Raw genomic sequence first — 144179 nt, forward strand, 5'->3', positions numbered from 1 at the left:
ATTGGGACATTTTGAAACTTTGTTTCTGTACAGATCTCTTATAGTATAAGTTCTCCCTTCTGGCTTCTTTCTAATTCTTATATATTAAGTACAAGAATTACCCATGTCTCAATTTAAGCATTGTATTAATAGTAACAACTATTATTAAGCCCTTAATATGTGCAGGGCAGTGTCTCAAAACTTAAAATATACTGTCTCAGGCCAGCCTGTGGCTCACTCGGGAGAGTGTGGTGCTGATAACACCAAGGCCACGGGTTTGGATCCCATACAGGAATGGTCAGTTGGCTCACTGGGTGAGTATGGTGCTGATAACACCAAATCAAGGGTTAAGATCCCCTTACTGGTCAAAAAAAAAAAAAGAAAATATATATAAATATATATATATTGTCTCACTTATTCCTAACAGTGGATAAAAATAATGATACAAATAGAACTATTATTTTTCTAACTTTACAGATAAGAAACTAATTCACAAAGATTCGTAATTCACACAAGGTCACACAAACTAGAAAATGTGAAACTTACATTCAGCTTTACGGCCTCTTTGTCAGGAGTAAAATGCAAAATATATACTTGTTTGGTGATGTTACTTGTCAAAAAGATTCAGTGTGTGATCTACATGAAGCTCAATTTCATGGAGTACTACTATGCCATAAAAAAGAATGAAATTCTGCCAATATAGCAACGTGGATGAACTTAGAGAAAATTATGTTAAGTGAAATAAGCGAGGCACAAATAGAGAAATTCCACATGTCCTCACTCATAAGTGAGAGCTAAAAAAAAAATAGACAAATTTTATAAAGATAGATACAACAATCACAATAATACATTGAGCTTTCAAAAAGAGAGAACAGAACTGAGGTACCAGAGGTGGGGAAGAGGTAAGGCGGGCAGTTCGTGAGGAATTGGTAAAGGGCCACAAAAAATGATTGCATTGTATAATCTTGAATATACTAATTATCCTGATTTGAGCATCACATATTGCACACAGGTATTGATATTCAGCTGTGTACCCCACAGATATGTAAAATCAATTATGTTTCAATTTTGAAAAAAGAAAGAAAGAAAACAGTCTTTCTAATTGTTCATAGGTCGAAAATCACGGAATTGAGGCAGCTTGGGCTGGTGGCAGAAATGGTCGAGAAGTCATGGACAGATTCTTTCCACTGGTTTCAGATCTCCTTTCACCAAGAGGATTATTCTATTTAGTTACCATTAAAGACAACAATCCAGGTAATACAGATCAGTTTATCATTTAACTATTTACTGTGCAAAAATCAGAAGTGAGTAATATAAAAGACTATATAAAGTAGCTTGGAATGTTAATGAACTTAATCACTGACAACAGCTAATACAAATTCATGCTGAAAAAGGAAAGATTTTTAAGAGGTAAATTTTTCTGGTTTTAAAAAGTGTTGTCTTTTTGGGGGAAGTTTTCCCCCCATTCATAAACTAATATTTAAATACAAAATCCCTGATTTCTTCTAACACCTCACTCAATATTGTGAATTTTCTATCTACCCCTAGTCTTCATGCCCTTGACAATTCTATTTACTCTTTCGTTCATCTGAAGTTTTATCACGAAAGCTGTCTTATTGGATGGATTTTTATAGTTTGGTTTTCAGAGTACTTCGTAACTAAATTGACCATAATCTTTCTTCTCTTTTTGTATACACCTCCAGTTTGATTTTTATCTTATACCTTATGTCCTCAGCCCATTAGATTACATCATGATTACTAGTTATCTTTCTTTGGTAACTCCATTTTCTTAGTTCAGTCTTTAGTTTTATTTATTTGTAAAAAGAAGATTTTGCTTTTTTCAGTACAGCTGAAAGAAATAAGTTAAGTTCGTTTACTCTCACTGTGCAACTTCATTATTCAGTTTGTCCATACCTTCATTGACCTTTTTCATCCAAAGGAATGCTAAAGGGCAGAAAACCTGATGACTTGCTGCAATAAGAAGTACAATTAGTGTTTCTGTTGAGTCCAGAGTAGGCTGCCACTGCAGAGCAGGCCATTCAGTCTAATTAGAATCCTCAGTAACACTTTGAAAATACAGTGTGCTCCCATTTTTCTGAAGATTAAGTAAACTTTAATAGACATTTACTTGGTATACCTTGTTTTGTTAGGTGAATATAATTTGTAAAGTCTGTGTTTACCATCTTATTAAGCTGTTTAGTGACCATGCACATCACCAAATAATTTAATTGGATTTTACCTTTCAATTTTTATTTTAGAAGAGATTTTGAAAACAATGAAGACAAGAGGTCTTCAGGGGACTATTGCACTTTCCAGGCAAGCAGGCCGAGAAATCCTTTCAGTCCTCAAGTTTACCAAGTCCTAACATAAAGTGTGAGCTGACAGCTACTGGAAGCTGAATGCATTGAGCAAATTTTGAAACTGAAGTCATTCCTTGGTTAACAAGGAATTTTATCAGAAATTTGTCATAAAGAAAAAGGTAAAAGGTGAGGCATTTCCTTTCACCTGGGAATCAGGCCCAGAGAAATTTGCACAAGTGCAAGTTAATATGTATATTAAATTTATAATTTGCATTTTATATGTTATATTTAAGTTATAGGAAAGGATGTTTATTTCAGCATTACTTATAATAGCAAAATAATGCAATCCACCTAAATAGCCATCCTGAGGAGAGTAGATAAATAAATTACAGTATATACATTTCACTGAGCATGCAGCCATTAAACATGAGTCAAGTCTGCGTATACCTAGCCAGAGGGGTCCACGGTGTGCTATTGAGTGAAAAGATCAAGTTGCAAAACAGTGTTATCCTATATGTATATTTTTGGAAAACCAACAGAGAGGGTATGTTTGTATGTGTACATAAAAATGTCCCAGAAGATAAACAACAGGTGAATAAGGAACTTTTACTCCTCTGTGTTGGCATTTGCATTTACACAATAATAATGTTAGGACATTATTAAAAAATTGTTGTAAGCTTAACCAAGTGATGACTACAACTGCAGCTGCTGCACCTGATGTGGTTTCATTGCTTGAAAAAATTGACACATCCCCCGGTGCCTGCTACACAGCTGTTGATCTGGCAAATACCTTTTTCTCCATACCTGTCCATAAAGGCCCAGCAGAATCAGTTTGCTTTCAGCTGGCAAGGCCAGTAATGCACCTTCACTGTTGTATCCCAGGGATGTATCAACTCTCCAGCCCTATGTTACAATGTAGTTCACAGGGATCTCGATCGCCTTTCCCTTCCACAAGATATCACACTGATCCATTAGACTGGTGACATTATGCTGATTGGACCTAGTGAGGGAGTAGTAGTAACTAGTCTGGATTTATTGATAAGACATTTTCATGTCACAGGGTACGAAATAAATCTAACCAAACTTCTGGGGCCTTCTAACTCAGTGAAATTTGTAGAGGTCCGGTAGAATGGGGCATGTTGAGATATCCCTTCTAAGGTCAAGGATAAGTTGTTGCATATGGTAACAACTACTGTGATTAAATTAGGGATCTTGAGATGGGAAGATTATCCTGGACTATTTGTGTGGACCCTAAATGCAATCACTTGTATCCACAAAGAAGGAGGCAGAGGAAGATGCTGCCACATAAGAGGAGATGTGATTGATCATGGACGCAGAGATTGGAGTGATGTGGTCAGGAAATGCCAGCAGAAGTGGGAAGAGTCAAGGAACAGATTCTCCCTCAGAGCCTCAGGAGGAAGGAAGTCCCCTCCTGACACCTTGATTTTGGCCCAGTGAAACTGATTTTGGACTTCTGGCCTCCAGAACTATGGGATAATATATTTCTGTTATTTGAAGCCACCACATTTGTGGTAATTTGTTATAGCAGCCACAGGAGACTAAAACATCAGGTGATGCTGCTGCTGCTGGTGTTAGAAATAAAGCATATCAAAACTAATAAGAAATAACAAACCTGAATAATCACATGCTTATTATAAAATCCCCCTCAAAAAACAAATAATTTCAGGCACACATGATTTTCTAGGTGAGTTTTACAAAATTTTCAAACGGATTTCATTTTTATACAAATTCTTCAAGAGAATCAAAAAAGAGAGCCTACTCCCTGTGTTAGTGACAATTAACTTGCTGAAACAACCCTAAAATCTCCATGGCTTAACAAAATAAAAGGTTGTTGCTTGCTCAGGTTATGATTCAGAGTGGGTGGGGAAAGGGGGGGAGTTACACGGAGCTCTCAGAGTTCCATGCAGTTATGAAGAAATCCAGCATCTTTCCATCTTGTGATGCCACCATCTCCAACATTGATTTCAAGGATGGAGATTGATACATTGGTAATTTTTATGGGCTGGGTTCCATAAATGGCTTCCATCACTTCCACCTATGTTACATTGTCCAGATGCTGACATGGCCCCAACATAATTGCAAAGGTCTGCAAAACTAATTCAGCCATCCCAGGAAGAAGAGGAAATAAGAGATGTTACAGAGAACTAGCAACTTTTCCTTTTTGGGAGGAGTCCTTTCATTTAATATTCTCTGTGATTCAACTGTGCCTGTCTCGATGGTCTGCCTTGTCTCTTCTTGCCCTTGGCCACATTTGAGATGTTATCTGATGCCACCATCACATTCCACCTGTAACCTTTAAATTGCCATGGAGAGGGAAAAGAGAATGGAGGATCATGCATGGGAGGTTTTTATGAGCCAAACCGGAACATAGCATACATCACTTCTGTCCACATTCCAGTGGCTAGAACTTCTTAGGGACTGAGATATTCTTGCAGTCGTTTTCCTGCCCAAGGGTGGTATTAAGTTATATTCAAGAGTCATAAGATTTTTTTGAGGGTGCTATGGGGTTTTTTGACAGCAGATTTCCTCAGAAACTTAGTAGACTTCTTTTTGTTGTTTTGGTTGCTGGCTGGTACAGGGACCCAAACCCTTGACCTTGGTGTTATCAGCACCATGCAGTAACCAAATGAGCTAACCAGACAGCCCTTCAGTAGTCTTCTGATACATTTGCTGCCCCACATGCTAGTCACTACGTCCAGTTAATTTTGTCTTAGACATAGTTCTCAAACCTGCTTTATATCTTTGCTTCCTTATACCCATGCCTTTTCTCTTAGTTAAATGGTAGATTTGGAAGGGATCATAGTGCTCTTAATCTGATCTTAATAAGTATGTTATTCGTTCTGTTTGGGGTCTAGAAGCTGTCAGATTTCTCAATCATTCAATACCCCATATTTGTAGATTCTCTAAGGCTTTTCATCATTTATAAACTGGTCAGTTTTTTCCTATAATACCTTACCAAATGCAGTTAATAACAATCAATCAACATCCACAACAAACTCCAACCTCTTTCCCTAAGCCTCAGCTGGTACTTAAATACTGCAGGTCACAGTTTAACCAGTTGTTTTGCTAATGTGTAATACAGATGGTCACTATCTTTCCAGTTTCTGATATCAGTTTCCTTATCTCTCCCACCTACCATGACTAAACCAATACTAAATATCTTTAGAGTTTTATCATAACAGTATTTCACTTCAATGTACTAAGTTCGTTATTAGTGACACAATAAAAATTTATTCCTTACTTATAGTCTAATGTGATTTATCCAGGGGGTGGAGAGTGTCCTGTTCCATTCAGTCACTCAGAGACTCAGGATCCTTCTGTTTTATGCCACCATCACATTCAACCTGTAACCTCTTAAGTCAGCACGGACTGGGGAAAATGAGGAAGATCATGTGTGGAAAATTTTTATGAGCCAGTCCTGGAAGTAGCATAAATCACTTCATATCCCAGTGCCTGGAACTCAGTCAGATGATACCAGTATAGTTGAACTGTTTGCCCAAGAATAAAAAGTAATTATTTCCTCAGATAATTGTATCAGGCAAGTATAATCTTAATAACAAAACCAGATAAGGGCTGTATTAAAAAAGAAAAGTACAGGCCAATCACATTAACATGGAGGAAAAACTAATAAAACTTCAAAAACTAAATCGGGCAGGATATAGAAAATAGATGATACACCATGAAGAAGTTGAGTTTATCCCCTAAACTCATGGTTACAGGAAAAAAATTTTTATAGAAAAATCTATAAATTCCATTTGTTATTCTGATAGATTAAAGGAAAGAAGAAACACATTATCACCTAACAGATGTGGGAAAACATTTGTTAAAATTCAGTATACTTAACGAACTGGGAAGAGAAGGAACTTTCTTAACCTGATATGGTCTATATACCAAAAACTATGGTATATATTGTTAAAGTAGAAGCACTGGAGGCTGTCCCTTTAGAAACCAGAAACAAGACAAAGATGCCACCTATTACCACTCCTATTCAACATTTCCACTGGAAGCCCTAGCCAGCAAAAATAAGAAAAAAAAAACAAATAGGAAAGGATGAACAAAACTGACATATTAACAGATGATATGATTATTTACCAAGACAACCTAAAAGAATTTATAGACAAAATATTAACAGTTAATAAGTTACCAAGAAAACCTAAAAGAATCTATAGACAAAATATTAGCAGTAATAAAAGAGCTTAGGAAAGTCGTTGTCTGTAAGATAAATACTCAAAAATCATTTGCATTTCTATGCACTAGTCCCCAAAAAGAAGAAAAACATACTTTAATAATACCACTTACAAAGACGACACAAACAATAAGGCACTGTGGAATAAATCTAACATGCACAAGACTAACATGCATAAATCTTTAAAATTCGATTAAAAGATACTTTAAAGTCCTAAATAGAGAGTTACTCTATTTTCATGAATAGGAAGACTCAGTGTCATAAAGATACCAATTCTCCCTATAAATACAGTACAATTCCAGTCAACATTTCAAAAGGGTATATCACAAAACCCGAATAAATGGTCAAGAACAGCAAAGACACTCCCAGATAGATAATAAGAGGATCATGGAGGAGCTTGAACTATCCAGATGTCAATTTTATTTTTATTAAACAACAGAAGTTAAGACAATTTTGTATTAGTCCAAAGACAGACAAATTGAAACAGAATAGAAAGCCTATAAAGAAACACACACATGGTGCTGATAACACCAAAGTCAAGGGTTCAATCCCCAGCTGCCAAAAAGAAAAAAAAAAAAAAAAAAAATAGAAACATATTTGAGGGAGATGGCACTGCAGATCAAATGGTATATTCTATTCTATAACTAGTATTGGTATGAGTGACAAGAAATACAGGGAAAAAAATGAAAATGGATTCCTACCTCCCACCACATATGATTAACGAGTAAATAAGAAGGGCTTAATTTTAACTTTGGAAAAAATATAAAAGAATATGACAATGGGGTAGAAAAATATTTCTGTAATACAACAAAAAAGCAGCACAGACCCTAAAGGAAAAAAATTGATAAATACAGCTACATTAAAATAAAAAGAGTTCTGTTCATCAAAAGGCACCATAAAGAAAATTGGGACAATTTACATAGTAGAAAATATTTGCTACATGTATTTATACACAAATTAGTAGCCAGAATAAAGAATTCTTAAAAATCTACATGCAAGGGCCGGCCCGTGACTCAGTGTGGTGCTGATAACACCAAGGCCCTGGGTTCGGATCCCATATAGGGATGGCCAGTTAGCTCACTGGCTGAGCGTGGTGCTGACAACACCAAGCCAAGGGTTAAGATCCCCTTACCGGTCATCTTTAAAAAAAAAAAAAAAAAAAAATCTACATGCAAGAAAAACAATGGGAATCCAACATAAAAATGCTTAAATGCAAATCAATATCATTTTAGACCCACTAGAATGGCAAAAACTAAGAATCCTGATAATCCCAAATATCAGTGAAGATATAGAGCAATAGGAACTCTTTTACACTGCTGGGTGAGTATCAACTGGCACAACCTTTCTAGAAAACAATCTGGTATACCAAGTAAAATGAAAGATAATTATACTGTATGATCTGGAAATTCAACTTGTAGATATTGGTACTAAGAGTACCAACAGAAATTGTAGAAAAATGCTTACAGCAACATTGTTCATAATAGAGAAAACTGGAAACAAACTAAAATTCATTGACCAAAGTATGGATAATTTAATAGTGGAATATATATTGGTAAAAATGAGTGAATTACTCATCAACATGGATATGTTACACAAAGATATTAAATAAAAAAGATGGAACATTTATAAAAATTTTAATAGTACAAAATTTATTAATATATTGTTTAGATATATATATATATACACACACATATAGTAGGCAGAATACTGCTCCCTCACCCCCTCCCCAAAATGCCCATGTCCTAATCGCTGGAACCTATCAATAAGTTATATTACATGGCAAATGAGACTTTACAGATGTAATTAAGGTTATGGATCTTAAAATAGTGAGATTATCCTGGATTGCTTGGGTGAACCCAATGTAGTCACATGAGCTCTCAAAAGCAGAAAACTTTCAACTGGAGTCAGAGAGATGCAGATTGAATTAGATGGGCACACATGAGTTTAAGGCTTCAAACATATTAATATTCTTCTCTTTTTTAAAGGTGACTGCTGACTATACTAGAGTCTATGTTTTCATTATAGTCAGCTATTCCTGCATAACAAACTATCCCCAAAATTAGAATCATAAAACAACAAACATTTCTTTCTGAGGGTCAGAAATCTGGGAGCAGTTACTAGGTGGTTCTGGCTCGGGGTTTCTGAGGTGCAGTTAAGCTGTCAGCTAAGGCTGCAGTCATCTCAAGACTTAAATGGGAATTAATGATCCACTTCCAGGCTCACTCACATGGCTGTTGGCAGGAGAATTTAGTTCCTTAGCATGTGGGCCTCTTCATAAGGCTGCTCACAACATTGCTTCTACCAGAACAAGTAGTCTGAAAGAGAAACCAAGATGGGAGCTGTAGTCTTTTATAACTTTATCTCAAAAGTGATATACCATCACTTCTGATGTTTTCTATTGGCCATACAAGGCCCCCACCCCAAAGTCTCATCTTACTATGACATCAGCTCAAAGTTGCAGTATAGGACAGAAACTCTGGACTTAGAGAGACTTAACCTTTCATAATGGGCTTTATGGGCATGCCTTCCCTTTTCTGTGGGGGGACATTATGTTTATTAGTCAGGAGAGTAAACATACCCGCTCTTTGATTTAGCGACATCTTCTCTTTGCTTTGAAGAGATATTATCCCTGTCTTCCAAGGATGTCCATTATACATACATTCTTAAACATATAGTCCAGAATAAAGGGTAGTTAGTGCCTCACTTACAAGACATGAAGAAATGCAGAGGACCCATAGAGGACTGTCTTCCAACATGCAGCTTCATCCACATTGGGGAAAGAGACCCAGGACTGGGAGCAGTGACTGCATGTGAACAGGGCCTTTGGGTGAATATCACAGCTGCAAGGCAAGTGTCCCAGAGACTGAGTCTTTTGGCCCAGAGGTTACTTTCCCCTCCATGAACCTGCAAAAATAGGGTGATGGCAGAGATTCTGGTAGAAGGGTGGGTCCTACTGGTCCGTTCCTATTCTTGAAGACAAATGACACCACACCTAGGTCTATGCCAAGTAGCTAGTTTCAAATGGGTGAAGATTGAGAAAACTGAACCATTTACCATTGACAGAATTCAGGACACAATAGTGAGACTCCTGCCACTTGGTGGCCCTGCCCAAGCCTTCTATTGTAGCTTCAAAGTGTTATCCATGTTGTGTTATCTAGTTCAGGGCTTAGCAAACTACAGCCCACAGGCCAAGTGTGGACATTAACCTGTTTTTGTAAATAAAATTTTATTGGACCACAGCCACACTCTTGAGTAGTTGCCCTTAAAGCCCAAAATGCTTACTATCTGGCCCTTTACAGAAAAAGTTTGCTATTCCCTGTTCTAGTTAGTGAGGAAGAAAATAGAGCAATCATTCTCAACCCTGGCTGCATGTTATAATTGCCTGGATACATTTCAAAATATGCTGATGCCAGGGTCTCTGCCATATAACATTGAATTAGACTCTCGAAGGATGAGGGCTGGAGTGTAGTGATAACTGCAAAAATCTGAGCAAATCCCTTGTCTTAGAGCAAGGGAAAAGAGGAGGCTGACAATGGAAAGGGTGGATTGGGCTAGCCCTGAACTGGCCCCAGGCATACAAAGATTGGACCTGAGAAAGAAGAGCACCGGAACCAGTGGCCGTTAGGTCCCTTGCTTTGGTGCTAGCTGAGCATCAAAGAGTAGTAGTTCGTACAAGAGTCAGAGAATTGACAGGTGGTGCCAGTTTCTCCTCTCAGGAGGGAGGCATAGCCTGTATTGATGGGCTGAGTCAGTCCTTGAGCATCTAGTGGACCTATTCTATTTAAGGTGAAGTAATTATTAGTGAAGTATGCTCAATGGAGGACTCCAGATGTAGTGACTGGCATAGGTAACATGGCACCAGTGCAGAGTGGATCTAACCATGACCCAGCTAGGAGTGCTAGTAACAGAGAAACCAAAGTGATGATATAGACTTTGAGAATAGATCATACAAGGCATTACAGCTTCAGTCTTAACTATCTTGGAACACTCACTCTAGGGGAAAACAGATGCCATATTTGGGAGGACACTCAAGCAGCTCTATGAGGTCCATGAGGTGAGGGACCATGGTCTCCTGCCCACGGCCATTTGAGTGAGCCAATTTGGAAGTGGGTCCTCCAATCCCAGTCAGGCATTCAGATGATGTAGATGCAGACAACCCCTTAACCTCTACTTCATGACAGATCTCGATACAGATCCACCCAGAGCAGCCATCCTCAAATTCCTGACCCACAGAAACTATGTCATTGTTGTTTTAAACTGCTAAGTTTTGGGGTGATTGTCACACAGTAATAGACAACTAATAAAACCATAAAAACAAATAGATTTCTGTTAAGGACTGAACTTTTTAACTTATTTGTAACACAGGGCATGATATTGTCAGATGTTTCACCTTCAAAAGAAAATTTCCAAAATATTTATTTGGTTGGTTCCAAGAATTGGATAAAAAAAAGTTTTGAACCATTTTAGCATTGACTTGACTGATTTCTTTGGACATATCTGTCCTCATTGACATAAAACTGGTATTATGTAACTATAAAATTCTGCTAATGAAATGCATCAATATATCTTTGTTTTTATGTGAAATAAGAAAAACTGTTAGAAAATAAAATTGTTTTAGAATAATCACTTGATTCCAATGATAAGTCATGTTTCACATAGTAATATGTAAATATACCTTTTACAGTAGCATGTAGTATATCACTATCTTTGAGCATAGTCATCTTATAATTATGAATTTCTGAAGTAGATAGGGGTGCTTACTTAGAAGATATGCTAAGTACTGGTATCTCTCCAGTTCCCGTGGTGTATGGTAAATGTCTTTCTCTTTCATTAAAGACTTCCAACTGAGATTAAGCAAAATGCAACCAAAATTTAGAGAACTTGTTTGGAAAGGGTTGATGCTGTCACAGGACAATTACAGTGAATTACAACACAGGCTCAAAAAGGCCCAAGCATATGCAAAATCCACTTTATGATGGAGCAAAGAGGGCCGGCCCGTGGCTCACTCGGGAGAGTGCGGTGCTGATGATGGAGCAAAGAGATAAAGATTATTGCTTTGCTGAAGTTTATTTTCTGTTTTAATATAAGCTTGTTTTAAGTGTTTCAGAGTTCAGTTAACAAGAAGTGTGTGGGCAAACTGATGACTACATGGCTATTTTGACTGACAGAATATCAGTTTGGATAAAATTATAAATTATATATGCACCATAACCAATTTCACATTCATTCCTCCTTCATACTTTTCTTAAATTAGAAAGAGCATTGTGTTTTCCAACAGAATATGTATGTTCATTATTTCCATTGTGGGGATTTTAAAGCATGTCCACAAATTCTTTGATTGTCCTCCATTCAAAAGGCGAAGACTACTTCTCAGCCCTTGAGTGTGGGCCAAAGTTAGTGATTCATTTCCAAGGAATAGAGTATGAAAAGGGGGAAATGGTAACCACAATGAAGTACACATAGAAATTTATTTCAAAAAATGAACACAAATTATAGCCAAAACCTCCATGTATTTTTGAAACAAACAACAACAACTACAACAAAACTGCATCAAATTAACTATCATATTGAAAATTATGAAATGAAAAAGTGCCACATATCAACTTGTGGAAGATGGTTCAAGAAGTATAGAGAAACACATCCCTCAAAACGCCTCTAACAAAAAAACAGAAAATTAATGAGTAAATATTCAACTCAAGAACTTACAAAAAGAATACAAAAAAGGGCCGGCCCGTGGCTCACTTGGGAGAATGTGGTGCTGATAACACCAAGGCCATGGGTTCAGATCCCTATATAGAGATGGCCGGTTGGCTCACTTGGGAGAGTGTGGTGCTAACAACACCAAGTCAAGGGTTAAGATCCCCTTACTGGTCATCTTTAAAAAAAAAAAAAAAAAAAAAGAATACAAATAAACAATCAGAAAGTAGAAAGAAGGAAACAGAAGAACTGAAGAAACATGAGGCAAAGGAATCAGAGAGACTGAACAAAACAAAAACTGGTTCTCTGAAAAGATTAATTAGATAACCCTCTAATAAGATTGATCAAGAAAAAAGAAGGCACAAACAAGGATGGAAAGGTCATACTTACAAATATAGTATAAATATTAAAAATTATAAGAAAATACCATGAATGACTTTATACCAATAAATTTGAAAACAAATGAAATGGATAATTTCCTGAGACAATAAAACTTGCTAACTCATGAAAAAATAGAATACCTAAATGAATCTATGACCATTAAAGAAACTGAATTAGTTGAGTTGTCAGCCCATTGTACCTCCCACCCCCAAATAAAACACTTGGCCCAGGTGATTTTAAAGGTGAGTTTTACCAAATATTCAGGAACCCGTATCATTGACACCAACACCAGACAGAAACAATAAAATTATAAATTAAAATAACATAATTAGCTGTAAGTTCATCTCACTTATGGCTATACAGTACAAGAAAAATTATCATAGGTTAATTTTATTTGTGTATTAAAATGTATTTTTTTTAATTCAGAAGTATTTTATTAGTAATAATAGTATTGATCATGACCAAGAAGGGTTTATCCCAAGAATGAAAGGATGGTTTAACATTAGAAAATCTACTTATGAAATTCACCACAAGCATAGAGAGAGGGAGAAGAAAAAAGACTTGTCATCTCACTAGATATAAAAAAAGCATTTGATAAAACTCATCATCCATTCTGGGCTTAAAAACAGAAGCAAATAGAAACTTCTTAACTTAATTCAGGGGATGTACCCCAAACCTGGGGTACATCACATTTAATGACTTAAAATATTCTAGTTTAAAGTCAATCAGAAGGCAAGGGTAACTGCTCAGATGTATTGCCAGCACAGTAAGCCAAGAAAACAAATAAGATGTGAAATTCGTAGGCATTGTTCTCAAAACTACTGTCAAGAAGACTAATGACAAAGCTCATTGCTATGGTTTGAATGCGTCCCCTAAATTTCATGCGCTGGAAACTTAATCCTCAATGCAGCCGTGTTAGGAGGTAGGTTTACTGGGAGGTGGTTAAGTCATGAGGGTGGGGCCCTCCCAAATAGATTAATGCTGATTATAAGGGTTTAAGGCTAAGAGTTCAATCTCTTGTTCTCTCGCTCTCACCCTCTCTTGCCCTTCCACCATAGGATGATGCAGCAAGAAAGCCCTTACCAGATGCCAGCGCCATGCTCTTTGACTTCCCAACCTTAGACACTTGTGTTATGCAGGCATAAGTGTGTATGTCAGGGTAAGGGGTTGTTAAATCAAGGGAAGTGCTTTCCAAAAAATGCAACTACTTAATTATAATCTTGTAAAAATTAACTACAAAACCACTTCCAATGAGACACATCAAAATTGTATATTCTTCTTTCATAGATAGAAATTGTAACCTTTTCACTTTGTAAAAGCTGCCAGTTCTCTTACTAGGGAAGAATTAGGCTTTGATTACAGCAAGTTTCTGTCTTATTTCCCCCTTTTTTCTTTTCTTTTCTTTTTTTTTTTAAAAAGATGACCGGTAAGGGGATCTCAACCCTTGGCTTGGTGTTGTAAGCACCACGCTCATCCAGTGAGCCAACCGGCCATCCCTATATAGGATGCGAACCGTGGCCTTGGTGTTATCAGCACCGCACTCTCCCGAGTGAGCCACAGGCCAGCCCAATTTCCCCCTTTTTTCTAGCAATAACTAGAAGCCTGTCAACAGAAACTCTGGAAGATCTGACCCAAGCAGTGAGGAAATTTCTTCAACATTTCTAGTACCATGCCCTGATTAGTTCACCTGGAAGATAGTGTGACATCCTATTCATGATGGATTCCCTAACAGCAAATCTAAAGTTGGTAGATATTTTTAAATATCTATAAATCTATCAATAAAGATCTGTGTGCCTGTTTAACTCTGGTCTGGGAAACTGCAACCCGACCTTTAACTTACCACATCTGCCAGAACAGTATCTTCAAAATTTATTGCCTGTAAAGTTCTAAACAAAATTTAGGAAAGTACCCTTTCAAATATTTTTAAGTTGATAACATTTGTCATCATAAATTTTAAAAAGTTCAAATAAGATAATTTCCAGTGGTATACTGAAAATACTTATATTTTAAACAATAAAAACTGTTAGGTCATTCTTTTAAATCTAATAGAATCTAAATACCACAGCAATTTGATTCCCACCATCATCAATATAATACATGAACAAGCTTTTAACACTCAGACATTTAGCGTGATTCACTAGGTCTGTATTTATTTCACTGTCTCACAGAAACCCCTATAATACTTCTCTGCAACAAATATGAATATAAATTAAAATTTTTAAAAAAATTAATATCCTGTGACCAAAAGGCTATAGGTATTAAAAATAACTTTTTTCTAAATTATTACAATAACTATTAGAACACAACTGATAAGAACACAAATATTAAAATTGTTATATGTAATTATTAAATATACAATATTTAAAACCTTACTGGAAATTCTTCTGAGAGAGACTAGTTTATAGTTTTTCTTAGTTCATGTTTACATGAATATATATTACTTAAAACTAGAATGAGATAGCAGTTGACATAAATTCTATTTCTATTTTCCTATTTATAAATGAAATCATTGAGAAAACTTTTCATATAAACAAGAAAGTAAAGATGGAGTTTTGTAATAAATCAATTCTTTGTCACTCAATGCCACTGCATTCATAGAATATTTCTCTGAGTAATATCCAAAAATGAAATAAATTTTAATGATTGGTTAACAGCCTGATTAGGCTTTTTAAAAATTTTATTAAAAGCAAAGAACTGAAAACCAATGAGCTGCAAAAAAGATTTGATAGTCATTACTGGATTCTTTTTCTCAAAATATTTCAAATTATCTCTCTAGACTCCAAGGTTTTTTTGTTTTGTTTTTCCCACCTTGACCACTGTGAAGTTGGAGATAGATGGGTGAGAGTTATGTCTTTCTTTTGAAAGAGGACATATTTAAAATAGCAGGTAGGAAAAGAGAACCAGTCTGAGAACAAGGTATGTAAATGGGAAGATAAAACTTTGGAGAGAGTACATGGGAACTGAAGGAAATGAAAATGGAGTTCTCCAGGCACAAGTACCTTGAAAAGTCTTAGTGTGCACCACTGTGCTAAATTCTGTTCTAGATAAGGGTAAATACTGTGTCTAGGATTTATGAGTAAACATAGTTACAATTAGTGTCTCTGCTTATGAATTAAGGTGCAGCCACTTGTGCATATTGGCCAAAGTTAAACTTATGAATTCATCTGAGGGAGTGTGGAGGGGGTGGAGAAGAAAAGGCACCCATCAGTTAGTCAGAAAGCACTTTGAATGGGGGTCCTAGTCCTAACATAAAACTCACCAGTAAACAGCTTTAGCCCAAGGATTTACCTGTGCATTTGTTTTCTTTCCTGACAGCAAACTGAAAACTATAAAGTCTCTTAAGGGAGTCTATTCCCCCCGCCCACTTGCCAGTAGGGGTATCTGAACCTGTGACCTTGGGGTTATAAGGCTTGTGCTCTAACCAACTGAGCTAATGAGCCAGCTCTGAAGGTGAGTCTCTTTTATGAACTAAAACTGTCATAAAGTCTACAAAGTATCCAAGGTAAAAAAAGACATGGATGGATTGAGACACAGAGAGAAAAGGTTTCCAATAAGTTCTCAGGAAAGGATACCAAAATATTATATGTGCATATATTATTGCTATAAAGGCTGTAAATTCTCAGGGGAAAAAAAAAGGTTGTGGGGGGAGAGAAACAACGAAATTGATATTCTAAGAATAATCTAGGTAACTACTTCACTCTAGTGGGAACTTTTGTCATGGAATAGATTATGGGGAATTTTGATTTAGGCTAAAATAGACTTTTATCAGACCAACTACTCTAACTAAAAATTAGATATAGTTATAAATAGAGAAACAGAGATGGGAATATCTCCTTGAACAAATCAGAGAGCCTCCAAAGCAATAAGAAATTAAAGAATCAAGACCATGTCCAAAAGGGAAGTACAAAGGTGAGACTGACATTTAGCACTCGTTTATCCCTTAAGGCAAGTGCCAGTTCATAAGCAGTAGCCTAGGCCTGCGAAGCTCAAAGGAATGAGCAGAAAAAGGTGTCCAAGAGATTGAAAACTTGAGCACAATTGTAGATGGTCTTACAGGTCTGGGGATACAAAAACTGCAGTTCAGAATCAGCTCAGGTAAAAGAACACTGAACCAAAAGTAAATATACCAACCCTCAAAAGGACTGCAGCTCAGCTTTTTAAAAGCTAATTCCCACACTGATCTTCTCTTATCACTGATCTGCTCTTATCCAAACTGCCTGCTAGAAGCAAAAAGTAAATTTTCTCTGAGGCTTAATGGAAAAAAAATAAAATAAAAAATAAATTCTCTCAGAAAGGTAACGTTGTCAAGAGTTAACGTCAACTCAATAATGTTTCATATACAATATGCGGCATTCAGGCAAAAATTATTTGCCATACTAGCAAACAAGACCAAATGACTGAAAATTAAGAGAAAAAGGGAAAATGTATTAAGAATGATCAAACATGGGCTTCCAAATTACTTCCAAATAATGGTAATTAATATGTTCAAGAAAATATACAAGATCAAAAGTTTTAGAAGAGCAATCAAATCAATAAAAAAGAACTAAATGCAACTCACAGAAATGAAAAATAATATAAATGAAATGAAGAACTCAGTAAATGAGTTAAATGACAGATTAGAAACAGCTGATGAGAAGTTTGGTGAATTAGAAGATAAGTCAATAGAAAAAATCCAGACTGAACATAAAGAGAAAAAAGAATAAAACAACAACAAACCAGAAAAGAATCTAAGACACATATGATTAATGATGAAAAGCCCTAATTTAGGGGGAGAAGAGAATGGGACAAAAATGATATTGGAAGAGATCATGCCTAGAATTTTCCAAAAATGACAAAAGACATCAAATCACAGATTCAAGTACAGGCATACCTCATTTTATTGCACTTTCCTTTATTGTGCTTTATAAATATTGCGTTCTTACAAATTGAAGGTTTGTGGCAACCCTGCACTGAGCAAATCTATTGGCATCATTTTTCCAACAGCATGTGCTCACTTTGTGTCTGTCACATTTTAGTAATTTTTGTAATATCTCAAACTTTTTCATTATTATTAAATCTGTTATGGTGATCTGTGATCAGTGATCTTTGACATTAGTATTGTAATGGTTTCCAAACCATGTCCATATAAGACAGCAAACTTAATTCATAAATGCCGTGTGTGTTCTGACTGATCCACTGACTGACCATTCCATCATCTCTCTCTCTCTCCTCGGGCATCCGTATTCCCTGAGACACAATATTAAAATGAGACCAATTAATAACACTACAATGGCCTCTAAGTGATCCAGTAAAAACAAGAGGTGCACATCTCTCACTTTAAATCAAAAGCTAGAAATGATTAAGTTTATGAGGAACATAAACATGTCAAAAGCCGAGATAGGCCGAAAGCTAGACCTCTTAAGCCAAACAAGAAGCCAAGTTGTGAATGCAAAGGAAAAGTTCTTGAAGGAAATTAGAAGTGCTTCTCCAGTGAACACACAAATAATGAGAGCAAAAACAGACTTACTGCTGATATGGAGAAAGTTTTAGTGGTCTGGATAGAATATCAAAATAGCCACAACATTCCCTTAAGCCAATGCCTAATCCAGGGCAAGGTCCTAACTCTCTTCAATTCAATGAAGTCTGAGAGAGGAGAGGAAGCTGTAGAAGAAAAGTTTGAAGCTAGCAGAGACTGGTTCATGAGGTTTAAGGAAATAAGCCATCTCCATAACATTAAAGTTCAAGGTGAAGCAGCAAGTGCTAATGTAGAAGCTATAGTAAGTTATCCAAAAGATCTAGCTAAGATAATTGACAAGGGTGGCTACACCAAACAACAGATTTTCAGTGCAGACAAGACTGCCTTATATTAGAAAAAGACACCATCTAGGACTTTGATAGCTACAGAGAAGTCAATGTCTGACTTCAAAGCTTCAAAGACAGGCTGACTCTCCTATTACGGGTTAATGTAGCTGGTGACTTTAAGTTGAAGCCAATGTTCATTGACCATTCTGAAAATCCTACAGCCCTTAAGAATTATGCTAAATCTTCTCTGCCTGTGCTCTATAAATGCAACAACAAAGCCTGGATGACAGCACATCTGTTTGTAGTATAGGTTACTGAACATTTTAAGCCCACTGTTGAAAACTACTGCTCAGGAAAAAAAAAAAAAATTGCTTGAAAAATATTACTGCTCATTTACAATACGCCTAGTCACCCAGGAACTCTGATGAAGATGCACAAAAAAATTAATGTTTTCAATGCTTGCTAATACAACATCCATTCTATAGCTCATAAATCAAGGAGGAATTTTGACTTTCAATTTGTATTATTTTTTCAGAAATATATTTCATAACACTATAGTTGCCATAGATACCAATTCCTCTGATGGATCTGGGCAAAGTCAATTGAAAACCTTCTGGAAGGAATTCACCATTCTAGATGCTGTTAAGAACATTTGTGATTCATGGGAGGTCAAAATATCAACATTAACAGGAGTTTGGAAGAAGTTGATTCCAACCCTTACGGATGACTTTGAGAAGTTCAAGACTTCAGTAGAAGTAACTGCAGATGTGGTAGAAATAGCAAGATAACTGGAATTAGATATGGAGCCTGAAGATGTGACAGAATTACTGCAATCTCATGACAAAACTTTAATGGATGAGGAGTTACTTTTTATGGATAAGCAAAGAATGTGGTTTCTTAAGACAGAATCTATTCCTGGTGAGGATACTGTGAACATTGCTGAAATAATAACAAAGAAATTAGAATATTACATAAACTTAGTTGATGAAGCAGCAGCAGGGTTTGGGAGAACTGACTCTAATTTTAAAAGTTCTACTCTAGGTAAAATACCGCCAAACAGCATCGCATGCTACAAAGAAATCTTTTGTGAAAGGAAGAGTCAACTGGTGTGGCAAGTTACATTGCAGTCTTATTTTAAGAAATTGTCACAGCCAACTCAACTTTCAGTAACCACTACCTTGATCAGTCAGCAACCAACAACATCAAAGACAGACCTTCCACCAGTCAGAAAGATTATGACTTGTTGAAAGCTCAGATAATCATTAGTATTTTTTTTTAGCAATAAGGTATTTTTAATTAAAGTTGGTTTTTTTAGACAATGTTATTATACACTTGATAAACTACAGTACAGTGGAAACATAATTTTTTTTAAAATATGGAATGCTTCATGAATTTGCATGTCATCCTTGCACAGAGGCCATGCTAATCTTCTCTGTATTGTTCCAATTTTAGTATATGTGTTGCTGAAGTAAAACATGACCTTTATATGCACTTGGAAACCAAAACATTTATGTGACTTGCTTTATTGCAATAGTCACTTTATTGCAGAAGTCTGGAAACAAACCAGCAATGTCTCCAAGGTATGCCTGTAGTGTTCGATTGGTATGCTGAGGCCTCAAAATGAAACAGTGACTCTAAGAAAGCCACTCTCAAAGAGGTAGTTCATTCCCACTCAAACCTTCTGAAACCCACCCTCCTCATACCTCTCTCTACTCAGCTTCCTTTAACCATCCACTTAAACTTCTATCTGTCTACACCTTCTTTTATCTCCTAAACAAGTAATCCTTTCCTCAAAGTTTTAAGACAGAAGAACAATTACATTGTATGATATCCCTTCAAAACTACGAGGCCAGAATGCATATTCACAGAAACTTATTTTGAATCTTGGTCTAGAGTCAAGTTGAGGGCTATAATCAAGGATTTTCCTAAACTTAGGAAGACAAATTTGCTGCAGAATTTAGAATTTTGAAATGATCTTGAAAGGATAAGCAAATAAAAAATGGTCTACATAAGGCCATTTCAGAAGCTTTTCTCTTAGGGATAGATTGAACAAAATTATATACAAGCAAATAAAAAAGATAAATAAGTAACAGACTCCAAAAAATAGACCCAGGAAAAATTTCAAACAATATTCTGGGGCAAGCAGACTTGTCCTGTTCTGGAAAATGGACTCAAAAATGCCAATTTAGATCTCCAATATGTTGATGAACATTCCAAAAAGCTAGTAAATAAAATAAACTTCTGGCCCTCAAGATAAAATAACTGTCAACCAAAATAAAAAGAAAACCAAGAGATTCTCTGTTCTATAAGAACAGGAAGCTATGGTTAATGACACCTGTAAGCAGAAAGGCCATGGGAAGAATTAATGTCCTATCTTGGCTTTAAAAAAAAGAACGATCCAAAATCTCTCCAGAAATGCCACTCCAGGAGACTTCAGAATTTAACAATTCCCTGCCTGACATTTTTCTAAATTCCTAGGGAGAATGGTCTACAAACATAAATAGACAACAAAGTACAGGTATGTGTCACTTTACTAATTTCACTACTGCAGATCAGATCCCTCAGAGTACTAGAACCACCAAGATGAAATTTTGAAAATTTTGAAAATTTCTAACAATCTATAACTATTATTTTGGAAACATTATCAAGATATAATACCTTCTTCTCCATGTCATAACCATTGTAAATTTAATAATTAGGGATCTAACTTAATAAATCAAATTTCCATACAAAATTTACTGTAAAAAGACTATTTTTTAAAGTCCTGGAAAACTACATATTATCAAAGTATAGCTAATCTGTATATATGCCTACACTATGTGTACTGCAAAAACTAACCAAAAAACAAGCTATGATCCCAGAATTCTTATGGGCAAAAGACTCTCCAGACATAGGTAAAGTATTAGTAGCTGAATTCAAGAGTCCAGATAGACTCTTCCTAGATTATCATGTGTCTTTCTTTTTGTATATAAGGTAAGGCCTGTACTATCCAATACAGTCAGTAACCATTAGCCACGTGTGCCTATTGAACATTTGAAATTTGGCAAGTCTGACTGAGGAACTAAAATTTATAGTTGAAAAGGTAAGTTCACATACCCAAATTGTTCCAAATATACTTAAAATTTTTCCAATAACTGGATCAAGTCTCTATTTTGAAATTTAAATTAATTTAAACTAAATTTCTGAATTCAGAAACTCTATTACCCTTAGTTGATGAAGGAGAAACCCATGATTATGGTTCTGCAGTTTGAGAGGTGTCTGTGACCAGAACAGACATTTTGAACATTTCCCTACCAAATTCTCACAAATACTGGTGGTTAATAGGTCTTAAACATTGAAAAGGAACATTGCCAGCAGGTTATGCAATAATGACACCAGACTCATTTCAGTACCTTACTAGCACCCAAACAGGTTCCACTGGCCAAACTTGTTGTATTCTACTGGGCACATCAAATTGTGAATAACTGATAGCCAGTATGCTTTTGAAACAGCATATGAATTTGGAATGCCATGAAAGCTAAGTGTTTTTTTTAACCTCCTCAGATACCCCCTACAAAATCCAAACACCAAATACACAAATTATTTGATGTCTTGGTACTACCCAAAGAAATTCTTGTCCTTAAAAAAAATAAATCCATAATAAGAAAAGACATTATCAAAGCTACTGGAAATAGAAAACTCCCATGATAAACACCTGCTCTAACCAAAGTCCCTTTGCAAGGGACTTACATAAAATGGAAAGACAAATCCATGAAGAGGTTCAAGGGTTCCATCTTAGATATACAAAATTTTTGCCTCCAATTTTGAAAAAAAAAAAAAAATATTGAGAATAATTGGGTTGTAAGACCTGGATAAGATCTGGCAAAGTAAGAAGAGCTAGCAGGTTGTACCAGATAAAAACTAAGAACATTTGTCAGATTCTTCCATAAGACTACCCATTAGAAGAACAAATTGGCCATGATACTAAATAAATAAGGGAAGAGGAGGCTCTTGGATAGAAGATGGCTACCCAAGGGTGCCAAGAAGTCAGGAAGAAGAAAAGTATAGAAGACTACTCACCTACCCTTCAAGATTAATTATAAAGCTATATTTTAAAGAAAAATAAATAAATTTATAGAATTAGAACAGATAGACAAATAGAACAGTGAAACAGTATAGAGCCCAGAAATCAATCCACACATACAAGAGGATTTGGTAATAACCAGGGTCTTCAAAAAGCTCATGGAAAGATTGTGTTATCTTTCGATTAAATGTTTCCAAGATATTTTTGAAGTACCCTCATATAAGAGAGGAGGCACTACAAAGCCAACAGAATGAGTGTACTATTTAATAAATGTTGCTATGAGAAATAGCTATCAATACAGAGTAAGAATTCTACTTCACAACAGTCACAAAATTAATTCCAGGTGAACTGGGCACATCTTAAAATTTTAAACTTTTAGAACAAAACAGAATTTTTTTAAGTCTCAGAGAAGTAAGACATTTTAAAAACCTAACACAAAGAAGGCTCAATCATAAAGAAAAAGAATGATCAATTTGATTAAATTTATCTGAAAAAAATTCTGTGACATTAAAGACAGTCACAGACTATGTTAAAGACAAGACACATACTAGAAGTCCCATAACAGATAAAGCATTATGATCGATAAGAATATAAGTAATTCAGTAAAAAACAGACATAGATTATGGACAATAAACTCACAAAATAATGACCAACAAATATATGAAATGAAACTAGGATTCTTGGTAGTCAGGGAAATATAAATTAAAACAAAAAGCTACTATCTCATAGTTCTAAGACTAGAAAATTTAAATTCTGTTAATACTAAGTGTTGGCGACAAGGTACGAAAACCAGAATTCTTTTAATGCTGCTGTTGGGAGTACAAACTTGAACACCACTTTGGAGAGCAATTTGACAACATCTAAAATCATAGAGTATACATATCCTACTACCTGAAAGTCCATGTTTAGGCATGTCCAGAACATCTAGTACATCTGCATAAGGAGACATGATGAAGAAGGTACACTTGCGGCGTTGTTCAAAAACGTCAAAAAATAACAATTGAAATAACCATTGATGGGGGAATTGGTTAGTAAAATAATATAATGATATAAATGACAATTAAGTGCAAAAACAAGTTACAAAAGATTACATACAATAGGATATCATGAATATAAATTGTTTTTTAAACTATTATATATTGTTTATGGATAGAAATGTGGTAAAGTATAAAATTTTAAACAGAAAGGAGTCGCACCACCTTCAGAATAGCAGGTTAACTCTAGGGAGGGAAGGAGAATGGCACCAGGGAGGATTACAAAAAGAGTAACATTTTATTTCTTTAAAAATCAGAAGCAAATATGGCAAAATAGTATGTGAAGAGTACAAGTGCACTTATATTATTATTATTTTCTGTATATCTGAAATATTTTGCTGTTAAAAAATTTTTTAATGGGAACATATGGTATAACAATAAAATAATAACATTATCCACACCACAAAAACGTATCAGGTAATAACATAGTAATTATTTAAGCCAGAGAAACTTATGTACATACATTAGAGCATATAATAAATAACAGGGTCAAAAATAAATTTTAAAATTGGCAATTTACTTTGGTTTTTTTTTTTTTGTTTTTTTTTTTTTAAGAGACAGGGTCTCGCTATGTTGCCCAGGCTGGAGTGCAGTGGCTATTCACAGGCGCGATCCCACTACTAATCAGCATGGGAGTTTTGACCTGCTCCGTTTCCACCCTGGGCCGGTTCACTCCTCCTTAGGCAACCTGGTGGTCCCCCGCTCCTGGGAGGTCACCATATTGATGCCGAACTTAGTGCGGACACCTGATCGGCATAGCGCACTACAGCCCAGAATTCCTGGGCTCAAGCGATCCTCCAGCCTCACCCTCCCGAGTAGGTGGGACTACAGGCACGCTACTTTGGGGTTTTAAATCAATAATTTTGCTAATGGGGTTTGAATCTCATGCAATTTTAAAATGTCCCTATGCTAAAATTTTAAGGCTGCTATCCTTTTTGTTAGAGTTGTCAAAGCTATATAAATAAAACCTTAACATGGTATTCTGAATATCAGTCTTATTTTGGAAAGCTTTTTCTTTAGCATATAAACAGTAACAAGCTTTACAATTATACTTACAATCTTAAATAAATGTATTAAGAGTCCTAAGTACGAAAAGTAGTTATTTAACTGTAATTACTTAATTATAGTGTTTCACTAAGAACCTGACACCCTAATGTGGAAAACACCATTCCATTATTCCCTTTTCTTTTCTACTTGAGGTTTGGGTTAGAACCAAGAAGTACCAATACTGGGAAGGTTATAAATAAAGTCTTACTATAAAGCCATTTTTAAAAGAAATGTGTAACTTTCATAGGGGAATAACACAACCTTTTGAGATTAGTATGTCAGAGAGAGACACAGATAGAGAGTATTTTAAGAAAGGGGTTAAGAAGAGGTAGTAGAACTTTGCTATCTGTACTTCACTTACTGACTCATTGAGCCTCAAGGCTAGAAGATAAATACTATACAGAAAAATTTAGGAGACAAACAAAAGTGGGACAGCACTACATCTACAAATACAACTCAAGAGATCTATAACTCACACATAATACTTCAATGTCAAATATAATCCTCTGACCAGTCATACTGTTTCAATAACAGTCATTTTACCCAGTTGATAGTAAGCAGTAATTTTATTTCACATGAGTTGCTTTTTGCCAATCAAACATTTGCAACACAAATGATTAGCTGATCTTTCAATGTAGCTATTTAGATATGCTATTTCCCATGTAATGGAAGACTGCAATAAAATTACTCCAAGTTCCAAACTTTCATATTTTGGGCACAATTTTTAAGGGTAATGGTGTTGTGGCAAAAGGCAAGTTTTTACCTACTCCATATCAGCCTGTTATACTAAATTTTACTTAGTACTAAAATTCTTAACTTTCATTTCTTCTGAAGGCTGGAAAAAAATTAGCTCCATCAAATTTTATTTGTAGAACTTTGGCTGGTAAGAATATCAAAATTTGCTTACAAAATTGAAAACCTTCTACAACATTTTTAAAATATTTTGTTTTTCCATCAATCTTTAAGTTTCAGTAATACTCATTTACTTCTTCCCTCTCAATAGACGGATAACTACCGCTCTGCTTCATGAATGAAATAATCAAATTACCATTTCTCTCAAATTCTCACCCTCTGGAGACTCGCTCAAACTGAGTAATAAATTCAGTGACATGTTTACAATTCAAATTTCACTAATACATGAAAATAATTCTTCCACAAGCTAGAGGTCAGTGTCATAAATTTAATTTTCTGAATTTCATAACCCTTGATAAATGGAGGCACCTTATAGTTCAGTTTACACTCTTTTATATACAGGATTTCAGGACATGCCTCAAGTAGCTTAAGATAAGCCATATTAATAGTTTGGTATCATTTCTATCATTAAAATAATCTACAAATATCAGAATACTACTAATTTTTTGTCATTACTAATAAATAAGTCTTAAAATATCTGTAGATATAAATCAGCTTTCTCAATTCATTTTGCCTCACTTGGACTGTTCTAGAACACAGATCAACAAACTGAATAGGTTTATCAGTATAATATAGTTGTACAATTTTTCACAAATTCCAATCCTTTAATTTAGGGTTTTTTTCATATTTATTTTTAAATATACAAAGAGATTAAACCATTAATATAAATATTTTCTCTCAAATATGTAATACTCTTTTGTAAAAGAAAAGGTTTCCAAACATTTACAAAGTAATCTAAAGATAAGTAAACCTTATTTTAGGATCATTTCATTAACCAAAATAATTTTCCAGAGAAGGTTCTATTTAAAAGCAATTCTCACTGGCTTCTTCACATCGACATTTTAAGATGGATCCAAATCCAATGTCTTTGATTGATTTACTTCAGGGATTACTGCCAATAAAAAAAATCTCAGAAAAAAGTCTCACGACAGAGTGGACAAGTGGATTTGTTGCTAGATGTAAACCATTTGTACTGAAAAATAAAAAGTTTTACATGTTAAAATAACTTTTTTAAGCTGTCATCTTACATATATACATCTAAAGTAGTTTTCAAATGATAAAGTGAATAAGGGAGAATACACAAGTTTTTGTTCTCTCCTCTTACCTCCAAAATCAACACAACTGAGTATTACTTCTAAAAGTTACACCGTGATTCTTTCTACCTAGGTTTATACACACAACCACTAAGATATAAGATCTCCTGTGAAGCAAGTGAACATAGGGCAACTTCCTTTTCGATAACAAGTTTAAAAAGAATAAAGGGCTCTGGTGCCAGATGCCCCCAGGCCCAATTCTGGTAGTCTCCTTCATGGTCTAGATCTCCCAACACCATCTACTTCATAAGTGCTGAGTGCTTTATTACAAACATCCATGGGCTGGCTGGTTACCTCAGATGGTTTGAGCACAATGTTATAATGCCAAAGTCAGGGGTTCGGATCCCCATACTGGCCAGCCATGAAAGAAAGAAACATCCACTTATTTAAGTGTTTTGATGCTATCAGTCTCAGTAAATTACTAATTATCTTTTGCAGATTTTGAAAAATAACTTTTTAGTATGTCTCCCATTAACTACATTAGGAGTTTAACATACATTATTTTTAATATGTCTCCCATTAACTACAATTAAGAGTTTAACATATATTGATTTATTTTCCAAAGTAAGATATTAAATACATAAAATATAAGTAAGCTAATTTCTCTTTAGACTTACCAAGCAGGCTGAATGGAACTTTTTCTTACATGTTCTACAGGCTTTTTTGGGAAGAGAATAGTTGAAACCATGAATGACTGAGAAACAGATCATACAATCTTCAACACCTTCAAAACGTTTGTCTACATTATTTTTCCATAATGCTAAACCTTCCATTATACTTCCATTCTGTTAAAAAAAAAAAGAAAAAGAAAAGAGTCACTATATGCTATAGACCATCAATGTTATTTTTATTCAATTGCACAAATTTTAAAGTTGAATTAAAAATCTGCTTGTTTACCTTCACATCTCCTAAGTTTTATGAATGCTAGTTTTTTAAATAACCTCCCAAGTTTAAGAACCAGATGTAATTTTTCTCCATTAAAGACAGTCTTTAAAGGCTTCTAAACCAATAGTTCAAGTCAGATAGTCTCAGCTTGTTGTTTGATGAAACTCTTTTAATAATTAAATCATTTAGATCAGTTCTAATTTTGAACTGCAAATGACAAAATTATCTCACCTTCTCAACTGATTTATCCCAGCTCTGAGATATTGGTTAACATATTTGTTTTAAAATAATTTTTCTTTACTGTACAATGCCTAAGATACATCACAATGTGCAAACAGAACTGGAAAAGACTTATAATTTGTTTAAAGGTCAAAGGTCTTTGAGAGTATCGGGATTCCTCTAACCAAAGGAGAGTTGAAATGTAAGATTAAAAGTCACTCAGAAAGTATTCCATCTGGTAAGTATCTTTCAAAAGATTTTCCCTAAAGCAATTTCCTTAATACCATATACTGCTCTACATCTTCTACAATGTCAATGAAATAAAGTCAGTCTCTCTCAAACAACAGAAAATTATAGAGCCCTAAAAAGTAAAACAGATGTGGCAGGTTCAAGCCGTTTAGGCATATTATCTTCTGCTTATCCAAGGAAATTTAATATCTTTCTATACTAAGCAGAAGAGATATATTTTGTATTTAACTGCCCTTTCAGACAGAACATCTCTCTCTAGTTTGGAAAGCCAAATGTTTAAGCAGAAACTTACTTGATGGGTGAGGTAGGTGCTTAACTGCAGCATCCAGTTCCGCCACTGCTGAACAGCCACTCCAACTCTCTTCCCACTTTCCACTGTTATTGAACCCAGTGGATAATTTGAAGGCAGTTGTATTATAAGCTCAATGACTATGTCCTCAATAGTATAAGTAGCCATTACTTCTCGAGTAGCAGCTCGAGCTTTAACCTGCAACACATGAAAGGTAATATTTTTTTTTTGCCAAATTCCTCTTTCATTCAAAAAACATTTTGATAGGTTGACTATTAGCAACTAAAGTCTTCAATCAAGGAAAAAGCAGGTAAACACATTCATTGATCTGACACAAGATAGTTAATAAATAGGTTTAAATACCTAGCATGTTTCATGGTGATTTTATGACATTCAAAGTTTATTTTAAAATAAACATACTATTCATTAAGAAAGTATGACTTACTATATTAGGCTTGTCACATAATTGGTAAATAGTTTTTGAATAGAAAAATGACAGAACAAGTTATTAATTATTCTTTCTCTTCTACACCCAAAGTATCAAATATCACTTCTACGTCTACCAAGTCTTTCTCTACCAGGTAACTCTCCTGAGCTTTAGAGCCAATTATCAACTGGTTTTTTTGGTTTTCATACTAGCATTACAAACTCAACACAAAACACACATTATCATCCTTTACAAAGTTAATCTTCTGATTTTCTTATTTCCAGGCTAAAAACTAGAGCATCGTTTTAAATGTCTCCTTCTGCCTCAACCTAGATATTAACTAGTTTCAAGCCTGGCTAAATCACCACCATAAATTCTCTCACATCTCTCCTCATTTTGCACTTCCACTGATAATGCCTCACTCAGGCCCTACTCATTTGCTCATAATGTCTACCCCCAAAATCTCCCCTAACTATTCATTTCTATCCAAGCTCTATGTCAAGAGCCCGTGCTATATATTTCAGTCAGAGCAATTTCACAGAATGTAACTCTGACTATCCTACTGCCTGAATAGAAGATCTTCAGTAGCTGAACAGAACGAAATGCTTTAGACTGTTATTCGAGGGCTTTCCCAACATGGCTCTAATTCATCATTGAGGCAGTCTGCTCTGACTATTCACCTTCCAGAATCCTATTCTACATGAATACTGGGTTATTCATCATTACTTGGGAATCATAAATTATGTTCTCATCTTGATCCTTTTGCTTTCGCCATACTATTTTCTCTACATTAAATACCTTTCATATTTAATGAAAAATAACAAAATCCTACCCACCTCAAAGTTATCATCCTCCATAAAGCCTCACCTAAACCCCTCAGCCAGGTGAACCTTTCCCACTTAGATCACAGAGCACTCTTTCTCTTAAGGTGTCAATTCCCAATTTCTAACGCAAAAAACATTATCAGTATCACTCTTTTCCCACAATTAGATTATCTGTTATTATAGGACAGGAATCTGACACTACTAAACTGTTCATTTCCCAGGTGATTAGTACACAGTGCTTGGCATTTGTTATGTAGAGATGTGAGAGAGTTTATGGTGTTGACTTAGCTAAACTTGAAACTAGTTAATATCTAGGTTGAGATAGAAGGAGAAATTTTAAATGATGCTATGGTTTTTAGCCTGGAAATACGGAAGTCAGAAGATTAACTCTGTAAAGGATGATAATGTGTAAGCATTCCAACATATATTTTGAATGAACTAAGGAATGCTCAAAAACTATTTAGTGGGGGGAGGGGCTGGTCTGTTAGCTCAGTTGGTTACGGCATGGTGTTATCACACCAAGGTCAAGGGTTTAGATCCTCATACTGGCCAGCCACCAAACTAAACCAAAAAACCAAAAAAACAAAAAACCCACAAAACCTGTTTAGTAGGCAAATGAAACTGAAATCCCCATTTCAATCTACACATTAAGTAATTTTGAGATTTGACACAAGATTCAGAAAATTAGACAATATCTGTAAATTCTGAATCAAGGGCTATAATTTTGTAATGATATTCACAACGACAGACATAACCAATATTCAAACAACTTTTCTAGAGAAAGTCAAGACAATACTAACCGTCATGCCATTAAATAGTTGTGTACTTGTTTGCACAGAAGATATTTCTTGAAAAGAAAGAACACTGCTGACATACTTGCTTGTAAATCTATCTACAATATTGAAAACACGCTTTTCACTGCTATTCCACCACAGCCTAACCATGGCAGGCAAGTCTTTTAACGTCATATGATAGACTGAACAAGCCAAATGTGGAATATGGTATGGAAGAACTGCTGTTTCTGAGGAAAAAACAAATTCTTAGTTAGTAAACATGTATTTCTTACATAGAAAACAGACTAATATTAGTATTTTCCATAGAAAGTCATCGTTAACTCCTCAACAATACTGCTATAGCTCATCAGACAAACGTACCAGAGAAACCAGAACTCTGGAGTATTGGCATCCTCCCACACATTCCAAATGAGCCATACAAATGGAAAAAAAAGTAAAAAGAATAAAAATCCCAACTGACACTGAAAAATCTACCTAGAAATAGCATTCTATGTTTCACATGAAAGACCACAAGTAGAATGGAATGATTCTCTTTGCTCTAAATTATGAAAAGGAGTGTGGCCTCCTTCACTTTCCTCAGAGCTCACCAACCTGCTATGCAAAAGTCCTAAAATACCCACCTCAATATTCACATGATGCAGTCCATCCTCAGATCCCCAGGGCATTTTAAAAATTCCTAGTCTTAGTAAGTGGTTTATAACACTAGTACAGCTAGAAGCATGCATGCCTATCCTCTCAGCTAAAACTTGAGCTCCCAGAGTGAAGAAAATATATTTTACTCATCTTTGTTTCCCGAACTAAAGACTATTTACATGCCTACAAAATGTTATCATTTAACAAATACTTCTTTACAGACTAAAAGATAACAGTCTCAAAACACTATGCTTCAAACATTTATTAAATTCTTCACAACCTTACCCATAAGATCTAATTATTTGTCCTATTTAGAGAAATATAGAAGATTTTACATTTTAAACATTCTCACAGCCAGCACCCATGTTTGGGGTTATTCTCCACACCCCCAGGGGAAAGTTTAATACAACCTAGTCTGAACCTAGTTTCCAAGAAAGAACACAAAAACATATCTTATTGACCTCTAATAGTCAGCTGGAGCTCCTCAGTAAAGAATGTTTTAGGGTCCTTATTTGAGACCTCAGTAGCTGTCTCTGCATAGGTTGGGTTTTCTGGCATAAGCCTGAACAGGTGATAGAGCAATTTATTTAACCTCTTCGTTTTCCGAAGGTACATAGAATACAGAGCCCGAAGCTGGTGGAGAGCAAAGAATGTGTTAGTAAACCCAATTAACCCAAGAAAAGAACAAATCAAAGTATAACAGGTTGTACAAGAACAAAATAAAAATAGCATTAATTTGAACACTGAGAATTATACGGAAGAGTCCTACAAAATATATGCCACATTCTTACTTTCCAAATGTGCCATATGATGTAGCACTGCTTCCTTTCCTTATAAACTAGCAAATGTCCTCACTGTCCCTGCGTTATAAGTCACTTGGTTCTAACATCTTTCTCAAATTGTCTCCCCATTAATAAGACTTATCTTGACCTGGAATCTCTGAGCCAAGAAAATCTTGTCACCATTCCCCACAGTTGACTTGCACACTCTCCTCCCAAGTCTTCTGCACATTCCTTCCACACCATTGTCCTTAATCTTTCGAATTCCTGCTTAAAACTAATCTCATTTTACATGGCTGACCTCACCCCTTATCAAACACTCCAGCATGCCTTTCGGACAGACAGCACAAACTATTGGCCAAAATGTCTTCAGGTGTTCTCACAGTTGTTTCATCAGTAAGGAAATTTCACATAAAAATATGGATTTCTGGTTTATCTTTCAAAAATTGAAAAATCTGGCACCACTGGGAGGAGTATAGGCATCTGTGTGAGATCCATGCTTTACAACTCCTCCTTGTCCCTCAATAATGTAGTGTGCATTTTTCACATTTACTTTGCAGTTCTTTGGTGTATGTTTTAACATGATTTCTTTCACGATTCCATATATCTCCTAGTACAAAGACATCACTTTCTAAACACTATGAATACTCAAATACCAGGATCAAGACATAAAATTGGAAATAAATTCTTAAAATAGATTGATCAAAGTACCTTTACAATGGAAAAACCTAGGGGGCACTACCTTTATTGAGTAATCAACTTAACATTATCAATAAAGGGACACATTGACACTATGTACTTCCTGAGGTAATACGCTAAGGATATATACAAATAGTGCAGTAGTACCCTTGCTGAAAACTCGCCAGAATCTAGTCATAAGAAAACAATCATACAAATCCAAATTATACAACAGAAAACTGGCCAAAATGATGACAAGGGAAAAAAAGAAAAGGGAATTATAGGTTAAAGAAACTAATTTGGCAAACAAATGTAAACATAATCCTTGATTGAATCTTAATAGAGAAGAAAATAAAACTATAACAGATATTACTGGGACAACTGGAGAAATTTAAAGACAAATTATAAATTATTGCATCAAAATTAAATTTCTTTTTTTTTTGGCAGCTGGCTGGTATGGAGATCTGAACCCATGACTTTGGTTATAAGGCTGCACTCTGGCCCAAAATGTCTTAAGTATAATAATTGTATTACGCTTATGTAGAAACCTGTCCTTGTTCTTAGGAAATATAATGCTTAAATACTTTTGGTAAAGCACCATGATGTCTGTAACTTACTTTCAAGCAGATCAGCAGGAAAAATGTTAATATAGAGAAAATAGGTACAAATGCAGCAATATGTTAAAAATCTGTGAACCTAGGAGAAGGTTATATGAATTTTCACTGAATTATTCTTCCAACTTCTCTGTAAATTTGAATTTTTTTCAAAATAAAAAGTTGGAGAAAAAAGAACAATTTAAAAAAAAATTAATCAGCCATATCAATGGGCTTTAACATAAATCAGTGTTTGCCAGGAGCTGGGGGTTTGAGAGGAAATGGAAAGTGACTACTAACAGGTATGAGTTTCTTTTGGGGATGTTGAAAATGTTTTAAAATTGGATCATGGCAATAGTTGCACAATTCTGTGAATATACTAAAAACAGACTGTGCACTTTAAATGGATAAATTTTATGGTATGTGAAATACAGCTTAGTGAAGCTATAAAACACACATACAGCATTGTTTCCAGTTCAATATGATTTTTTGAGAAGAAAGTTAAAGAACAACCCATAATTTAGGACCAACTAAAGTTTTTTTTTTTTTTAATTCTGTTTATTTTAGGATTAACCAAATTAGTATTATTTATTGGGTTATTCTGGTTTATCTGTCCACAGCTCAGTTCAGGTTTTAGGCTCAATAATAAATGCTGCTGTGTAATTCTTTGCACCCCCGCCCCCATCCCAACTTAATGAAGATGATGATGTATAGCCATTTTCCTAATTCCTTAATATAAGATGACAAGGACAGAATTCTTATACAGAGAAGCCTCAATCTGTGGGTTTTTTAAAGATCAACAGTATTTTAAGAAATATAACAGCCCGGGGCCGACCCTGTGGCTCACTCAGAAGAGTGCGGCGCTGGGAGCGCCAAGGCCGCAGGTTCGGATCCTATATAGGGATGGCCGGTGCGCTCACTGGCTGAGCGCGGTGTGGACGACACCAAGCCAAGGGTTACGAATCCCTTACCGGTCACAGAAAAAAAAGAAAGAAAGAAAGAAAAATAACAGCCCAACAAGGAGCTCTTGAAATACATCACCAGCAAAAAAAAAACTAGCTTAAATCACAAACATAAGTGACAGTCCTGAAGAGAGAAGTAAAACTAATCTATTTGACAACTACATCAATGTTGCCTCTATGATTTGAATTTCCCCTTAGATTTACAAATGCAAAGATGCATAGATTCATATATTTGTACCAGGATATGGGTTATGAGCAACAATATGATTTATAATTTAAGAATTCTGAAAAATCACATTAAAAATGAATGCTATGAAGTTATTCACAATTTATATATGAAGTGATAAACTAAGTCTTTTTGAATTGACCTGTCAAAGAAGGCACATATTTTACTAGGCTGATTCAATCAAAATTTGAGACTTCTTTTTTAAGTGGGGATCTTTCTAAAAGAAATAAAAACTGAAGTAGATCTTTCCAGTTTCTTCGGTCTTTCTTACTAAACATGAGACAACAGAGACATCTAGTGGCTGCTAGACTAATTTGGGAAAAATAGTTATGATAGGATATTTTCACCACTTAGAGATAATAGTTTGAATTTCATAGGTAATACCTCATAGATCTTTCTCTGAACAATTACTTTCAAATAAGGTAATTTTCCAATGATGCATCAACTGAAATCTCCATGAGAGTCAGAAATTGACAAAAAAAAAAAAAAATTACAAGATCCAATTGTTCAGAAATTACAACTATGGTAGCACAAAATTAAATGTTATATAAATGTAATAAAAGGACTTGTGATTATACTCAGTTTAAAAATTTTGATCCAGGCACATTTCAGGGATTAATTAATTTTGCAAAAACTGCTTGGAGGGGTGAAGAAGTAGGGACAGAAGTAAACTTAGTAGCAGAACGTCTGAAGTTAACCAGGTAAGATTTGATTAAAATGTAAAGCATTTCTCCTTTTTATTCAAAAGGAGGGAAAGGAAGTGTTTAGAATTGTAACAGAGAAACACATCTGGACAGAACTGTCAAAAGTTGTCATATATTTATTTACCTGGGATGAAGCAGCTTTGAAGAAAGTAAGTATTAATTTCCAAGTGAGGAGATATCCCAGAACATAACAGAAGTCTTCACTCAGTGGCTTAATAGTAACTATCTGTCCAACAGGAATACACCCCAAAACATTTTCTAGTAAGTCCTCTTGAATGCTAAGAAGAGACATCAGCACTGCCGGTGGCGACCTAAGAATCAATGATTAACCATCACAGTTTTGTTTATAATTCATCCCTTAACAAATTGACAGCATTTATAAACTTTGAGCATTTTATAAAAATCTTTCTCTACTCTTAAAAAACTTCAAAAAAAATTCCCCTTTATAGTTTTAAGTGCTAATTTCATATAATGACAACAGCAGAATCTGAAAGATGTGCTATAAAAATATGGACTGTACATTTTAGCCCTTGAAAGACAGTTTTATTTATTTATTTATTTATTTATTTTTAAAAAGATGACCGGTAAGGGGATCTTAACCTTTGACTTGGTGTTGTCAGCACCACGCTCTCCCAAGTGAGTTAACCGGCTATCCCTATACAGGGATCCGAACCTGTGGCCTTGGTCTTATCAGCACCATTCTCTCCCAGGTGAGCCACGGGCTAGCTCTAGGAAAGACACTTTTAGAAATCATGTATTTCAACTTTGTTTTATAGATGAAAAAAATCACACACCCAGAGAAGCCAAATGATTAATACAAAGTCTCCCAGCTAGTCAGGGGAACTACTAGGGCTTTTAAGTCCTACCAGGCCATTTATCATCCTATACAGGGCAAAGAAAGGACTAGACTTTGAACTTTGTCATGTCACCCTAGTTTCTATCTTACTGCATAATGTCTCCTTACTATCTAGCAGTATTAAATAAAAAGATGTCACAATAATCACTATTAATCAGAATGATAAACACAGGAAACACATGCTTTTTTAAATCCTAAAACCGTATCTCTTTTCAGGAAAGTAAATTTAACATTCACATTAATATATGACAATGTAATTTAGTTTTCTTCTTTATTGAACTACTATACTTATTAACACTTTCAGGTGGACTTATGAGATTCTCAAAAAGTGAAATACTTATTTATGTCATTTCAAACTCTCCTCTATGATACTCTAGCTTGGTTCTCCCTTTTACCTCTGTGATCTTTCTTCCCTTGTGGCTTCCTTCTCCCAGTCCATAAACACAGGCCTTCTCCAAGCTTCAGTCTTCTAAAGATATTGTGAGATGGGTTATGAGAATTTAATAAAACAAATTAAAAAGAACTTACAAGGCTGGTTCTTCTTCTTCATCTCCATATGACTTTAGATTATCCTGGTCATATTGTGGTAATTCAGGCATCAATCTGGAAATTAAGACATTAAAGTATTTTATATTAAACTGTACATTGTTAAATCATGTTCAAGAGCAGAAAGGCCAATACTTGTTTTGTAATGAGTATATTTTTAAATGAGTTTTCTCTGAAATAACTACATATGATCAGGACTAGCTAAACATAAACTGTGTATGGAGAACAATGGCCTAAAAGATCAAACAACTTGGAGTCCCTGTTAAATACATAGGTCTCCTTTTTTTTTGACATTTTTTAATAAAGTAAAAACTAAATATATATTATACTTTTTTAGACCACTGTAACTTGATTCAATTGGAAGAATTCTTACTTGTATAGCATATGATAAACAGCAATTTGCACAGGCCTAGCTCTGAAGAGAAGTAACGGGGCCAATGTATTTAATAAGGTCTGGAGATATTCTGGCAAGTTTGTTTTTTGGCCAGCAACCAATCTTGCAGGAAGTTTGTGACTCAATAGTTGATCCTTTGAGATATATGTTAATGTTTCGCACATGGGCTTCAGCATGGCATTCTGAAAGGATGTTTCAGATATATCTTTGTTTTCTCCTGATGACAAAAAGGAAAGAAACATGCACACCCCAAAAGAAAATTAGTGATATAACTTGACTGATTCACAATCAAATGTCCTTTAAGAAAATAAAAACTAGACATAAACATTAGAGCAGTCCTAACTAGAAACATGAGCTGAACATATTTCAGTATATCTCAACTGTCTTAATGACTTTTATCTCATCCTTTAAAAAGAAAGCACATGTTCAATAGAGATTCTATTCATGCAATCTATTCATGTTATCTGAATTACTATTATTTTAATTTACAGTGGTCACTGGATGCCCTGCCAGTTTTTCAATTCTTGTCTGTAAAGCAAAAGCACATATCATGCTTCTGAGAAGCCAAGCTTTCCCTTCTGGCTCTTTTCTTTTACTGTTAATACCGTTTCATTTAAACATCCTAGGTTTTTGTTTTGAATTTTTCAACAAGTCATTTTCAATGAATCTTATTATTATTCCCTTTTTCACTTGCCTGTAATAGTCACCAAAATAGGTAAAAGCAAACTGTGGATGCCTTGGGAAAAAAATCCTTTCCATTCACTGATTAGATTTACAGGAAGATTGCCAATGATGTCCGGAGTTGGGGAATCAAAAAAAGCACTGAGATCACAGGCCAAATCACAGCTGACACAGGCAAACAGCTGTACAAGTGGAACAGAATACAATGCCTGATTCTCACTTGTTGTCTAAAGAAACAATAAAAATGAAATAGGTAAGCAGACTTCTACAAGAACAATACAAATAAAGAGAATAAAGAGAAACTTCTCATTCATTTCTTTGAATTTTAAAATAAAAAGCAGTTGAAGTGTATAGTCTCAGGAAAACTTTATATATTTTATATCGAAGTAATTTTTTTTTCCAAATTAAATACTAGAAATTAAAATCATTAGTGAACAATTTATTCTGAAGTGCCACTTCTAATTTCTCAACTATGGAAGAAAACAATCTCTCTTACCATTTACCAAGTCAGACACATTAAATACACATCTCTAACCTTCTCAGTAGCATACTGCAAGCTGCACATTACTAAGTTATTTCAAAATAAGGAAACTTAGGCTCAAACAGTTCGAGCTGTTGTTTTAGCTAAGTCACATAGCTAAAAGCAGGCAAAGCAGAGACTCAGACCAACTAAGCCTGACTGACTTGATGCCTCGGACCCCACATGTATTATACCTCTGGCTCTTTTGGGTCAAAAAAAGTACACTAATTCCCTCAGAATTTGCTTGTTTTTAATGTATTACTCTGGCAATAATGACATAGTACATTTTAGAAATAATTTAATTACAACCAAAAAATACCAAAAAATTTGTCATGAAAAGATAAAACCTGAAAAGGCTGTGCTGCAAACATTATATTAAAATAAGCTAAGAGAAAGAACATTTTAATAGCAGGAGACTTGGTCACTGAATGATGCTGGTAGTCATTAAACCATCATTTTACTATTTTGTTAAACAGTAGCCGGTGAGAACATTTAGAAAGTGTTTTCAATGTTTGCCAAGGAGTTAATTACAATCATTACTTAAAGATTAGTAAATAGTTCTGATATACACGTATGCACAAAGATCCAACAGAGGTGATGACATATCCAGTTAATTTACCTCCAACCAAGCCAACATGGAACACATGATGAAGTCCCATTCACTCTCTGCCAAAGGAGATGAACAATATTTCAGAAATAGGGAAAGGAAACGAATTATTTCTATATTTACACCCAGTTCCTCTGGCCTTGCTTCTGATAGATTACTGTAATAAAGACAAAACAAAAATGAAAAACTGAAAAGCATTGAAGAATTATATTAACATTAAATTGGAAAATATCCTATTTTAAATCTCATATACCATACTTATAAATGACTGACTTAAATGTCTACCATCCTATTACTCTAAAAAATTGTGACTTTAAGATAAATAATGTGGGTCTGCATTGTATATAAGGGGAAAACATAGCATAAAGTATCACCTACCAACTGAAAAGAAAAATGTCTTCATGCTCTTTCTTCCAGGATATTATAATTTTTAATATACCATGCAATAGCTCTTCATCATCTACACTTCTTGTTTGCAGACAAGAATTGAAAATGGCAAGATGTCCAAACCCCCCTGAAGTAAAATTAAAAATTAAAATTAAAAAAATTATAAAATTGTATTGCTATTATAAGAAAGTCTTTGAGGCTTCTCTCTTGAGAAGTGCCCAAGTTAAGAACTCTAAAACTGGCTTATATTAAAGAATCAACAAATGAGCTTGTAAGCTCCAGTGTGCAGAGACCCTGTCTTCATACACAGCACCTAGCACAGAATAGGGAATTAGTAAGTGAAAAACAATTGTGCTTTAAACTAATCTATGCTGTTTTTTATTTTGGTTTCTTAAGTACAGGACATATTCAGCATATTCACCTCTCAAATAAAAATAAAAGAAACCACAGCTATAGAATGCAAGTTAACAAGGATGGAAAATAGAACACACTACTCCATAATTAATATATTCATCACTCAATAAGCAATTACTACATCTAGTAAGCTCTTACGGAGTCCCCACTCTTTAGAATCCCTATCATTTCTCAAAATCCATTTTCTGGTGCATCTTAACACCCTCTGTCCCTAAACTTCTACCTTAAATGCCAGCCAAACTGAACTATCTGCATCCTTGTATAGTTTTGTGTGCCAGGAATGCCCTCCCTCAACTATGGCCATATGGAAAACTATTTATCCTAAAACACCCAGCTGAAATATTTCTCTTTGTAAAATCACCATTGATACCCTCAAAGCTGAATGGAAATTCCTTCCTTCCTACCACTTACATACATAGCATATCTTTTTTTCTACATCACTTACCAAGTGATATAACTTTATTTACATCTGTCTTCTGTACAATAGGAACTGCCATATAGCAGGTGCTCATAGTGTTTATTTATTAAATTAATAAGCGGATGAATAAAGTGCAATGTTCAAAAGTCTCTACAACAAAAGCTATTCTCTCTTCTGCCTTTATATGTTCAATCATTGGCTGACTAGGGAGAAATGAGGTATAACTTTAAAAGCTATAAATGAAAAAGAAATGATGAGAAGGTATTTGTGAGTATAAATCTTCCTTTAAGGCTATAACATTTCTGTACTGCAAAATGATAATAGCCACTCTCCAACTCATCCATATAAACTAGGAACAAATCAGCCATAATTAAATCTGCTAGGCTTAGTTTTATATACTAAAAACTACACTGCTTTCATCTCAAGCGATAATTAAATTAACGAAATATTTATTATCGAGCAACTAACCATCAGTACTGCAAAGATCTTTCTTAGTCCAGCCCAAAAGAGCAGGTATACATTGAGCGCTAAATTCTTTCTTTTCTTCTTTTGACAAAAACGGACACAAACTTTGAATAGTATGCAAATTACCTTCTGTTAGTGGAAAAAAACTGTTTAAAGAAAAGAAAAAAATATGAATTATATTTATTCTAAATATGCAGTTATTTCATAATATTCCTCTTATTCACACTATTCAAAAAGACTAATAAACTATGATAAGAGATTGAGATGTGCTGATTCTGGATGATGAGATTGTGGATCTTTTTTTGTTGTGGTTGCTACTTTTTCTTTTCCGCATATTCCTAATTTTTGAAATGAGTATATGTAAGTTTTCCCCCATGTATGATTTGTTAAAAATTACACTAGCCACTAGCAATATGAGACTATGATCTCTTTAAGAGTCAGTTAAGGGTCGACTGGTTAGCTCAACTGGTAGATCATGGTGCTGATAACACCAAGGTCAAGGGTTTGGATCCCCATACCAGCCAGTCGTCAAAAAAAAAAAAAAGTCAATTTATTCAACTTAAATATTACCAGTTACATGTCCTTTCTTTGAACTGATATTCACGTATGTTCATACATATACAGTTGGGTTTTATTTACATAAAAGGAATCACTGTAATATACTTTTCTATTATTTGCCACTTACGTACTTTATAGATGTTTCTCTCAAAATATAGATATGTTATTCTATTTTAAAAGCTACATAACAAAAACAAGATCTACATAACACTTTCTATGAGTGTATCATAATTCAACTACTATTTCCTTATCAGTGGACATTTGGGGTTTTTCTCCCCCAAATTTTTGCTCTTACAAATAATGCTGCAACAAATGTCCTTGAGCACATATTATTCTACACGTGTGTAAATACCTCTTTAGGCTAGATTCCTAGAAGTAGAATTGCAATATCAAAGCACTTGAATATATTCTATTTTGGTAATTTCAAATTGCTTTTGGAAAAAGTGTCAATTTACACTTTCACCAAAAATGTACAAGTGACTTGCTGCACACTTAAGTATTTATTTCCTGGCAATATGGTGGATAGAAAGTGCTGCTTTTAATTTTAATTAATTTTAATTTGTACCTTAATTTGTACTTCTGCCATTATTATGAAGGCAAATCTTTTCATATTTCACATTTCATAATCAACTTACCTTTGACCATTTCATCTATAAATTGCCTGTGCAAGTCCTTGACACATTTTTCAATTTAGATGGTTTTATTCATTTATAAGAACTATTTATATATTATGGAAATTCTTGGTAATTTGCAAATGTCTTCTCCCATTTTGTCATCTGTCCCTGCAACCTTTGTTTATTATATCTTTATTATATGTCATACAGAAGTTTCCAGTTTTTAAAATTTTTGTGACAAAATTATACCTAAAAAAAATCTATATATTAACCATTTTTAAGTGTACAGAGCTCACCAGTGTTAAGTACATTCACGCTGTTGTGCAACTAATCTCCAGAACTCATTTCATTTTACAAAACTGAAACTCTAACCACTAAACAAGAATTATCCATCCCCTTCTTCCCCCAGCCCCAGGCAACCAACATTCTATTTTCTGACTATGAATTTGACTACTCTAGGTAGTTCATATAAAAGAAATCACAAAGAATTTGTCTTTTTGTGACTGGCTTATTTCACTCAGCACAATGTCCTCAAGGTTTATCCATATTGTACCATGTGTTAGAATTACTGTTGTTTTTTTTCAAGGAATACATATTATTCCATTGTATGCATATTCAACATTTTTGTTTATCCATTCATCCACTGATGGGCAGTTAGGTTGCAAAAAGTTTTCCTTTTTACAAAATAAAATAGATTTTCCTTTAGGAATTCTGGCTTTCATGCTTTGATTTAAAAAGATCTTCCTCATGACGACTGCACAGAATCTCTTATTTTCTCCTAATACTTTTATAGATCTATTCTTTTAAATATTTAGCTTTTATCCACACTTTATTTCTCTATATAATGTAAAAGAGGGGTCTCATTTTTTTCAAACACATGTCCAATTTTTCTGCTATCATTTATTATTGACTCACCTCAGTGATTTGAAATGCAATGTATATCAAAAACTAAATTCACATTTACGTGTGGATTGATTTCTGAATTCTATATTTAGATCCATTGATTTGTCTATTCTCCAATTTTATATTGCTTAATTACTATAGCTAAATAGTATATTTTATAATTGGTAGGGTAAGTCCTTCTCACTTTTTTCTTTCAAAAACTTCCTAGCCATTCTTGAGCACTTTTTCCTTCAAATATAAACTATGTTTACAACAGTTTATCAAGTTTTTCAAAATTGTTCATGAAATTTTGATTGAAATTGCATTAAAATTATAGATCAATACAACCATTTTTACAATTTACCCATCTGATTTTGTGATCTTCATTTTTTTTTTTTTTAATTTAATTCTGGGTATTTACAGTTTTATTGTCATTGTGAATGAGATGTCTTTTCCCCATACTATTTTTTAATTTATTCTTACAGGTGAATAAAAAAGTTATTAATTTTTGTATGTCAAATATATATTCATCTCATTAATAATTAGTTCTAATAGTTCTTCAGTTAATTCCATATTACTTTTATAAACAGAAAAATTTTTAAAAACTATGCTGAATAAAAAAGCCAATATCTGCCTTATAACACGAAGGTCACAGGTTTGGATCTCTGTACCTGCCAGCCACCAAAATAAATAAATAAATAAACAAACAGACAAATAAATAAATAAATAAGTTAAGTAAGTAAGTAAATAAGCCAATATCAAAACGTTACATACTGTATTATCCTATTTACATAACATTCTTAATAAATGGCATAATTATAGAGATTTAAATGACATAATTATAACAGATTAGTGGCTGCCAGGGATTAGGAGACTGAAGGGAAGTGCCTAGGGCAATAAAAGGTAACACAAGGGATCCTTATGATGTAACTGTTCTATACCTGACTGTGGTGGTGGTCACATGTGAGCTACATAGAACACACACACGCACATGTAAGCCTGCTCAATGGATTATATCAATGCCATTTTCTTGGTTATGATTTTGTACTAGGGTACCACTGGAAGAAACTGGATGAAGGGTATATGTGTTATTATTTTTTATTCTTTGTATTATTTCTTACAATTGCATGTGAGTCTACAGTTACCTCAAAATAAAAAGGTTTTAAAATGTTTTAAATAAGATTAAAAAAAATCAATATTTATTGCAGAATTCTGCTGTGCCACAGCATATATATATCATTTCAGAATTATTCTCAGTAAATCGGTAAATTCAAAATGCTTCTTGGTAAATTTCAGCAAAGTATTAATTTGAAGCTGAGTTTCACTAGCATGTCCAACCCCATAATCTACTTCTTTCCCTTAAGAATACACTTATTGCATTTCTAGAACATACTTCAATAGGATAATCCTTATTAAGAGCAGTAAGTAACTTTCTCTATCACCCTCACATTGCAAATAAAGTGATGGAAGAAGAATGTTAAGGAGGGAAAAAAGAAAGATTTCTACCAGGAAGATTTCTGCGGAAAACAAGCTTATGAAATGCTATTTGTTTAAAGTATAAAATTCCACAACAAAAGGTTATAAAGTTATTGTGTCCCTAACCTAAAACAATTTGTTTTAAAGTCTTCAATTCTTGTTTCCTTTAATTTCTTCATTTCCTAAACCTCATTTTCTTGATTCATTAGAGACTGTTCATTAGCTAGGGATTGTCAAGGTGACCAATTACAAAAAATTACAAGATAAAAATTCGAAATAAGAATACCCTTCTTTTCTCTTATAATGTGGTTTTACTTCATCAGACGAAATGCTTCGGGAAAGGATCAACTTAGCAATAATAAGAGACCAAAGTGTGCCATTTTCCCTGGATCTAAAAAAGGAAAAAAAAAAACAAAAAACCCAAAAACAAAAAACAATTATATTCCAGTTTGAGTGTAATTAATAAAATTTTTAAACAATGGCTACATGCATGCCTTTTACAAAATTAAATAAATCATCTTGTGAGGCCATCACAGGACTTTGTACCCAAGCAACTGCCATTAATTACTTAAAGGATTGGGAGTTTAGGCTTTCCATACTCCTTCACAACTAGTACTGAGCTCTCATCCCAAGGCAACCCCAAAGTCCCTGAAGTCCCAATAGGGGAGATGATGTTTAAGATTAGGCTTGAAGACCAAAAGCTGCCGCTGGGACAAGGAAATCTCCCAGATGACACCTAAGCTGGTTTAAATTGAAAAACCAAGGAGATACTAATATCCAGTGAGGAATGTTGTGAGGTAGGACTGATGAGGAAGCCTAGGTCCTCTAATACTGCAAAACATGCTCCAAATATTACAGGCAAATTATAAACTCTTAATGAGAAAGCTGTTCAAAGTAATAATTTCAATAAGCTAACTGCTATAACCTTCACAAGGACTGTTTTCATACTTCCTCATCTAGGGTATTGTGGTTATAATATTACGACACACCTATAACAACATGTAAGGTAAAGGCTGAATTTGAGAGCAGTAGGAGGCATGGGCCACAGAGACAAATAAAGCAATTTCTATTGGCTTCTACTTCTTTCATCATCATCTATACTCTGAACATATTATGGATTTAATAAGACAGGCAAAATATAAATATATTCTCCCAGAAGATTAAATCAAATATATAGTATCCAAAAGTGTTTATCATTAAGAATAGGGGTTATTTAGATAAGCCCTCTGGTTGAAACATTAGCATGAAGTGGACTGACATCTTACAGAAGGCAAAGCCATAAAAAGTAAAATAATCATTTAAAAAATGTAAAGTGAAAAGGATTCTTACCTGTTAAATAACAGCTGCAAAAAGCCAGAAGTATTACCAAGAACACGTAAGTTATCATACGTAATATTCATTTTTTGAAGCATTTCACAAAATCCAGTTAGAAAAATAGGTGGATTGTCTAATTCTTCACACCACTGCAGTGAATACAGCAGTTCTGCAACTAACAGAACAGACAATAGCAAATTATCAGATGTACTTTGTGAACAAACCCTTCGGTCATTTTCACTTCTCTGCCCTATTTTCTAACACTATTGTGCCCACTCATCTCAAAACATCTATGAACTGATTTTCAAATCTGCTTTGAGATTTCAAAGATACTGAAAACTTATAACATCTGTCTGAGACAAAATACCACCCCTCTCACAAATCTTACTTGGTTCTTTTTCTGATTAGTTAAGAATGTGAAAAGAATCTAAGTTACTAGAGATAATGAAAGAGTGTTCCTACTATTGAGACATAATTGGTAAAAAGTTGCACTCAGGAAAAAAACTAATGGACCCAAGACCTGAGATAAGAAGTTCATGCCAATGTGGTAAGAAATGGGAGACAGAATGACACAGTAAAAAGGGCATAGGCCTCAGTGACAAACTGGTCTAAACTCAAATATATGTCTATCTTGAGCTGTATGCATGGTAATCAATTAGGATATTACAACCTACTTCACAAGACTATTGTGAGAATTAAATGACCAAGTGTCTATCACAAAACCTGTCATATTGTAGGTTTCTAATACATAAATAGTTGCAACATCCTTTTATAAGCCATGCATGAACTTTGGAGTCAGAAGCCTTGAGACCTACTTCAAAATCTAATCCTATGAGCAAAGTAATTCTAATCATGTCAAGATAATGAAAACAACAATAATAATATCTGACTAATAGGGTTGATAGGAAGATTACATAAATAACATTGCCCATTTGTAATTAGTAACACAATGAACAAAAATAAATTAATATAAAAATTATTGCTCCCATATCCAATATAGTGTTAGGAAGGTTTCACCCTGTGAGCAATGTAAACTGTACGCTTATTTCCTTACCCTTAATTGAATGTGGAGCTGGCTGACCAAAAGAGGTGTTTCAGTGTTTTATCTTTCTTCTGCAGAGCATATATTCTCCCCTACCAGTAACTGTGTTACAGCTGATGGCTTACAAACAAGATTGACATGGGATTTATTCAAATTCTATGCCTTTAATACCATGTTGTACAAGTCACATCACTACTTACAATTCTAAGCCAGTTTCTGAAATGAGGAAACTTGCTGAGGTCCTAAGTCCTCTTGGGATTCAACATTTAAACCTCCACTTGCCAGGAAAAAAAATCAGAGCCCAATGAATATGAAGGTATAGAGGTTCAAAATTCAGCAGAAAATCCAGAATCCTTGATACAACACCAAAGCTTCACTTACCCATTTTCTTTAGGGTATATGCCATAGGATCTGCTTATACTGATGTCATGCCAGCTTGAGTAACTGATCTTATACCAAATTATGCTCTACAGCTGATGAGATTATAGCAAGATTTCAGTATGTTTCCATCCTATTTGCAATTTAACATTCATCACTTAAGTAACCTCAAGTTTCCCATCACTAAAATAATTAGTAGGAAGCTAAAGATTCTTGATGAACTAAAGATTTAAATTGTAGTGTAATCAAAATCACTTTAAAATTCTATTTACTGATACATTATATCCAAATGCTCATATATACTTACTTATTTCCTGAAGCTCATTATTTTCGAAGACTATTTCCTTTTTCAGTGCAACTAAAACCATTTTGCTCAATAATGCTGAAGTACACAAATGGCTGGGAAGTGTCTTTGTATCTTGCTCCTTAAAATCTGTTTTGAAACATTCATAATTCAAACTCAATCTTCCCTCTAAAAGAGGTCTATGTAACCACTGTGAAAAGAATACATTAAATTATATACAAAATCATTAGATATTTTAAATTATTTACTACCTATACAATTCAGACAGGAAACAAAAATGAAGTTATCAGAATATCTATTTTATTAGTAAAACCACAAAAACCTAGAGGTTTGGTTTCTACAACAGGAAATTATTAGCATGTATATTTCTTTAGGACTCCTTAAGGACAAAACTAGGTCTTATTCACCTTTGCCACTGTCAAATGGTGTCTTGCAAACAGCAAACATCTAATACATGAATGTTCAGAGACATAAAGGCAAAGCAAGATACTCATTTATTTTTCTCCCCCAGAATAAAATAAAATAATTCAAGTTTGCATGAAATCCAAACTTCAGAAAGAGTCATATACTCTCCAATCTCAAAAATACCTGCATAGGGAGAGACTGTCTCATCTTTTCCCATTCACAGTTGTTTGGCATTACACTTCCAATATAAACTCCCAGAAGATAAGTATCTTCACTCTCCAGAAACTTATTTAGCAAATCTTCAACAGCAGACAAGAGGACCTGAAGACTGAAAATAATGCAAAGAATTTAAGTGTTGTAGTTATGCTATGACTAGTCTGAAAACCCAAGTACATATTAAGTACCCTGCAATAGGTTATCTGATCAAAAAGGATATGAAAATAAAAACAGTAAATGACCACCCAACCCCACAATGGACATAACACAAATCAGGGATCTAATCAGGGATCTAAGCCAACATTTATGATTTGAAATCAATTGGTGCTTCTATCACAGAATGAAATTTATCTGACCTAATCCAGATCAGATATTTTTGAAATAAAGCTACTTACTCCATAAAAAGAGCATGATTATTTGATCCAACCCCAAGAGCCTCTAGATGCATGGTTTTCATTTTTCTTATAGAATTTAGGTATGAGATGTAAAATGTATTTGTAACTCAGTACCTAAAAACAGTGGTTACCTATCCCCCCAAAATAAAACAAGAACAATCAGTATGTGTGGTGGCCATGAGAGGTTATGGTCACAACCTACAGCAGCCTACGACACAAGATATTACCCACAATCACATCACTGGCTACAAATGAAGGGTCCAGCAGATATAACAAACCATTCTTCAATTGACACCTTTATGTATAAATATTAAAACAAAATGCTATTGGAAAAATTTGTTTGGATCTTCTCTTAGAGCCCTGTAGATTTCTTATATAACAAGTCATTTTTCATAGGCACTCACACTAATCATAGAATCTTATTTAAGGATAATGATCAAGTATAAAAGAGACACTGCAACTGAGCACAAGAAAAATTTACCTTTTGATATCCAAAGATGAAGACTGAACTTGGTTCTTCAGCCACAGAGCAGACAGACGTAGGAAGGTACTCTGTTTGTATGTACTGCCAGTTCGATGAACCAATACATTTACACCAGACAGCAAAGTATTTTTCAGCTTACAGATAAGAAAATCTAAAATCAAAGATGTGAAGAGGAATTTGTAATCTTACTGAATTAACTCTAATCAGTAGAAAAATGTCTGAAAAATCTGAGATTTTTTAGATGCCATTTAAAAAAGAAAACACAAAATTAAAATTCAATTGCCATAACAAAGTAACTGTGTCATAAACATGCAATAATACAAGCTAGCTCATGCCATATAAATGTAAAAATTAAGATTTTTTTTTTTTTTTTTTTTTTTTTCGTGACCGGCACTCAGCCAATGAGTGCACCGGTCAGTCCTATATAGGATCCGAACCCGCGGCGGGAGCGTCGCCGCACTGCCAGCGCAGCACTCTACCAAGTGCGCCACGGGCTTGGCCCAAAAATTAAGATTTTAATAGCTAGCTTTTTTTCTCTCTGAAATTATTTGCAAGAGTTGTTCTTTTGGAGATGTGAAAAAAAATTATTACACCCTTTCCAAATGAGAAGGTAGTACTTAAAAAAGCATTGGGAGAGGGGAGCTCTCTATTAATAGTATGATTTTATGTTCCTTTCATAAATAAGTCTGAATTAACACATAGGCAAGAAAAAAGTCCTTAAAAAGATAATCTCGATTTCATGTTGATATACAAGACTGGATATTTTACTATAGTAATGAGATGAGATATCATCATCCCCATTTATGAATAAAGAAAATGAGGCATCAAGAAATTAAACAACTTGGCAGAGCTACTAAGATTCTAACTCATTTATTATGGGCCCTTCCAAATTTCCTTGGTATCAAGTAAGAACTTTACACAAAACATCTACATACATATTTAATTTGGTTTCTAAAACTGAAAGCATATAAGACTGCAGCCCTTCACTCAAAATGCTTTAAACTTTCCAATACATTATGATTCAATTAATAAAGCCTGGGCACTTACACTCACTATGACAGTCAGAGCCGGAGATTCCCAACAAAACATTTAAGCAGTAGGCTATTACCTGGCAAATGTGTTTTTTCTTTACTCTCAGCACATAACTGAAAGAGAGTTAATAATAAATCTTCAGATGATGGCATTAACAAGCATCCTTTCGCTGAGCTGAAATAGTTATAGGCCACATCACATATATCAGACACTGATGAATCACTATTTTCAGCTTCTGACAATTTCTTTGTTTTAGATAAACTTTCATGAAGTTTAATAATGATTCTTTCAACATATACTTCTCCAATCAAGTAATCTAGAGGAAAAGAGTTTGAACAGACAAAAATAAAAAATATTAACAGTATATTTTTAAATAGCTAACTTTGGGTTGATAACCACATGGTCTTTCCATGTGTTTTAAAAAAAGGTGTTTATGTATTAGACAAAATTATATCAACAAATCAATCTGTTCTCTTACACAGGTAAAAAAGCAGTTTTAAATTAAGTAAAAAATAGCTATGGTCTACAAAATTAGAGCAAGCAGCTTTGCTACATTCAAAACCCTTTAGAATATGAAACTAAAAATATTAAATATCTTCCAAGTCATGCTATAAATAACAAGTATTTAGAGTGCTTACAAAATTAAGATATTTGAATGAGTTAAGTCTTGTCCTTCTCAACCAATAACATGCAAACTAATCCCCCCCAAAGACGAAAAGGATTATCCCCTACTAGAAAACAAAAGCCATATTTTTCCTACCGTTTTTAACATGTTGGGATAATACCAAGCTTAGAAGAGTCCATCTTTCTGAGAAGTAAGATTCTGAAGTTACTGTGGATTTGAAGTCCTTATTACAAAGACAATCTGCCAAGTTTACCAGTTTGTCTCCAAGGATATCACCTCTTAGCCAAGGAATTACTAAAGCAAGTTTATCTGAACTGATACATGCCTAAAACCATAAAATTAAAGCAAAGATTAGAAGATCAAAAAGTTTATCTGTCCAAAATATGACTTGCACCATATTACCTCCCTTCATCATCGTGGCCCCAACCTTACCCCCCACTCCTCTTCCTCAAGTTCTAGGAAGACTTGTATCTTCCTATTCCCCACTAAGCCTAGCTTAACATTCAGTTACGTGCTTTGCTCATTATCTTCCCAACTATAAATATTCTCCCTCTTGTTTACTTAACAAAATCCCATCCATTCTTTGAAAATCAATACAGATCCCTCCTGCTGTATGAGGTCTCCCCCATCCACTCCAACCCACAATGATCACTGCTTTTCTCTGAATTTCTAAAGCACTTACTGGATTGTATTATTATTTAAATGTTTCGTCTGTGTATGTCTTGTCTTTCCAATGAGATTATAAGTTCCTTGAGAGCAGAGACTGTCTTAAACTTCTTTGATACCTGCTATCAACACTGCAGATACGTTCAATGAATAATGAATGAACTGTAAAGATGGATTTATAAAGGCTCTATATTCAATTTTGTTCATTAATTTTGCTAAAATCAAATAACTACTTTATAATAATGGTAAATTACTTCAATATGAGCAATGGGATTTATTTCCCCAAATTCTTTGGAATAGAGTTACTGGGGCCAGGTATCTGACAGACACTTGTTTATTTTCAAGTGGTGGGGAAGCAAGGAAAAAAAAACTTGTAAATCCACCCTTAAAGCATGCTGATCCGTGTTCCCAGAGCTTCTTTTGCTTTAAGGGCTGAGAAGAAAGGAATTTTGCAACTTGGTTCATTTCAAAGCAATCTGGAAAAAAGAAATCCAAGTGTGGATTGGGTAATGGCTAAAAAAAAGTTTGTCCTTTTATTTAAAAAATTGTAGGTAACCAGAACTTATATTTTAGTCCAAGCTTTACCAATAAACTAGCCTCATGACTTTGGATAAATCTCTTAAGCAACCTGAACCGATTTCTTAATCTGAAAACTGAAAACATTAACCTAGAGAATCTCTAAGGTCCTTTTCTGGTTTCAAAATTCAGGTTTGTTTTTCATTTGATTGTTTTTAAAGAAACTGACTTTAGGACTCTGCTTATAAAGTATCAGGTTCTACAAAACAAACAAAAAACTACTTTAGAGTTTAGATGGCTATAATACTGACTTTCCTATGTAGTTTATCAAAACTAAAACCCATCTATTCTATATAATCCTGGTAGAAAAAATAAATTTCTGAATAAAATGTCCCTCAAGTTAGCAAGACCTGAAGTTCAACTTCTCAGTGTATTAAAAGAATCTGTCCAGCTGTAAGGAGATGGGGAGGCTAGTGACTCATGGAAGCACAGGAAGCAAATACTGGCTAGAAACTTCCAAAACACTGCCCAGGAAGAAAATCAGATACTCTTTCCAACAGATGCAAGGACCTAAACTACCTGGCAGCTACATTCCTAAGTTGGAAATGAATATATCAGCCTAGTCTTATCAAGTTATTATCTCCCCCTACTCTAATTCTAGGCTTATCAAGCAGCTTTCTGATAATCTGGCTTTTCGTGTAGTTTGTCTACAGGGAGAGAAGGCACTGGATGCACTAATGCAAATGGTGTGCCTGATAAGTTATTTTTCTAATTGAAAAATAGTAAACTAATATTCTGTATTTACTTTATAAAAATAAACTATTGGGGAAAATGGGAAGTTATTGTTTAATGGATACAGTTTCAGTTTTGCAGGATGAAAAAGTCCTGGACACAGTTGCATAACAATATGAATACACTTAACCCTACTGAACTGCATATTTAGAAATAGTTTAGATGGTAAATTTCATGTTGTGTGTTTTTACTACAATTTAAAAAATAGAAAAAAACTTGTAAATTCAAAAGAGAAGTACATAAAATAGAAAAATAATCAAAAATGCTTTGAAAAAAGAGGAAGAATTTTAGGCCGCTAGTCATAACATTTCTATAGTTGGAAAAGTGTTATATTATTTACATCTTATAAAATTTATATCTTCATTAGGAAAGAATAGTTAAGCTATTTTAAAAATAAACGGTTTATATTCTTTGATTTCCTTTCATTATTCTTATAACTAATTTTCTAATTAAGTCAAATAGCAATCATACAAAGACTAGAAGATTTTAATTTGTCTAATTTAACTACTCCAGAGTAGAGAAAACTTAATTTCCTGATGTGCCCCAGCCAAAGCTAGAACCACACAATCCATTCTTATGAAAGAAAAAGTAACCAGGATAAGAGCAGAAACTGGTAGCCTTAACTAAAAGATAATAAAACTCTTTTTTACCTGCTAGGGAAGAAACACTAGATTTTTCCAGAGCCTATTTATTCTTCCCTGATATTCCTAACTGAAAGTTAATACTATCGAGAAACAAAGATCAAATGTCCCAAAATATGGGACGTTACAATAATAAGGAAGTTCTCTAACAAAGACACCTGACTACCTTTCCATATTCAATGTGTGAATGTTTATGATTTTAATTTTTCTGTACCCATAAATACAAAAGAAGAAAAGGAAATAAAAATTTCTGGGAAACCTTTTCAATAATCTGAAGAAGAGAATTCCACGTCAGGTCCACCTAAAAGAAGAAAAAAAGTTAGAAACAATGGGCTAGAACGAACAGCAAAATTTTTAAAAATTAAATGAAGTCCTCCTCTATGTAACCAATAACAAATTAAAACTTTTTTTTTTTTTTTTTGTCGTCCTTTTTTGTGACCGCGCTCAGCCAGTGAGCGAACCGGCCATCCCTATACAGGATCCGAACCTGTGGCGGGAGCGCTGCTGCGCTCCCAGCGCCGCAGTCTCCCGAGTGAGCCACGGGGTCGGCCCACAAATTAAAACTTTCTTAGCTAGTCCAACTTTAAAAAGCACAGAGTGAAATAATTCACCCTTTTGGTTTTTTTCCTTTTTTTCTTTGACTGGTAAGGGGATCGCAACCCTTGGCACGGTGTGGTCTGCACCACGCTCAGCCAGTGAGCGCACCGGCCATCCCTATATAGGACCCGAACCCCTGGCCTCGGCACTACCAGTGCTGCACTCTCCCAAGTGAGCCACGGGGCCGGCCCAATTCACCCTTTTATTACCATGCTTTTGTCGTCATGGTACTGCTGAACATCTACCCAGCAGCATCAGATACTTCCCAAATCACAATCAAGAGTATACTGCTTATCTTTAAGTTGACATCAATTAACAGTCAAGAAATAATCTAAAATTATCTCCCATGAAGGCTAATTCTACTCATCTATTATTAAATTAGTTTAAGAAGATATACAACAATAATACCTCAGTCAGATCATCCAAGACATCTTTTCTTTCCATATCACTGTCACAGCAACGGAGGGCACTGTACAAAATGTCCACCAGGTCACTAGCATCCTTCCTTTGATCTTCATTTAGCCAACCTATTAGTTTCTGGTATAAAAACCGCACCGCAGAATTTTTTTGTACAAGTTTGGCTATTTCGAGAGGTTTGGCTTTGACAATACTCTGTTTTTCATCACCAAGGAGCATTTTAAATACCTGACTTGAAGAGAAGGAGTTGAGCAGTGTAGAAAGAAACCTAAGATGTTGCTCTGACTTTTGTTCATTGACATAATTAATACTCATCTCAGCAAGTTTACAGACTAAGTCTTCTAAAGGTTTTTTCCTTAGAGGAGACAAAAGGTCTGAAGAATTATGAGTAAGAAAAAGTTCAGTCGATTCAGAACCTTCACTGTTCTCTCCTTCTGAAGATACATATTTTTCATTCTCCTTGTTACTTTCAGGTATCTCATCAGCAAATCTAACCTTACCAATTCTTTTTTTGTTTGACTTCAATGAGCTCTTTGGCTTCTGAAGGATCTGTAAAAGGTGAGACACACCCAAAATGGACTGAACATCAGCTTCTGGCTCATTGATTTTCTTGACACAGATATCTGACAGTCTTTCCCAGAAATTTAGCAGTACGTTCTCCAAGTTATAAGCCATTTTATCATCTTTTTCCGTGTCTGCTTTGGTTTCCCAGGAACTTAAAGTTTCTGCTAAATGGTTAAATAACTGCTCATGTTCTAATACAGGGTCTTTGAGAACTGCATCAATAAAAGGAATCAACTGAAAGAGAAGGTAAAAAAATACAAAAGTTCAGTTTTTGGAAGAAATAAAATTTAAACAAGGTAAATATAAACCACTATGAAATTTCATTTTTGCTAATTGAAATACATGAATTATCCCCCAGAGCTCAGAAAAAAATTAACTTGAAGATCATTTTCATATCATACAAAGAGCTTAATAATTTCATCATGCTCCACACAAATTACTTCTTTTTTATTACATAAGTGAGCAAGATTCCTGGTAATTAACAAATAATTCTGTGGTTTTTTTTCATCCTCTGGACTTATTCAAGTGTTTTGCTTTTCTGCCTTATTTATAGGCAAATCTAATTTATTATGAGACTACAAGCCAACATGAAAGACAACTAGAACCCACAGAATTCAGAACCCTTTTTCTTAAATTACAAAGGGAAGATGAAGAAGTTAACTATCTGAGACATCAACTAGGATCTGGGTTTCTATAATCTCATTAACTTCCTACCATAAGGAACCATATTCCAAGAACCTGCTCTTATCACTGCTCTTATCATAAAAGCCAAGCCCAATTATGCACAAAAAGATAAATGCATTCCAGTATTTCAGAAGTAACAAGATGATTATTGCATAATTTAAACTTAATACAAGAGATCATACATAGCATCTTCAAATTCTGTTTTGCATTGCATCTCTCTAAAACACTAGAGACTGACTTGTCCTCAAGCATTATGACATTACAGTAGCAACTGACAGTATGGAATTTTTACTTATCTGGTCATGAATACACATAACTCAATTTCTAAATTACAAAAATGCAGTCTTTATAAGGAAGACTACTGAAAAAGGCAACAAGATACAATGAGCTTTATTCTTTATAGTCAGTATGCAAAGACACTGATGATATTTACATTATAAATACTAAATACCTGATCATTGACGAGCATCTGTTCAATCTCTTTTTCACCTAAATTTTGCTGCATTATAAAACGTAAGCATTCAAAAAAGGCAGATATTACTGCTGAACACTCTGAAAAGCTGGTTTTCATTCTTTCTGATGACAGCCTAAAAAATAATAAATAACTGTGGATTACTCTTTCATGAAAAAAGAAAATAAAAGCCCGGAATCACCAAAATAAAAGGGCTTTGTACCAGGCACAGAAAGGTAAAATACTACATGCCCTCACTCATGTGGGAACTAAAAAGAAAAAAGTTGAGCTTTTACAAGTAGAGCGTAGAATTGTAGTTACTAGAGGCTGGAAAGGGGATGGAATAGGCTGGAATAAGAAAAGACTGGTTAATGGATACACAATTACAGACAGACAGGAAAAATAAGTTTTGTTGGTGTACTGTAGTGGTAGGTATCTATAATTAACAATAATTTATTGTATGTTCTCAAATGGCTAGAAGAGAGGAGTTCAATTGTTCTCATCACATGATAAATTTTTGTGATAATGAAAATGCTAATTACCCTAAATTTGATCATTACACATTGTATACATGTATTGAAATATAACTCTGTACCCTGTAAATATGTACAATCAATACTTGTCAATTAAAAATAAATAAATCTAAAAAAAAAAAAGAAGAAAAAGAAAAGAAAACGTATCATACATGAAGAAGAGGATTTTTTTTTTTTTTTTTTGCAGCTGGCCGGTACAGGTATCTGACCCCTTAAGCTTTGTGTTATAACACTGTGCCAACTGAGCTAACCGGCCAGCCTGAGAATTTTAAAATAAAATTCTTAAACTAAAAACTGGGAACAAACAACCAAAATACATACAGCCCAATCAGATATGAACTTGAAGAACTGTGGGGGAAAAATCATATTTTCAAAAATGTATCAGCAAAAGATAAGAGATACTTATTTTCTATGCATGGACCAATCTACCTGCAAATTTGAAATAGAGGACTTAATCAAATAACGGTAATGTTGTAATGAAAAAAATTTTTAATTGTAATAAAACTATCTTTCAACTTCAACAAACACACTGAAATAATACTTTAAGTATGAATTTAAACAGTTATAATATTTAACTACGAAAATTTTAAAAACTTCACTGGCTCATTTTCTGCATTTGTATATTTATGTTTATCAACATTAAAAATGGCTCATTTAAAATGGCCTATTTCCACCTAGGAGCCTTACCCTATTTACCTAACCTTCTGCTTTGAACCACCACCGAAGCTTTGAAAGAACTCCAGAAAAGAACTGCAATTATAATTCTCTGAAAACTTTAAAAGTGTTTAATGAACAGAAAAACAATTTGGAAAAATTTAAAGAAAATAATGAATACGAAAACAAGAAAATTTATTTTGCTTTAAAAGTCAAGAATTTAAATTCCTTACCCTGCAGCTAGAGAGGTGAGGAAATTTTTGAAGAAATCCATCTTTGGATCTGTAATGGACTGAGGGAGTTTGCTGATAAATGGCAGAAGATAAGGATAAATGACAGTAGCTAGACCCCGACCACCTTCACGAACCATGGCTGACAGCTTGGGAAACACACTTTTTTTTGCATTTACATGAAGCCAACAGTCCTAACCAAAGAAAAGATTACAATAGCAATTAGAGATCATAAACATACTTTTCCTAATTAAGAGAGAAAACATAGGCTCTCAAAAATAAAAATCAAGTATTTTATCTAAAGAGGCTAAAATCTCTCACTACCATTAAAAACTAAAACTCTGAAATTATAAATGTATGAGGGTACTTCAAAAAGTACATGGGAAGATTTGTATTATCTTTAATTCTATTATTCCATAACTTTTTAAAGTACTTCCATATTACATATACCAATCATGTATTCCACATGCTTACAGGATAATATTCATTAGAAATAATTATTTAACTTAAAGAATTTCTATAAAAGAAAGCTCTTTCTGGGCCAACCCTGTGGTGCACTCGGGAGAGTGCAGCGCTGGGAGCGCAGCGACGCTCCCACCGCAGGTGCTCCCACCGCGGTTCGGATCCTATATAGGAATGGCCGGTGCGCTCACTGGCTGAGCGCAGTGTGGGGCGATCCCCTTACCGGTCACGAAAAAGACAAAAAAAAAGAAAGCTCTTTTTAAAAGGGACAGTTTAGTAACACCTAAGTCGTGGGTTTGGATCTCTGTACTGGCCAGCTGCCAAAAAAATAAATAAAACAAAAAATAAGAAAATAAAAGGGATAGCTATATTTCATCTTAAATGTAAGATTCAGATATGCGGACTGCATTGAAACACATGAGGTTTAAAGAATAATTAATACTGGCTACAAAGAAAGTAAAATTAAAAACTCTATAACATTTTACAGTCAGTTTAAAATTTATACAAAATTTGAATTAAGTATTTTATTTCCAAGAAAGCATTTTCCCAGTAAGTTTTAGATATTATCTGACAGATTCTCTCTTATATGGTATCTAAAGATTCTAAAATACAATTAGAAAGAAAAGTATCCCCCAATGTACTAAACATGCCTCCCGTACGTACCTCAATAGTTGTAACCGTATAGAGTACAGCTTCCCAGAGAGCTGGGCAGACAACGGGGTCACTGTCACCAATGCTAAGAAGAACCGATGGGCTCACTTTGGATGCTTCCTCCTTCATCAACTGTGGAATGCGCTGGCATAAAGCAGAAACCAACTCAAAATAAGCTGAGCGGATCTAAAGAAGAAATGGAAAGCTGAATTAAATTAAAACCTAGTAGAACTTGATAAGATTTTTTTTATTTACGGTAATGACAGATAGATTATTCACACTAACCCTTCCAACTTATAAAATTAAAAGACTTTCAAAAAATACTTTAAAAAATCTTCTTAAAAGTATAAAATGGCTGAAAAGACATTAGAAATTACAAAGGCAAAAGTGAAGGCAGAAAGAATTAATTCAACTTTCTCTCTCTTTGGCTGAAGCAAACATAAATCCTCTTTAGTGGCAGAAGCCTTCATATGAGGCCTCCATTAGAGCCACACAAACAAAACATAAGACAAACCAAGAGCCATGATCAGCAAAAAAAAAAAAAAGAAAGAAAAAGAAAAAAAAAGAGCACAGAAATCTGAGACTTTAAATCTTAGAATTATTAGTCAAAAACTCCATAACAATGCTTATATATTTAAAGAAACAAAAGTAAACAAATTTACAGAAACAGGGATCCTAGAAAAAAGTCGATTTGAAAAAGAAACAAGCACAATTCCTAAACTAAAAATAAATTAACTAAAATTTAAAGCTCAATTCACAGTTCAAGAGCAGTGCTATGATCTGAATGTGCCCCCCCCAATTTATATATTGAAACTTAATTGCCAATGTGAGAGTATTAAGAGGTGGGGCTTTTGGGAAGTGATAGGGTCATGAGGGCACCACCCTCATCAATGGTATTAGTGCCCTTATAAAAGGCCTTGAGGGAACAAGTTTGCCCCTTAGACTCCCTCTGCCATGTGAGAAAGCAGCAAGCACCTTTGAAGCAGAGAGAGCAGCCCTCACCAGACACTGAAATCTGCTGGCACCTTGATCTTGGACTTCCCAGCCTCTAGAGCTGTGAGAAATAAATAAATTACCCAGTGTAAGATATTCTGTTATAGCAACCTGAATGGACAAAACAAACAGATTAGATACAAATAAAGAGAGAAACAGTGAACTGGAAGATAGAACAAAAAAAAAAAAATCCACAAAGCAGTTTGGAGAGACAAAAGATGAAAAAAATATCTAAGACAGCATAAGAGATAGAGAGTATAGAATGAGGTTTAGCATATATTTAATCAGAATCCTAAAGAGAGAGAAAAGAGAAAATGTGGCAAAGAAAACATGTGAACAGACAATAGCTGGGAATTTTGCAAAGCCAATGTAATACACCAATCCACAGATTCAAGAAGCCCAAAAATCCCAAGCAGGCTACATAAAAGAAAAACCACACCAAGACAGATTGCAGTGCAACTGCAAAAACACAAACAGAAAATCTTAAAAGTAGCCAGAGACAAACAACCTTCAAAAGGACAGTAAGACTAATAGCTGACTTAGCAACAATTTAAATCAGAAGACAGTGAAATAATATCTTGAACACAAAATAACTGCCAACATGCAATCTTGTACTAAGCAAAAATATCTTTAAAGAATGAGGGTGAAATAAAAAACATCTTCAGATACAAAGTAACAAATATGCAGGCAATCTAAATGAAGACTGAGAGTATAAAATAATAATAATATACTGTGAAATTAAAAAACACACATACATATATTTGACCCCACAAAATATTCTACTGACATGTATGAGAAGTATATATATTTTATAAAAAATATTGCCAAATCAAAGTCTGCAGAGTATTTAAAAAGACATGACATTTAAAAAGACAGCAAACTTTAAAAAGTTTGTCTCTTGAAAGCTAGGCTGGAAAACCATATGACCATATAAACATATCAAAAATCATAATCAAGAAAATTTCAAAATTCATTCATGATAGAAATACTCAGCAAAATTAAGAATAAAAAGAAATTTTCGAACCTTATGAAATCTATAGCAAACATCATATTTATCATTGAAAATCTAGAACTATTTTCATTAAAGTCATGAACAAGAAAAGGATGCCTGCTATCACCACTTCTACTTGACAGGGTGTTGGGAGACCTAATCGATACAAAGAAACAAGGGCAAAAAACTGGAAAGGAACCTAAATAACTCTTTATAATTACAGCAATATAACTAGTTAGGAAAAAAATTCAAAATGATCTAAAGACAAACTAGAAGAACTAACAAGAATTTGGAAGAGTTGCTGGATACAAAATTAACATACAAAAGCACAGCACTCCTATACACCTGTAGAAACCAAATTAAAAAATTTAATTTAAAAAAAACCCATTTCACAATAGCAACAAAAAACATAAAGACATGTTCATTGTAGTGAATATTATAAAACATTATTCTAGGATGCAATGAACCAAAAGAATTTTGAAAAAGAACAAAGTTGGAAATTTCCAACACTTAATGTAAAACAGTAACAACCAAGAGTGTGGGGCTGGCTGGTTAGCTAGCTCACTTGGGGAAAGTATAGTGTTATAACACCAGCATTAAGGGTTTGGATCCCCGTACCAGCCAGGCACAAAAAAAAAAAAAAAAAAAAAAAAACCTTTGGACAGAGCATGTTAGATAAAATAAACTATTAAAATTATTTTAAAATGCTCTGCTTCCACCATTTTGCAATGTGAGACCCCTGGGTCACTGTCACCACCACCAGATGGACTTTGGACTTCCCAGCCTCAGAAACTGATCCTGAGATAACAGCAAAGATGAGAACAGAAACCAGATGAGGACTTGGCAAGACCTTCTACCTGGCTCACAGACATGGATACCTCATAACTCACATCTCCTGCTCTCCTGCTTTTCACCTCCCACATTCCATTCCCTCAACCCTTCCTTTAAAAACCCCTCAGTAAATGTAAATCTTTGAGATGGGGTAGCCTGCCATCTCCTTCAGCTGAATACATCTGCTTTTCTAACACCAAAAAATAAATAAATAAATAAATAAAATAAAATAATTTAAAAATAAAAGAAGAATGAGGTATTAGTGTAAGGATAGACATATAGATTAATGAAATAAAATAAAGAGTCCAATATTAAAATCCCACATATACAATCAACTGAATTTTGACAAATTTTGACAGAGTGAGGACGGGATAGTCTTTCAACAAATGGATACCTATATGTCAAAAAATTAACTTTGACTCTCACTTTCACCCTACACACAAAAATTAAATGCACCACACAGACCTAAACTATAAAACTTCTAGAATATAGAAAACCTCTGTGACCCTGAAGTAGGGAACAACTGCTTTGATATGACATCAAAAGCACAAGCCATAAAAGAAAAAAAATAAATTAAACTTCATCAAATTAAAACGTATATTCTTAAAAAACCATTAACAAAAGGAAAAGGCCAGCCACAGACTAGAAGAAATCATTCATGATACTTTTATTTGACAAAATACTTCAATTCAGAATAAGTACAGCACACTCACAATTTAAAAATAAAAACCAAAAATGCAATTTAAAAATGGGCAAAAGAATATGGAGAGCCTGATAAATCAATCCTCCTCCTAAAAGAACAGCTATAGGCTCTGTGGACAAAACACAAAACTACTACTTAAAGTTTCTAGAGACTGAAATACAGGCACATTTGAGAGGAGAATGAAGACTGGGAGTAAGCAATCCACACAGACTGAGTTCCTATTTTTTGCAGCTTTGCCCTGAAGGTGGCTGCAGTGACCAGTACAGAGGCACAGGGCCAACAACTTCAATAGAAAGACTGACATCTTTGTGGTTGGAAGAACTAGAAGAACCAGTAAAAGGAGCCCAGGTAACCAAGATTGCAGGAGAACAAGGGAAAACTCTAGAAAAGAGAGCGATAGTGAAGGGAACCCCATTTTCTACGTTTTTAACAGCCTAAATCTACAGCTGATCTCTGAACCATGCACGTGCCCAATAAACTGAAAGCAGCTTAAGGCTAAGACTTAAAAGAACTGAAAAAGAACTGAACTAAGAGCTGAGCTGTTGCCTATCACAGGCATGGCAATATGAGTCTAACCAAGCTCAATGTCTGCTGATACTTACAATATGATATATCTATTCCTTTCCTTACCCAAGAAAAATAAAGATATATGTCCAGACAAAGACTATAAAACTAAGCAATAAAAAGAAATAGACTACAGATATATCAACAATATGAGTGAATCTTTAAAAATTATGCTGAGTAAAAGAAGCCAGATACAGAGTAATGTACAGCTCCATTTATACGAAACTGTGGAAGAGACTATTCTAATCTGTAGTAACAGAAAGCAGACAAATGACTGCCTGGGATAAAGGGAGAGGATGACTAGAAGGAACATGAAGAACCCATTTTGGATGAAAAAGTTTTCTATTTCTTGATTGTAATGGTTATATGGGTATGTACACATGTAGATGGGTATATATATCTGTCAAAATTTAACAAACTGTACACCTAAAATAGCTGCATTTTATTGTGTATTAATCATACCTCAATAAAGGTGACTTGAAAAAATTTTGTAGGGTATTTTTCAATACCTGAATAAATTGAGAGTTATGACAGGCTAATAAATAGTAAGACCCAATAACATATAGACAGCAATTCTCCCCAAGTCATTCTATAAATTCCATACAACCCCGACTAAAATCTCAATTAGATTTTTTTGAGAAATTCAATAAATTTACTAAAATTTATATGTAAGAATAAAGTCTCAAAACAACTTAGTCAATCTTGAAGAAGACAACTAAAAAAGGGTGACTCACCTGAGCAGATATTAGGACCTACCACAATGTCATATTAATATGGTATTGGCATAAGAGACAGAATTTAGAGACAAATTTATGAATATATGGGAATCTAATGTACCATAATGGCAGGTCTGCAAATCAACAGGGAAAAAATGAACAGTTTACTAGGTAATGTTAGGAAAACTGGCTCACCATACAGGAAGAAAAATGTAACAAGATTTTTACTTAACAGTACATAAAACAGTTAATTACTGATGGATGGATTAAGGATTTCATATGAAACGTAAAACTATATTTAAAAGATATATGACTATTAAAACTTTTTAAATATAAGAATATCCTTATGACTTAAAAGTGGGAAAGGCTTTCACAAGGCAAAATCATTGACTTCACATCAAAATTAAGATTTCTTTCTAATGACATATGGAAGAGGTGACAGAATGGAATCTTTTTTGCAATGCCTAAAAACAATAAAAGAACTAATATTCAGAATACACAGAGGGCTGGCCAGTTAGCCCAGCTGGTTAAAACACAGTGCTATAACACCAAGGTAAGGGGTTCAAATCTCCATATAGGCCAGTTCCAAAAAAAAAAAATAGAATAACACAAGAAGTCCTAAAAAAGATGAACAAGTAATTTACAGAAAAAGAAACATAAATACTAAGAAGCTTATGAAGACATGATAAAAATCACTAGTATGCAGAGTAATTCAAGTTAAAGAGGTATAATTTGAACTCCTATAAGACTGATGAAAAATTAAGAACCTGAATGCTGCCTACTGCTGGCTAGAATATAAGGTGACAGGATTCACCATGCACTGATGATGGTTGAGCCTACAGTAAGGTGGCCATTCAGTTGAGCAAATGTGGCACTATTTCAGAACTGAAAAAGTAGGTAGGCACACACTCTATGACTTAGCAATTGAGAAATTTGAAGAATTTCTTGCAGACACACGAATGAAGATGTTAACTGCTACATCTTCATTGTAAAATCATTGTAAGATCCATATTATCTTTTTTTCCATGAACTTTTTGAAGTACCCTCACACTACCCAGCAGTTGGAACATGTGTATCAGACATACATACAGGAACATGATATATCTTTTTTAAGAAAGTACTAAATAAAAAGTATAAATGGAATGAAATATAATACAATATCATTTATATTTCAAAAACACAGTCAATCCTCATTATTTGCAGATTCCATATTTGTAACCCCAAAATCAAAACTTGCAGTGCTTTTGTGGCCATTCAGACATGCACAGAATGGTGAAAAATTTGAGTTGTTAATATGCACATTTCCAGCTGAGGTCAAACAAGGTGACACTCTGCTTTCTTGTCTCAGTTCTCATACTGTTTACAAGTATTCCCTTCAGTCTATTTAGCACATTTTTAGAATTCTTGTGCTTTTGGTTGGTGATTTAATTTTAAATGGCTGCCAATAGTAGTGTTGAAGTGCTGTCTATTGTGTCTAAGGCACAAGAAGTCTGTGATGTGAAAATACATGTATTACACGAGCTTCATTCAGGTGTGAGTTCTAATGCTGTTGGCCATGAGTTCAATGATAATGTATCAGTAATATATATTAAATATCGTGTCTTTAAATACATAAAACAAGGTTATGTATTGATCAACTGACAAACATGTTGTGACCAGAGGCTCATAGGAACCTAACTCTGTATATCCCCTAGGAGCAACACCTCAGCATTTACTTATTAGGCATTCATGGTGACTTTATAAAACATAACTGCTATGAATAATAAGAATTAACTGTACAGATAAAAGGACATACATCAAACACATCAGAATGGTCAGCTGGAAGAGGCAGCAAATCAAGAGGGAGATAGGAACAAAGAAGAAAAAATAAATACATTAAAAGAGAACAGCCTTGCATACACCAGCAGTTTTATGGTGCTATCAGCAGAGGAATATGATAATTCAACTCTGGCCTAAGGCCCAAACTAAATAAAAAAGTGAAAACAGAATAACATTCTAGTAAGAGAGGTTAAGTCCTGAATGATCTACCACAAAGATGTGCTTGTAGAGTTTTAAATATAAACCATAAACATAAAACATAAATTAACAGGATGGGGGGGAATCAGAGAAATGTCTTGTAATAAAAAAGATTAAGATACCTGTGGTACACTGTGTTTTCCATACTTCCAAAACTTATTCTGTGATAAAAGAGACTTAAATTTCTCCTCCAAAGAATCGAGCTCACTATCAGGTAAGACGCAAAGCAATTTCTTTAATGCCAATAAGGAACAAGTTACAACCCGATAGAATTTGGCTTCTCTTTCTTCCTCTGGAACAGTTCTTGAAGTGAAAAGAAAATAAATATATAAAAGGATTCAAAATAAGACAAACCACATACTTAGCACTTCTATTTTAAGTGTTTTATCATTAAATTATCTATCAAAGTTGCTTTATTTCGATCTTCTAGTTCCCCAATGGCAATCCCCTTCAAAATGCAAACACACACAATTTTAATGACATATACTAACACAAGGTGAAAGTAGACGAAAGCCGTGGCTTAAATTAAGTGAGCAAGTTTTTAGTTCTCGGTATCACATACTAGAATGATTCTAGGAAATGAATATCAAGGCATCTAAGATTATTTTCACTTATAAACTCTTAAAAGTTTGATTACAACAAAGGAGTAAAAGTAAATAAAACATCTCATTACTCTTTAAATAAAACTATTTATAGTTCTCCAACTATTTTCAGTCAGACCTTAAAATAGTTCCTGCTATGTCAAAGGTAAATGGGAGAAAATCTAAAAACACTTCTTTCTAATAGAATCAAATGTGTAGCTCCCAGATAATTCAAGTTAAACAGCAAGACAACTTGAAAATAAAAGCACTTAATACGCCAGCTGGCATACGCATCTCCGTATTTAAATTCCTTCTTTTTAAAATATGTCACATTGAAATTATCAACTGATTACCTATGAGTAAAACAAATCCTTAATATGAGTTACATAGAAACAATACAACTTACTGTGGGTCACTGAGTGTATCAGGTGTTTCTTTTATAAGATGATCCTGCAGCACCTACAGTGGGAGAAAAATACCAAAGCCTTGAGAATTTATTGAACTGTCAGTGATGAAAAGATACAGCATAGTTAAGTAAAATCCATTTTGTAAAAATCCCTATAAATCTCATCTAATCCAATAGCAAAATCAAGGAGCAAAACTAAAAGTTTTGAATTTTACCCATTTTTCTTTTCCTATCAATCCCCAAGGTTGGCTTCTGTTGGGGTAAGGATAGGGTACTTCTTCCCCACACCTGCAGTTTCCATCAAGAGAAATTTTCTTCTAAATACTTCTGACCACTTATTTCTACATTTTTCTTGCACACAGCAATGAAGTGGAATAATCAATTACTAAATTTGAGGGAGAAATTAGGCTCTGCTTTCCTCTCCCCTGTTTTTGAGAGCCTCCCTGCCTACAGAGAAGAACACACATTGTGCTCTACTCTGCTGCATTCTGCAAGCATTAATTTTTTTTAAATCCTCAATTCCTCCTGTGCCACTTCCAGTTCATCTTTTTTAATTCTTGACATAATTCTAATTAACTTTACTGTCTGGTTTTTCCAATTGATATATTAAGAATAGCAAATAACAAGGGAAGAAATGAGACACTATTAGAGACAGAGACACTGAATACCACAAAAAGTTATGGCTGATATTGGTCTGGCCAAGTGCAGAGAAACTTTCATATCTATTAATGGGAGTATAAGTTTGTGTGGCCTTTTGAAGGCAATTTATCAGTATCTATTAAAATTTTACAGTGTACCAGATGGGATAAGAAAAGAAAAGTGAAGGACTGATACAGAAAAACCATGTGAGATTAATATTTAGGGATGCAACAGAACAAAGTATAACATCCTTAAGAACTGTTAAACAGGGCCGGCCCGTGGCTCACTCGGGAGAGTGTGGTGCTGAGAACACCAAGGCCCCGGGTTCGGATCCCATATACGGATGGCCGGTTCGCGCACTGGCTGAGCGTGGTGCTCACAACACCAAGTCAAGGGTTGAGATCCCCTTACCGGTCATCTTTAAAAAAAAAAAAAAATAGAACTGTTAAACAATTAAAATGTTTCAGGTGATAAAATAAAAAATGGGAATGGGGTTGCAAAAAAAAAAAAAATTATAGGGCTGGCCTGTGGCTCACTTGAGAGAGTGTGGTGCTGATAACACCAAAGCCATGGGTTCAGATCGCTGTATAGGGATGGCCGGTTAGCTCACTTGGAAGAGTGTGACAACACCAAGTCAAGGGTTAAGTTCCCCTTACCGGTCATCTTTTTAAAAAAAAAATTATAAATGTTTTTATTCTTTGACCCAACATGTGGTTACTATCATTGCCACAAGGGTATGAGGAGATCTATTCAAGAATGATCATTGACAAGAAATACATTTTCTTTCTTTATAAACTAAAAAGATCATTGAAGCAGCATTTGTTATAACAAAAAATTGAAAAAATTCAATGTACATTAATTTTAAAGGAGTTAGATAAACTATTGTACATCCATATAAAGTAATCCTGGAGAACCAACAAGAAGAATGAAATAGATCTGTATACATGTACTGATATGGAAATATGAGGGAAAATAATTTTAAATTTATTTTTAGATATATTCTGTTTAAGTTACTATTATAAAGCATATATTTATCATATTATCTAAAAATGTTGATTTATAAATTAAACATGGAAAATTTAAATATTGTAGAAAGATCAATCCAAAATGTTAATTTTGTTAAAAATACAAAATGACCAGTTTTATTAAACAACATTTTAAAAAGGCAATATTTCACATTCTTATTCCTCTACAATGCCAGGTAAAAAAGATGTCATTATAATATGCCTTCTATCTCTTAATACTTAAGAAAAAAATAAATTCAGAATGGTTCCAAGAACTTACACTTGTAATTTCATCCTTACAAAATGCTATGGCTTCAGGTTGTTTGCTCGGAGGGAAAGCTGCTTCAAATGCATCTTTTGCTGCAAATGCAGCTGGTGTATAAGTATCACACTGAGCCATTAGCCAATATCCCATTAAACTTTTTAAATAGGGAGCCAAGTGTTTCTTTACTTTAAGGATAAGTTTTTCAAAAGCTTGCTGTGTGGCCTCTCGAACCCGGCGGTCATGATCCTATGGAAAATATCAATGTGGTTTAAAATATTTCTAGCCCATAAAAACAAATACAGACATTTCTGGATATGCTATAATGACCCATTAGTAAGAATTTACCTATGCACAGAACTACAATTTTTTCGAAATATCAAGAGTTTGGAGTTTTTTTCACATCAGAAATTATGTGAAATAATTAGTTTTTCCTTTTCCCTCCTCTCCCAATGAGATAAGATTTTATTCAACATAGATTCAAGGCTGGGCCTTGAATAATTAAGCAATTCATTCTCATTCTTCTGCAGCATATATACAAGAGAATAAAATAATTGCCAAAATTTATTACAACTGGAAAGTATCTGGGTAATTCTCTAATAATGACCTAATTTGCCAAAAACACAGACTCCCTATACACTCTGTACATCCCAGCATAATCCAATCTGCATAACAATGCTCACATAACATTTCATAAACCTCACCAAAAATGAATCATACAAATTTAACAGTCCCTATGACTTCAACCAAAAAATATACTAGAAATAAACTAGTAAATACTTAATACTTGAACTAGTAAATATCTAATACTTACAAGTGAAATTTTGCAGAAAATTCTTGGCCAATATGGAAGAACTCCTTTTACAATTTCTGTATCTCTCTCTGTACACATGGCTCCAAATTCCTGCATAGCCTAAAAGTAAATTATTAACATTATTAAGTAAATTAATAGCCACATATTGGCTATTGATTATGTGCACTCTATTCTGAAAGTTTAATCTACTTTATGTAATGGGAGGATACATTATTTCTGTTTGTGCCATATAGGATGAATCTGAACATTTCCTTCACCAGCTCCTATGATAGAAACTTTTTAGTTGTTTTTTAAAAAATAAAATGTATACAAACAAAAAACCCTATTTAAAATTACAGGGTCAAAATTACATTCCCTAATGGGAAAAACTACTGTCAAAATTGCAAAGGGTTCAAAAAAGTTCAGAGCAACAATTTAATTTATTACCCAAAAGTGTCAACTAAGCTTAAGTCCATGTATCAAAAAAAAAAAAGCACAATTGTAAAAGAACTTATTAGTAATAAACTATCGTTCATTTTCTTTACATAGTAACATTTTGTTTTAACAAAAGGATTTTCTTGATCATTTTTATGAAAACAAGAAAACTTGCTTTTAATTTTGTTGTGACGTCTTTCTTAGAAAGTTTCCGCAGCACCATTCGGAAATCAGAATCTACAAGACTGTCGATTTCTTCAGCGCCTTGAATAGCAGGAACATAGCCTAGGTCACTCTGAGATGTTCCAAAACCAATAAATCCGGGAACCGTTCCCTGTTCTTTGGCAAGGAGTTCTGCGGCTCGGCCACTGTTTGAAGGCTGATAAGCAGGGGGGAAAAAAGTCAGAGTCCAGGAAGAGTTCAAAATTTAACTTTATAATTCCTTGATGATTCCTATGGTCAAAACAAGCTTTTATTTTAGTACTTTTTTTTCCCTAGCCTAAAATTTTATCTATTGTAATGTTCCCCAAAGATGAATGTTTCTGTCACCAAGAACCTATCATTAATAATCCGAGAAGCTATTTCCTAGTTTCCTAAACATTAGGACAAAAAGATCAATGTTTTTTAAACTGTGAATACAATGCATTAGTGGCTCATGATATTATTATAATGTTGTAACAGAATTTTAAATAAATGGAATAAAATTTTAAAAATCAGAATGTATCATGTGGTAAGATTTTCATAAATACTATTCTATGAATTGTTTTATTTCCAACTTTTATATAAATAGTATGCTTATACATGTATGTGTATGTGTAACGATGTAAAATTAACTCATAAATGGATCCCATCTTTTCATTCATCCATTCACTCAACAAATATTTATTAAGCAATCACCACAGGACACATCTAGTGCTTCTAGACCGGGAATTCCTTGAGGGCAGATACACTCATTTCCATATATCCACAGCCTAGCCTAACCTCTTAGGACTAAAATTATTTTATTATGAACATAAAAATCAAAAGAATGGTCAAGATATAAGATATACTCCTTTGTTTTGAACCACAGTCATTTGTTTGATGATAAGCAAGTCAGGGGGTTGTTACAGAGAAAGAAAATATTTGAACTGTTCAAAGAATTAACTTACTCACTGTCATATGAGGGTACTTCAAAAAGTTCACAGAAGGATCTGTATTATTTTATAATTCTATTTTTCCACAAACTTTTTGAAGAACCCTTGTATAAGGAGAAAATGCCTCAGTTTGACCACCAAGATAACATTACAACCCACCTAAACTTATCTATTTCTTATTTCTCTGCAATAATATTTACAAAGGGTTATCTGAACACATGATTCAAAGTGCTCATATCTAGGGAAAGGGAAGCTTGTTTGGAAAATTCATTTGATAAGGAATAATCTGGCCTACTTTATAAACTGAACTGAGTGACCAGAAATGAAAATGATGTCCTGAATTACATTTTTTTCTAACGGTGGCATTTTAGACTAATACGAAAAAAGTCCTCTGTTTTAAAACTTTATTAAAATGAAATAACACTATTCAGGTTGCCTTTCTCAATACTGGCACACGAATAAAGAGCTATAAAGAAAGTTACTGAATTAGTATACAACTCTGAAACTAAATATGATGACATGAGGATATCAGAATTTTATGTATAATCTCATTTGTAAACAATTTTATTATGAAACAAAATAAAAAACTAATTATTGCTAAAAGCGAAAGAAGTCAAGGCAGAATTCCAAACTAACCTGAAATACCAGAGCTGACCGTGATAACTAAGGGCAGAAGAAAAGGTATTAGATTTCTAGTGTCCAATTTAAAAGTAACTACATCTATTTTTACTACAATTTACCACATTTATTTTTAAATGTAGTAATTGTATCTTTTATTCAATGTCTACTTTTTTTTTTTTTTTTTTTAAGATGACCAGTAAGGGGATCTTAACCCTTGACTTGGTGTTGTCAGCACCACGCTCACCCAGTGAGCTAACCAGCCATCCCTATATGGGATCCGAACCCGTGGCCTTGGTGTTATCAGCACCGCACTCTCCCGAGTGAGCCACGGGCCAGCCCGTCAATGTCTACTTTAAATTTAAAATATAGTTACTGTTACGACCTTTGAATGTTAGAAACTTAGACACATAGTAAAAATTAAGAACCCTGACTCTACTTCCAGCTGTTAATTTTTCTTATACTATACCTACTTCTGTCTACATTCTTTTGTAACAAACCTTCTAGAGGTATTTGATGTGGCAATACTGGATTTACAGTTTAAAGACCAAACTAAGGAAGACTTCTAAGATCTTTCACTATCTGTCCTCAACTTTTCCGTCTTATCTCCTGCCACTCTTTCCTTCCCTTGCCCATCTCTCCCTTCCCTCTCCCAATTATGCTGTCATCACTCATGTTCCAGTCCCAAAGACTCCCTGAATATGTTATGCCCTTTCACAATTTGAACTTTGTATAATCTTTTCCCTCTGCCTGAAAACCCTTCCTCTCTTTATTGCCTGCAAACTCCTACTCATCCTTCAAAACACTCATGCTTGCATCACTTACCTCCCTCAGGTTAACAGCTATTCTGTTCTGTTCTCACATGTTCTTTCAGTTCACACCTGTATCATAATTTTTTAATATATTATATTTGCTTGCTTATCTGTCTATATATCAAACTAATAGTTCACAAGAGCAGACATTTGTCTATCACCTTTGAATACACAGCGTCCAGTATTCATTCTGTTAAATGAATGACTGCAACTCTGAAGTTCAAATCCCAACTCTGCAACATTGTGGCTACATGAGTTTAGGTAAGTTAATTTCCCTAAACTTCAGTTCTATCATCTTTAAAATGAAGTGAGAGAAACGAACTCATTACTTAGGTTGTTGTCAAGATTAAACATACGTTTTAAACCACCACAGTAATAATTGATTCCAGCAAGAATTACTAAAGGGTGCTAAAACCAGTAGGTGAAAGTTTATGGGAGAATAGGCTATTCAGTCTCAACCTACCACTCCACATATTGTTATCAGCCAATGGAAAAAGATAAGTATACAATGGATACCACTTAACCAAGTAATTAAATAAATACACCAATTATGGGACAAACAGGGGTATCATGAGCATCTGTTGTGGTACACTGAGAAAGAGCCATCATCCATGAAGCATTCCTGCTAAAAATTGTTTAACCTGATGGTTTACTCATAAGGAAACAATTAGACAAATCTAAATTAAGCCAAACAATTGGCCCAGACTCTTCCAAATTGTCTATCCCCTAAAAGACACCCCTCTCCACCCCCCCCACCCACCGAAAGCACTGTGAAACTGTCCATATTAAAGGAGTCTAAATGGTAACTAAATGGAATGAGTGATCCTTGATTAGATCTTGAATTTTTTTTTAATGGTGTATCTAAAAAGATTTTAAAAAGTTACAGAGAACATTATAGAATTACATCATAGTTTAAGCTTCCCCATGTTATAATTGCTCATGGGTTAAGAAAAAGAATGGCACTGTTTTACAGGATACATGCTGAAGTATTTAGAAGTTAAGAGTCCGGATGTCCACAACTAACTCACATACAGTTCAGCAAAATACACTGACCCGTGGCTCACTTCGGAGACCGTGGTGCTGATAACACCAAGGCCATGGGTTCGGATCCCATATAGGGATGGCCGGTTAGCTCACTGGGTGAGCGTGGTGCTGACAACACCAAGTCAAGGGTTAGGATCCCCTTACTGGTCATCTTTAAAAAAAACAAACGGAAATTAAGAAAGAAAACAAATACGACCAAATGTTAACAACTGGCAGATCTAGGTAAAGAATATATGAATTATCACTCTGATAGTCTTGTAACTTTTCCCTATATTAGGAATTCTTCCAAAAAAAAAGTTGAAAAAGAATTAAATAAACACTAAGTGAGAATGCAAGTGAAGTGCTTAGCATAGTACTTTACACATAATTAAGTTACCATAATTGTTGATATAATTTTCCAAAACTGATTAAGTGCAAGATCGAAGAAAGTGTGGTACTGAAATCACTAGAATTAACTGGATCAGAAACAGAAAGAAAAGCATTCTCATAAAATTGGACTGCGCCTTTCTGAGTACTTGCAAATCTAGTACCATAAAACATACCATTATAACATCCCTAATCGTGTAGGTTTACACTTTAGGGTCTTCTTCAAACAAGTACTCAGTGAGCTTCTACTACATGTCAGTCCCTGTTCTAGGCTCCGAAGTTAACAGCAGCAGATTAAAACAAATGCCTTCAAAATACTTACATCCTAGTGAAGCAAGACAGTACATTACATAGCCATAAATGCAATGAAGCAAAATAAAGCAGGGAAGAGAACAGGGAGCGGGGGAGGGCTATAATTTCAAACAGGGAAATCAAGGGAGACTTCACGGAGGCGTCTAGAGCAAACTTTGGAGCCACCTAGCAGAAGAGCGTTGGGAGCCTGTCATACAAGGTCAAGGCACGGTGAGGAGGTCAGTGCAGTTGGATAGAGTGAGAGAGGAAGGAGTTGAAGAGGCGGCCGGAGGTGGAAAGGTGCGACAGGCAGACCATGAATACCATCGTATGGGATTTGGCCTTTACTCCGACGGATGTGTGGAGTCACCGTAGATTTTTGAGCAAAGAAGGGACATAATCAGAGGTACCCTGCACACACTCAATTTAACTATCTCCTACCCAGCTCCCCTTGTTCCCATTGCCAACCCCCGCTTCCCCGCTACCTCGGCCAGGTAACCTTCCAGCTGAAGCTGACATTGAACCACATCTTCATAAAAATTGTGGGTGTGTGCTAGGGTGGGGACAGTTTTGGCATGGCACATCTTTTCTCTCACAATTCCCCCATCTGCTCAGAAATAACCCACCCCGCCCTCGGGGACGCACACATAACAGAGAGGTCACACTCGACACGCAAACACACGCCTCCCGGCAGCCGCGCTCCACAGACCCTCAGGCCGCGCGCGGCTGCGGAGCCAGCGGCTGTGGGGCGAGGACTCCACGGTCGGCTAACCACCCTGCACTCACCCGCAGGTTACCCTTGGTCCGCTGCTTGTTCTTGCCGCCCATGGTCGCGGTCGCAGCCGCACTGTCTGCCCGCAACCCCCGGGTTGACACGGCGTGGCCACAACTTCCGGTCCCTCGCTCCGGAAGAGGGTTCAGTGTCACAACTTCCCCGGGTCCTCCCCTTCCGCCACCCACCCCACCCTCCTTCCGCCCCACTTCCGCTCCCTCCTCCCGCTACCTCCCTGACCATACGCCGCCGGAGACGTCACCAAAAAGGACACGCCTGTCTTAATTACGTCATTCACAGCCAATAGGAAGCCAAGCGTTGGACTCGTGGCGCTAAATCCTGTCTTCGGGGCTTTCAGAAGCTAGATTTCTTCCCTGCTAGCGAGTATGAAGTTGGCATGAGCTATGAGAAAGGCAGTGTCACACAAGAGCAGCAATAAAATGGTATGGTAGTGGCTATGGGAAGGTGGAACAGTGTTATACCTTTAAAGGGATGCGATTATCACCATCACCTGGGCGTTAAAAAGGCAGACTCTTAGACCCACCTCGCAAGTGGTGAATCAGATTCTGCATTTTAACAAGATTCTCATTCTTGTTAAATTGTACTATTCTAGGCAATATTCTAAGCCCCCCCCATCTTTCATAGCCAAAGTGTTATGTGCAGTTTCTACAAAAGGTGGTAATGTGGTGTTCTCTATTAAAGTTTGAAGTATAGACCCTGTAACTTAGTGATTTTGCTTCTCAGAATCACACTACAGGAATAGGACTGACTGGTTAGCTCAGATGGTTAATGCTCAGTCTTGTAATAACAAGCCCAAGGGGGTTCCTTTCCCCATACCAACCAGCCGCCAAATAAAAAGAAAGGGAGAAACATAGGCACATGTGTTCCTGGGCATTGTCTCTCATGTCCGTGCACTCACACTTTTATACTCAACTCCATGATACTGGGGAGTCCGCAAACTGTTTCACCTTTATTCAGCTGGCTTCCTGTTAGGTTCCATCAACAAAGGGCACTAAAGGGTGACTGAAGGCAAGAGGAAGGCGAAAGGACTTACTCCATTCTGTTAGCATCGCCTCCAGAGCAGCTCTTTACCGTAGCAGCAGCAATTACCTTAGCCAGCAATTGATTTTAGTCTCCATCTTTTTTCCAACCGTCACAGAATCAGCCTAATTGCATTACTCTGAGGTACCAGCAGTATCTAGGCACCAACCTAAGTTTATCTCCTCAGAGTTCTGAGTCCTAGCCTCCATGGGGCCCCTGCCCCGAGCTTCTAAGATAGCCAGTTGTGCCCCCTCCTCAGAAGTTTTGTTACTGGACTCAGGTCTGGCTGCCTGCCCCTTGAGAAGGAAAAACAAAAACAAAAACAAAAAAAAACCCTCAGAAGTCAAATGGTTGATGTTAGAAAAGCAGAGGTACTCAGCTGAAGGAGATGTAGGCTATTCCATCTCAAAGATTTATATTTCCTGAGGGGTTTTTTTAAGAACAGCTGAGAGAATGGAATGTGGGAGATGAAAAACAGGAGAGAAGGAGATGTGAGTTATGAGGGAACCATTTCTATGGGTCAGGTACAAGGTCTCACCAACGCCTCGTCTGGTTTCTGTTCTCATCTTAGCTGTTATTTCAGGACCCTGCAAGATTTTGGTTTGCACTGGTGTACTTGGCTGGTGTCCAAGGTCAGCTTCCAGTCATTTGGCCTTGATCATTTCTCAAAGTTTTACAAGTCTCAGAGAAAGGACTGTTAGCTTTGCAAAGTACTAATTAGCTTCTCGGCCTATTTTCCTACTTAGCAAGCAAGGTAAGAAAGTCAAAGTGTGGCGATGAGATCTCTGATCCTTCTGCCCTTTCCTGAGCAGGTCATGAGTCAGGTAATCAAAGGAAGATACTGGCAGCTTTATGCAAGGTAGACATACTTCATTCTTCAGATATGAGCTTCAAAGATATGCTTTATCCTCAGACATGAGTTCTGTCCCCACTCTGCTGACCCTCCACACTCTGCTGTTTCTCCCAGCTCTGTTTACCCTCCATGCTCTGACATCCAGCAGTTCAGAGCAGTTACCTTTATATTCTGTATACACAATAGTGGCCACAAGCCAAGCATTACAAATTACAGCAATCATGCTGAATCAGTAAATGGCCATACACGCACAGTTTCACTACTTTTATAACTTGTTTCTAGTGAATGTGCTGAATCTTGCCCATTTGTAACAGCTGTGAGGCAAGAGATCCTAACTAAACTTTTCTACTTTCCTTACACAGGGGATGGGAAGAAAGAGTGGAGAGAAAAAAACCGTCCTTTTAAAAGTCATATCTACCTCCCCTCTCCCCCGCGCCCAGGCAGTTTTAGGTCTTAACATGGCTTCAGTTTGCTCACTCCAACAGTTTGAGCCCCAACACTATGAGATTCCTTCTTTGAGCTCCAGAGGACCAGGCATCACCCTCTCTTCATAGGCCTGAACTAAGCTTTTCATGGCCCTCTTTCAAGCTTCGAGGTTCCGATTACTTTAACCTTTTTCTTTCCTTCCTAGCTCAAAAGATTAGCTGCTGTCTGCAGTTAATTTTTTTATTTTACCTCAGTATTGCTTTTTTGCTTTTATAATCTCTTTGAATTAATTTCCCATATTAAATTTTCTCTTTAAATAACTAATGTGATTTCTGTTTTTCTGACTGAACTCTGATTGGAAAATGTACAGAGACATATTGCAAGATGTTCACTAAAGCATTGTAATAGGAAGGTATGCCGTGAGCCATCCTGCTGTAGGGAATGACATGGGAGCCTGAGTGATACTGTTATTCTGCAGGCTACAAGGGGGTCCCGCGTGTGTGGCATGGCTCTGTGGAATTTCTTGTTTGTGCACCTTTGGTTGCTTGACAAGGCTTCCCAGAATTAAACAGCTAACCTTTTGGCTTAGTATGGCTTTGGGAAATTCCCTGGAGTTTCTCAAAAGACATGTTAAAATACATCAAAATTAACTGGTTTATTTAAAGGGCATTGTCGGTACTAAAGGTGTTTGTGATCCATGTTCCCAGTATGAGTTGGCTCAATTTAATTTTGTTATTAATCTTTTTTGTTAGTGATGTGTGCATGGACCCATCGTGGCTGTGGTCATGCTCTTGTACATGTGGAATGAAGTTATTATGTTGGATTTCTATCCACATCCCCCAGGGAGGTGGTGGGTCTGAGTGCTGTGGTGTTTACAATTATTTGATCATCAACCAGTTACAGATTTCTTTGTTTCTCCCCACTCCCACAGTTTCACTTGGTTTACCAAGAACATGTTCTTTCCTTAGTAGTAATAAGAATGATATAATGTGTTTTTGTTAGTTTGAATAGAATCATTTAACTTTTCACTTTGTCCCCTGTGCTGTTCCTGGAGTCTATTGGCAGGGAAATAAAAGGTATAAACATTGTGATTTTGATTATAAATTAAAATGATCAATATAGGGTATAAGCAATATTAAATTGTTAACCTTAACTAACCAATGTTATTAAAATTAAGAGTAGTAAGTATAAGTAAGATCAAAAAAGAGCTAAATCGTAAGTTAAGAAGGTTAAGAATTATAGTTTAAACTAAAAGTCTGACGCTCTTTAAAGCCAAGCATGCTGCTATTACAGTTTCCTGGCCACGAGCCACAGGCTTTGGGGTGAACTATTGATGCATGAGTAGATGTTTTTGTCACAGCATGAGTGCCTTGGAACGTCTTGACCTTTCTTTTTCAATAGAAACAAAATAAAAAATGTTTTGATTAAAAAATAAATCAATGTGTAAATATTAGGTAAAAACATATAAATAAAGCAAGATTTTTGTGGTTCTTGTCCACCCTTGCACTAGACATCTGTGGTCCATCTCTTTCTTTCCTCGCCAACGCCACACCACCTATTCAGGTCCAACGAATCCTGCAGAGCTGGTCTCCGGCAAAGATAATTGTAAACAATCTAATGTCTGTTTATTGGGGAATGTCTAAATAAATTATATGTATTCTATAGGCTATTAATCAACAGTTACAAGTGAGGTTTATCTGTAGATACATAAGAAGAATTCTGAGACATACTTTTAAATAAAAATAAAGTAGCAGAGTAATATGTACAATATTATACCATTTTGTGTTCAAAAATCCACAAAACAATGTTTACGTATTTTATATGGGCACACATATATTATGTAAATACATGGAAAAAAGTCTGCAAGGATGCATACCAATCTGATAATTGCAGTTACTCCGTATGGAAAGAGGTGGCAAGGAAAGAGATTAGGGTTAGGAGTTATGTGGTCAGAGGTTCCAGTCAAGATGGCAGAATAGATGGTCCCCAGCGTTACTCTTTCCACAAATCAATCAATTTACAACTATAAAAATGTAACATCAGCCAGGCTGGGGCTGCTTGAGCTCAGGGGAAGAGGAGGAGAGACCTATAGAGTTTACAAAGGCAGAGAGAAACAAAAAACTGCTCAGAGCGTTTTGGGCTGCAGCTGCTTTAAGGCTAGAGCTGCTGAGTGCATGGAGCAGGAGCCAGTAAAAACCGCAGATGTGCCCTTCAGATGGCATTACCTGGAGGTGGCAGGGTACAAGAGAGCCTTGGTGGCCACCAGGACAGCTAGACCACTAATAGGGTTCCTGTGAACCCCTGCAGGAATAAGGAGCCAGAACAGCTGAAAAAAGGGAGCCATTCAAAGGCCAGTGACCCATTCAGGTGCCAGCAAGGGACCGGCACACAGCCGGTCCCATGGGAAGTGTTTGCAGCATGGGTGGTGGGGGAGATAGACCCACCAGGAGAACACTGGGACACAGCAAGGACAGCCAATCTGCACCCCAATCAGCACAAGACCACTCAGAGGAGACTGGTTGGGAATGCAGAATTGCATGGGGTACAGTTTGCTGAAAAGACTCAGGCCCAGATCAGAGTTTCTGCACAACCTAGGTGCACCAGGTCTATGGAGAGCCAGAAGTACCTATAAGGTCAACCATTAAACCCTGAGCTACACAAAAAGCCTTCCCTAAGGAAACAGCAGCAAAGTGGCAATTTAGCTCAACAACACAGCTCAAGTACTGGTTTCCACAGGAAGTTCCCCTGTTTTAGAAGTAAGCAAAGGACAAAAAATTAGTTCTGGCCCAGGCACACTGCCAACGCCTTGGGGCCTGCCAGGGGACCTGAAGTCTGGAGCCAGGGACTGGACCCCCATGCACAACTACTCACACAGCCACTGCCTCAGGGCCTGCCCAGGGACCTGGGTCTTGGAGCCAGGGACCGGACACGCCCTCCCACAGCCAGGCACACTGCTAGTGCCTCAAGGCCTGCCCAGAATCCTGATGCATAGAGCCGGGTACCGGACCTCTCCAACAACCACCAGTGCCAAGGAGCATGCCAGAAACATCAACTCCATGTGGGTGGCCCACCAAAGCCACCACGGCTGCCGCAAAAGTGGCTAGACATCACAACCACCATGCAGATGGTCCGCCAGCCACTGGAGCGCATTGACACAAGGAGAGTCACCAGCAGAGACCAAAGAAAAGAAGAGGATGTTCCTGTCCACAAAGCCTATTCCAGAGTGACAGAAGAAGCATCTGCTCTATGATAATATTGGGGGACCTGAACATACCTTTTAGCATTGGACAGATTATCTAGGCAACAAATCAACATAGTAACAATTACTCTTTCAGAGGGAGAGAAGAAATCTAGGGTTATCAGTGGTGGGAGCGGGGGAGGGAGAGGGGGATAGGGAGAGATTGGACAAGGGGTATAAAGAATAAGTACAATTTATAACAATATACATACTAGTAATATTGATTTGATCAACATATGTCAACATTGAACCCAAAAAATATGTATAATCAATTACGATTCAATTAAAAAGAAAAGGAGTTATATGATCAAAGAATCATAAATTCAAAGGAAATTAAGCCTTATCTGTAAGATTTAATTTTATACAAGGATTATATATTCATGTATTGTGTAATTAAAAATAAACTTAATAAATATTTAATCAAGTTGTTTGTATAAAAAATTTTTGTATTATTGGTTAGATAAATTATAGTGTCCTAATTCTCGGGCCGGCCCGTGGCTCACTCGGGAGAGTGCGGTGCTGATAACACCAAGGCCCCGGGTTTGGATCCCATATACAGATGGCCGGTTCGCTCACTGGCTGAGCGTGGTGCTGACAACACCAAGTCAAGGGTTAAGATCCCCTAAAAAAAAAAAAAAAAAAAAAAAATAGTGTCCTAATTCTCAATAGTTATATAATACATTTGGAAAACAGTTTAACACATAGGAAACAATAATAGATATCATGCAATTCACTGAGAATTTGAGTGTCACATAACAAAAATGCTACAGGAGGGTAGATTAAAGTGTGCCTAATTAGTCAGAAAATCTTCCTGAATGACAACTTCAACCTAAAGCTTGAAAAAAATTAGAAAAGCAGAATGAAAGGGAGAACGTTCAAAACAGGGATTGCTAAATTCTACCTATTCTTGCTTGGAAATAATCTCATGATTTCATTTTCTTCTGTTTCCTTCTATTCGGTGACACTCCCTACCTTTCACAACACCATGCCTCTTAATGTAGTCTCTCAACTACTCCAGGCCACATAGATCTCTCTTCGATTTTCCCGAAATACCATTTTATAACTGGTTTGGGCACTTGAAAATAGATAATCGTTATTATGTGGCAGTTCCTCATGCCTGTGTTTTTCACCAAAACTGTATATTCATTGAAGGTGAGACTATCTTAAACCAGATACTCTAAACAGTGCGTACCAAAGTGGATACTCACAAATTTCTTTTAATTGGTTTATACAGAAATCAGAAAATAATTGTTTATGTCAATACATTAGGTGATAGAAAGGCAGAGAAGGTTTCTGGGTAGAGGAACATTAAAAATATTTAATTTTTATCAAAATGTAAATGTTTTATGTAAAGAAATTTTAAAGTCAAGATTTGAAACTCTGCCTTCCTTTTTCATGATTGTTATAAACTCTTGTTTCCACAGATTAACAGTTATACATCAGAATTATATAGACTTTTCCCCCTAAGAAAACAATGGGTGTGTCTTGCAGAAGAAGTCTGACGTTAAAATAATTGTACCCATCCCAACAATTTTCTGAGGGGGAAAATCAGGCATTCAGTACTTAAAACTATATTCCCACACTCTACTATATTTAGTCATTGACCCTCAACACCAAAGTGAAAAAACATCACCATATCCAATGCCATTTAAATGATATACTTGGCTGAAATTCACAGGACTTCCTCTGAGTACATTTACATCAAATATTTTTTCCTCAAAAATGAAAATTTTCTTTGTTCTTCCAATCCATCATGAGTGCTACCCAAAGGAATGTCTTCTCAATGGTGAATTAAAATTTTCTTCTAGGTTATTCTTCTGAGTCTGAAAGTAAATTTTCAGGATAGACATCTTAAAAGAAAAGTGTGTTAAGATGTATTAAAAATAGCTTGAGAGGGCCGGCCCGTGGCTCACTTGAGAGAGCATGGTGCTACAACACCAAGTCAAGGGTTAAGATCCCCTAACTGGTCATCTTTAAAAAAAGTTATATATATATATTGGGGCTTGTATTAGTCCATATCTCTGCTTATAGCAAAATACACAAAACTGGATAATTTGTAAGAAAATGAAATTTATTGCTTACAATTTCAGGTGCTGGGAAGTCCAAAGTCCAGGGAACATATCTGGTGAGGGTCTTCTTTTGTGACAGTAATGCAGGGGTCTCACATGGCAGAATGGCAGAGCAGAGAGAAAGAGAGACTCATATGCTCTCCTTTTAAAGTCCTCTGAACGACACCCAAGACTACCATTAAAGCGTCAACTTAATCACCTCTTCAAAGCCTGTTTTAGTCCGTTTTGTGTTGCTATAACAGAATTACCTGAGACTGGGTAATTTATAGAGAACAGAGGTTTATTTGGCTTACGATTCTGGGACAGCTGCGTCTGGCACGAGCCTCAGGCTGCTTCTACTCATGGCGGAAAGTGGCAGGCAGCCGGTGGGTACAAGCAGATCACATGGTGAGAGGAAGCAAGAGAGAGAGAGAAGGTGCCAGGATCTTTTTAAGCAATGAGCTCTTGTGGGAACTAATAGAGAGAGAACGCACTCATTAATTCCCCCTCCCCCAGGGAGAGCATTAATCCATTCATGAGGGATCCTTCCCCATGACTCATTCACTTTCTAACACTGTCACATTGGAGATCAAATTTCCACATGAGTTTTGGAGGGGAAAACACATCCAAACTCCATCATTCCGCTCCTTCTCCCCCCCAAACTTATGTCCCTCTCACATATAAAAAATACAATCATTCCATCCCAACAGTCACAAAAGTCTTACCTTGTTCCAGCACCAACTAAAAAGTCCAAAGACCAAGTCTCATCTGAGACCAAAAGCAAAAATCCTTCCAGCTATGAACCTGAAAAATAAAACCAAGTGTATTTACTGCCAAGATACAATGGTGGAACAGACATTGGGTATACATTTCCAATCCAAAAGGGAGGAATAAGACAGAAGAAAGGAAAAACAGGTCCCAAATAAGTTCAAAACCCAGCAGGGCAGGCATTAAATCTCAAGGCTGGTGAATCAGGTACCTTGATTCCATGTTCGACTGCCTCTGCACACTGGTGTGGGGGTTGGGTCCCCAAGTCCTTGGGCAGATCCGCTCCTATGGCTTTCCTGGTCTCAGGTCACACTTCACCTCTCCCAGGCTGGTGTTCCACTCTGGTAGCTCCACAGGTCTGGGGTCTCCATGGAGGTCCTGCTCTCATGGCTCCACTAGGCATGGTGCCTTTGGGGTTTCTCTGCTGCAACTCTGACCTGACATTTCTGCTCTGCATTGCTCTAGCAAAGGCTGTCTGCAGTGACACCACCCCTGTGACAGATCTCTTCCTGGGCCCCCAGACTTTTCCAGACATACTTTGAAATCTGGGTGGAGGCTCCCAAGCCTTCCCAGCTCTGGCATTCTGTGAGCCTGCAGACCTAACACCACATGGACGCCACCAAGACTTCCGGCTTTTATTTTCCAAAGCTGAGGGTCCAGCCACACCTGGGGCCAATTTAGCCACACCTGGAGCAGCCAAAGCAGCTGGGGTGCTGGTGCTGGAAGCAGCTTCTCGAGGTGGCCCTGGGCAGCGAGCCCATGGAGAGTGATTTGGGCCTGTTCTCCAAGACCATTCTGTTTCCCTAGGCCTTTGGGCCCCAGAGAATTCTGCAATACCTTCAGGGCCTTTTTCTCCTTCACTTGATAATCCCTTTGCTTTATACTAATCTTCTTAGCTAATAGTTACTGGGCTGCACCATTGCATGCTCTCTGCTTTTCTACCACATGGCTATGCTGCAAATTTTCCAAATCTTTATGCTCTGCTCCCGTTTTAAATTCTGGCTTTACACCATGCCTTTTCTGCCATAACTCAGCTTAGGCTGCTAGAAATAACCATGCAGCATCCTTAATGCTTTGCTGCTTGGAAATTTCTTCGGCCAAATGCTCTGGTTCACAATTCTTAAGTTCCAACTTCCACAAAGTCCAAGGGCATGAACACAATGCAGCCAGGTTCCTTGCTATGGTGTGGCAAGGGTTATCTTTTGTCCAGTTCCCAGTAAGTTCCTCATTTCTGTCTGGAACCTCATCATCCGCGTGGCCTTTACTGCCCACATTTCTGTCAGCATTCTGCTCACCACCACATCAGTCTTTAAGACATTCCAAACTTTCCCTCGTCTTTTTCTCTTCTTCTAAGTCCTCCAAACTCCTCCAACCTTTGCCCATTACCCAGTACCTAAGCTGCATCCACATTTTCAAGTATTTGTATAGCAACACCCCACTTCTCTGGTACCAATTTTCTGTTTTAGCCCATTTTGTGTTGCTATAACAGAAATACCTGAGACTGGATAATTTATAAAGGAAAGAGATTTATTTGGCTTATGATTCTGGGACAGCTGCATCTGGCATGGGCCTCAGGCTGCTTCTACTCATGGCAGAAAGTGGCAGGTAGCCGGCAGGTACAAGCAGATCACATGGCGACAAGAAGCAAGAGAGAGAGGAAGCAAGAGAGAGAGAAGGTACCAGGATCCTTTAAACAATCAGGTCTCGGGGGAACTAATAAAGTGAGAACTCACTCACTACCCCTCCTCCCCCAGGGAGAGCATTAATCCATTCATGAGGGATCCTCCCCCATGACTCATTCACTTTCCAACACTGCCACATTGGAGATCAAATTTCCGCATGAGTTTTAGAGGGAACAACACTTCCAAACTCCATCACAGCCCCACCTTTCAATTACCATAATAGGGTTTCCCACCCTCTTAACACTGTCATAGTGGAGATGAAGCCTCCAACACATTAAACTTTTGGGGGGACAACTCAATCCATACTAGAGCTAGTCTAATGGTAGTGGGTTGCTTTAAAACAGTAGTTTGGCATTTAATTCACCAATACTAATAGAAAATAAATCTATCTTTATTTTATACAAATACATTTTTATTACCAATATTATGCAGTTCATAATTCCATTACAAAAACTCATCTATTCTCGTCCTCATTTTCCCTTATCAGAAGTTTAGAGGAGTGAAAGTGGCTGAATTTTTTAAACAGTCAGTTTCAGGAAAAGATGAATCTCCAGATTTGTGACAGTTGGGTTGTCCCTCTGCACAGGACTTTGAGTCAATTACAAGACTTCTAGGAAGGTAACTTTTATGGAGTACATAACTTAAAAAATAAGCTAAAATGAGGAGTCTTATTTTAGAATCAAACTATATCTCAGAAATTATCTAGTTCAGTAGTTTTATAAATCAATGTAACATTTATCAAACACTTTACAAGCTTCTGACCTATAAAGACCCTAGTTCTGGAAACAGCTTCGCAACTGGCATAAGCTCCACAATGACTGCCTTAAAACCAGAAGTCACTGACTCCCACTCCATTGTTGCCTTTACAATAGAAAAATCACCTTTGGATTTTTAGTACTAAACATTCCAGTATGATACAGAAATAGGAAAGAAAATAAAAACACAAACCTGATCCAAAATTGTTCACATGTGCTCTGTGGGCCTTCCACACAAATGACACCAGGTTTCCCAAGCATGTTAAACCCAGCCAGGGAAAACTCCTTTGCTGTTCTACAATATCCTTTCTTTTATGTCTGTTGAACATACAATGGCTATAGATCCACAGCCAGGTGAGAATGGCATCTGTGAGTTGTCCTGTACTTTCCTGGAGATAGAAGTTTTGGGATCCCTGCTGACATATTCAGATGCATGCTCTCAAACCCATTCTGTAGCATTCAGTATACAAACTTCCCCACAACAATTGCTCTGCAAGTACACATTCAAATCTGAATGTACTAGGGTCTCTGGGATCATTTTAAGGCCTCTGAGCCAATGAAAAAATGTTACTTCCTTAGGTCCATAAAATACAGGTCATTTTTATTTACATACAAAAATAGATGTAAGGTTGGGCAGAGAATTTTCATAACATACTTGACAGCAATCTTAGGTAGAACTTCAGGATATTTAAAAGGGAACGTACAAGCCAGAGAAAATGTTACCTGAAAATAAAGCAGATTACTCTTAAGATTTTGCCTTCTACACGTAATAGCTTTGTTTCTTCTAAAAACTGAAAAGAGAGCAACATAGATCCATCTGATATCTCCAGGTTTATATTCACAGTAAAGTAAACTTGAAAATCTCAACTCCATGGTCCTCTTGTCAGTACAATCTTTCAGTTCTTCTACAGCCCCCTCGTCATTCACAGTGAACTCATTCTCACCAGGAAACATACTGGCCAGCAGGTGTAATTCAGAGAGCCAGGCCTCTGCGTGCTCGATCTCAGTCATTCTGTGATTATTCACAGGTTTCTAAAGGGGCAAGAATAAGAGCATTTACACCCACAAACTTGGAAGAACCCAATGGGATAGAAATGTGGCAAGTGGAGAAAATCTATTTGATGACCGAAATTAATCACAGACAGGCTTTCCCCTTTATTCTACTTTCAGATACACTTGGCTAAATAAGAAATGTAGTAAAATCCAATGACATTTATAAAAAATGCTGATAAAAACTGGGCATTAATTAATTTTTATCAAGATTGGTGGTATATTACCTCCAACTGCCATAAAGATATACTTTTTAAAAAAAAAATTTTTTTGGGGGGGCCGGCCCGTGGCTCACTCAGGAGAGTGCGGTGCTGATAACACCAAGGCCCCGGGTTCGGATCCCATATACGGATTGCCGGTTCGCTCACTGGCTGAGCGTGGTGCTGACAACACCAAATCAAGGGTTAAGATCCCCTTACCGGTCATCTTTTTTAAAAAAAAAAAAAAAAAAAATTTTTTTAAGCAAACTCCTTATTTAGCCACAACACTATATAAGTAGTATATGCCAGGAGAGCATTTGTTTGTCAACTGAGATCCCAAGAGAGTCAACTGAACAAATAAGACAGTTTGCTAACGCTTCAAAATAAATGTACAATAAGTATAATTTCACTATATGTCAGCCATAACCTGCCACAATTGTAATTTTTTTCCTGTCTCCTCCACTAGATTATAAACTTCATCGTGGAAGAAATCATGCCTGTTTTGTTCACAGGATTTTCCCCAGCAGCTAGCAACTGCCTGGCACATGATAGGTGATCAATCAAAATCTTTGCAATTTATACATTGCTGACTATATGAATTAATTAATCATTTAGTGGAAAGAAGATTAAGACCAACTACCCTATTGATAATAGTAATTAAAAAACAAAATATTTAGGAATAATAAGAGATGATATGGCATAGGTATTTTCAAAAGGTATCAAATTTTATTGTGTCATAAGAAAACCAGGTTTTGGGATGAAAAAAATTCACATCATAATTAGGTAAATTAACCACTAAATAGTCTACACATTTAGTACAGAAAAGTTCCAATGGGACCTTTTCCAAAAGCCTGATGAAGCTATTGTTGAGAGTAACTGAAAGTGGAAATACATTTAAAAATGCAGAGAAACCCGTGAAGACTAAAAACCTTGTAAAAACCAAAATAAATTATAAGGACATAATAATTCAAATAGAAGACAGATAAATAGATCAATAAAGAAATAAATAGGAGGTACAGAAACAAATTTGAATAGATTACACATTTAAATTATGATAATAATGGCTTTTCAAGCCAGCGGAAAGAGAGTAAATTATATTTTCATAAATTTCAAAATCATTTAAATATAAATTAAGGTAAAGCCCTGTGATATGCTATTCACAAAAGTTCATATCAGGCTGCGGTAGATGAATGAACAAATTAGAGATTTAAAAGAAGAGAGTGGAACCACTAAAGTACTAAAAGAATGTATAGGTGAATTTCCAGTTCAAAATAGCAACTGCTAACAAATTCACAGGAAAATATTGATGAAAACACTGAAAAAGACAAAAACTCATAGCACAACTAAAACTACAACTAATGAATAACCTATTAGAGAAAACTCTGTAACAGTAAGTCTGGACTCATGAAGGCAATAAAGAGACACACATACACTTGCATACAGACAGACACTTCCCTACCACGTACACAGTCATCCCCATAAAACTCTGTTCTTTTTTGCTGATATCACCTGCCCTACCAGCTCCTCCCTTCTGACATAGCCTTTGGAACTGCAGCTCCATAATTAGCTGATATCCACCCTCAACAGTTTCTCACATTTTGGCTAATGACAGTGTTTCCACAGCAGTCCTTTCATGTGAGGGCTATTTATTGTCTAAAATCTCGTATACCTCAGAGTCTTGGGCATGGACAGGGTTGTCTTTGTTCCCACTCTCCTTAAAACAAGAAATTATTCTTTCATTCTCCTGTCAACAACTCTGACATCTGTCCTCTACCAGTCTCCTGGTCACTCTATTTTTTTTGCTAAAGATTTTGGCACTTGGTCTCTCCAACCTAATTTCAAGAATCATCTTGGATGGTCTTTTTCAAGTCCTAAATAGGTCCATGTGGAAAACTTATCCACTGATCTGGCCTTTCAGTTATGAAAATCTTCATTTTCCATATCCGTTTTCTTCATTTTTTTTCACCTACCACACCATAGTCACAACCTCATATTACTACGTAAAATTTCTCTATCCCCAATTTCACCCCACTACTGGGTCATAATTCCCACTTTCCAAATTCTTGGTTTAACTATTTCCACCTAAACATTCTTTAAACTAACCTTGACTTTCATTAGCCCTTAAATTTTCTCCCTAACTCTAAGGACTCTTCTCTCTTTACATCTTTCATTATTCAGCTTAGATTTCATAATCCTTCATATCAGACACTCTCTTATCAATAACCTGAAATCTCAAGTTCTCCTGCTTTTTCAGCCCATTCATCTGGAGAGACCAAACACTACAGAAAGCCAATTATTTGCTTTCAGCTTCTTTACCTAAGAGAAGTTGAACACTAGCTGGAAAACAATTTATACAACAGAAGTTTTGAACTGCTAAGAATTTATGATCTCAAGCCTCATTTGTGTCTTCAATACAGCCCAACAATTGTGCTACGTTTTTCTAATTTTCTAGGACTCCCAACAATTATTTCAACCCTTCTTCAAAACTCTGAACTTCTACCTTCTTCCTCAACTTCAGCAGATGACCCTCCCTCCAATTTCACAGGGCAAGGAAACTATCAGATGACTCCTTATCTTTCCAGCAGCAAAATTATAAACAGGGCTGATATTCAGTTAGTATGCACTGTTTAGCTACATGGTTGTTAACACAGTGAAGTATTCTATCTGTTGGTATATAGTGGCATCCCTAAGCCCCTTGCCCTTCCCACTTCCCTAGGACTTCTCTGACCACCCCATGATTCATGACTAAAGTGTTCATTGCTGGTTCACCAGGAGGCTTCTAAAAACATTTCAGCCCTAGACATGTCTGTTCCAACGGATAGTCATGTCATATTGGTCATTAAATATGTTGAATATCACCCCTGCCCACAAACCTTTCTCCCATCTTCACCATAGTTCCTCTATGATTTTGTTAAGAAAGAAATGTTAAAGAAACATTGGCAAAAATGTGGAAAAACAAATGCACAAAGCTAGTCATTGCAGCACTATTTCTAAATCAAAAGACTGGAACACACAAATATTTACCTATTGGATACAAGCTGAAAGAATATGTACACGCACGTACTGAAATTCGATGTAGTTGTGAAGGAAACGAAGAAGATGTCTATATATACTACTATGGAATGATCCTCACAATATATTGTTAAAAGACAGGTGCAGAACGGTGTGTAGAGAATACTTTCATCCAAAAAAGAAGAAAAAGGAAGACCTATTCACAAATTGTATAATTAAGTATATATACATATATTCGTTCATGCTTAAAATGGAAGAATAAAACAGACACTTCCTAAAAGAAATTACTTTATAAAAAAGGAGGGAATAGGTTGAAGGGGGTAGAGAGGGAAGCTATACTTCTCTGAATACAGTTTGTTTTGTAGATTGATTTTAGAACCATGCAAATAGTTCACAATTTTAACATAAAAAAAAATTAAAAAAACTTTTCCTAGGAAGCAAAAACAAAACGAAACAAATATAAATGAAATACCTGTATATAGAGTTGATGGCTTTGTAAAACAGAGAAATTGGTGCAATTGACTCTCAAGCACGTTCATTTGATTATAAATCTCCACTGGCATATATCATAAGGACAAAAAAAAAAAAACTTTGAAAAAAGCTTAAACCATTTTTTAAAAATTATGAGACAATCAGAGAAATGTGAACACAGATTGGGTGTTTAATGATATTAAAGAATATTTGTCAATAATGTTTAGGTGTGACAAAGGTATTTTGCTTACATTTTAAAAAAGATGCTTTATTTTTTAGAAATGCACGTTGAAGTATTTACAGAGGAAAAGATACAGTGTCTGGGATTTGCTTCAAAATATCCAGTGAAGTAGGAGGTAGGAGCACAAGTTTGAGTGTGTCGATAAAATACACTGTAGGCTACACTGATACCATACTTTCAGACTTCTCCTAATCGTCTTTTCCTCAGTTTCTGCTGGTGACTCACTCACTCCTAACCCATTTTTCAAAGATTGAATATTTGAGTCCCTCAAGACTCAGTTCAGGCCCTTTGCTCTCCTCATCCGTATTCTCTGCCTACGCATTTCATCCATAGTCATAGCTGTCTGGCCAAATTTATATCCAGTGCAGACCTCTCTTTTACAATCCATACCCATGTATAGCACTTCTACTAAAAGGCTTAGTTGGAATGTCTTTTGGCCATTACAATTCACATTCAGCAAAATGGAATTAAGTATTTTACCCCCAAACTTAGTTCTCTTGCATTTTCTTTCTTTTTTTTTTTTTTTTCTTAAAAGATGACCGGTAAGGGGATCTTAACCCTTGACTTGGTTTTGTCAACACCACGCTCACCCACTGAGCTAACCGGCCATCCCTATATGGGATCCGAACCCGTGGCCTTGGTGTTATCAGCACCACACTCTCCCGAGTGAGCCACAGGCCGGCCCCTCTCTTGCATTTTCTAATGGGGTGAAATGTACCACTCTAAATACAGTTGCTGCAGCCACACTCGTGGGACTAGATATTTCTGTCCTTCTCTACCTCATCCCTTCTGTGCAATAAATTCTCAAGTCCTAACAAGTTAGCTAACTAAATATTTCTCAAATTTCTCCATCTTTCTCCATCTGCATCACCACTATCCAAGACAAGAATAATCTCTTGGCAATAGCCTCCTAATGAGTTTGCGAATATGCATTTTCTCTTCAATCCAGTATGCATGCTGTAGCCAGAGGAATCTTTTTAATAAAAATGGGTTGCAAGGTCATGTATTACATGGTCCCAGCCTACCACTCCAACCTGTCATGCCACTCTGCTCATTACCTGCCAAGCATGAGCCACACTGGCCTTCTTTAGCCTCTTAAGCATGTTGAGGACTTTCCAGCTTCAGGGTCTTCACTGAGGTTGTTCTTTTGGGATGAAAGTCTCTTTGCCACTCCCCCTCTCCAAGAATCCCCACTCTTCTTGAGCTCAGCTTGGTCAGGTTCCGTTGAGTACACTCTCATGGAGAGCCCCACTTATCAAAATTGAAATAAATAATGGTTTTAATAGTTGTTTAATGTTTTCCTCTCCAACCAGAGTTAAAACTCATTGATGACTAACTGGATCTACTTTCACCTGTTCCAGGGTGAGACGTTAAAAAGTGATTGAATAAATAATAATTATAAGTATTAAAAATAAATTCAGGGGGAAATGGCATTCAATTACCATCATTTCTGAATGTTGTTCTATAGTTCTAATAGAGAAATATATACAAAACAAATAATTGGTATAAATATTGGAAAGAAGTCTACTGAATTATCATTTGCAAATTATTGCTTACTTCCAAAACGTAAGAGTATCAGGAAAAGAAATATTCTAAAGAGTAAGGTAGACATATATTAAATAAATATCTAGTATAATAAAAGTATTGATTTGACCAACCAATAATAAGTTAGATAATAGAAAAAAGATGCTATTCCCAATAGCATTAAAAAGAAATGAAATAAGAATGAAATAAAATTAATAGTTCCTATATGAAAACAATGCAAAACATTTACCAAGGGTGATAAAAGGTAAATACAGATATATCTCATGTTTCTGGACAGGAAAATGAAGTGATAGGCAAATGGCAAGTGACTGTACATTTGTTAGTGGCTCAGAAGGCAGGTTCTGGATTCATGACAAGTTTCTAGCCTAGTTCCTCTGTTTACTAACTGCATTTGGACATGTTGCTTACCCTCTCCAATTCTCAGTTTTATCATCTGTGAAGTGAGATAACAATGTTATCGCAAAGGATTTTGGTAAAAATAAATGAGATAGTCCTTGAAAATAATTTTTCACAAGGCATAGTAAGCATTTAATACATATTAGCTATTAGTATTATATCAATTCTAATCAAAATACTCATAATGTTAGGCTGGCTTTTTATTATTTTTTTGACTGCTGCTAGTATTTGGAGATCTGAACCATTGAACGTAATGTTGTAATACCTTGCTCTAACCAACTAAGCTAACCAGCTCTCAAAATACCCATAACTTTAATGTAAACCAAAGTCTTAATGAGCTTTGAAAACATGATTTAAAAGTGTATCTGTTATTCCATATAAATATCTGGATAGATCTTTCCATTTCTGAGAAAAATGTCAATGGAATTTTGATGGGGATTGCATTGAATTTGTATATCACTTTGGGTAGTATGGACATTTTCACTATGTTGATTCTTCCAATCCAAGAGCATGGGATATCTTTCCATCTTCTTGTATCCTCTCTAATTTCTCTCAGCAGTGGTTTGTAGTTCTCATTATAGAGATTTTTCACCTCCTTGGTTAACTCAATTCCTAAGTATTTTATTTTTTTGGTGGCTATTGTAAATGGGCAGGCTTTCTTGATTTCTCTTTCTGCATGTTCACTATTGGAGAATAGCTACTGATTTTTGTGTGTTGATTTTGTATCCTGCTACTGTGCTGAAATCATTTATCAACTCCAAGAGTTTTTTTGTAGAGGCTTTAGGCTGTTCGATATATAGGATCATGTCATCTGCAAACAGGGACAGTTTGACTTCATCTTTTCCAATCTGGATGCCCTTTATTTCCTTCTCTTCTCTGATTGCTCTGGCTAGTAATTCCAACACTATGTTGAATAGGAGTGGTGAGAGTGGGCATCCTTGTCTAGTTCCTGTTCTTAAAGGAAAAGCTTTCAGCTTTTCCCCATTCAAAAGACCATGCATAGCCAAAGCAACGCTGAGCAAAAAAATAAAATAAATAAATAAAGCTGGAGGCATAACACTACCTGACTTTAAACTATATTACAAAGCTATAATAACCAAAACAGCATGGCACGGGCATAAAAACAGACACACTGATCAATGGAATAGAATAGAGAATCCAGAAATCAACCCACACACCTACAGCCATCTGATCTTTGACAAAGGCACCAAGCCTATTCACTGGGGAAGAGACTGCCTCTTCAGCAAATGGTGCTGGGAGAACTGGATATCCATATGCAGGAGAATGAAACTAGATCCATACCTCTCACCGTATACTAAAATCAACTCAAAATGGATTAAGGATTTAAATATACACCCTGAAACAATAAAACTTCTTAAAGAAAACATAGGAGAAACACTTCAGTAAATAGGACTGGATGCAGACTTCATGAATACAACCCCAAAAGCACGGGCAACCAAAGGAAAAATAAACAAATGGGATTATATCAAACTAAAAAGCTTCTGCACAGCAAAAGAAACAATTACCAGAGTTAAAAGACAACCAACTGAGTGGGAGAAAATATTTGCAAAATATACATCTGACAAAGGATTAATATCCAGAATATATAAGGAATGCAAACAACTTTTCAAGAAAAAAACAAGCAACCCAATTAAAAAATGGGCAAAAGAGCTAAGTAGGCTTTTCTCTAAGGAAGATATACAAATGGCCAACAGACATATGAGAAAATGCTCAACATCACTCAGCATCCGGGAAATGCAAATCAAAACTACATTGAGATACCATCTCACCCCAGTTAGGATGGCTAAAATCCAAAAGACTCTGAACGATAAATGCTGGCGAGGTTGCGGAGAAAAAGGAACTCTCATACATGTGTTGGTGGGACTGCAAAATGGTGCAGCCTCTATGGAAAATGGTATGGAGGTTCCTCAAACAATTGCAGATAGATCTGCCATATGACCCAGCTATCCCACTGTTGGGAATATACCCAGAGGAATGGAAATCATCAAGTCGAAGGTATACCTGTTCCCCAATGTTCATCGCAGCACTCTTTACAATAGCCAAGAGTTGGAACCAGCCCAAATGTCCATCATCGGATGAGTGGATACGGAAAATGTGGTACATCTACACAATGGAATACTACTCAGCTATAAAAACGAATGAAATACTGCCATTTGCAACAACATGGATGGACCTTGAGAGAATTATATTAAGTGAAATGAGTCAGGCACAGAAAGAGAAATACCACGTTTTCACTTATTGGTGGGAGCTAAAAATAAATAAATAAATTCACACACACGCACACACAAAAAAACCAGGGTGGGGGGGAAGAAGACATAACAACTACAGTTCCTTGAAGTTGATATGACAAGCAAACAGAAAGGACATTGTTGGGTGGGAGGGGGGAGAGGGAGGAGGGAGGGAGGTTTCGGTAATGGGCCACAATAATCAACCACATTGTATATCGACAAAATAAAATAAATTTTAAAAAAAGTGTATCTGGAAGAAAAACAAAGAGGATCAAAAGGAAATTTTGGTAAATAATGCTGAAAGGAGTAATGTGTCCAATCAATAAAATCTATTTTGAAGTTATAAAATAATAAACCAGTTCTAAAACAAAAGGCCTGAGGGCTGGCCCATGGCTCACTCAGGAGAGTGCGGTGCTGATAACACCAAGGCCATGGGTTCGGATCCTGTATAGTGATGGCCGGTTCGCTGACTGGTTGGGCGTGGTGCTGACAACACCAAGCCAAGGGTTGAGATCCCCTTACTGGTCATTTTTTTAAAAAAAGCCTGAAGATAACTAGCAAACCCAAAGTACTTAAAAATTAAAACAATATATAGGTGCAGTACTAGAGGAAGAAGGCTATGAAAAATTTATTCTGGGCATAACTAGATAGGCAAAATTTGCGGAAATCACAATAGTGGAAAGTTGTCAAATCTCAAAAACTAGATATGTAAAGCTAATGCACTCCCAATCGAATTCTCAGCAAGATTTTTTTTTCAGACATCACAAAACTATCCCAAAAGATTGCCTGAAAGAATACACGTGAAAGACTAGCCAAAAATATTTTGAAAAGTAAGCATAACAATGATTTGTCTCACCAGACTTTAAATTGTGAGATATCGCCATAATGATCCTAACTGTTGTTTAGGAATAGTGAAATAGAATAGCAAGTCCAGAAATATACCTACATTTGGGCTCTGATAAAAATGCCATCTCAAACCTGTCAATAACCTGTATCATCCAATAAATATTGTTGAAACTGTTGATTGCCTTTTGAGAAAATAATTTAAATACCATGTCAAGTCATACTCTTAAATGAATTGCTGATGACTGAATGTTAAAAATGAAGCCATAAGGGGCCAACCCCGTAGCTCACTCGGGAGAATGCGGCGCTGGGAGGCAGTGGCGCTCTTGCCGCGGGTTCGGATCCTATACAGGGATGGCCAGTGCGCTCACTGGCTGAGTGCGGTGCAGATGACACCAAGCCAAGGGTTGCGATCCCCTTACCGGTCACAAAAAATAAAAAAATTTTAAAAAATGAAGCCATAAGATGTTGCATAGGGATACACACGTCATAAAAATACAAAGAAATTTATTGGAATTATACACTTTCAGGATAAGGATTAAGACCACCAAAGAATAGGATTACAATAAGCAAATGTACACAAGTAGATTTTGACCACATTGTAAGGTTTTATTTTTGAAACTGGGTGGTAAGATTATGGCTGTTCATTGTTTTATCCTTTTTACCTTTGTGTACAAGGTAAATATTTCACAGTAAGACAAATAGGGTGAACGTTACATATCTATTTCACAATCAGATTTTTTAAGCTCACCCGCCCTGACCCCTGCCTAGCGTGTGCCCCCTGCCTGCAGCCCACCAACGTCTTTGTTGCCATCAAGACCACCGGGAAGAACCTAGAGCTCTGTGCTTTAAACACCATTCTGATTCTCACTTATGTTTAACCACCTTTATATTTAAGATCTATCCACATTGCCATATTCTTTTTATTCCTTCTGACTTCTACATAGTATTACATAATACTGTGTATACTATATTTTATTTATTGACTCACTTAGTTATGGGCACATAGGTTGCTTCTAACTTTTTGCTAAGATAAACAAAACATTGTGTCTCACCCCAACCCCATTCCCCCAACCAAGTCTGACTCTTCAAGGAATATTCAACACATGGAACCAACCTGCATGCAATCAATTAGTAAATATTTAATAAGTGCATTTGGAATTGATTTATGGAGGGCCTCAAAAACCAGGTAGTGTGTTTATTTCACTCTAGGACAATTTGCCAAAAATAAATTTACATGAAGCCATTTCCAGAATGAAAAATTTGCCAAAATCCAATTTGCAAAAAAGGAATTCTCCAAATTACTAATTTGATGAATTGTTGAGGCCTGTCAAAAAAGCTGAGCTCCATTCATGCCTCAGCCTTCTATAAGGGAAGCCTAGGAGCAGGGGAAGGCATAACTATACAAAAATAGAAATGAACTGCAAACCCCATTTAAGAAAAACTTCACTAGTTTATATATCAAAGGGCTGGGGTCTGCAAAACCAAACCTTTGAAAAAAAATCTATGTGACAAATTAGTTTTGACAGCTAGTAACAAGCACAGAAATGTAAACGAAATTAGTTTATTTCATGATAAGATATTTAGACATAGGCAAGGGCTGGTGTTGGATCAGCAGCTCAACAACATAAGGACCGGCAAGAGAACTGTGGTTCTCGTGGCATTTCTTCTCCCGGGGTTGACAGAATTAATTCTGCTCCAGCCATCACTTCGGTGTTTGTGGCAGGAAGTGGGGGAAGAGGTGGCCTAGCTGCATCTATCACTTCAATCAGAAGGCAAAAGTTTACCCAGAAATCCTGAGGCCAAAACTGTGTCCCAAGGCCACCCATAGCTGCAACAGAATCTCTATAATGAGCAATCCGCTTTTTGCAGGTTTTTTCGTGGAGGTCGAAAAAGAAGGGGGTTGGGAAAGGGGCAAGTCCCTTACCACCAACATTACTTTTATGTAAATTAATTTCTCTTTCAAAATGTGTAGTTTAGATATATGTCAAGAAACTTCTATCAACAATTCTAAGATTATAATTTGAAACTCATCTCTGCTTTCAATCATGACAATTTTAACGTATGCATTTCAGCTACACTACTTTTTCTTGTTTCCCCCTCCCCCCAGCATTCTAGAATGGAACTAAAATAAAACTACTTAATATTTCAAGAAAGAGTGGGAGAAAAAATCAAATGGCTAACAGTGACAAAATACTTCCAATTACTTCTCTGCTCAGTCACCGTCCTTCCACACCAAAGAACATCTGGAAAATATCCCCACATCCTTTGGCACTTAAGAACTGATACAGTTGACCGAAGTCCATGTGATTTCCTCTGGCTCCATTAACAGTGAATGCTTTTTCTTCAAAACTGGAAAATTTCCTTTGTTTTTCCATTTCATTATTTGTACCATCAAAAGGAATGTCTTCTCGATGGCGAATTAAAATTCTCTTCCAGTTTAATTTTCTGAGTCTGAAAAGAAATTTTCAAAGTAGAAAATTTCAAACTGCATTATGTATTCTAGAACCCTGAAAATAGAAGTTGTAAAACAGATTTACTAGTGCTTTTTCCTAGAAGTAAAGAAGTCTGCTTTTATCTCACAGGGATTTATTTTAATCTATTTTAATCAATATGATTCTGGTCATAACCCCATCCCCAAACTATTTTATTGTCATTACTACTGCCTCATATCAGTATTTTAGAAATGTGGAGATTACTGAATTTCAAACTACTGAAGGAACTTCTCAGAAACTCATTTAGGGGCCGGCCTGTGGCTCACCTGGGAGAGTGTGGTGCTGATAATACCAAGGCCCCGGGTTCGGATCCCATATAGGGATGGCCGGTTAGCTCACTGGGTGAGCATGGTGCTGACAACACCAAGTCAAGGGTTAAGATCCCCTTAGCGGTCATCTTTTTAAAAAAAAAAAAAGAAAGAAACTCATTTAGGATATCGGTAGAGAAATAAGAAGACTAGTGTCAATTCTTTTTTTTTTTTAAAGATGACCAGAAAGGGGATCTCAACTCTTGGCTTGGTGTTGTCAGCACTACACCCAGCCAGTGAGCTAACCAGCCATCCCTATATAGGATCTGAACCCGTGGCCTTGGTGTTATCAGCATCGCACTCTCCAAGTGAGCCACGGGCTGGCCCTAAGACTAGTGGCAATTCTAATGCTTCTAGAAAGCCCCTTGTTTCACAGGTGTATAGTTTACAGCATCACTAAGATGAAGGAAGAATTAGATCCATGGAAATGGATGGGACTGTAGACAGCATCCAGGGAAGGGGCTCAATTAATTCAACACAAAGTTACATGATGTCTCCCACCTGCACAGTGTCAGAGGAGGGGGGTAATACTTACTGTGTGTGATTTCTGCCTTACCCACTGACTTGAGACCAAATCCCCATGAAGATACAACCCCCAGGACATACTTATTTCTACATCTTATAGTACTTTGTTTAGTATTTAAATTATTAACATGATATATAAAATATGTAAAATATGTAAAAGCAAACCTTGACCAGAATTCTTCACAGGCACTTTGTGGGCCTTCCACACAAACAATACCAGGTTTCCCAGGCATGCTAAACCCAGACAGGGAAAGCTCCCTCGCCCACTCTAGAATATTCTTTCTTTTGCATTTGTTGTAGATATGATGGCTATAGATCCAGAGTCTTGTGAGAATGAGATCGACTGACAGGACTGGACTTGCTGTGGTGATGGCAGATGGGGCATCTCTGCTGACATAGTGAGAAGCGTGCTCTCTAACCCACTCTGTGGCATTCAATATACAGACATCTCCATGGCAATTCTTTTGCAGGTACGTGGTCAGATCTGTGTTCAGCTGAGTCTGCTCGGTTCTACTTAATACTACTGATCTGATGGAAAACATACGGGAAAAAAATTAAATCAATTTTCTTGGGACAAAAAACAAACATGAGAATTGCTTTTACTCTCAGACTAATTTTGATCTCTAAAATTGGCCACAGTTTCTGTAACATACCTGACAGTAATTTCAGGCAGAACTGCAGGATATTTAAAGGGAAGAATACAGGCCAGAGAAAACATCACCTGATTAAAGAAAAGAAGAAAAACACCCTAAGTGCTGTTTTGTCTTGACATGTTTCAGTTCTTCCAAAAACAAAATGGAATTACCATTGCTTCCTCAGATACGTCCAGGTTCATATTGATAGTAAAGTAGACTTTTGAAGATCGCCCCTCCATTGTCCTCTTTTCAATACAATCTTTCAGTTCTGCTAAAGCCAGCTGGTCATTTACTATGAACTCATTCTCCCCAGGGAACATACTGGCCAGCAGGTCTAACTCAGAGAGCTGGGCCTCCGCCTGCTCGATCTCAGTCATCTTTGGACATCCGTAAGTTTCTAAGGAGGTAAGGATAAGAGAGGTATTTACATATACAATCTTGGGAGAACTCAATAGATCAGCAGGGGTACTTACTAAAAATATATTTGATTTCTTCATAAAATGTGCAATTTAATCAGTCTCTTTTCCCATCATCCTACTTTGTAATATGCCTAGGACCAAAAATATGGGACAATCCAGTGAGAGCCACAGAATTCTAATAATATGAAAAGAAAGAAGCAAAAACAAAAACAAAAACAAACAACAAAAAAAATCCACCCAAACTGTAATAATAACTAGGCACCAAATTCCTCTGTATATAGATAATTGATCTGGAATCTTGAACTACCACATGGACAATTTAATTGAAGTAAACCAATTACATAGTCAAAAAATTGTATCAATGATACAGCCAGAAGAGAGGCTACATCTGGTTACACTGGAAACCTAGAATGAACAGAATAAGTAAGAGAGTTTAGTTATGTGGATGGCTAATTTACTTTTCTCAATTAAGCTGAAGGACGTAAAGAAGAGAAAATAAAGGATAATAAGTTCAAGTAACCCTTGTCTACATTAAAAAAAAAAAAAGAAAAAAAATACAATGTTAGAAAAATCAAATGGCAGAAGGTTAAAAAATGAAAATATGGTCTCCTGCAGGTGGACTCCTCCCCTACTCACCTAAGTCCCTCATCCAAGGCAGAGTTTTTCGTGTTTTATTTTAAGTATTATAAACATACAAATATGCAAAATATATGCTCTTATAATGTGTAAATATGTGGAAAGAATGAGATATAGAAACCGATTTAAAATAGATCCAAAGGGGATCATATATATCGTTCCCCCCACCCTGCCATGTCCTATTGCCCTCCCCACCCAAAATATTTTGGAGATCTATTCATTACGAGCACACAGTGATCCATCTTATCGTTTCTAATGGTTGCCTGTCATATGGAATCATGTATATTTTATGCCATAATTTATTGCATTCTTTACCTATTGATGGGCACTTGGGCTCTTTCCACACTTTTGCTATTTTAAACAATTCTATAATGGAAGTTCTTTTCATATATACAGTATGGTGAACTGTCAGTACTATATATTCAAAGATAAACTTGTAGAGATGGCTTTTTGGATTAACAGCCACATTTTAAATTCTGACAGATATTGCTGAGTTTCCATCCAGAAAGTTGCCATACAGAAGTTTAAGATTTGTACTTAGTCCCCTGTTCCTTTTTTTAAAAAAAATCTTAATACATAATGCCTTTTACCAATTTTTTTAAGGGGTTTTGAGCTTTATGTCTTGATTAGAAAGAACTTCTTTAACTCAAGTTTATTTTAAAATTCTTCTACTTTTAACTTGGAACATTTACAATTTCAATTTCTATATTTAAATATTTGATCCATCTGGAATTTACTCTGGTTTAAAAGGTGAGAGAAGACTCCAGCTTTATTTTTCCAGTTAGCTGGCCATTTGTACCAATACATCTTATTTTATAATACATTTGAAATGCCTCCTTCAACATGTTTAGTGCCCACATGTATTTGCATCTATTTCTGGATTCCCCATTTGCTTACACTGATCTGTCTGTCATATCATGTCCTAGTATTCAGCTCTTTAAATCATTACGATGGGTTCATAAATAGTTCCTATTCCAATCTCTTCACAGCCATCACTCTTCTTTTCTGCAATATTTTCTTACAACTTTCCTGGCTATTCTCACATACTTATTTTTTTCTATACAAACATCAGAAAAATTTTGTCAAGTTTAGAAAACAAGAAAATTTGGGAATTGCATTAAAGATCAATGCAGGGAAAAATGACATGTTTATAATACGAAATTTTCCCTTCAATAAAGTTTTTTTTTTTTTTTAAAAAAACAACTTTAATGATGTATAATTTATATGTTAGCATCCCTTAGGGTTTGGTGTGGACCCTCTTTATCCTCTCTAATGTTCTCATGGTAACAAAAATCACAATGTCTACGATTCTCAAATTGTTGTCTGCTGCCCTACATTCGAGTCCGTTATTTGTAAATTTAACTGCATCTGTATATTTCTACTGAATGGCATCTCAGCCTTAACAGCTCTAAAACAGGTCTAAATTATGATATTTCTTCCACACTAATCCTTTTATTCTTTCTTTTCTGTTTAAAGAACTTCCTTTAACCATTTTTAGGGTAGCTCTGCTGGTGACAAATCTCTTAAATTTCCTTTATCTTAGAATGTCTTAATTTCTCCTTCATTCCTGAAGAATATTTTTTACTGGATACAGCACTTGTATTCTGGGTTGACAGTTCTTTACTGTCAGCACTTGAAAAATGTTATGACTCTTTTGTCTGGCCTCCGTGGTTTCTTTTTTTTTTTTTTTTTTTCCCGTGACCGGCACTCAGCCAGTGAGTGCACTGGTCATTCCTATATAGGATCCGAACCCGCGCGGGAGCGTCACCGTGCTCCTAGCGCAGCACTCTACCGAGTGCGCCATGGGCTTGGCCCCCGTGGTTTCTGACGAGAAATTTTCTCTCATTTGAATTGTTTTCTTTGACAGGTAAGGGTCACGTCTCTGTCACTGCTTGCAAGATTTTTTCTTTTTGTCTTTAGTTTTCAGAAGTTTATGATGTATCTTGACGATTTCTTTGGGTTTATCTGTGGAGTATGCATAAAGCAAATGTACTTCACAGGGCCTGGTTTTCCAAAGCCTTGCAGTTTCAAGTATTGACCTTGCAAAGGACAGGAAATTTTAACCAGGCTATAGTCTCTGTTGTAAGATAAAGGATTGTAACACAGCAAGGTTGCTGGCTCAAAGACAGACAGGTCACTGATTGATATGTAAAGATACTGGGAAATTGCTGTAAGAAGAGAATGCTTGCTAAGATCAAGCTTTTGTTGGTAGATCAACTTAACTTCTTGAAAATTGTATTATGGAAGGTCACCTTGCTTGTCTTACTGAATGTTACCAGCTTCTATTGTTAAACTTATTAAACTATACTTAGCAAAAACCCCACCTATGTTCCCTTCCTGTAACTTTCTGGTCTGGAGAATAACTGTGGGAAGAGAACTCCAATTCATGGTTAATTTCCCAAATGAAAGGAATGCCTCTATCTTAAGGGTTCTGGGAGATTAACCCCTTTTGGGGGCTTCTCACTGCTCAGAAGAGATAGGCTTTGAGTAATATTTGGTGGCTCCATCACCCAGGGGAAGAGAGATGACAAATCCGTGCGAGGCAAAGCAACATTTATCCTGTGGGATGTGCTCAACTTCTTGAATCTGTAGGTTCATGACTTCTGACAAATTTGAGAAGTTTTCAGCTATTATTTCTTTTAGCACTTCATCATCCTGCCCTCTTTCTCTTCTTCTGAGACTGTGATGACATGAATGTTAGATCTTTGTTATACTCCTGCATGTCCCTAAAACTGTTTTTGATCTATTTTTTATTGTTCTGATTGAGTAATTTACTGGTTCTTTCCTTTGACCCCCTTCCTTCTGTTGTTGAGTACATCTACTGAATTTTTATTTTTAAAATTTAATTTTATTTATTTATACATTTTTTTTTTGCAGCTGGCCCAAAAGGGGATCCAAACCCTTGACCTTGGTGTTATCAGTACCATGCTCTCCCAAGTGAGTTAACCAGACAGCCCCATTCACTGAGTTTTTAATTTTGGTTTTCATATTTCTTAGTTCTAACATTTCCATTTGGTTTTTCTTCATATCTTCTGCTTCTTTGCTGAAACTTTCTATATTTTCCTTCAAGTTTGCTTGTAATTGCTCTTTGGAAAAATTTTTATGATAGGTGTTTTACAATCTTTGTCAGATAATTATACCATCTTTGCATCCTGATGGCATCGTTTTTTTTTTTTTTGGCATCTGGATGGTATGAGGATCTGAACCCATGACCTTGGCGTTAGAAGACTGCTCTAACCAACTGAGCTAACCGGCTAGTCCCTCTGGCATCTATTGACTGTCTTTTTACATTTAGTTTGAGATCTTCCTGGTTCTTGGTATGATGAGTGATTTTTGACTGAACCCTGGACATTTTGGGCACTATGTTATGAGATTTGATTTTAGCATGCTTTTTCTAATACTGCTACAGCAGGGAAGCAGGGTGTGCTGTCTTGTTACTGCAAGATGGGTTGAAGTCCAGGTTCCCTACTTAGCCTCGCTTGACATCTGAGGTGGGGGAAGGTGCTCTTCATTATTCCTGGGTGGGTATGGGTGTTCTGGCTGTACTTCAGGCCTCTAATGATATCTGAAGCTTGGTTCTAAACATATTAGGTAATGAAGTGCCTGTTAAGACACCTACTAAGTAGAGATGTCCAGCAGGCAGTTCGATATACTATCATGGAGGTTACGAGTCATCAAGACTTGCTTAAAATCTACCTAGGCAGAGAGCGAAGTTGGGAGAAGGTCCCAATGAGTTTGGGGTCTGGAAATGAAATGGAACCCGCAAAGAAGTACGGGATGGAGCTGCCCGTGAACGGACAACTATGAGAGTGATGCCACAAATCATTTATTTACCAAATTACTTTTGTTGAAATTTCAGCCCCCACTCCAGCACAAAAAACCCTCAAGAGAATTTTCTGACTCAAGATTTCAGTGAATGCTGCAAGAACGTAGAAAGAGACTTGCTTCTTCAGTAGAATCATGCTTTTTCCTTGCAGATTATTACTATTTTAAAGAGTAGGGAGCTGCCGCCACAGCCCAAGCCTCTACACCATCGCACCTAACAACCGGATGGGCCTGGTACGGAGGTCCCGGCTGCGGGCGGGGCTAGGAAACGCCGATCTCTCCTTAGACCAATGAGCGGATGTGCAGCGCGAAGGAAGGCGGTACCAACACACCAGCGAGGTCCGAAGGCGTGGTCCGGACCGCGCAGTGTGGGAGAGCCCCCGTCGTGGATGTCAGACTCACCTCGACCCGTGGCCCCCTCACTGCTGTAATCCCGGGTTTCCTGGATGCACGGACAGCTCAAGTTGGAACAGGAGGGAGCCCCAAAATCCCAGGGCACGGCTACCCGAAGTTTACAAAACACTCCTGCGGTACGGCCTAGGGGGCACGAAATAGTGCCCTTCCGGCTAGCGCCTGCGCATGCGCGTGCGCGAGACCGCGGGTCCCGGAAGTCAGAGCCGCCCCGACCCGTAGGTGCTGGGATGCGGCAGTGTGTGTGTTTACACACCCTCGGACTTGGGACAGAGGGAATCCTTTGGCCCCGCTAGGTGCTTCTCCGTCGCACAATTTTCATTCTTACATCTCTCCATCCTAACCCCATGTCATTTCCCAGCTGCTGCCACTGTTGGAGTATAGTAGGCACTGTTTTCTGGGACGAGGATTGGGCCATTAAAGTAAGGCTCCTGAGACTGGAACTTATCTAGGAATTATTCGGGGATCCTGTTGAAATGCAGATCGGGATTCGGTAGGTAGGGGTGGGGTCCTAAATTTTTCTTTTCTAATATCTCCCCACGCAGTGGTTAACGTCCTCTCCCTGAACTACAGAGTAGCAAGGCATTAGGGAGACGTGACCGTGGATGGATGGTGGCCTTGGCGGCCTTAGGTGTTCTTGCCCAGTAACCAAGCTGGGAGGGAGGAACCGTGTGAATGCACCGATTTATCCCTTTTAATAAAGGGACAGTTTGAAGGAGATTTGAACACGAGAGTAATTAGAAATATTTTTCTTCCCAATCCTACGATATGCAATTACACTTCATGTCACATGTTCGTTTTAGAAATGTCATAAAATTTCTGAACACTGATATTCATTGATATTAGATATTGCCACTGCTAACCTCCACAACATTAAAAAAAAATGAGATAATACGTAGGTCTTCATAGATGCATCTACTTGGTGTTTTATGAGTGTTTTCAATGTCATTATATAATATACTTTTTCCTCCAACTTTTATTATGGAAAATTTCAAAAATAAAGCAAAGTTTACAGTGAATTTTACAGTGAATCATTGGAGCAGTTCTCAAAAGGAAAAGGAAGGATTTTCTCCCCTCGTCATTTAGCAGTATCTGAAGACATTTTGGGTTGTCACAGCTGGAAGGATGCTATTAGCACCTAGAAGGTAGAGCCCAGGGATGCTGCTCAACTTCCTACAGTGCACAGTATATCACCTTACAACAAGGATTTGCTGGTCCAACATGTTGATAGTGTTGAGGTTAAGAAACTCTGACCTACAGACTATTGTAACATTTCATTCTACCAGCTTTGTCACATATCTCATTAATCTATATATTTTGATATGTTTCAAAGTAAATTGCAGACATTAGCACAGTTCTTGCTAAGTACATTGGCATGTTTATCATTAGAGTTCAATTTAAGTTTTTTCTTTTGAAGTAAAAATGAAATGTATATCTAAAGTGTGTATTTGCTGAGTTGACAAATGCATACACCTGTGTAACTCAAACTGTATTAAGATACAGAGATTACCATCACCTAAGTTCCTTCATTCTTCTTTATAGTTAGTCCCCATCCCTGCCCCTAAGATGCAACCAGTGTTGTGTTTTTTTCCCACCATAATGAGTTTTGCCTGTTCTAGAACGTCACATAGTTGGAATCAGACAGTGGGTACTTTTGTATAAGCCTTCTTTCACACAATATGATATTTTAAAGATTCAGAGATGTCTTGTGTGTATCAGTAGTTCCTTTTGATTGCTTAGTAGTATTCCATTGTACTAATATACCAGTTTTCCCATTCTTGTTTTGATGGAAACCTGGGATGTTTCCAGTTTTTTGTCTATTATGAATAAAGCTGCTGTGAACATTCTTTTACAGCATTTTATTTCTAATGACTACATTTCTTCAGTAAATACTTACTAAGCACTTACTATGTTCCAGGCACTACTAGGTAAAAGAATTATAGCCAGGATCAAGACAAAGATGTCCCATCTATCAAAAGCTTACATTTGCACATTTCTGTGTATGGATGGGGAGGGATAAACATACAGCTAAAAATGAAAGAAAAATATTATTGTGATAATTGCTGGGCAGAGAAGTAAAACAAGGTGATATGTGTGATCGGTTCACTATGTTGTCTAGGTTGCTTGGGAAATACCTTTGTGAGGAAGTGATTTTTAATGTTGTGACTAACACGCCAATAAGATACCAACCACGGAAGATCAAGAGCTCAAGGGAGAGAGCATTCCAGGTAGAGGAAGCAGGTAGGACACTCGCCCTAACGCCATTTAGGAGGGTGGGGGTGGGGGGAGGAGCAGGGCAGGGAAACCTACGTGGCAGGAGCTTAGAGGAAAAGCTTTAAAATATCATCTCACTCTGTACAGGCCAGCCACCAATAAAAAAAAAAAAAAAAAAAAAAAAGAAAGAAAGAAAGAAAAGAAAAGAAAAAAAATATCTCAGGAGTAAAGAGCAGGAGAGCCAGTTTTTCCACCAAATTCAGCCAAACGTTGCTCTGGCCAATTTGATGGGTTAGTATTCCACCATTTTAATCTACTTTTATCTGATTACTAGTGTGGTTGAATATTTTTTCATTTAACTTATGACCAATTGTTCTTTGTGAATTACCAATTTAGAACTCTTGCCTATTATCTATTGACACCTGCACCTTTTTTTTTTTTTTTTTGGTAGCGATTATTGTGTCTTCTCTATTAAACTAAACTCCGGGGCGGCGAGGCTTAATTCATTTTACAGAGGGCTTGGCACAAAGTGCGCACTTACATATTTTCAACGAAGAAACAGTAAATGTTTGAAATTCTACCCTCCGTAATTACTCTTTAATACCTTCTTTGAGTTCTGCTCTTCAGTTCTCTCCCTGCTTTACCTTTTTATTCTGACGTGGTGCGGCACGGTTAATTCCAAACAATTTATGTACTCAATTTTAGAAGTTCATAGGACAGAATTGGGGAAACTGAAAGTTAAATGTTTCCCTCTTAGCCTTCTGGTGTAATATGTTTAAGAAAGTAACCGTCCAGGGGGGGACTCCGAGCTTCAGACCACCACCAGGTACCCACACTTTAGAAGCATTTAAGTAATTCCATACTTCCACCCCTATGGGTAAAACTCTGACAACCGGCCACAACACTGCCGTTACGCCCGAACTTCCGGCGCAGGAGCCGACTAACTAGCTGCGGAGCCGCGGGACGCCGGGGCCGAGCCACTTCCCATGATGCCGCGTTCCGGAAGTTGTTGCTTTCTAGCGGTCAGTCTGGCGTTGGCTCTGTCGCTCTCTGTCACCGGAGGAAGACGGAGCTGGCTGTCCAGCCCCAAGGCCCATTAGGGGACGCAGTTATGGGCGCTGTCGCCGTGGGTGAGTTCTGGTCCCACTGACTCGCAGTCGCCACTCGCCTGGCTTCTTGAGCTCGCAGAGCCCGACCTTTCTGTCCAAACCTCGTTCTTTTCTCGAAGGCCCCTCTCCTTAAGCACGTTACCCAGTTCCTTCCCGGTATCACGTTCTCATTGGCTGCATATCCTGTCAGCTTCAGGAGCTGGCCAATAATTACCTGCGGTGCTGACGCCCTTCTCGACCCCGTGGACCTCAAGGTTCCCCCGTGGGTGCGGAGCAATTGGAAGGGGAGGGATGAGGAGGTGCGGGGGACGCCGCGTGGGTGGTTGTCTGGGTGGCGCACCAGGGAGCACCCTGCGAGTTGGGGCTGGGTTTGCAGCCGCTTCGGTACGGTTAATAGGAAAAGCAGGATCTGTCACCAATCGGATTGAACGTTACTAGAGGAGGACCGATGTACGCAAAACTTGAAAGCCACGTTTAAGACCTGAGAAAGTTTTCCACACGCTTGCAGTTGTAGTGGAACCGAGTATGCAAGGGAAGCTGGAGGGCAGGGAGAAAAGGGAATTAGATTAATATGAGGGTTGGCAAGAGTAGTTTTGATTTAAATTTTATGTGGAGTGCTGCAAGGTGTAACTTGAGTAAGATGCTGATTCTCATCTGAAGACTCACCTCAAAAATGTAATAGATTTATTGGTGTTTTATAGCTGGTGGCACTCACAGTACTCTCCTCACAACTCGTTAGTTGGCTTTATAGTTGTCAAAAATTTACTGGAGCTCTTTCTAGAGCATTGAAGTGACTCCTTATGTCCTCTGCCTGCAGCAATTCTAATTAGTCTTTCAAGTTTGCCTTTGGAGTCTGAGCTACTGTCATCCTCAAACCAGATTAACTAGTGCTGTCCTCACAACTGCAGACTTCTGACTTCTTCATCCTTCACCCCCTTTTTTTTTCACCAGAACTTGTTTGCTTTATTCTCATGTACCTACCTTTACACCTTATAATCATCCTTTATGCTTCAGGTAATATCTATTTTTCTATTTCAACGCAAGAAGTATTTCTTGAGGACCTACTGTGTACAAGCGTTATGCTGGGTGCTAAAGGCAATTCAGAAGTAATGGCTAAAACCATTTTTTCTCCTAGAACTTTTAGATTCCAGATAGAGAAATACCATGTGCCCAGATTAAAGATTTAAGAAGCAGTCCAGTAGTATCTAATTAGGAGAGGAGATGAGTAATGCACATTTTGAATACAGGGGAGGTTCCTCGGAGAGGATTATTTAGGGTAGGAAGGTTGCCTAAGGCTTCATTGAGATGGAGAACTTGGAAGATTGGTAAGATATGAATAGATGGAGAAAACATCCCAGCTAGAAATCAAAGGCATAGAGGTGGGGACAAGGTGTTTTGAAATGGAGAATACTGAAGAGACTGGTTTGATTGGAAGGGAAAGAGTGGTGGTCTTGGAACCCAAATATATGCGTTTTAGTTCCATCTTTGTCAACCTGTGATCTTTCATCAGTTTGTTTCCTCCTTTAATGAAATGCCCACATTTAAAGGATGTGAAAATCAGATGTGATGATGTCTGTGAAAGGTCTTTGAAGATCAAAATCATCGTATAATTATAACTTTAGTGGCTTTTTGTTGAGGAGTAATGAGAGTCAAGTTTACCAGAGCATTGGTGCCAAATTGTAAAGGACCATGAATGCAAAGTTCAGGAGTGTGGACTGGGAAACTATTAAATGCTTTCAGTCAAGAGGGTGATGTGATACAAATGGCATTATTGTAGGGTGAATCTGGTCCTGGAATACAGCACAGATTAGAGGGAGTTGGATTGAAGGCAAGAATTTAGGTGTACTTTTTTTGTGTTTCTAAAATCTGCAGTTCTAGATAAGAAATTATATTAAACATCTTTAGGGTGAGGAAAAGTACATAAAATGTATACCTGTTGATTTTGTAAACATTTTAGATTATCCTTGGAAAAGTGTTCTTACCAATAACTTGATATGACACACATTTTTCACACAAACCTTTTTTGAATTACCTTTCATTACACTAACCCATCAAGAACTAAAAGAGGAATACTTCTAAAGCTCTAACCCAGAGCAGTGATGACAGTTAAATATTAGAATTTACTGAAAGTGTTTTCAAAACATATGTACCAGGCCCTACTTTCCATTTATGGAATCAGAATTTTAATAAGCATCTCAGGTAAAATAACTATTACAGTAATTTAAGAGATTTTGACACTAAGAAGTTATTTTAATGCATGTAAAATACAACTTTTCAAAATCATTACTGTTATTTAAAGTTAGATAGACTTGTATGTACTTTCAGCATTTTTCATGTTTTCTTTTCTTTTCTTTTTTTTAAAAAGATGACCGGTAAGAGGATCTTAACCCTTGACTTGGTGTTGTCAGCACCATGCTCTCCCAAGTGAGCTAACCAACCATCCCTATACAAGGATCCAAATCCGTGGCCTTGGTGCTATTAACACCACACTCTCCCAAGTGAGCCACGGGCCGGCCCTATTTTTCATGTTTTCTAATTTTGATTCGTTGTCTAAAGAGGTGAAGATTTGATGTGCAGCTAGATTTGTCAAAGCCTTTCAAACTGGTTTTGGCAATAATATAATAATGTAAATAGTTGAAAATGCAGTTATACTCAATTCTCAGTTAGCTAATACCTGTGGGAAACCCTGGTATGGAAAATGCAGAATAGTGTATCACTTTTTATATTTGGCTTTGAAACGTTTTCCAAATTTTCTAACTCCCTTTAGGAGGTTGTTTTCAGAATTATTTTTGATTTTTTTCTTAGAGAAAAAATTGATTTAATTTGCATAGACTGTGGAGCTAAGAAGGATAGCTTAGAAGGACAGAAAATAAATCTACGGTTTAAAAGTGCCACCACTATTTCACATTTATGTAGTGAGGAGTCAAATTCCTTTTTTTTTTTTTTTTAAAAGATGACCGATAAGGGGATCTTAACCCTTGACTTGTGTTGTCAGCACCACGCTCACCCAGTGAGCGAACCGGCCATCCCTATATGGGATCCGAACCCATGGCCTTGTTGTTATCAACACCACATTCTCCCAAGTGAGCCACGGGCTGGCCCCGTTCTGAGACCTTTTAAAAGATCTGTGTGAGAAGACCAGTGTTCTCTCCTGACCTTTGCATTTATTGAAAACCTCTTAACCTAGCTAAGAATCAGTTTCTCAAGGTATGAAAAATAGGGTTATACTATCTATTCTACCCGATTCAGAGTTCTTATTGAAAATTAGATAATATGTGAATTGTCTTTGTAAAGTATAAAGTGTGGTAGATGTGCAGAATATTATATGTGGCCTAGTTATATTACTATCTCCAAGAGAAATATAAAATATGCTTTTTTATTTTGGTCAAGCTAACTTTATCTTTTTTTCTAGATTGTTATTTTGTGTCAGTAAGTAATCCATGAGTGCCAACATGGGAAAGAAACGGACAAAGGGAAAAACTATTCCAATTGATGATTCCTCTGAATCTTTAGGTATATCTAACTCATTGAATCTTTAAAGTAATGTTTATGTCCCTAAATGGATATGTATTCAATATATTAAAGGGTATTAAATATGTATTTTAATATATTAAGTATTTTAATATATTAAAATGGTATCAAAGTGTGTATTTTGTTTTGTAATCTGCATTTTAATTAATGTTTATATCTACATGTCATTTAATAGTCTTCTGCAACATTTTTGATGACATATTATTCTCTTGATGTAAAGGACGTTGGTTGCTTATTTCATAATTTACTTAGCTAATCTTGTCTTGTTACAGATTAGGTAATCTTTAACTTTTTAGTGTTATAAATGGAGCAATAATAAACATGTCTCTAGCTAAATCTCACTGTGTGTCCAGTTATTTTTTTGGAACAGATCCTAGAAGTAGAATTGCTGAATCAAAGGGTATAGATATTTTCAATGGTCTTTTGGTTCTGTTGCCAAATTGCTGTTTAGAAATGTTTTACAGGTCTTCTAGTAGCATAATAAAGTGCCCATTTCCTTGAGCCTTCACCAGCACTGGTTAGTATCATTTGTAAAAATTTTTGCCGATTTGATGGTTGAAAAAAGGTATCTTCTTTTTTTGTTTGTATTTCTTTGACAGCTGCTAGCATTCAGTAGTTTTTCCACATGATCTCATTTGCATTTATATTTCTTCTTTTGGTGCACATTCATTGGACATAAAACCATGTGGGCTGGCCGGTTAGCTCAGTTGGTTAGAAAGCAGCCTTATAACACCAAGGTCAAGGTTTTGGTCCCTGTGCTGGCCTGCCACCAACCCTCCCATCCCCAAAAGAGCTAATTGTGCCATTTGACTAGTTTCTAAACCTCCAGTGTCCCCGAAACAACTCAAGCCCTTTAGAATGGTTCTTACCGTTTACTTATCTGTCCCCAACAGGATTATCAGTTACAGGTCCAGCCATTGTGTTATCCCACCATTTGGGGAGAGAGCATGCACTTTTACACGCCTTTGTTCATGGGCCTGGTGTTTTCTGATTGCCCTTTACTCCTTGAGGTCACGGTTAAAAGTGTGAGCTAAGAAGTCAGGAAGACTTGAGGCCAAATTCTGACATAGCCACTCAGTAGTTATGTGACCTTGGGCACTAAGTCTTAGTTTTCTCTTTTGTTATTAGAAATAATAGTGTCTTCCTTCTACAGTGATTATGAAGATTAAATGAGATAATGTATGCAAAACATTTAGCTCATAGGAAGTATTTAATCAACATTGGAAATTTTTATTACTGTTAATTTCTTACAGGACTGTACAGATATTACCTCCCCTGTGAAACTTTTGGAGAATTTAGTCTTCTCTTTTTGTGCTGCTATAGCATGTTTTGGTGATTCTTATACGTTAATTTATTTATCTGCCTTGCCTACCAGAATGTGAGGTACTCAAAGAGGAGAGCTGTCACTTGGTCACTTTTAGGTTTGCTGGCATCTAGCACAGTTCCTGGCCTGCAGGGGTGTTGACTGAATGAAAGACCTTCTCTACAAACCTTTTTAAAGATAAAGAGAATTATAAATATGATAAAGGGCTTTAATTTAAAGGAAATAGCCAAATAAATTGAAGAGAATTTGTAGAGATGTTGGTGGTTATATTAGGACTTCAAAAAAGCAAAATTTAAAATTTATATAAAATCTTTCTTACATAATCACCTCAATATTCAAATATCAAACAAAAATTTAAATTTGCAGATTATCTAACAGTTTGTAAACTAATTTATGAAGTTTAAATGAAGGGTAAATTTTGAGATTAACTGAAAAAAGCCATTTTTGACTTCATGTATTCATCCTTTATTACTTGTTTTAATAGAACCTGTGTGCAGACACATTAGAAAAGGATTGGAACAAGGTAATTTGAAAAAGGCTTTAGTGAATGTGGAATGGAATATTTGCCAAGACTGTAAGACGGACAATAAAGTAAAAAATAAATCTGAAGATGAAACGGAAGAAAACCCTTCAGTTTGGCTATGTCTTAAATGTGGCCATCAGGTATGCTTAGATATTGATCTATATTAGATAACAAAACTCTTTGAACTTGTTTTATAAGATGTTACTTAAAAATACAGTGTGGATAAGTAGGACACCAGCTGGCCTAGGTCATGTTCTCTGGGGAACTGATTCTAAGACTGAGATTTGTGTAGAGGTGGTTTACTGGGGAGGTAAAACTCCCACAGCAGTAAAAAAGTGAGGAAAGCAGGATCAGGCAGAGGGAGAAGTTGAATAAAGAAGCAGTTGCACCAGGACCTCTGCTGATCCCATAGTGAACTCTTGCCCTTCAGAGATGTGTTGAATTGAGGCAGGGGGCCAGGCCTTTGTACCTGTGCATAGACTAGTCATTGGATGTGGCCTGCCTCTGGGGAGGGGAAATAACCTTGGGCAAGGCCGCTCCCTTTTGCTGAGGATAATTCCTGGGGTTGGAGGGACTGGCCTGTGAGCTCTCAGCAGGCCACATTCCTGGCACCTGGGGAAATGAATGAATGAGGGGGTATCTGCTGGTGCATCACAGCTTCTACTACACTAGCTCACAGGTTTTTGCCATAGTACCTAGAGGTCAGTGGCTCTCAGTCATCCTTTGAGGTGACAAGTTAAGTTTATATTAGGAAACTGTACTACTAGGCAGTCCTATCATGAAGCTTCAAGGTGAGGCAAACAGCCAATTTTTTGAGTTGAAAATTTTGTTAAGATAATTATAGATTCACATGTGGTTCTAAGAAATAAAGATTCCCTATACACTTTGCCCAGTTTTTCCCAATAGTAACATTTTTCAAAACTAGTTTAATACCACAACCAGGATATCGACATTGATACATTCCACCAATTTCAATCAGACCTCCCCAGTTTTACTTCTATTTGTGTGTGTGTGTGTGTGTGTGTGTGTGTGTGTGTGTGTATTACGTTTTATACATTTTTGTCACCTGTATAGATTCTTATACCCACCACCACAGTCAAGATGCTGAATAGTTCCAACATCACATGGATCTCTTGTGTTAGCTTGTTATAATCATACCCACCTCCCTACTGCCATCCCTCTCCCCAGTCCCTGGCAACCACTAATTTATTTTTTCTTTCTAAAATTTTGTCATTTCAAAATGTTTTATAAGTGGAATCATACAGTATGGAACATTTTGAGATTGACTTTTTTCACTCAGCATAATCACCTGATGATTCATTCAGTTGCGTGTATCATTTTTGTTCTTTTTTATTGCTGAGGAGCAGTATTTTGGTATATATGTACCATAGCTTGTTTAACTGTTCACTTGCTGAAGGACATTTGGACATCCCATTTTTTTGTGATTACAAATAAAGCTGCTATGAATATTTGTATACAGGTTTTTGTGTGAAGTTAAGATTTCATTTCTTTGTTGTAATGCCAAGGTTAAGGGTTCAGATCCCCATACAAGCCAGCTACCCAAAAAAATTTTTTTTTTCATTTCTCTACGATAAATGTCCAAGAGTGCAATTTCTGGGTCCTATGGTAATTGGATGTTTAGTTTTTTTAAGACTGCCAAACTGTCTTTCAGGGTGGTCGTACCATTTTATATTCCTACAGCAATATATGAGTGATCCACTTTCTCTTTATCCTTCCCAGTTTTTAGTATTGTCACAGTTTTTTATTTTAGCCATTGTGATAGGTGTATAGTGATATGTAATTGTGGTCAGACAATTTAAAAATATATATATGTTAGAAAAGAATATATCTATTGTTTATTTGTATTTGAAAGGTTTTAATTGAACCTCTTAAATACATATGGTGAGCATGAATATATGTTGCTATTTCAAATTTTTTATAGTTCATTTCCTATTATAAATTTTATTGGCTGCATTTTTAACTCATAAGGATAAAATAGTGTTGGTATTAACTGTTACTTTTGTCTTTTGTGCTGTTGCAGTGTTGTTATTAACTGTTACTAGTTATCTTTTGCACTGTTAGCTAGTGATTCTTAATTGTTGTCTCAAGACAACTCATCCCTATGTTTCAGATGATTTTAACTGGAGTTATAATTTTTAAAATTAATATAAAATTTTAATTCATTTATTATGGAATTAAACGGTAAGTGAGATAAATTAAACCAGAAGTATTTTATATTATAGTTAAAGAATTAGAAGCCACTGATATATATTTCTCTTCCAAAGTATATATTTAGCTGCAGTAGAAACAGGACCAATTATTGTAGAGTGGTCCGAGAGTTGGTAGCCTGGTTCAGATCGGTACTCAGTGAAGATGTAGTTACTAGCAGTGATCTAACTAGCTGGAGGCAGAAAATCTATTGGTGTTCTTTTACGAATAAGCCCATACATGTTTTGGGTGGATGTCTTCCATTTACTTGTTCAGTTAATGCTTATTGACTCATGTGCTACATCTTTTGGTAATCTATTGAAAGATTATTAATTTAAGCCTTTGGAATATATGGTCCAGGGGAGAAAGGATATAAACATTAATAACTTTAATACAAGGTAGAAAATAAGGAATGCCACCAGGAATTTGTGTGGTGTTTTGTAGGAGTTTGTTTATAGGAAAGATACAGTATTTTCTCATCTGGGAGGATAAGCACAGGCTTTTGGAGGGAGATGGCTTTTAAGAGAGGTCTTGAAGAGTGGGGGGGATTTGGTTAGGTGACAGAATTGGCAAAGGATTCTAGGACAGGTAGAATAACATGAACAAAATATAGTGAAAGTGCTGAGCATGCTTTTAGCTGGCAGTTTATATGTGAATAGAATATGGAAGTTAAACTGGAAAAGTAGGTTGGTGTCAGAGAGTATCAGGTTTGTACATTAGGAGTTTAAGAGCATTCATAAACTTTGAATTGTATATGAACAGAGCTTTGTTTTAGGAACATTAAACTGAAAAATATGTATGTGAAGAAGGAGGCTGAATTTAGGAGAATATTTATAGGAGGCTGTTACAGAGTCCAACCCAGACATAATGAGTGCATTAGTGTGGTATATTTTATTTTATTTTATTTTTGAAAAGATGATCGGTAAGGGGATCCTAACCCTCGACTTGGTGTTGTCAGCACCATGCTCACCCAGTGAGCTAACCAGCCATCCCTATACGGGATCTGAACCTGTGGACTTGGTGTCATCAGCAGCACACTCTCCTGAGTGAGCCACGGGCCGGCCCCAGTGTGGTTTAATTGGGACTGGAAAGGACAAACTGGAGAGGAAGAATACTTTTAGTGCATGGTTTTCTCAATACCTTCTTCCTTAAATGTTCTCGGTTGCCTGTGGATATTTAAGTTTTAACAAAATCCAGACTTTCTAGAGTCTTAACATTTTATTTTCAAAATTGTAAGAATGGCAGGGTATCTTGAGCCACTTCCTTGTTCGTGATAGATTATGAATTCCCTCTTTTTTTCCTGTGAACTTTTGTGGCTTTGAGGTTTATGATTATGATTCTCTAGGGTTGTGGCAGAAATTCTCAAGAGCAGCATGCCTTAAAGCACTATATGACGCCAAGATCTGAACCTCACTGCCTAGTTCTTAGTTTGGACAACTGGAGCGTATGGTGAGTTTCAATTTCTGTGCCCATTGGGTGGAAATTATTTAAAATATTGGAAAATGAAAGTGTTTGAAAGTGTTCAGGAAGCAAGAAAGTTAAAATTTTTGTAATATTTATTTAAATATCATAACTTTAGAAGGCTAGAGAATGTGATGTTATGAGAAGCTTTTGCTTAGTATTGCACAAACAAAAAATGTAGTATGTAGAAGAATTGGGAATACTCACTTCCTTTGTTTTTCTTGTTTGTGATATTATAAAGCATTTGGTGAGTTGTTTTTAGTTTAAAGATTGGGACGTTGAGAACGAATTGCAGATAAACAAGAATATAGTAAAATTTTGGTAATGAATTCACATGAAAATAAATGTCGGGCTGATATGTTGAATTTACTGTATTTTAACATCATTAAAACAGATTTTTTGATCATTAAAAATGATTTTCACAAAAGTGTTTGCTGAACATCATCTGTCAATTGTAAAATTTGTTAATTTTGTTGGTGTGGATAGGTATCTTGGAATCCGTATACAAAAACTGTTTTTTTTTTTTTTAAAAGATGACTGCTAAGGGGATCTTAACCCTTGACTTGGTTTTGTCAGCACCACGCTCTGCCAAGTGAGCTAATCGGCCATCCCTATATAGGAATCTGAACCCATGGCCTTGGTGTTATCAGCAGCACACTCTCCCAAGTGAGCCATGGGCCGGCCCTACAAAAAACTTTTGACTTTAGTGTTATAAGCAATTTAGTAAAATGTTTTTCACAGTATTTATATACAGCCATAATTCTGGCTAACCTTGTTAATGATAAACTAGAATTAATATGCATAGTCTTCTTTAAGAAAACATAGAATTTTTATTTTCAGCTTATCTCATTCAATAATTTCATAACACACTTTGGGTTCCAGGAATTATAATTTGTTTCCCTCTTTAGTTGTCAGTTTGTCATTTTTCTTCTCCATGATCTTTTGGGACACAGGTGTTACATATGTGATAATGAGGTCCAATATTGTAGTTCAAATCGATTGGGTCAAGTGGTTGATTATGTTAGAAAACAAGCTGGTATAACCCCTCCAAAACCAGGTAAAATAATTTGTTTCATAATATTTATTATAATGTTGATTGTGTATCTGCTGATATTTATTTATTTATTTTAAAATTTTTATTGAATCATAATTGATTATACATATTTGGATTCAACGTTGACATATGTTGATCAAATCAATATTACTAGCATATATATATTGTTTTTTTTTTTTTTTTTTTATGGATGACTGGTAAGGGGATCTTAACTCTTGACTTGGTGTCGTCAGCACCATGCTCTCCCAAGTGAGCTAATTGGCCATCCCTATATAGGGATCTGAACCTGTGGCCTTGGTGTTATCAGCAAGCACCACACTGTCCCGAGTGAGCCATGGGCCGGCCTTCTAGCATATATATTGTTACAAATCATACTTATTTTTTATGCCCCTTGTTCAGTCTCTCTCTATCCCCCTCATCCTCCACCCCCTCTCTGATGACCCTAGATTTCTTCTCTCCCTCTGAAAGAGTAATGGTTACTCTGTTGATTTGTTGCCTAGATGATCTGTCCAATGCTGAGAGGTGTGTTCAGCTACCTCAATATTATCGTAGAGCAGATGCTTCTTCTGTCACTCTGGAATGGGCTTTGTGGAGAGAGACATCTTCTTCTTTTCTTTGGTCTCTGCTGGTGACTTTCCTTGTGTCACTGCATTCCAGGGGCTGGCAGACCATCTGCGTGGTGGTTGTGGTATCTAGACGCTTTCATGGCAGCCATGGTTGTTGTGGTGGCTGTGGTGGGCCACCCACATGGAGGTGATGTTTTTGGCATGCTCTTTGGCACTGGCGGTGTGCCTAGTTGTAAGGGGGGTATCCAGTCCCTAGCTCCATGCCTCAGGTCCCTGGGTGGGCTCTGAGGCACTCACGGTGTACCTGGTTGTGGGAGGGTGGACGATCCCTGACTGCCTGGGCTGGAACTAATTTTTTGTACTTTACTTACTTCTAAAATGGGGGAAATTATTATAGGGACCAGTACTTGAGCTGTGGACCAGTACTTGAGCTGTGTGGTTTAGCTAAATTGCTGCTTTGCTGCTGATTCCCTAGGGAAGGCTTTTTGTGCAGCTCAGGAGGTTTTAATGGTTGACCTTATAGGTACCTTGGGCTCTCCAGAGACCTGGTGCACCTGGGTTGTGTAGAAACTCTGATCTGGGCCTGAGTCTTTTCATCAAACTGCACCCCTTGCAGTTCTGTATTCCTGACCGGTCTCCTCTGAGTGGTCCTTTGCTGATCAGAGTGTCAGTCAGTTGTCCTTGCCATGTCCCAGTGTTCCCCCGGTGGGCCTGTCTCCCCCAAACCTATGCTGCAAACACTTCCCATGGGATGGTCTGTGCACTGGTCCCTTGCGATGACTCACTGGCCTCTGAGTGGCTCCTTTTCTTCTGTTGTGACTCCTTGCTCCTATGTGGGTCCATGGGAACCCTATTAGTGGTCTTGCTGTCCTGGGGGCCACCAAGGCCCTCTTCTCCCCTGCTGCCTCCAAGCAACTTCGTCCAAAGGGCATAGATGTGGCTTTTGCCAGCTCCTGCTCCATGCGCTCAGCAGCTTCAGCCTTAAAGTGGCAGTGGCACGAAATGGTTGGAGAGGTTTTTTTCTTTCGCTCATCATGGCTTCACCCACCTTCATGCACTCTGTAGGTCTCCTCTTCTCCTGAGGTCTAGTGGCCCCATCTTGGCTGTTGTTGCTTTTTTATAGTTGTAAATTGGTTGATTTGTGGGAGAGCATGATGCTGGGGACTGTCTATTCTGCCCTCTTGACTGGAATCCCTCCTTGCTGATATTTAGATTTATTTATTATACAGGTTGACCATCCCTGATTTGAAAATCTGAAATCCAAAGTGCTCCAAAAATCCAAAACTTTTTGAGTACCGACATGACCATTACATGAAATGCTAATTGGAGTATACTGGAATTGAGATTTTTGGATTAGGGATGCTCAACTGGTGTATTCTACAAGTATTCCAAAATCTTTCAGCGTCGACATATGTTGATCAAATCAAATTACTAGCATATGTATATGTATATATATATGGGGTTTTTTTTGTTTTTTTTTTAAGGATGACCGGTAAGGGGGTAAGGGGATCTTAACCCTTGACTTGGTGTTGTCAGCACCATGCTCTCCCAAGTGAGCTAACCAGCCATCCCTGTATAGGGATCTGAACCCGTGGCCTTGGTGTTATCAGCACCACACTCTCCCGAGTGAGCCATGGGCCGGCCCTCTAGCATATATATTGTTACAAATCGTATTTATTTTTTATGCCCCTTGTTTAATTTCTCCCTATCCCCCTCTTCCTCCTCCCCTCCCCCCTCTGATAACCCCAGATTTCTTCTCTCATAACACTTCTGGTCCTAAGCATTTCGAATAAGGGATAATCAACCTGTACTAATTAGCATTACATACAGCTGAGTAACATTAGTTATGGTTAATTTCAAACTATGGAACTGTTGTTGGTTCAGAGCATAAAACAGTGAAAATATATACGGTTATAAGGTGTTAGAAGAGATGTGAGAAGTGATCTAGTCAGATGTGAAGAAGGGTCTGGACTAAGGGAATGGGCTGTAGTAGGCCCTCTTCCCATAATCTTGGCTGGGGGCTTACTGTAGACCTGCCTTATGCTGTATTTACTGTGGTACATTTTGTAATAGCAAGATTTCAGTCTGTCTGCTGGGGTGATATAAAAGAAAATTATTTGTACCTCCTTTTATTTTATTTTATTTTTCTGACCGGTAAGGGGATCGCAACCCTCCGCACGGTGTTGTCTGCACCATGCTCAGCCAGTGAGCGCACTGGCCATCCCTATATAGGATCCAAACCCGCGGCCTCGGTGCTACCAGCGCTGCACTCTCCCGAGTGAGCCACGGGGCTGGCCCATTGTACCTCCTTTAATGGCCAGGTATTTCTCAGGTCCTTTACATCCATAATTAAATTAATTGGGTAAACATACAGTGTTTGTTTTAAGCTTGTTCTTTAGATTTTTATGGTCATAGTATCTTTGTCAGAGCCAGAATTGTTTGTTCTTTGCTTCAGGATGGGCTTTTGACCCAGGAAATGAATTTAAAAATTTATTTCATGGCCACATTCTTTATTTGATTATTTTATGCCCTAATTTTACAAGGTAAGATATGTTCAACTGTAAAACATTTTTGTGCAGTAAGAAAGAGATGATTTATACGAGAACATATACTGTTTGGTTTCATTTGTCAAACTAATGCTTATGTCAGTTCTGAATATGTTGTTTATTGGTTCTTCTTTCTTTCTGTGATAATTTACCTGTATTTATTAGATAACATTTAAAATCAAATAGGTGGCAAAGACTAACATTAGGTAAAAATAATTAATTCTAGTATTCTATTCCAACTATAACTGCATTTGATATGGCTGTATTGCACATTTTGCTAAATCTTTTCTTCTTTTTTTTTTTTTAAAGCAGAGAAAGATAATGAGAACATTGAACTTGAAAATAAAAAATTAGAAAAAGAGAGTAAAAATGAACAAGAGAGAGAAAAAAAGGAAACCATATCTAAAGAAAATCCTCCCATGAATTCTACTTCCCAAATAACCGTGAAAGGACTCAGTAATTTGGGAAATACATGTTTCTTCAATGCAGTTATGCAGGTGCCAGTGTCAATTTTTTTCCTCTTTTAAAAAACTTAGTTCGATTCCTGTAACACCCAGCAAAAAAACCAAAAAACAAAAAAGAAAACAAAAAACCTAGCCTTTTCCTTATAGGATCTGTTACCTATAGTACTGAGTTTTTTCCTCTAAGTAATTTATTTTTATGTATTCAAGGAAAGCTCAAGAAAATATTTATTGCTGGGTTGCAGTGATGTTTAAAACAAACATGGCCCCTGCCCTCATGGAGCTTTCACATGTGTGAGGGAAGCACAGGATAATCTAGCACAGACACAAATATGTAATTACAGATGATGGTAAGACGTGGTGACAGAATCAATCACAGTGGGGGTGGGGTAGGTACTTCAGATAGGGTGATGGGGCTTTGCCCCTCTGAAGTAATGAATAAGCTCAGAAATGAAGTATTTGTGAGCCCAGTCAAGTGGGGAAAAGAGCATGCCTTAACTTTTCATTTCCCAAATGTAAGTACCATAAAGATTTCAGTGTTGGTCATGATTTTGTTTTCATAAAATAGACATTTAAGAAATATTTAAATGAATTGATTTGCTTTTATTTCCTTTTCTTTTCCATTCTACATTTCAGAATTTGTCGCAAACACCAGTGCTTAGAGAACTACTAAAAGAAGTGAAAATGTCTGGAACAATTGTAAAAATTGAACCACCTAATTTGGCACTGACAGTATGTACTTTAAAATTTTCCTTTATAATCAGTTACCTACCTCTCTGTGAGTATGCATATTCTGAAGTATTTTAAAGAATTAACACTCGTTTCTACCCTTTTTGTTTGTTGGTTTTTGTTTTGTTTTACTTTAGGCTACAAGCTAAACATTTTCAGGCTAACAGAAATTATAACAAGGGCTGGCCAGTTAGCTCAGTTGGTCAGAATGAAGTGTTATAACAGCAGAGTCAAGGGTTTGGATCCTTGTATCAGCCAGCTGCCAAAAAAAAAAAAAAAAAAGAAAAAGAAAAAAATTGTAACAAGCAAACAAGCCATTTGTTTGCTATGTGTATACCATATTTTTCTGTACTCTAGTGTTCCTTCTTGGGAATGTTGTTGATATTTTTAAAACTCTAGGCCATGACATAAGAGCTGTGACTTAAGAGCTCCATACCCAAATTAGTTTTACCTTTTTCATTTTTATTGTTTTCATTTTGCTTTGGCTCTTTCAGTTTTGGGTTGGAAAGTTCCTTATTAACCCAAAACTCAAATAGTAGAGCTGACTTCTTCATAAGACAATCTGTGATCAGAAAGTTTCTATATCTTTTGATGTACATTTTAAACTTTTAGATAGGGCCGCTCTGTCAGGAACATTGACTGTATATGTTAACTAGTTAAATTTTGGTAGAGTAGATGATTCCAAAATTTGACTGAAGAAAGTAATTTTTATTCCCATATTTAGGAACCCTTAGAAATAAACCTTGAGCCTCCAGGCCCTCTTACTTTAGCCATGAACCAGTTTCTTAATGAGATGCAAGAGACCAAAAAGGGAATTGTGACACCTAAAGAACTCTTTTCTCAGGTCTGTAAAAAGTGAGTATCCACTTTGATTGTGTTTTCAGTGCATTGGTAAAATGCTGAGAAATAACTTAAAAAAATTAATAGCATTGAGTCTACCCAGTGTATGTTTGTGTGTGTGTGTGTGTGTGTGTGTGTGTGTGTGTGTGTGTATAAAAAAGCATAGTTTATTTCTTTTGGATTAAAAAAATGTACTTTACATGATAATTAAATCTACCGAGGGTGTTATTGGACTAAATAGAAATTTTGAGAGATTAGAACATGCTAATATTCAAGATATGATTCTAAGATTTTGTAAAAATGGCTCTATATTTTAGTAGACTCATAATTGCTTTTCTTTTCTTTGGTTTTGTTTTTGTTTTTCTGTAGAGCAGTGCGGTTTAAAGGCTATCAGCAGCAAGACAGCCAGGAGCTGCTTCGCTATTTATTGGATGGGATGAGAGCAGAAGAACACCATGTTAGCATATTATGACCATCATGTTTTCTAATCTCATATTCATGAACTTGTCTGTCACTTGACATCTTAAGTGTTATTAAAGCAATGAAAGCTAACGAGGCCGTTGTAATTTTAAATTTTTTTCTACCAGCTTTTTCAACTAGTGTGTTTTCATCATTAGAATGAATCAAGAGACTTAAAAATAATTTTCTTTTTCATGGGCTTTAGTTTACATAATGTTTACAGCATTATTGTTCTTTAAATGTTCTGTTATATTAGCCTGTATTAGGAAAGCTGCAGAATATTGGAAAATGTTTCTTCCAGAACAATTCCCAGTTACATTAATTTCATTGTGAGTGTGATTTAACACAGTTTTTTGAATGTAGGAAGTATTGTCATTTTGTAAGAGTCAGGGAACATTTGTTACATTTTAAGATTTTTGTTAATTGCAAGGATGTAAAATAATGTATTTGGGGATGTGAATGTAATTAATAATAGTAATAATAGTGATAACTAATATTTATTTTGCACTTACTTATGCCGGATGCTGTTTGCAGTGTTTTATATGAATTACCTTACTTAGTTCTTACACCATTCTACAAGGTAGATGCTGTTATTACTTTCTCACTCCGTAGATTCTGAAGCTAGGGTGTAGTACCTAGTTCAAGGTCACCCATTAATGATGCAGCTGGGCTTTGAGTGCTGTCCAGCTCTCACATAACCACTCTGCTTCCAAGACAAAATATTTCAGTGTCTTTCCAAAGGAAGTAGACATGTTCTAAAAAGCTTTGGTTTGAAAAGATTTAAAATGTTGAAGTGATAAGACAGTACCTTTATTCAGGGGTTACTGATTGCTTTATAGGCATAATTCTTTTTAGCTCCTTGCATTAATTTTGAAAATTTGATCTTGGAAATATTTCTTTTTACTTCAGTAAATCTGGGGAGCTAGATCTTGATCACTTTCTTGACTTGATTACATATTTTCTAAGGAAAATAATTATAAAATTAAAAATTTAATAGTATATATATATCCATTTTATTACTTTTAGAGAGTGAGTAAAGGAATTCTTAAAGCATTTGGTAATTCTACTGAAAAATTGGATGAAGAACTAAAAAATAAAGTTAAAGGTAATGTCTGACTTTCTGAACTAAAGCACTATAGTTGAATTCCTTTGTACCTTGGGACAAGATTTCTGGCACATGTATCTCAAATCTATGGTTATTAAAAAATAATTTCTCTATGTCACCATTGATTTTTTAAAAATTGTTCTGTACTTCAAAAGTGAATATTTTAGAGAATTGTAACTTGTGGTCTATTTTTATGCATTATTACAGTGAAATTTATAAAAATAGAGCTAAGATGACATCACATTTTTATTTTTCAAAAGCTTAAAGTTGTAATTAGCAGTAATATGTGAATTACACTTGTTAGTGTGAGTTGTCAGTAACTGGTTTAATAATCATGGAGACAACTTAATTCTTATTGTTGTATGACATGTAAAGATTTAGGACATGTCTGTGCAGTAGAACTTCCTGTGGTAATGAACTCTTCTCTATCTGTGCTGTCTTGTGTGGAAGCCACTAGCCACCTGTAGCTCTCAAGCTCTTGAAATGTGACTGGTGAAACTGAGGAACTAAATTTTTATTTTTATTTAACTTTAATTAAATTCAAATGGTCACAAGTGACTAAGGGTTACTGTATTTGGTAAAGCACAGGTTTGAATCAACTCATAGCAACTCTTTGCCTCCTTGGTGCCCTTTAGCTGGTAACAAAAGAATCATGCCTACTGGTACTGTCCATCATAAAAGCATGTTTCTGCATAAGTGGACACATATCATTTGAATAATGTTTATAAATTTCATGTATAAGGAAAATTGGGTGACCAGGTAGTCAAATTATGTCACCTTATATTAAACTTATCAAGATTGTTTCTGGGAACATGGACAAATAAAAGGATTGTGTCTGAAACATTTTCTTGAGGTTTTTTTTTTTTTTAATAGGAGTTCACAAAGCAAGTTACATGCATTTTTCTCTCCAAGTTCGCTACCACCATATCTTTTTTCAGTACTGAATGTTAGAATGTTAGAGCTAGAACTAGGGAGCTAGAATATCTTTCAGCCTAGTTCAATCTGCTAATTTTACTGATGGAGATACTGATCTACAGAATGTCTCACTGACTTGCAGAATTTATTTCCCATTGACTAGATCTTGGATAACAACACTTTTTTCTTATTAATAAAGGAATATGTTAACTTGTGTTATGCTCAGAGGTAGGGTATATGCTGCTAACTTCTGTAGCATAAGAATAAAATTATGGAAAATATGAAATTTCTCTAACATTAGAGAAAAAAGTCTATGAAATAGGAAATTAAAAGTAAAATTTTAGCGTTAGGTAAGTAAGTTTTAACTTTTCTTATTCAATTAATTATATAAAGGTAATTGGTAAATTTTTTTTCCTTTATAGATTATGAAAAGAAAAAATCAATACCAAGTTTTGTGGACCGCATCTTTGGTGGTGAACTAACTAGTACAATCATGTGTGATGAATGTAGAACTGTAAGTAGATATAGTGTGGGCTGGATTTATTCATTAATATTCATAGAGTACAGCTTATCAGTTGTTTCTTTCAAAAACAGAAATGCCTATCTTCATAGATTATTCTTTGTTGAACTATCCAGATGTGTATGGTTCTTTATTGGAAATGTCAGCACTCCTTAAATCTTGAAGAAGCTAGTTTAACATTTTAATATATTTCTCCTAACCCAGAGTCTTCAACATCGAGTAATTTTTCATTTGACATTTTCTTAAGCCTTTGTTTATTTTAAAACCTACCCCATTCCCCCACCTCCAGGGCAGAAAGGATCTTACTGTGTAATGTTTAATTGGAATCTTTCCTTCCTTTTACATTTTCTTTTTTGGTTGGTTTAAGGTCTCCTTGGTTCATGAATCTTTCCTTGATTTGTCTCTCCCTGTTTTAGATGATCAGGTAAGAGTTTATTTTATTAAAGTAGATTTTTTTTCCCTCTGTTAGATTTTATGGGGGAAGAGGCCTTGTCTCCTTTTTTGAGTTTGTACATTATTGGCTCATGGGGAAATTTTTCTTAACCTGTTTGAGATAGAGTAATTTTTAGAATTTGAATAAAGAATAGGGTAAATACTTCTTTTGAAAAGAGAATGATGTACTCAGAATTCTTTATAGATAATTGATTGGTTTACATATGGGCAAGTATTTTCTTCATTAAAATTATAATTTATTTTCATTATTTTAGACTAACCACAAATCCCTTGCAGTCTTAAGTATATAAATGTTAAATAGAGAGTATTACCTCGGTTTTAAGCCATATTAATTTGATTCCTTCTAAGTAGTAGCAGGAAAAAAGATAACTTGTTATAAATATTGATTAAGTCATTATTCAACTTCATATGAATTAGGACCTTGGCCTATTATTTAGTGAGTAAAGTCTCACCAAACTTGACTTTATTTTTTCTTTCTTTAAAACTGTCATTTACATGCAAAGAAAGAAAAGAATAAAAAGGGATACCTGTGGTGTAATACATAAATCACTTACAAACACAAAGTACATTTAGATATGGACATATTTACAGCATGATACAGCATGTATCTAATAAAATTCATTAAATTCTTTTCTATTACACTTGCATGTGAAGTTGCCTTTTTGCTGTTTTGTTTGCTTGTTTTCTCAGCATATGAAGATTGCTTTCTGCTGTATGAGATGAATTAATTTTGTCCTAGAGATATTTTCAAATACTGTAGAAAATAAAACTAGCATAAAATAGGAATAGAAAAATATTTAGGTAACACGAATTTTCTTTTCACCAAATGGTTGTTGTAAAATTTTGTTTTTGACCCATAATCTCTCCATATTTTAAGAGTGGTAAGAAAAATGTAAATGATAAAAATCTGAAAAAGACAATGGAGGATGAAGATAAAGACAGTGAGGAAGAAAAGGATAACGACAGTTACATAAAAGACAGAAATGATATTCCTTCAGGAACGAGTAAGCACTTGCAGAAGAAAGCAAAGAAGCAAGCCAAAAAGCAAGCCAAGGTGGGTGATTAATGAGGAAAATTATGCTTTTCTACTTTTATACTTTGAACTATTGAGGTTATAGTCTGAATGACATTGGTAGACAGGTCTATTATTTAATATACAACATTTCATTTGGCAGTTTGCCGAATTAGCTCGTTTGGTATTCTCTTCAGGGAAATTGCTTTAAGTACATGTGAAGAAAAGGTTGTGCTTCTTTTTTTGTTAATTCTGCATTACTCGTGACAACTATTTCTAGTAAGTTTAGTTCACTTTTAACTTAATTTTTTGAGTGGTTAATACATTGGCATTCACAAATTTAAAAATATATCAAGTTATACAATAAAAGTCACCCTCCCACCACTGTTCTTTTATGACATAGATAACCACTTTCATTAGTTTCCTATGTATTCTTTTGGAGTTTCTTTTGGAAAATGAGGAAATGCAAATATGCAGTCTTGCTTTTTTCTTCCCCATTTTTTAGTATGTACACCATTCTGGACCTTGTTTTTTGTTTGTTTATATTTAATGAGATTCTTGGAGACCTCTCCATTTCAGAATGCAAAGCTTCTCATTCTTTTTTTTGCAGCTGCAGAGTATTCTGTTTTGTGGATGTACCATAGTTCATTTAACCATTTCTCTATTGATTTAGGTTGTTTCTAGTCTTGTGCTGTAGGGGCCAATGCTGCAGTGAATAACCCTGTACATATATCGTCTGTAGGGTAAATTTTGAGAAGGATTGCATTTGTAGTTCTGATAGATACTACCTAATTGCCCTCCACAGAGGTTGTACCAATTTATATTCACATCAGCAATATATGAGATTTCCTGTTTCTCCTGATCCTTGGCAGCAAGCAGTGTGTTATCAAACTTCCAGGTTTCTGCTAGTCTAATAGATGGAAGATATTATCTCAGTGCAGTTTATTTTTGTATTTATTTAAATATAAATTGGATTAAGCATATTTTCATGTTTCAGAGCCATTTGTGTTTCCTTTTTGTTTAAGTATTTGCTTTTATCTTTTCCTCATTTTTCGTTTGTGTGTTATTTATTTTTACTGAAACAATCAGAAAATGTTTGTGTCCTGTGCCTTGTATTTTGCCTTTTCATCCTTCTGGCTTTACAGATTAGCCTAACAGGGACTTTTCTTTCAGTTACAACCAAAAATGCTAACCCATTTGATCTTTAGGCATTCCAGTAAGAGGAATCTTGATGAAGTATCTCCCCCCACCCCCCTTCTACTTGGAAATAGGCTGCAAGTGTCAAAAAAGGTGATTTTAGGGGAAAGGTTCTATATTGTCCTCCGTGCATGTGGTTTCCTTGCTTCCTTACTAATTTGTGGTCATTTTTTCCCTAGAATGCTTTCATCCATTTTTCTGACCAAAGCAGTCCTAAACTTACGTATCCTTGAGTTTTCATTTGTTTTTTTATCTCCTCAGTGAAAATTTGGCCCAATAGTTATACTTCACATGGATACATCTCTTTTTGTTGTGTATGTAGTCAGACTCACTACGTAGTTTAAAACTTGGCTTCTTGGGTTTAGCAGTCTTTTTACTCTGTCTAATCACTTCTCTTAGAACAGAGAACATGTCTTGTGTATTTTTATTTCCCCAGTAGCATAATTTTTTGATGATTGGTGATAGTGTATTCCTGATTTCATTTAAAGAACTTTGCTTCATACCTTGATCTGTGATCTTTCAGGATCAGATTCTGAGAGTGAATTCTTCCTTACAAAATTATTTATTTTTAATTGATAAGCAGCAAAACTTGATGTAATACATGTGTACCTTTCCTTCCTTCTTTCTTTCTTCCCCTCTTTCCTTTTCTCCTTCTTTCCTTCCTTCCTTCTTTTTTAATGTTTTATTCTTTTTACACAGAACCAACGAAGGCAACAAAAAATTCAAGGAAAAGTTCTTCATTTAAATGATATCTGTACCACTGACCATCCTGAAGATAATGAATGTGAAGCTGAACTGTCATTTCACGGAGAGGTGGATATTAAATCGAACCACATTTTACAAGAGGAAGTTACACATAAAGAATTTTGTGTTAATAAGAAAGATTTGAATGGCCAAGAAAAAATGATAGAAAATGTAACTGACGATCAGAAATCCACAGAGGAAGTAGATATGAGGGATGTCAGCATGAATAATGATATGGAGGTTTTGGCATCTTCTCCCCCTGAATGTATTAGGAATTTAAATGATATCTACCTAAAGGAAGGGAGCAATGGAGAAGTGGACATTTCCAGTGGTTTCAAAAACCTTAATTTGAATGCCGCCCTTCAACCTGATGAAATAAACATAGAGATTCTGGATAACAGTCATACTCCTGGAACAAAGGTGTATGAGGTTGTAAATGAAGATCCAGAAACTGCTTTCTGTACTCTTGCAAACAGGGAAGCTTTCAATACCGAAGAGTGTTCAATCCAATATTGTTTATATCAGTTCACCCGTAATGAGAAACTTCGAGATACTAATAAATTGCTTTGTGATGTATGCACACGGAGACAGTATAATGGACCAAAGGCAAACATAAAAGGTATTTAGAGTCTCTCACTATAAGTAAAATAATATTCAGGGGCACATTTTGCACTGCGTAGGTAGAGTACTCCTATTGTAATTGTATCAGGATTTTGATGGCGTGAATAAGTACCCTCTTCTATGTAAATATTTAACAGAAGGATGGAAGAAGCAGAACTTTATTGAAGTGGCTAGTACTCTGTGACATTTCAGCAAGAGTTAAAGCGGGACAGTTTGCTCTCTGACACCTCTCCTTGTGGGTAAATCATCCCACTGGAATGCTGTCACCACAGCATCCTGACAGTGGCTATTTGCATCCTCAGTTCCCTGTCAGCATTTGTGACGGCCCTTGCCTCCCTTGTACCCAGGAAGCCACACTTGAATTCATCAGTGTACAAATGTGACATGCCCAGTGCAAGGTACTGGGAGGACAGAGCTTTCTTGTCATCTCCCTCAAACATGGAACAGAAAGATACTGACAGTTCCCAAATATGGAACAGAAAGTTACTGACAATTCCCTTCTCCCCTCCCCCGCTTTTTTGAGTTTAGGTAAGTGGGATAGGAAGGGGCTGTGGTTATCTAAGGATTTTTACTAGAATTGTTGAAATGCTTTAAAATTCTATCTTTGTATATAAAATGTAGATACAAAAAGTAAATTGTGTTGATTTTGTAGCACTTCTATTTGCTTTAGAGCAGGCACTGGCAAGCTAAGGTCCATAGGCCACATTTGACCTTCTGCCTGTTTTTTTATGGTCTCTGAGCTAAAAAAAATTATTTTTATAGATGAACATTTGCAAATTATTTGATGATAGAGAACACTAACTGTAAACCCCAGTTGACCAAAATGTTATGTCCCCAAAATAATTCCATTCTTCTCTTTAATAGAGTGCAGTTGTACTCAATTATTATCATAATATTTTGATTTCATCAGTAAAAATTTGTGGACAGTTTTCTCTCTCATATAAATACCTATAAAATATCATTGATTTTGCCTCTTAGTCTGCAAAGCCAAAAATATTTATTACGTTCTGGTCCTTCACAGAAAAAGTTTACTGATCTTTGCTTTAGATGTTTGAAACGATTTTGTAGCAAATCTGAATACTTCAGAGGGCTAAAACAATTTTTACACTGCTAAAATTTCTTCCTTTCTTTAGGTGAAAGGAAGCATGTTTACACCAATGCCAAAAAGCAGATGCTAATTTCTCTTGCTCCTCCTGTTCTCACACTTCATTTAAAGAGATTTCAGCAGGTACTCCTTGTAACCCAAAATTTATTTTAAATATGTAACACCTATTTTATTTGTTACTGTCGCAACATATTACTGTGTTTCTTTGGTTTTTCTATTATTTCTTATTTCTAACTTCAAAGAAGTAGGAAAGTAAAAAAAATATGTATGGGCAAGTCAAAGATGCATGTCAAAGTGGAGGAGAAATTTAGACTCAATCCTTCCTCAAATTTACTGTAACTTGTGTTGCTCTTTTTCATAAGAGTCGCATCTTACTCTAACCTTAATTTCAGGTTTAAAAAACAAGAAAAGACCAGTTTACTACTTATATCTCACAGTGATGTTTTTCTGTTTTGTGTGTGGTATCTTATTTTTGCTGACTCTTGATAAAAAAACATTGTATCATACCTTGGATTTTCATCATTTCGGTGACCACTTCTTTTCTGGAAGACTTTTGCTATAAGCAGTAGTCTTGAAAGTTTTCAAATTCCGTTTCAAATTCCATAAGTCCCTTCAGAATCTTCAGAACATTTTTCCTCTCATGGTTGGTATAGGCTTGACTAATTGGGTGGGTTTTTATTAATTCACTAAGCTTGGTTAAAGCACGAGGCTGAGACTGGGTGTTTCACAAAAAAGTATTCTGCTGTTGGTGAGTTTGAAGCACTGGAAACCTCTGGTCTAATCTGTTTTTTCTGGATGGCTAAAGCAGAAACACTGGACATTTTTTCATGGGAACACCTTTCTTAATGTGATGGGATGTGTGTGTGTATATTTGTGTTTGTGGTATGTGTGCACTTAGCAATAATAAACCAACTTGGAATGAGTTACTGGTCAGAAAGAATAGTCTCCTAAGACTGAACTACGGATGGATGTTGGTGTTCTTTTGGGCATCAGAGGGGACTACAGTTTACTTTATGTGTATAACTCAATCTGTTATCCTTCTTTTTCAGGCTGGGTTTAACCTACGCAAAGTTAACAAACACATAAAGTTTCCAGAAATCTTAGATTTGGCTCCTTTTTGTACCCTTAAATGTAAGGTAGGTGAAAGTTGTCTTTTTAGGAAAATCATTTAAAGGCAAATCATAGCTTGCTATTCCAACAGCAACACACATAAGTATGAAGTTGATATGAATTATTGAGTAGAGTGGGTCTTTAATCATTGTATCTTTATAATTTCAAGATCTGTGATGAATCATTTTGAAAATTAGGTTATTTCAGTTCAACATTATTTTGAGCCCCCATTATTTTGGCAGACATTGTCTTGGGAGCTGAGGGCACAAAACTAAAGGTGAGCAGATGCATTAATGGATAATCTCAGGAAGATTGATACATACAGCACAGAGGTGGTATGCACTTAACCCAGCATTTGGTGGTTCAGGGACTATGCTTCAACTAATGCTTAAAGAAAGAGTAAATATTAGTATGATGAATCAAGATCAAATGAGTTTTCCAGGCAGAAAGAACAGCAGGAGCAAAAAGCATAGCAGTGTAAAATAGGATGACGTGTGCCAGGGACTTATAATATTAGCAGTTCTAGAGCTTACAGTACAAGGTGCAGGGAAAGATAGGAAATGAAGCCAGAGAAGTGAGATGGGAATGAGACCTTGCAGGTGTGTCATGGTGAGGAACTTTTGGGCTTAGTAAGTATGCAGTGGGGAGCCACCGGAGAGTTTAAAGTAATGAAGTGACACAGATCTGTATTTTACGTAGATTACCTGTTGAAGTATGGAGATTGGATTTTAGGCAGGGGAAGACTAGAGGCAGGGCAGCGAATTAGGAGGCTGTTGAATTAATTCAGCCAATAGATGATGAGGGCTTAAAGTTGGGCAGGAGAAGGGGAGATTGAAGGAATATTGCAGGAGGTAAAGTTAACCAGACTTATGGTGGATTAGCATTGGAAGGTGAGGCAGAGGGCTTTAAGTGGATGCTGAGGGTGGCACAGAAAGAGGAGTTGACATGACTTCTGGGGCTTGGCTTGAGTGACCAGGCAGATCGGAGTGCCATAAACTGAGGTAGGAAATACAGGGAGAAGAGCAGGTTGGAAGGTGGAGAAAGGATAATGAGTTTGGTTTTGGATACATTGAATGTCAGGTATCTTTGATATATTCATGTGCTTAGTCTAGAAGCATTTGGATATACATGTCTGAGGCCCAGAGCTGAGATGTTAGGGCTGGAGATAAGGATTTGGAAATCAATATGTAGGTGGTGGTTAAAACTATGGGAGGATGGGATCCCTTGTGCCTGGGAGAGAAAGAGAAGAGATGGCATGGACAGGACTCTGGTGAGCATCTGAATGGAAGAGGCAAAGGTAGAAGGGGAGGACAATACAGAGGATTTCAAAGAATCTACATGTTGAAGAAGAATATGTAGAATCCGAGAAGCTGTGTTGTACAATATTCATATTCCAAAACTTTAATATAAGCATGTTAATAAAGTCTTACTTTTTATGTGTAACATTTGAAATGGCGGGAATTCCCCCTTCCTCCCTCCCAATTTAAAATTGTCCAAGAAAGGTATAATTTCAGAGCTGGTGGGTAAATTTTAATTATTTTTATGTTATCACCATAGGGCCAAGTTACTTTAGCTGGTAAAAGGAAATACTTTTGGTTAGATTAGTTTTGAGTACAAGATCATCAGGAATCCATCTTTTGCTTAAAATGCCTTGCCCTGTGTTCAGCTTTCAAGGAAAGGACTAAGTGGCAGAGGGTATGGTGATTTATTTACTTATTTATTTTGGTGGCTGTCTGGTATGGAAATCTGAACGCATGACCTTGCCGTTATCAGCACCATGTTCTAACCAAGTGAGCTAACCGGCCAGCCCTTGTTTTTCAAGAATAGTGTTGGGAACTTAGGTGGGTTGTGGAAATAAAGTATGTAGATACGTTAGAGGCTTTGTTAAAAAGATAAAGTAGTGAATCAATGAAGATTTTTTTAAGTGTAGTAGACTTAAGTAGGTTTGTAGGCCCAGAGGAAAATTTACAAGTTAAAAGTACAGAAAAGAGAAAATTGATTGAGCAAGATCCTGGAGGAGGCCAGAAGGGCCAGGCTGAAGACGCTAAGTTGGAGTATGGTCTTTGGATAAAAGGGAGGGGATATATCATTTTCATGAGAATGGGCAGCTTGTAGTTGGGTGGGTTGTGTCTCAGTTTTCCTGAAGTGGGAAGTCAGGTCAGTGAGAGAGAGTAAAGGGTTAGGGGATAAGGAGTGGCCAAAAGAGAGTGGTCAGAGTTTGGTACAGTTGCTGTGAAGAGCATCCATGGAAGAGGCAGCTAATTAAGGACAAGTTTCAAGATTATAGTCACATCCAGGACCTGATGAAGTAGGTCTTATAATTTTGTTTTCTAGCAATAGCAGCTGTCTGGGTTTGTGGATGGGCAAGATATATTGTAGGATTCAGGGTGGGGTTTTGTGATGAATTGGATGTGGTGGCAAGGTTGTTGGTGGGTGTGAAGAGAGGAGATTATTTTTAACCATGATACATGTGATCCAAGTTCCCAAACTTTAATATGCCTGAGTCACCTGGGAATTAGACCCACAAACTGATTGTCTCCGTCTGGGGTGGGGTCTAAGATCTGTTCTAATAAACTCAGGTGATGCTGATGGTGCTGTTCCATGGACCTCATTTGGAATAGTGAAGGTCTAGACCGCATATGCCAGAAGAGTCTTCATAGGACAGGAATAAATGACTGACTGGATGATCCTGTTAGTTAGAGGTACAGAATAGGTGAGGTGAGAGTTGAAAGAATGGAAGAATTGTGAGACTATAAAATTATATTTCCAGGGGTTGGCCCATTAGCTCAGTTAGTAAGAGCATGTGCTGGTAACACCAAGGTCCAGGGTTTGATCCTTGTGCTGGCCTACTGTGCTCCCCCTCCCACAGCAAAAAAAAGAAAATTAGATTTCTGAGGTTGAACAGTTCTGAGTGATGACCAAGCCCAGAATGTAGTCGTGGTTGGCTAAAATAGAATGGCAGTGAAAATCCTGTGAGGGTCATTGGTGGACACTAATCTCTGAGGAAGCTGATGGGACTTGAGGTAGAGAAGTATAAAGTTCTTCAGTGAATGTGCAGGTGTAGGTTAGAGACGAGTAGGGACAGTACTATTAAAGGGCAGTGATGCTTGTTCGGGACTTTTCGCAAAAGAATATAAATGCTGTAGTTGTCTGAAAGTGGCCCCTGGCTCAGAGAATGCCTGTCCCTGTTGCTAACCCTGCGGTACATGGGGTTTTAAAAGAATAAGCAGCCTCGACTCTGGGTGGGGAAAGTGAGCACTTGGAAGAGGTTGACTGTGCTTCTGACTGACTCCTTAGGGGCATTTGAAAATGAAAGGGGTTTCTTTCAACCTAAATGCTATCCTCTTCCTGTTAAGGGCTTACATTTGGGTAGAGATCAGGGTGATAGCCAGGGTCAAGGTATTTGGGGATTATCCTAGGGCTCCTAAAGAAACTCTGGCCAGTTGAGTTCAGTTATTTAGTATCCGGGCCAGATAACTCATTACATCAAGGGGCCTTTGGTTTATGGTTTTTCCAGCAGGGAAATGGCAGTGGCAACTTTCTGCACCCTCAAAGTAAAGGTTAAAGACCCTTTCTATAAATTGTGTATATCTGTCTTGACATCTATATAAATGGGACTAACTTTTGGATTCTATTCATTTTTAAAGAATGTTGCTGAAGAACATACAAGGGTACTCTATTCCTTATATGGAGTCGTTGAACATAGTGGAACTATGAGGTCAGGGCATTACACTGCCTATGCCAAGGCAAGAACTGCGAACAGTCATCTCTCTAATCTTGTTCTTCACGGAGATATTCCACAAGGTAAGATGTCTTGGGAAAATTTAGGCATTCAGATTATGGCACAACCACAAAGTAGTGGACTTGAATCTTTCCATTTATATTTAATTTTACATTTCCTCTTGACAGATTTTGAAATGGAATCAACCAAAGGGCAGTGGTTTCACATCAGCGATACACATGTGCAAGCTGTGCCTACAACTAAAGTACTAAACTCACAAGCATACCTCCTATTTTATGAGAGAATACTGTAACCATATCAAAAAGTCCTTTCTCTGGAAACATTTATGGTTTTTTTAATGGCTGTAATAACAATAAAAAAGTAGACTAACTATAAATCATGTTCACTTAACATTAAACACATGCCAGAAGAAATCATGTTTATTTATTGAAGGGAAAAATACCTAAAAATTTACGATGATTTTGTATTGTCATAGTGGTTTTTATTGCTGCTTCCAGTTTCTGGAAAGGAAATTCTGACTTACTTAAGTCCTCTGTGCTTAATATGTCTGGGTGGTGGGTCGCAACACATCAATAAAGTGACTTACCCCAAAAACTTGTTTTATTGCTTAGAAGATTTTCAGTTGCATTGACTGACCCTTCTAGGTATTATTTTTTTAAAATGTGCCAGATTGACTAATGAAACCTCATTACAGGTGTGTAATTTTATAAGCATAGATGTTGGCAGCAGTATATAATTGGGAGAAACATGTACATCTGCCACAGTGTGCTTCAGCTCGGGTATAGGTCTCCCTCTCTACTTGCTCTGTGCCTATGGTCAACTGACCCAAGGTAGACACTTACGTCACAAACTGAGCCAGTCTCACTTCTGAGTACAAAGTCCCCCTTAATGCCAGCATGCCAGAGAAATCCTATGAACTCTCCTTCTAGTAAATACTTTTTCACCCAAGTCAGCCAGTGTCTGAGTTACATACATCCCAGAGGCTTAAGGACACTAAGCCTGTCTGAACTCCTTGTAAGATTCTGTCTTAGGATTTCTTTTACATACAATGAACCCTTCTCCTTGCTATGGCACTAATGAGAAATGTATCATTCCAAAACCTGTCAAGCTCATGTAAGACCCCATCAGCCATATTGCTTCCAGATTTCCTTTGAAAGAATACCAAAGATAATATGCAATTTCAGACAGTATTGTTCAAGGATTTTATATGACAAAAACATATTAGTAGCACATATCTTATAAAATCAGTATAACATAACTTTTTACAATGTTCTTTGCTTTTTCAAAACTCCTCATCTTAAGGAAATAGGATCTGCTTTATGAAAAGTGAGATACTTAATTTGCATGTCAGGAAATATATTTTCAGTTGTATTGTAAGCATCTCCTTTGTACTTCCATTCAACAAATCATTAACTGCTATTGAAACAAGTTACCTTGAGTTTAGGATTTCCATAGCTGTGGGGAAAAAAAAAACCCTAGAAGTCTAGTCCAGGGGTTGGCAGACTTATCCTTTAAAAAGCCAGATAGTAAATACTTTAGGCCCATTTGCTCTCTGTCATAACTACTTGACTCTGCCATGCCCTTGTAGAAAGCAGCTTTTGACAGTCTGTAACTGTATAAGCATGGTTGTGTTCCAGTAACTTGGTTACAAAAACAGGCAGCAGGCCAGATATACCTGGGAAATAGACCTCTATGTTAAGTGACTTGCCTTAAGTCCTACAGCTAATGTGATTGATAAGACTGAGACAAACAGGTCATTTAGACCCAATTAATGGTGGCCATCAGGCAATAAGGCTTTGACAGTAACAACACGTTTATTACATCATCCAGCTGAGGATACAAACACAAAACACTTCTTAATTTAAAGAGAATAAGAAAACATCAGGCAATTCCTAGAGTACTATCACAAATACAGCCTTTACCTACAGTAAAAATTAAACCATTCAATCATTTTGGTCATCATCCCAGTCTTTCTTCCCACTTGGAGGCTTGGGCCCACCGGCTGGTTTTGCCATGATGATCTGTGTAATAAAACAAAAGACCACATCCTTTAGAATGAAGAAATAGAATATTTTTCTATTAGCTTGATTTAAGATCATGCAATCATCTTGACATAATTATTAAATACTATATATAAAACACTACAGCAGAAAGTTGGCTAGTTTCCATGTTAGAAATTAAATTGTAAACTTCCAGCAGTGTGAGAAAGTTTCCTGCTTTTGTGGATAATAATGGCAACAAGATCCCACACAGATTACTGATGGACACTCTAAGACACACACTTCAGTAACTCAGCTGAATGTACAAATACCTGCACCCATTGCATCACTAGTATAAATCGGTTTGGCACCTGATTTACATATGAAGTTTGTCTTGCCAACCATCTTTAGCCCAATTTCCTTGTGGTTTAGGAGCTTTAGGTCCCCTTGCCAGTTTTGCCATTAAAATCTAAAGTAATTCATACATAAATATTTATAAAATTCAACAATGAAATTTCCTAGTACTGTACCTGTGAGATCACTCAAGGAGCAGGAAGTGTTTGTTCACAAACAAAAATCTAGGCACCCAGGTCCTTGGTAACTTAAACAATATACCACAAGCCTCTTTCTAGTTTGTGTAAAATGTGCTAACCCAGCACTTCCCAAGTATAACCATCTAAGATTTTAAGAGAACCTGTTTTTTTTTTTCTTTTTAAACTTGTGGTGACTTATGGATCAAATAAATTTGGGAGAAGCTAAATTAAACTAAATTAATTTGCTTTCCTCAAAGTAGGACTCCGAACCTTTAATAATATACATTCTGAATCTCAAAACTGGGAATAAGGTATTCATTGCTTCCCAAATTTATATGATTAAGAGGTCTTCGTATAACATCAAGGGGTTTGGCTTGTGTTTCAACCAACACAAACAAAAACATCTTCACCACCACCTCCACACCCCTTTTCAGAAACCTCTAAAAAATCTAAACCTGAAATTCCTAGGATAACATTTTACTTCTTAAGGCTGAGTTCAGATTGAATTAAAGGCACTAAGCATAATTTTAGAACCTTAAGTCCACCTTGGTTTAAAAAAAAAGGAAGCACCTTAGGGTGGTTACAAAGTTTAATGGGCATCATAATCACCAGAGGGCTTATTAAAACAGATTACTGAGCTTCCTCCAGAATGTTTAATTCAGTGGGTCTGGGGTGAGGGCCAAGAATTTGTATTTTTAACAAGTTCTTATGTGATGTTGATAGTCGATGTGGGGACCATATTTTAAGAACTAGTGAAACAGGGATCTGAACAAAGACTAATCTAAGTCCCTACTACACTATCCAATGCTTAACGCTTGATTGGCAAGTCCCTTTCCAGAACATATGTTGTACAAAATTAGGTACAATTGGCTTTTGAAAGTATAGTATATTTTACTAACACAAACTGGTTAATAACACAGTTGATGGATTCTTCAGATACATACTTTGTGAACAAAGTGCAAAAACCAAGTGTGCATAACAATCAACCTCCTCCTCTCCGGTAAAACAAACAGGCTTCTTAGCTTAAAAGCAAAATTCAGAAGTGCCTTTGTGACCAACGGTTTTAATTACTATCTTGCTTGGATAATGAACATTCAAAAAGTTCCTCAGTTAAGGAACTTCCACCATCAGAATTTCTGCTTACTTCATGCTTCAATCCACTTAACTTCTACTGTCCCCTTCTATTTTTGGTTCCCCTTTTTATTCTTGGCCACAATTCTAATTTCTAGAATAAATATTTCCTTAGGCTTCTATTATCTTTATTTAAAAACTCAGAAAAAAATATTCTTCAGCAAAAACTACCTAACAAACTGATGTAGAAACCCCTACTAAATCTGGTAAGCAAACATCCAGTTTCTACTTATTTCCAGTATATGGAAACTGGATACCCAGTTCCATTTTTGGTCATCTCTAGCTATGAAAAAGTTCGTCCTTATCCTGAAGAAAAATGTATTTTGTTGTAATTACCACCAACTGGTCCTTACTACGCTTAGAAATAAGTTAATTGTCTTTCCACTAATGTCCACTTAGGATTTACTTCTCCCAAGTTTAATTTTGCATGATTTTAACTACACAGATTTATGCCATGCCTAGCAATTACAATTTTTTATTAAGTAATTACGAATAGTTCATTGCTTAATATTTACTTCTAGAATTTTTGTGGAGAAATGGATTTAATTAAGTTTAATAGAAAATACCATTTTGAAAAGTAATTGAGATTCTGGTTTACCTCTATACCCAGAATATTTTTATTTTTATTTTTTTAAAAAGATGACCAGTAAGGGGATCTTAACCCTTGACCTGGTGTTGTCAGCACCACGCTCACCCAGTGAGCGAACCAGCCATCCCTATATGGGATCCAAACCAGTGGCCTTGGTGTTATTAGCACCACACTCTCCTGAGTGAGCCTTGGGCTGGCTCTACCCAGAATAGTCTTTACCATACTTCCTCAAAAAGAAAGTAGAAATGTTATGATTTTAAACACCTTTAAGATTTTTTAGTACCTTGAAAGCTATAATTTGTCATAGTACAAAAATTTCAAGTGCCCCAGTCCTGTCATCGCCACAGACAATACAGACTTCATTTGCCTTAATGTCCGTAGTCTGCTTCAGGGCTTTACGGTCCTTCCATATTCCATATTAATATTACATATTAAACTTACACTCTAGATTATACAAAAAAATATTTTTGGGGCACACTTTAACTTATCTAAGATGTGAGGGTAAAGAAATACTCTTTTGAATACACTTAGAACTATGTTATATTCTAGTTCTGTGAAACATACTATTTGAGCCATATGAAAACCAACATTTTTAAAGATCAAAATTTCACTTTTCACTCACCTGATCCACTCTAAGTACAGTGACTGCAGCATTAGTAGCCAGTTTGATAGCCCAATATTTTCCCAGGTAAGTGTCTAGAACACCAGCTTCCAACATGTCCTTTACTGCAGGAACTTCAGCCTGTCAACACAAAACAACTTTCATTCTTTCATTTAAAATTTCTTTATATGAAAATGTTTATACTCAACAACAACAAAACACATGGCTCCTTAAGCAGTAATAGAAAGGTAACCAAATACTACCCTATACACACTATAAAACAAAAGGATATCAAGGAAATACAGAAAACTAAATTTTCCTCTATGAGACAAACTAAAAACTAATTGTTAAAATCATTTGCTCACAAATCAGAACACTTTCTCACCGATTTTCCTTTTAATTTAGTGCTCCTATTTTAGGTTGTGCATTCACAAAATAAAGCAATTTAAGTTCACAGTGTTTTTTTTCAAATACCTCAATATCTAATCCAACATTTTTATTTCCTTCTTGATGTACTGCATAAAGTTTAGAGATTACTTCATTGGCCTTAACACCAGAGTTTTCTGCCAGTGCCCGGGGAATAGCTTCAAATGCCTCAGCAAACTTCTTAATAGCATACTGTTCAAGTCCAGGACATGTCTAAAACAAAAATGTGTTTATTAGTGCATCTTATTCAAGCAATGGGAAAAAAATGTCTATTTATACAGAAAAAGCTATACCTCTCCATATGACGTGATCTGTTTAGCCAATTCAATTTCTGTTGCTCCACCTCCGGGTACAAGACGTTTATCCTGCAAGTAATCAAAAAAAAAAAAAAAAAGTGACTAAAAGCAGTTTTCAGTTTTTAAATCTCTTCAGATACCATCGGACTGGGGGTTTTCTCAGGCACTGTTACTCAAAATCTAATTACAAATTTGGAAAATATTTGGGCAAAATTTCTAACTGTACACAGTGTCTGGTATATGAAAAGGGAAGACCCTTTGAAAACGAAGAATGGAAACAGCACCATATCTTAACTGCATTTCCAAAGATATGGCACTTAGAACATCGCTTTAGCAACTGAAGGTACATTATAATCAAAAACAACCATAAACTATCCCTTTAAAAATCTTTTGAAAAAAATAGCCTTGCTTTGCTATTTATTACTTTGCACAATCATTTTAGAAAACTATCATATCATCATCAATGGATACTTTAAGTCTTAGGTAAAAAGGTGCTTTGTTCTATATACATCATTTGATTGGAAGTTCTCAATGTTCAGGAGTCTGCCAACTGTGTGTTTATGACCTTACAAATTACTAAAGCAGATTACTAATACTGACCCTTGTGAGAACTTTGAAAGTATTAACACCATCATCTACTGCCCTTTCTATATCATCCATCAGATTGTCTGTAGAGCCTCGAAGTACTATGGTGGAAATGGCACCGTCTTCCTTTTCTGTAAATAAATTAAACATATTTGGGGATTAAATCAAAGAAAATGAACACCACACACTTATATAAACGTATTTTGCCATTACTACATACCATGCTTAAAAACCACCACCTGCGTGTCTCCAACTTCTGAGAGGTTAACACTATTACAATGTCCCATTTCTTCGAGGACAGGAGGAGTCTGTAAGAAAGTTAACTGTTGTAATATGAACTCAAATAGGTTTAACTTTTAATGTTTTCCAAAATACATACCAATCTAGGGAGGGCTGTAGCACCAACTGTTTTACACAGTCTTCTGAGATCCCATTTTGAGTTCAGCCTTTAAAAAAATAAAGACCTTAATAAAACTGTTAATTCCATCAGATAGCACACACAGTGCAAAGATTAAAAGAGGAAACTGTACTTCAGTCCCAAAGTCACATTCTTTTGACTCTGGATTCAAGCTCAGAACATGTTTAGATTGCACTGATGCCAAGAAGACTATTCCTGACCCCAACAGTGAGTCCAGCTATCCTGCAGTGCCACATCTTAAGTCTGTGTTGTATGGTATCACTCTAGAACTGGAAGAGACTGGGAGTGCTGAAGTCACTTTAGGATGCCAGGGGTTGATAGTTCTAAAACACCAGGGAAACCCTTGTAGAACGCCAGTGTATAGAAAACTTTTGCTTTACTTTGTGTACATGTTCTGTGAGGATAAGTACAGTGATTTACTCTGCACATTTGTTTAGGTGCTAGGAATAGGTCGTAGGTAGAAATGGATAGATAAGTTGTTTAGTGTGCCCTATAAATATGTTCATGGATTAAAAGGCATCTTCCTGTCCCCACATTCTAGCTAACAGGTAACAGACCAGGCTTGAGTGTGGTCTCTTAAATAAGCTATTCCTTTTGCCTGAAATGCTTTTCCCTTCTACCTCTTCAAATAACGTCTGTTGATTGGTCCTTCAGCTCTCAGCTTAAATATAAGTTTTCTCAGAGGTGTTTCCTGTTCCTCTAGACTGTTAAGTCCTTTTACTATTGGATCTAATACCTACACTTTCCCTTTGATTTCATGATCTGCTGAATTTGTTTAGTATTTCACCACCCCAACACCATTTATAATATAGGATAACAGAATGCAGCTCTCTCTTACCTCACCAACATGATATTGTATTTGTTTGCATAATGAAGAGCCATGTCTGCCACTTTGCCACCTGTTACTATGACATTTGCACCGGTATCAGCAATAGCTTTGACTTGTGCATCCATGAGATGTTCTTCTCCCTTACTAAAATTCATCAGTTCTTCAGCAGTCTTTATCAATACTGTTCCCTGGCAAAACCAGCAAGCACTCTTTAAAACCATTTTACTACTTTGGAGTTCAAAGTCATAGGATAACATATTACTGAAGAAATAATTTAATGATTTGGCCAAAGGGGGGAGAAAAAAAAAAAAAAGACAAAAACACATATACTATGAAGCAGTATACAAAATCTGCATAAAATAAACAGAAACTCAGCTTGCTCCTAGACCTCCCCTCCACCTCTGCCCAAACGGATGCATCTTCTCTTCAACAGGCATTTTGGTAGAGAAGTTATTTTAAGTATGCTGGGCACGTGTCCTGGTACTTGTTTTTTGACAAAGGTCAGGTAGTGTCACCAAAACAACCAATGTTATGGTTCTCAAACTTTCTCTAAAATGTAGACTAAATGACCAATCCCAGTCCTGCAAAACTTTTAAACCATCAACAACTTGGATTTCAAGACTTCCAGGGAATGAAGTCAGCCACTATTAAAAAAGCACAAACTTCAAATTTCCTCACGTGTTTTTAAGAACTGACTTATTATTTTCAAATTACATTAGACTATTGTTTCAAAATGCTACAGAATATCAACATTAAAAAAATATTTTCCTGAAGAGTGCACAGAGTACTCATATTCTCATATTCTTTCAGTTGCTGAATGTCTAAGCTCAACTAGAATTTAAGTCCTGTGTGTCAGAATATAAACAATAGTGCCACCATGTAATGTTTCAAGTTTACTATTAAGTAGTTAAATTAGATATTCAAAGAATATAAATCTGGTTTAAAATAGATATATTCATGCAGTTTTAAGTAATTATGAAGTAGTTACTGGTTTAAGAGCAAATCTACCTCAAAACTAAGCATTAATCTGAAAGGGCAATCCAAATTTTTACTTTTAATGTCTACATACCTTAGTTTCTGTTATCATGCTATCAAAAGGACAAGAGTACACTGCTATTTTCGCATCTTTGACAGATGTTACATCACCTTCAGTTTCCTTCTTGAAAACCATGCCATGCAATACTGAAGAGGAATAGATTCCAGAGCCCTAAGGAGTTGAATGACAAAACCATCAGTGATCTCATGAAAATAACATTGGACTAAGTTATTCATTCTGTATGTAACAAAAAAATTGTTTTCTAAAAATACTATTTTAGTAATACACCAAGGCAGTGATCCCTAAACGCTCCATTCTGTTCAAGGCAGAAATCATTGTGGAAACAAGCCATTTTCTGGAGGGGAGGTCCTTCAGTGTACTGGGAGGAACTAAAGGTAGAAAACTGCTCTGAGCCATTCATTCACCCGTTACCAAGTAACTGGTGCCAGTGCATCAGGCAACAAAGCAAAGATTCTGCTCTCACAAGTTTACAATTTAAATGGGGAAGGTGGGCACAACACGGAGGGAGACAACGTG

The 144179-nt window shown here is 36.2% G+C and overlaps 5 protein-coding genes, 1 non-coding gene and 1 pseudogene across 9 annotated transcripts in view; 2 read left to right on the forward strand and 5 right to left on the reverse strand.

Annotated features, from left to right (window-relative positions):
* Positions 1-3366, forward strand: part of N6AMT1 (N-6 adenine-specific DNA methyltransferase 1) — a 21398-nt gene extending 18032 nt beyond the window's left edge. For both annotated transcript variants that reach the window (XM_063096810.1, XM_063096820.1), the window contains 2 exons: positions 1092-1233; positions 2238-3366. In XM_063096810.1, coding sequence (XP_062952880.1) covers positions 1092-1233; positions 2238-2344 — 249 coding nt within the window. In that variant the 3' untranslated portion in view covers positions 2345-3366. The remainder of the gene's footprint in view (positions 1-1091; positions 1234-2237) is intronic.
* A 16348-nt stretch (positions 3367-19714) lies between these two features.
* On the reverse strand, positions 19715-19820 carry LOC134365116 (U6 spliceosomal RNA). Its single transcript, XR_010021931.1, has one exon. It is a non-coding gene; the product is annotated as a U6 spliceosomal RNA (small nuclear RNA).
* Positions 19821-23840: 4020 nt separating this feature from the next.
* LTN1 (listerin E3 ubiquitin protein ligase 1) lies at positions 23841-73720 on the reverse strand. Of its 2 annotated transcripts, XM_063099952.1 has the most exons (30): positions 73613-73720; positions 68738-68941; positions 68149-68247; positions 67353-67583; positions 65430-65482; positions 64565-64745; positions 57641-57814; positions 56519-56709; positions 55099-55234; positions 53391-54197; positions 52645-52686; positions 49906-50095; positions 49222-49461; positions 48111-48264; positions 47202-47346; positions 46617-46803; positions 44905-45064; positions 43862-43966; positions 40049-40191; positions 38740-38875; positions 38374-38518; positions 37248-37461; positions 36533-36770; positions 36142-36216; positions 34882-35068; positions 31277-31448; positions 30189-30409; positions 28141-28335; positions 27113-27280; positions 23841-26374 (listed from the first exon to the last, which is right to left on the reverse strand). In XM_063099952.1, exons 1-30 carry the CDS (start codon positions 73652-73654, stop codon positions 26312-26314), a joined length of 5298 nt encoding a protein of 1765 aa, XP_062956022.1. In that variant the 5' UTR covers positions 73655-73720; the 3' UTR covers positions 23841-26311. The 2 variants fall into 2 exon arrangements, with proteins under 2 accessions (XP_062956022.1, XP_062956030.1); XM_063099960.1 differs by lacking the exon at positions 67353-67583.
* Positions 73721-80763: 7043 nt separating this feature from the next.
* On the reverse strand, positions 80764-85420 carry LOC134363904 (RWD domain-containing protein 2B-like; annotated as a pseudogene).
* Positions 85421-95028: 9608 nt separating this feature from the next.
* Positions 95029-103783, reverse strand: LOC134387780 (RWD domain-containing protein 2B). The gene is made up of 5 exons (XM_063110224.1): positions 103662-103783; positions 98550-98776; positions 98398-98465; positions 97910-98272; positions 95029-96870 (listed from the first exon to the last, which is right to left on the reverse strand). The coding sequence occupies exons 2-5, from the start codon at positions 98754-98756 to the stop codon at positions 96636-96638; spliced, it is 873 nt and encodes a 290-aa protein (XP_062966294.1). The 5' UTR covers positions 98757-98776; positions 103662-103783; the 3' UTR covers positions 95029-96635.
* A 3128-nt stretch (positions 103784-106911) lies between these two features.
* On the forward strand, positions 106912-135632 carry USP16 (ubiquitin specific peptidase 16). Of its 2 annotated transcripts, none has more exons than XM_063088175.1 (18): positions 106912-107014; positions 110406-110506; positions 112333-112511; positions 115925-116028; positions 116994-117097; positions 120516-120703; positions 121304-121399; positions 122121-122251; positions 122606-122693; positions 123722-123800; positions 125138-125229; positions 125603-125659; positions 126566-126742; positions 128597-129260; positions 130396-130490; positions 131417-131503; positions 135125-135281; positions 135387-135632. In XM_063088175.1, the coding sequence occupies exons 2-18, from the start codon at positions 110434-110436 to the stop codon at positions 135509-135511; spliced, it is 2496 nt and encodes an 831-aa protein (XP_062944245.1). In that variant the 5' UTR covers positions 106912-107014; positions 110406-110433; the 3' UTR covers positions 135512-135632. The 2 variants fall into 2 exon arrangements, with proteins under 2 accessions (XP_062944245.1, XP_062944252.1); XM_063088182.1 differs by having other exon boundaries at positions 120519-120703.
* A 1382-nt stretch (positions 135633-137014) lies between these two features.
* CCT8 (chaperonin containing TCP1 subunit 8) overlaps positions 137015-144179 on the reverse strand; it is a 14259-nt gene continuing 7094 nt past the window's right edge. Inside the window, exons 7-15 of the mRNA XM_063088194.1 lie at positions 143676-143813; positions 142616-142794; positions 141739-141805; positions 141580-141667; positions 141375-141490; positions 140772-140843; positions 140527-140691; positions 140074-140193; positions 137015-137240 (exon numbers count right to left, since the gene is read on the reverse strand). Coding sequence (XP_062944264.1) covers positions 137163-137240; positions 140074-140193; positions 140527-140691; positions 140772-140843; positions 141375-141490; positions 141580-141667; positions 141739-141805; positions 142616-142794; positions 143676-143813 — 1023 coding nt within the window. The 3' untranslated portion in view covers positions 137015-137162. The remainder of the gene's footprint in view (positions 137241-140073; positions 140194-140526; positions 140692-140771; positions 140844-141374; positions 141491-141579; positions 141668-141738; positions 141806-142615; positions 142795-143675; positions 143814-144179) is intronic.

This window comes from Cynocephalus volans, chromosome 1 (genome assembly GCF_027409185.1).
Source record: "Cynocephalus volans isolate mCynVol1 chromosome 1, mCynVol1.pri, whole genome shotgun sequence".
NCBI classification, from domain to species: Eukaryota; Metazoa; Chordata; class Mammalia; order Dermoptera; family Cynocephalidae; genus Cynocephalus; species Cynocephalus volans.

Bases quoted from the DNA above. Each gene is read 5' to 3' on its own strand.
- LTN1 (XM_063099952.1), bottom strand. From the start codon at position 73,654: ATGGGCGGCAAGAACAAGCAGCGGACCAAGGGTAACCTGCGG. The intron at 54,198-55,098 runs GTATTTAGTATT...CTTCTCTTTCAG, and splicing joins AGATGCTCGTCAATGATCAG to TTGATTCCTTTTATTGATGC. The intron at 45,065-46,616 runs GTAAGTATATAT...CTGTTCTGTTAG, and splicing joins TAATGAGCTTCAGGAAATAA to TTGCAGAACTGCTGTATTCA.
- LOC134387780 (XM_063110224.1), bottom strand. From the start codon at position 98,756: ATGACTGAGATCGAGCAGGCGGAGGCCCAGCTCTCTGAGTTAGACCTG. The intron at 98,466-98,549 runs GTAATTCCATTT...TTCTTTAATCAG, and splicing joins ACGTATCTGAGGAAGCAATG to GTGATGTTTTCTCTGGCCTG. The intron at 96,871-97,909 runs GTTTGCTTTTAC...ATTTCTTTTCAG, and splicing joins TGTGAAGAATTCTGGTCAAG to ACTCAGAAAATTAAACTGGA.
- USP16 (XM_063088175.1), top strand. From the start codon at position 110,434: ATGAGTGCCAACATGGGAAAGAAACGGACAAAGGGAAAAACTATTCCA. The intron at 122,252-122,605 runs GTGAGTATCCAC...GTTTTTCTGTAG, and splicing joins TTTTCTCAGGTCTGTAAAAA to AGCAGTGCGGTTTAAAGGCT. The intron at 131,504-135,124 runs GTAGGTGAAAGT...TCATTTTTAAAG, and splicing joins TTTGTACCCTTAAATGTAAG to AATGTTGCTGAAGAACATAC.